This window comes from Electrophorus electricus, chromosome 8, assembly GCF_041902795.1.
Source record: "Electrophorus electricus isolate QZ-2024a chromosome 8, ASM4190279v1, whole genome shotgun sequence".
Classification (NCBI taxonomy): Eukaryota; Metazoa; Chordata; class Actinopteri; order Gymnotiformes; family Gymnotidae; genus Electrophorus; species Electrophorus electricus.
The window spans coordinates 16,688,066-16,831,389 of NC_137504.1; positions in this window are offsets into that span (position 1 = coordinate 16,688,066).

Genomic DNA, 143,324 nt, shown 5'->3' on the forward strand with positions numbered 1-143,324 from the left:
ATCTCTTGCCCTGTAACAGTGTTTAAGTTGATTATAAAGCTGTTTCATAGTGTGAAAAAGGTAAAGAACAGAGTTTCAAAGTAAACATTCTTCTTACAATGCATGCCCTTTTAGTGGAAAACACAATCTCTTGCCCTGAAGCAGTGTTTAAGTTGAATATAAAGCTGTTTCATAGTGAGAAAAAGGTAAAGAACAGAATTTCAAAGTAAAGATTCTTCTTACAATGCATTCCCTTTTAGTCTAAAACACAATCTCTTGCCCTGAAGCAGTGTTTAAGTTGAATATAAAGCTGTTTCATAGTGAGAAAAAGGTAAAGGACAGAGTTTCAAAGTAAAGATTCTTCTTATAATGCATTCCCTTTTAGTCTAAAACACAATCTCTTGCCCTGAAGCAGTGTTTAAGTTGAATATAAAGCTGTTTCATAGTGTGAAAAAGGTAAAGAACAGAGTTTCAAAGTAAACATTCTTCTTACAATGCATGCCCTTTTAGTCTAAAACACAATCTCTTGCCCTGAATCAGTGTTTAACTTGAATATAAAGCTGTTTCATAGTGAGAAAAAGGTAAAGAACAGAGTTTCAAAGTAAAGATTCTTCTTATAATGCATTCCCTTTTAGTCTAAAACACAATCTCTTGCCCTGAAACAGTGTTTAAGGTGAATACAAAGCTGTTTCATAGTGTGAAAAAGGTAAAGAACAGAGTTTCAAAGTAAAGATTCTTCTTATAATGCAGTCTATTATAGTCTAAAACACAATCTCTTGCCCTGAAACAGTGTTTAAGTTGAATTTAAAGCTGTTTCATAGTGTGAAAAAGGTAAAGAACAGAGTTTCAAAGTAAACATTCTTCTTACAATGCATGCCCTTTTAGTCTAAAACACAATCTCTTGCCCTGAAGCAGTGTTTAAGTTGAATATAAAGCTGTTTCATAGTGAGAAAAAGGTAAAGGACAGAGTTTCAAAGTAAAGATTCTTCTTATAATGCATTCCCTTTTAGTCTAAAACACAATCTCTTGCCCTGAAGCAGTGTTTAAGTTGCATACAAAGCTGTTTCATAGTGTGAAAAAGGTAAAGAACAGTTTCAAAGTAAAGATTCTTCTTACAATGCATTCCCTTTTAGTCTAAAACACAATCTCTTGCCCTGAAACAGTGTTTAAGGTGAATACAAAGCTGTTTCATAGTGTGAAAAAGGTAAAGGACAGAGTTTCAAAGTAAACATTCTTCTTATAATGCATTCCCTTTTAGTCTAAAACACAATCTCTTGCCCTGAAACAGTGTTTAAGTTGATTATAAAGCTGTTTCATAGTGTGAAAAAGGTAAAGAACAGAGTTTCAAAGTAAACATTCTTCTTACAATGCATGCCCTTTTAGTGGAAAACACAATCTCTTGCCCTGAAGCAGTGTTTAAGTTGAATATAAAGCTGTTTCATAGTGAGAAAAAGGTAAAGAACAGAATTTCAAAGTAAAGATTCTTCTTACAATGCATTCCCTTTTAGTCTAAAACACAATCTCTTGCCCTGAAGCAGTGTTTAAGTTGAATATAAAGCTGTTTCATAGTGTGAAAAAGGTAAAGAACAGAGTTTCAAAGTAAAGATTCTTCTTACAATGTATTCCCTTTTAGTCTAAAACACAATCTCTTGCCCTGAAGCAGTGTTTAAGTTGAATATAAAGCTGTTTCATAGTGAGAAAAAGGTAAAGGACAGAGTTTCAAAGTAAAGATGCTTCTTATAATGCATTCCCTTTTAGTCTAAAACACAATCTCTTGCCCTGAAGCAGTGTTTAAGTTGAATACAAAGCTGTTTCATAGTGTGAAAAAGGTAAAGAACAGTTTCAAAGTAAAGATTCTTCTTACAATGCATTCCCTTTTAGTCTAAAACACAATTTCTTGCCCTGAAACAGTGTTTAAGGTGAATACAAAGCTGTTTCATAGTGTGAAAAAGGTAAAGGACAGAGTTTCAAAGTAAAGATTCTTCTTATAATGCATTCCCTTTTAGTCTAAAACACAATCTCTTGCCCTGAAGCAGTGTTTAAGTTGAATATAAAGCTGTTTCATAGTGAGAAAAAGGTAAAGAACAGAGTTTCAAAGTAAAGATTCTTCTTATAATGCATTCCCTTTTAGTCTAAAACACAATCTTTTGCCCTGAAACAGTGTTTAAGGCGAATACAAAGCTGTTTCATAGTGTGAAAAAGGTAAAGAACAGTTTCAAAGTAAAGATTCTTCTTACAATGCATTCCCTTTTAGTCTAAAACACAATCTCTTGCCCTGAATCAGTGTTTAACTTGAATATAAAGCTGTTTCATAGTGAGAAAAAGGTAAAGAACAGAGTTTCAAAGTAAAGATTCTTCTTATAATGCATTCCCTTTTAGTCTAAAACACAATCTCTTGCCCTGAAACAGTGTTTAAGGTGAATACAAAGCTGTTTCATAGTGTGAAAAAGGTAAAGAACAGAGTTTCAAAGTAAAGATTCTTCTTATAATGCAGTCTATTATAGTCTAAAACACAATCTCTTGCCCTGAAGCAGTGTTTAAGTTGAATATAAAGCTGTTTCATAGTGAGAAAAAGGTAAAGGACAGAGTTTCAAAGTAAAGATTCTCCTTATAATGCATTCCCTTTTAGTCTAAAACACAATCTCTTGCCCTGAAGCAGTGTTTAAGTTGCATACAAAGCTGTTTCATAGTGTGAAAAAGGTAAAGAACAGTTTCAAAGTAAAGATTCTTCTTACAATGCATTCCCTTTTAGTCTAAAACACAATCTCTTGCCCTGAAACAGTGTTTAAGGTGAATACAAAGCTGTTTCATAGTGTGAAAAAGGTAAAGGACAGAGTTTCAAAGTAAACATTCTTCTTATAATGCATTCCCTTTTAGTCTAAAACACAATCTCTTGCCCTGAAACAGTGTTTAAGGTGAATACAAAGCTGTTTCATAGTGAGAAAAAGGTAAAGGACAGAGTTTCAAAGTAAAGATTCTTCTTATAATGCATTCCCTTTTAGTCTAAAACACAATCTCTTGCCCTGAAGCAGTGTTTAAGTTGAATATAAAGCTGTTTCATAGTGTGAAAAAGGTAAAGAACAGAGTTTCAAAGTAAAGATTCTTCTTACAATGTATTCCCTTTTAGTCTAAAACACAATCTCTTGCCCTGAAGCAGTGTTTAAGTTGAATATAAAGCTGTTTCATAGTGAGAAAAAGGTAAAGGACAGAGTTTCAAAGTAAAGATTCTTCTTATAATGCATTCCCTTTTAGTCTAAAACACAATCTCTTGCCCTGAAGCAGTGTTTAAGTTGAATACAAAGCTGTTTCATAGTGTGAAAAAGGTAAAGAACAGTTTCAAAGTAAAGATTCTTCTTACAATGCATTCCCTTTTAGTCTAAAACACAATTTCTTGCCCTGAAACAGTGTTTAAGGTGAATACAAAGCTGTTTCATAGTGTGAAAAAGGTAAAGGACAGAGTTTCAAAGTAAAGATTCTTCTTATAATGCATTCCCTTTTAGTCTAAAACACAATCTCTTGCCCTGAAACAGTGTTTAAGGTGAATACAAAGCTGTTTCATCGTGTGAAAAAGGTAAAGAACAGAGTTTCAAAGTAAACATTCTTCTTACAATGCATACCCTTTTAGTCTAAAATACAATCTCTTGCCCTGAAACAGTGTTTAAGGCGAATACAAAGCGGTTTCATAGTGTGAAAAAGGTAAAGAACAGAGTTTCAAAGTAAATATTCTTCTTACAATGCATTCCCTTTTAGTCTAAAACACAATCTCTTGCCCTGAAACAGTGTTTAAGGTGAATACAAAGCTGTTTCATAGTGTGAAAAAGGTAAAGAACAGAGTTTCAATGTAAAGATTCTTCTTATAATGCAGTCTATTTTTGTCTAAAACACAATCTATTGCCCTGAAACAGTGTTTAAGTTGAATATAAAGCTGTTTCATAGTGTGAAAAAGGTAAAGAACAGAGTTTCAAAGTAAAGATTCTTCTTACAATGTATTCCCTTTTAGTCTAAAACACAATCTCTTGCCCTGAAGCAGTGTTTAAGTTGAATATAAAGCTGTTTCATAGTGAGAAAAAGGTAAAGGACAGAGTTTCAAAGTAAAGATTCTTCTTATAATGCATTCCCTTTTAGTCTAAAACACAATCTCTTGCCTTGAAGCAGTGTTTAAGTTGAATATAAAGCTGTTTCATAGTGAGAAAAAGGTAAAGAACAGAGTTTCAAAGTAAAGATTCTTCTTATAATGCATTCCCTTTTAGTCTAAAACACAATATCTTGCCCTGAAGCAGTGTTTAAGTTGAATATAAAGCTGTTTCATAGTGAGAAAAAGGTAAAGAACAGAGTTTCAAAGTAAAGATTCTTCTTATAATGCATTCCCTTTTAGTCTAAAACACAATCTTTTGCCCTGAAACAGTGTTTAAGGCGAATACAAAGCTGTTTCATAGTGTGAAAAAGGTAAAGAACAGTTTCAAAGTAAAGATTCTTCTTACAATGCATTCCCTTTTAGTCTAAAACACAATCTCTTGCCCTGAAACAGTGTTTAAGGTGAATACAAATCTGTTTCATAGTGTGAAAAAGGTAAAGAACAGAGTTTCAAAGTAAAGATTCTTCTTATAATGCATTCACTTTTAGTCTAAAACACAATCTCTTGCCCTGAAACAGTGTTTAAGGTGAATACAAAGCGGTTTCATAGTGTGAAAAAGGTAAAGGACAGAGTTTCAAAGTAAAGATTCTTCTTATAATGCATTCCCTTTTAGTCTAAAACACAATCTCTTGCCCTGAAACAGTGTTTAAGGCAAATACAAAGCTGTTTCATAGTGTGAAAAAGGTAAAGAACAGAATTTCAAAGTAAAGATTCTTCTTACAATGCATTCCCTTTTAGTCTAAAACACAATCTCTTGCCCTGAAGCAGTGTTTAAGTTGAAAATAAAGCTGTTTCATAGTGAGAAAAAGGTAAAGGACAGAGTTTCAAAGTAAAGATTCTTCTTATAATGCATTCCCTTTTAGTCTAAAACACAATCTCTTGCCCTGAAGCAGTGTTTAAGTTGAATATAAAGCTGTTTCATAGTGTGAAAAAGGTAAAGAACAGAGTTTCAAAGTAAAGATTCTTCTTACAATGTATTCCCTTTTAGTCTAAAACACAATCTCTTGCCCTGAAGCAGTGTTTAAGTTGAATATAAAGCTGTTTCATAGTGAGAAAAAGGTAAAGGACAGAGTTTCAAAGTAAAGATTCTTCTTATAATGCATTCCCTTTTAGTCTAAAACACAATCTCTTGCCCTGAAGCAGTGTTTAAGTTGAATATAAAGCTGTTTCATAGTGAGAAAAAGGTAAAGAACAGAGTTTCAAAGTAAAGATTCTTCTTATAATGCATTCCCTTTTAGTCTAAAACACAATCTTTTGCCCTGAAACAGTGTTTAAGGCGAATACAAAGCTGTTTCATAGTGTGAAAAAGGTAAAGAACAGTTTCAAAGTAAAGATTCTTCTTACAATGCATTCCCTTTTAGTCTAAAACACAATCTCTTGCCCTGAAACAGTGTTTAAGGTGAATACAAATCTGTTTCATAGTGTGAAAAAGGTAAAGAACAGAGTTTCAAAGTAAAGATTCTTCTTATAATGCATTCCCTTTTAGTCTAAAACACAATCTCTTGCCCTGAAACAGTGTTTAAGGTGAATACAAAGCTGTTTCATAGTGTGAAAAAGGTAAAGAACAGTGTTTCAAAGTAAAGATTCTTCTTATAATGCAGTCTATTTTAGTCTAAAACACAATCTCTTGCCCTGAAACAGTGTTTAAGTTGAATATAAAGCTGTTTCATAGTGTGAAAAAGGTAAAGAACAGAGTTTCAAAGTAAACATTCTTCTTACAATGCATGCCCTTTTAGTCTAAAACACAATCTCTTGCCCTGAATCAGTGTTTAACTTGAATATAAAGCTGTTTCATAGTGAGAAAAAGGTAAAGAACAGAGTTTCAAAGTAAAGATTCTTCTTATAATGCATTCCCTTTTAGTCTAAAACACAATCTCTTGCCCTGAAACAGTGTTTAAGGTGAATACAAAGCTGTTTCATAGTGTGAAAAAGGTAAAGAACAGAGTTTCAAAGTAAAGATTCTTATAATGCAGTCTATTATAGTCTAAAACACAATCTCTTGCCCTGAAACAGTGTTTAAGTTGAATTTAAAGCTGTTTCATAGTGTGAAAAAGGTAAAGAACAGAGTTTCAAAGTAAACATTCTTCTTACAATGCCTTCCCTTTTAGTCTAAAACACAATCTCTTGCCCTGAAACAGTGTTTAAGGTGAATACAAAGCTGTTTCATAGTGAGAAAAAGGTAAAGGACAGAGTTTCAAAGTAAAGATTCTTCTTATAATGCATTCCCTTTTAGTCTAAAACACAATCTCTTGCCCTGAAGCAGTGTTTAAGTTGAATATAAAGCTGTTTCATAGTGTGAAAAAGGTAAAGAACAGAGTTTCAAAGTAAAGATTCTTCTTACAATGTATTCCCTTTTAGTCTAAAACACAATCTCTTGCCCTGAAGCAGTGTTTAAGTTGAATATAAAGCTGTTTCATAGTGAGAAAAAGGTAAAGGACAGAGTTTCAAAGTAAAGATTCTTCTTATAATGCATTCCCTTTTAGTCTAAAACACAATCTCTTGCCCTGAAACAGTGTTTAAGGTGAATACAAAGCTGTTTCATCGTGTGAAAAAGGTAAAGAACAGAGTTTCAAAGTAAAGATTCTTCTTATAATGCAGTCTATTTTAATCTAAAACACAATCTCTTGCCCTGAAACAGTGTTTAAGTTGATTATAAAGCTGTTTCATAGTGTGAAAAAGGTAAAGAACAGAGTTTCAAAGTAAACATTCTTCTTACAATGCATGCCCTTTTAGTGGAAAACACAATCTCTTGCCCTGAAGCAGTGTTTAAGTTGAATATAAAGCTGTTTCATAGTGAGAAAAAGGTAAAGAACAGAATTTCAAAGTAAAGATTCTTCTTACAATGCATTCCCTTTTAGTCTAAAACACAATCTCTTGCCCTGAAGCAGTGTTTAAGTTGAATATAAAGCTGTTTCATAGTGAGAAAAAGGTAAAGGACAGAGTTTCAAAGTAAAGATTCTTCTTATAATGCATTCCCTTTTAGTCTAAAACACAATCTCTTGCCCTGAAGCAGTGTTTAAGTTGAATACAAAGCTGTTTCATAGTGTGAAAAAGGTAAAGAACAGTTTCAAAGTAAAGATTCTTCTTACAATGCATTCCCTTTTAGTCTAAAACACAATTTCTTGCCCTGAAACAGTGTTTAAGGTGAATACAAAGCTGTTTCATAGTGTGAAAAAGGTAAAGGACAGAGTTTCAAAGTAAAGATTCTTCTTATAATGCATTCCCTTTTAGTCTAAAACACAATCTCTTGCCCTGAAACAGTGTTTAAGGTGAATACAAAGCTGTTTCATCGTGTGAAAAAGGTAAAGAACAGAGTTTCAAAGTAAACATTCTTCTTACAATGCATACCCTTTTAGTCTAAAATACAATCTCTTGCCCTGAAACAGTGTTTAAGGCGAATACAAAGCGGTTTCATAGTGTGAAAAAGGTAAAGAACAGAGTTTCAAAGTAAATATTCTTCTTACAATGCATTCCCTTTTAGTCTAAAACACAATCTCTTGCCCTGAAACAGTGTTTAAGGTGAATACAAAGCTGTTTCATAGTGTGAAAAAGGTAAAGAACAGAGTTTCAATGTAAAGATTCTTCTTATAATGCAGTCTATTTTTGTCTAAAACACAATCTATTGCCCTGAAACAGTGTTTAAGTTGAATATAAAGCTGTTTCATAGTGTGAAAAAGGTAAAGAACAGAGTTTCAAAGTAAAGATTCTTCTTACAATGTATTCCCTTTTAGTCTAAAACACAATCTCTTGCCCTGAAGCAGTGTTTAAGTTGAATATAAAGCTGTTTCATAGTGAGAAAAAGGTAAAGGACAGAGTTTCAAAGTAAAGATTCTTCTTATAATGCATTCCCTTTTAGTCTAAAACACAATCTCTTGCCTTGAAGCAGTGTTTAAGTTGAATATAAAGCTGTTTCATAGTGAGAAAAAGGTAAAGAACAGAGTTTCAAAGTAAAGATTCTTCTTATAATGCATTCCCTTTTAGTCTAAAACACAATATCTTGCCCTGAAGCAGTGTTTAAGTTGAATATAAAGCTGTTTCATAGTGAGAAAAAGGTAAAGAACAGAGTTTCAAAGTAAAGATTCTTCTTATAATGCATTCCCTTTTAGTCTAAAACACAATCTTTTGCCCTGAAACAGTGTTTAAGGCGAATACAAAGCTGTTTCATAGTGTGAAAAAGGTAAAGAACAGTTTCAAAGTAAAGATTCTTCTTACAATGCATTCCCTTTTAGTCTAAAACACAATCTCTTGCCCTGAAACAGTGTTTAAGGTGAATACAAATCTGTTTCATAGTGTGAAAAAGGTAAAGAACAGAGTTTCAAAGTAAAGATTCTTCTTATAATGCATTCACTTTTAGTCTAAAACACAATCTCTTGCCCTGAAACAGTGTTTAAGGTGAATACAAAGCGGTTTCATAGTGTGAAAAAGGTAAAGGACAGAGTTTCAAAGTAAAGATTCTTCTTATAATGCATTCCCTTTTAGTCTAAAACACAATCTCTTGCCCTGAAACAGTGTTTAAGGCAAATACAAAGCTGTTTCATAGTGTGAAAAAGGTAAAGAACAGAATTTCAAAGTAAAGATTCTTCTTACAATGCATTCCCTTTTAGTCTAAAACACAATCTCTTGCCCTGAAGCAGTGTTTAAGTTGAAAATAAAGCTGTTTCATAGTGAGAAAAAGGTAAAGGACAGAGTTTCAAAGTAAAGATTCTTCTTATAATGCATTCCCTTTTAGTCTAAAACACAATCTCTTGCCCTGAAGCAGTGTTTAAGTTGAATATAAAGCTGTTTCATAGTGTGAAAAAGGTAAAGAACAGAGTTTCAAAGTAAAGATTCTTCTTACAATGTATTCCCTTTTAGTCTAAAACACAATCTCTTGCCCTGAAGCAGTGTTTAAGTTGAATATAAAGCTGTTTCATAGTGAGAAAAAGGTAAAGGACAGAGTTTCAAAGTAAAGATTCTTCTTATAATGCATTCCCTTTTAGTCTAAAACACAATCTCTTGCCCTGAAGCAGTGTTTAAGTTGAATATAAAGCTGTTTCATAGTGAGAAAAAGGTAAAGAACAGAGTTTCAAAGTAAAGATTCTTCTTATAATGCATTCCCTTTTAGTCTAAAACACAATCTTTTGCCCTGAAACAGTGTTTAAGGCGAATACAAAGCTGTTTCATAGTGTGAAAAAGGTAAAGAACAGTTTCAAAGTAAAGATTCTTCTTACAATGCATTCCCTTTTAGTCTAAAACACAATCTCTTGCCCTGAAACAGTGTTTAAGGTGAATACAAATCTGTTTCATAGTGTGAAAAAGGTAAAGAACAGAGTTTCAAAGTAAAGATTCTTCTTATAATGCATTCCCTTTTAGTCTAAAACACAATCTCTTGCCCTGAAACAGTGTTTAAGGTGAATACAAAGCTGTTTCATAGTGTGAAAAAGGTAAAGAACAGTGTTTCAAAGTAAAGATTCTTCTTATAATGCAGTCTATTTTAGTCTAAAACACAATCTCTTGCCCTGAAACAGTGTTTAAGTTGAATATAAAGCTGTTTCATAGTGTGAAAAAGGTAAAGAACAGAGTTTCAAAGTAAACATTCTTCTTACAATGCATGCCCTTTTAGTCTAAAACACAATCTCTTGCCCTGAATCAGTGTTTAACTTGAATATAAAGCTGTTTCATAGTGAGAAAAAGGTAAAGAACAGAGTTTCAAAGTAAAGATTCTTCTTATAATGCATTCCCTTTTAGTCTAAAACACAATCTCTTGCCCTGAAACAGTGTTTAAGGTGAATACAAAGCTGTTTCATAGTGTGAAAAAGGTAAAGAACAGAGTTTCAAAGTAAAGATTCTTATAATGCAGTCTATTATAGTCTAAAACACAATCTCTTGCCCTGAAACAGTGTTTAAGTTGAATTTAAAGCTGTTTCATAGTGTGAAAAAGGTAAAGAACAGAGTTTCAAAGTAAACATTCTTCTTACAATGCCTTCCCTTTTAGTCTAAAACACAATCTCTTGCCCTGAAACAGTGTTTAAGGTGAATACAAAGCTGTTTCATAGTGAGAAAAAGGTAAAGGACAGAGTTTCAAAGTAAAGATTCTTCTTATAATGCATTCCCTTTTAGTCTAAAACACAATCTCTTGCCCTGAAGCAGTGTTTAAGTTGAATATAAAGCTGTTTCATAGTGTGAAAAAGGTAAAGAACAGAGTTTCAAAGTAAAGATTCTTCTTACAATGTATTCCCTTTTAGTCTAAAACACAATCTCTTGCCCTGAAGCAGTGTTTAAGTTGAATATAAAGCTGTTTCATAGTGAGAAAAAGGTAAAGGACAGAGTTTCAAAGTAAAGATTCTTCTTATAATGCATTCCCTTTTAGTCTAAAACACAATCTCTTGCCCTGAAGCAGTGTTTAAGTTGAATACAAAGCTGTTTCATAGTGTGAAAAAGGTAAAGAACAGTTTCAAAGTAAAGATTCTTCTTACAATGCATTCCCTTTTAGTCTAAAACACAATTTCTTGCCCTGAAACAGTGTTTAAGGTGAATACAAAGCTGTTTCATAGTGTGAAAAAGGTAAAGGACAGAGTTTCAAAGTAAAGATTCTTCTTATAATGCATTCCCTTTTAGTCTAAAACACAATCTCTTGCCCTGAAACAGTGTTTAAGGTGAATACAAAGCTGTTTCATCGTGTGAAAAAGGTAAAGAACAGAGTTTCAAAGTAAACATTCTTCTTACAATGCATACCCTTTTAGTCTAAAATACAATCTCTTGCCCTGAAACAGTGTTTAAGGCGAATACAAAGCGGTTTCATAGTGTGAAAAAGGTAAAGAACAGAGTTTCAAAGTAAATATTCTTCTTACAATGCATTCCCTTTTAGTCTAAAACACAATCTCTTGCCCTGAAACAGTGTTTAAGGTGAATACAAAGCTGTTTCATAGTGTGAAAAAGGTAAAGAACAGAGTTTCAATGTAAAGATTCTTCTTATAATGCAGTCTATTTTTGTCTAAAACACAATCTATTGCCCTGAAACAGTGTTTAAGTTGAATATAAAGCTGTTTCATAGTGTGAAAAAGGTAAAGAACAGAGTTTCAAAGTAAAGATTCTTCTTACAATGTATTCCCTTTTAGTCTAAAACACAATCTCTTGCCCTGAAGCAGTGTTTAAGTTGAATATAAAGCTGTTTCATAGTGAGAAAAAGGTAAAGGACAGAGTTTCAAAGTAAAGATTCTTCTTATAATGCATTCCCTTTTAGTCTAAAACACAATCTCTTGCCTTGAAGCAGTGTTTAAGTTGAATATAAAGCTGTTTCATAGTGAGAAAAAGGTAAAGAACAGAGTTTCAAAGTAAAGATTCTTCTTATAATGCATTCCCTTTTAGTCTAAAACACAATATCTTGCCCTGAAGCAGTGTTTAAGTTGAATATAAAGCTGTTTCATAGTGAGAAAAAGGTAAAGAACAGAGTTTCAAAGTAAAGATTCTTCTTATAATGCATTCCCTTTTAGTCTAAAACACAATCTTTTGCCCTGAAACAGTGTTTAAGGCGAATACAAAGCTGTTTCATAGTGTGAAAAAGGTAAAGAACAGTTTCAAAGTAAAGATTCTTCTTACAATGCATTCCCTTTTAGTCTAAAACACAATCTCTTGCCCTGAAACAGTGTTTAAGGTGAATACAAATCTGTTTCATAGTGTGAAAAAGGTAAAGAACAGAGTTTCAAAGTAAAGATTCTTCTTATAATGCATTCACTTTTAGTCTAAAACACAATCTCTTGCCCTGAAACAGTGTTTAAGGTGAATACAAAGCGGTTTCATAGTGTGAAAAAGGTAAAGGACAGAGTTTCAAAGTAAAGATTCTTCTTATAATGCATTCCCTTTTAGTCTAAAACACAATCTCTTGCCCTGAAACAGTGTTTAAGGCAAATACAAAGCTGTTTCATAGTGTGAAAAAGGTAAAGAACAGAATTTCAAAGTAAAGATTCTTCTTACAATGCATTCCCTTTTAGTCTAAAACACAATCTCTTGCCCTGAAGCAGTGTTTAAGTTGAAAATAAAGCTGTTTCATAGTGAGAAAAAGGTAAAGGACAGAGTTTCAAAGTAAAGATTCTTCTTATATTGCATTCCCTTTTAGTCTAAAACACAATCTCTTGCCCTGAAGCAGTGTTTAAGTTGAATATAAAGCTGTTTCATAGTGTGAAAAAGGTAAAGAACAGAGTTTCAAAGTAAAGATTCTTCTTACAATGTATTCCCTTTTAGTCTAAAACACAATCTCTTGCCCTGAAGCAGTGTTTAAGTTGAATATAAAGCTGTTTCATAGTGAGAAAAAGGTAAAGGACAGAGTTTCAAAGTAAAGATTCTTCTTATAATGCATTCCCTTTTAGTCTAAAACACAATCTCTTGCCCTGAAGCAGTGTTTAAGTTGAATATAAAGCTGTTTCATAGTGAGAAAAAGGTAAAGAACAGAGTTTCAAAGTAAAGATTCTTCTTATAATGCATTCCCTTTTAGTCTAAAACACAATCTTTTGCCCTGAAACAGTGTTTAAGGCGAATACAAAGCTGTTTCATAGTGTGAAAAAGGTAAAGAACAGTTTCAAAGTAAAGATTCTTCTTACAATGCATTCCCTTTTAGTCTAAAACACAATCTCTTGCCCTGAAACAGTGTTTAAGGTGAATACAAATCTGTTTCATAGTGTGAAAAAGGTAAAGAACAGAGTTTCAAAGTAAAGATTCTTCTTATAATGCATTCCCTTTTAGTCTAAAACACAATCTCTTGCCCTGAAACAGTGTTTAAGGTGAATACAAAGCTGTTTCATAGTGTGAAAAAGGTAAAGAACAGTGTTTCAAAGTAAAGATTCTTCTTATAATGCAGTCTATTTTAGTCTAAAACACAATCTCTTGCCCTGAAACAGTGTTTAAGTTGAATATAAAGCTGTTTCATAGTGTGAAAAAGGTAAAGAACAGAGTTTCAAAGTAAACATTCTTCTTACAATGCATGCCCTTTTAGTCTAAAACACAATCTCTTGCCCTGAATCAGTGTTTAACTTGAATATAAAGCTGTTTCATAGTGAGAAAAAGGTAAAGAACAGAGTTTCAAAGTAAAGATTCTTCTTATAATGCATTCCCTTTTAGTCTAAAACACAATCTCTTGCCCTGAAACAGTGTTTAAGGTGAATACAAAGCTGTTTCATAGTGTGAAAAAGGTAAAGAACAGAGTTTCAAAGTAAAGATTCTTATAATGCAGTCTATTATAGTCTAAAACACAATCTCTTGCCCTGAAACAGTGTTTAAGTTGAATTTAAAGCTGTTTCATAGTGTGAAAAAGGTAAAGAACAGAGTTTCAAAGTAAACATTCTTCTTACAATGCCTTCCCTTTTAGTCTAAAACACAATCTCTTGCCCTGAAACAGTGTTTAAGGCGAATACAAAGCGGTTTCATAGTGTGAAAAAGGTAAAGGACAGAGTTTCAAAGTAAAGATTCTTCTTATAATGCATTCCCTTTTAGTCTAAAACACAATCTCTTGCCCTGAAACAGTGTTTAAGGCAAATACAAAGCTGTTTCATAGTGTGAAAAAGGTAAAGAACAGAGTTTCAAAGTAAAGATTCTTCTTACAATGCATTCCCTTTTAGTCTAAAACACAATCTCTTGCCCTGAAGCAGTGTTTAAGTTGAATATAAAGCTGTTTCATAGTGAGAAAAAGGTAAAGGACAGAGTTTCAAAGTAAAGATTCTTCTTATAATGCATTCCCTTTTAGTCTAAAACACAATCTCTTGCCCTGAAGCAGTGTTTAAGTTGAATACAAAGCTGTTTCATAGTGTGAAAAAGGTAAAGAACAGAGTTTCAAAGTAAAGATTCTTCTTACAATGCATTCCCTTTTAGTCTAAAACACAATCTCTTGCCCTGAAACAGTGTTTAAGGTGAATACAAAGCTGTTTCATAGTGTGAAAAAGGTAAAGGACAGAGTTTCAAAGTAAAGATTCTTCTTATAATGCATTCCCTTTTAGTCTAAAACACAATCTCTTGCCCTGAAACAGTGTTTAAGGTGAATACAAAGCTGTTTCATCGTGTGAAAAAGGTAAAGAACAGAGTTTCAAAGTAAAGATTCTTCTTATAATGCAGTCTATTTTAATCTAAAACACAATCTCTTGCCCTGAAACAGTGTTTAAGTTGATTATAAAGCTGTTTCATAGTGTGAAAAAGGTAAAGAACAGAGTTTCAAAGTAAACATTCTTCTTACAATGCATGCCCTTTTAGTGGAAAACACAATCTCTTGCCCTGAAGCAGTGTTTAAGTTGAATATAAAGCTGTTTCATAGTGAGAAAAAGGTAAAGAACAGAATTTCAAAGTAAAGATTCTTCTTACAATGCATTCCCTTTTAGTCTAAAACACAATCTCTTGCCCTGAAGCAGTGTTTAAGTTGAATATAAAGCTGTTTCATAGTGAGAAAAAGGTAAAGGACAGAGTTTCAAAGTAAAGATTCTTCTTATAATGCATTCCCTTTTAGTCTAAAACACAATCTCTTGCCCTGAAGCAGTGTTTAAGTTGAATATAAAGCTGTTTCATAGTGTGAAAAAGGTAAAGAACAGAGTTTCAAAGTAAAGATTCTTCTTACAATGTATTCCCTTTTAGTCTAAAACACAATCTCTTGCCCTGAAGCAGTGTTTAAGTTGAATATAAAGCTGTTTCATAGTGAGAAAAAGGTAAAGGACAGAGTTTCAAAGTAAAGATTCTTCTTATAATGCATTCCCTTTTAGTCTAAAACACAATCTCTTGCCCTGAAGCAGTGTTTAAGTTGAATATAAAGCTGTTTCATAGTGAGAAAAAGGTAAAGAACAGAGTTTCAAAGTAAAGATTCTTCTTATAATGCATTCCCTTTTAGTCTAAAACACAATCTTTTGCCCTGAAACAGTGTTTAAGGCGAATACAAAGCTGTTTCATAGTGTGAAAAAGGTAAAGAACAGTTTCAAAGTAAAGATTCTTCTTACAATGCATTCCCTTTTAGTCTAAAACACAATCTCTTGCCCTGAAACAGTGTTTAAGTTGAATATAAAGCTGTTTCATAGTGTGAAAAAGGTAAAGAACAGAGTTTCAAAGTAAACATTCTTCTTACAATGCATGCCCTTTTAGTCTAAAACACAATCTCTTGCCCTGAATCAGTGTTTAACTTGAATATAAAGCTGTTTCATAGTGAGAAAAAGGTAAAGAACAGAGTTTCAAAGTAAAGATTCTTCTTATAATGCATTCCCTTTTAGTCTAAAACACAATCTCTTGCCCTGAAACAGTGTTTAAGGTGAATACAAAGCTGTTTCATAGTGTGAAAAAGGTAAAGAACAGAGTTTCAAAGTAAAGATTCTTCTTATAATGCAGTCTATTATAGTCTAAAACACAATCTCTTGCCCTGAAACAGTGTTTAAGTTGAATTTAAAGCTGTTTCATAGTGTGAAAAAGGTAAAGAACAGAGTTTAAAAGTAAACATTCTTCTTACAATGCATGCCCTTTTAGTCTAAAACACAATCTCTTGCCCTGAAGCAGTGTTTAAGTTGAATATAAAGCTGTTTCATAGTGAGAAAAAGGTAAAGGACAGAGTTTCAAAGTAAAGATTCTTCTTATAATGCATTCCCTTTTAGTCTAAAACACAATCTCTTGCCCTGAAGCAGTGTTTAAGTTGCATACAAAGCTGTTTCATAGTGTGAAAAAGGTAAAGAACAGTTTCAAAGTAAAGATTCTTCTTACAATGCATTCCCTTTTAGTCTAAAACACAATCTCTTGCCCTGAAACAGTGTTTAAGGTGAATACAAAGCTGTTTCATAGTGTGAAAAAGGTAAAGGACAGAGTTTCAAAGTAAACATTCTTCTTATAATGCATTCCCTTTTAGTCTAAAACACAATCTCTTGCCCTGAAACAGTGTTTAAGGTGAATACAAAGCTGTTTCATCGTGTGAAAAAGGTAAAGAACAGAGTTTCAAAGTAAAGATTCTTCTTATAATGCAGTCTATTTTAATCTAAAACACAATCTCTTGCCCTGAAACAGTGTTTAAGTTGATTATAAAGCTGTTTCATAGTGTGAAAAAGGTAAAGAACAGAGTTTCAAAGTAAACATTCTTCTTACAATGCATGCCCTTTTAGTGGAAAACACAATCTCTTGCCCTGAAGCAGTGTTTAAGTTGAATATAAAGCTGTTTCATAGTGAGAAAAAGGTAAAGAACAGAATTTCAAAGTAAAGATTCTTCTTACAATGCATTCCCTTTTAGTCTAAAACACAATCTCTTGCCCTGAAGCAGTGTTTAAGTTGAATATAAAGCTGTTTCATAGTGAGAAAAAGGTAAAGGACAGAGTTTCAAAGTAAAGATTCTTCTTATAATGCATTCCCTTTTAGTCTAAAACACAATCTCTTGCCCTGAAGCAGTGTTTAAGTTGAATATAAAGCTGTTTCATAGTGTGAAAAAGGTAAAGAACAGAGTTTCAAAGTAAAGATTCTTCTTACAATGTATTCCCTTTTAGTCTAAAACACAATCTCTTGCCCTGAAGCAGTGTTTAAGTTGAATATAAAGCTGTTTCATAGTGAGAAAAAGGTAAAGGACAGAGTTTCAAAGTAAAGATTCTTCTTATAATGCATTCCCTTTTAGTCTAAAACACAATCTCTTGCCCTGAAGCAGTGTTTAAGTTGAATATAAAGCTGTTTCATAGTGAGAAAAAGGTAAAGAACAGAGTTTCAAAGTAAAGATTCTTCTTATAATGCATTCCCTTTTAGTCTAAAACACAATCTTTTGCCCTGAAACAGTGTTTAAGGCGAATACAAAGCTGTTTCATAGTGTGAAAAAGGTAAAGAACAGTTTCAAAGTAAAGATTCTTCTTACAATGCATTCCCTTTTAGTCTAAAACACAATCTCTTGCCCTGAAACAGTGTTTAAGTTGAATATAAAGCTGTTTCATAGTGTGAAAAAGGTAAAGGACAGAGTTTCAAAGTAAACATTCTTCTTATAATGCATTCCCTTTTAGTCTAAAACACAATCTCTTGCCCTGAAACAGTGTTTAAGGCAAATACAAAGCTGTTTCATAGTGTGAAAAAGGTAAAGAACAGAGTTTCAAAGTAAAGATTCTTCTTACAATGCATTCCCTTTTAGTCTAAAACACAATCTCTTGCCCTGAAGCAGTGTTTAAGTTGAATATAAAGCTGTTTCATAGTGAGAAAAAGGTAAAGGACAGAGTTTCAAAGTAAAGATTCTTCTTATAATGCATTCCCTTTTAGTCTAAAACACAATCTCTTGCCCTGAAGCAGTGTTTAAGTTGAATATAAAGCTGTTTCATAGTGAGAAAAAGGTAAAGAACAGAATTTCAAAGTAAACATTCTTCTTACAATGCATTCCCTTTTAGTCTAAAACACAATCTCTTGCCCTAAAACAGTGTTTAAGGTGAATACAAAGCTGTTTCATAGTGTGAAAAAGGTAAAGAACAGAGTTTCAAAGTAAAGATTCTTCTTATAATGCAGTCTATTTTAGTCTAAAACACAATCTCTTGCCCTGAAACAGTGTTTAAGTTGAATATAAAGCTGTTTCATAGTGTGAAAAAGGTAAAGAACCGAGTTTCAAAGTAAACATGCTTCTTACAATGCATGCCCTTTTAGTCTAAACCACAATCTCTTGCCCTGAATCAGTGTTTAAGTTCAATATAAAGCTGTTTCATAGTGAGAAAAAGGTAAAGAACAGAGTTTCAAAGTAAAGATTCTTCTTATAATGCATTCCCTTTTAGTCTAAAACACAATCTCTTGCCCTGAAACAGTGTTTAAGGTGAATACAAAGCTGTTTCATAGTGTGAAAAAGGTAAAGAACAGAGTTTCAAAGTAAAGATTCTTCTTATAATGCAGTCTATTTTAGTCTAAAACACAATCTCTTGCCCTGAAACAGTGTTTAAGTTGAATATAAAGCTGTTTCATAGTGTGAAAAAGGTAAAGAACAGAGTTTCAAAGTAAACATTCTTCTTACAATGCATGCCCTTTTAGTGTAAAACACAATCTCTTGCCCTGAAGCAGTGTTTAAGTTGAATATAAAGCTGTTTCATAGTGAGAAAAAGGTAAAGAACAGAATTTCAAAGTAAACATTCTTCTTACAATGCATGCCCTTTTAGTCTAAAACACAATCTCTTGCCCTGAAACAGTGTTTAAGGCGAATACAAAGCGGTTTCATAGTGTGAAAAAGGTAAAGAACAGAGTTTCAAAGTAAACATTCTTCTTACAATGCATGCCCTTTTAGTCTAAAACACAATCTCTTGCCCTGAAGCAGTGTTTAAGTTGAATATAAAGCTGTTTCATAGTGAGAAAAAGGTAAAGGACAGAGTTTCAAAGTAAAGATTCTTCTTATAATGCATTCCCTTTTAGTCTAAAACACAATCTCTTGCCCTGAAGCAGTGTTTAAGTTGCATACAAAGCTGTTTCATAGTGTGAAAAAGGTAAAGAACAGTTTCAAAGTAAAGATTCTTCTTACAATGCATTCCCTTTTAGTCTAAAACACAATCTCTTGCCCTGAAACAGTGTTTAAGGTGAATACAAAGCTGTTTCATAGTGTGAAAAAGGTAAAGGACAGAGTTTCAAAGTAAACATTCTTCTTATAATGCATTCCCTTTTAGTCTAAAACACAATCTCTTGCCCTGAAACAGTGTTTAAGGTGAATACAAAGCTGTTTCATCGTGTGAAAAAGGTAAAGAACAGAGTTTCAAAGTAAAGATTCTTCTTATAATGCAGTCTATTTTAATCTAAAACACAATCTCTTGCCCTGAAACAGTGTTTAAGTTGATTATAAAGCTGTTTCATAGTGTGAAAAAGGTAAAGAACAGAGTTTCAAAGTAAACATTCTTCTTACAATGCATGCCCTTTTAGTGGAAAACACAATCTCTTGCCCTGAAGCAGTGTTTAAGTTGAATATAAAGCTGTTTCATAGTGAGAAAAAGGTAAAGAACAGAATTTCAAAGTAAAGATTCTTCTTACAATGCATTCCCTTTTAGTCTAAAACACAATCTCTTGCCCTGAAGCAGTGTTTAAGTTGAATATAAAGCTGTTTCATAGTGAGAAAAAGGTAAAGGACAGAGTTTCAAAGTAAAGATTCTTCTTATAATGCATTCCCTTTTAGTCTAAAACACAATCTCTTGCCCTGAAGCAGTGTTTAAGTTGAATATAAAGCTGTTTCATAGTGTGAAAAAGGTAAAGAACAGAGTTTCAAAGTAAAGATTCTTCTTACAATGTATTCCCTTTTAGTCTAAAACACAATCTCTTGCCCTGAAGCAGTGTTTAAGTTGAATATAAAGCTGTTTCATAGTGAGAAAAAGGTAAAGGACAGAGTTTCAAAGTAAAGATTCTTCTTATAATGCATTCCCTTTTAGTCTAAAACACAATCTCTTGCCCTGAAGCAGTGTTTAAGTTGAATATAAAGCTGTTTCATAGTGAGAAAAAGGTAAAGAACAGAGTTTCAAAGTAAAGATTCTTCTTATAATGCATTCCCTTTTAGTCTAAAACACAATCTTTTGCCCTGAAACAGTGTTTAAGGCGAATACAAAGCTGTTTCATAGTGTGAAAAAGGTAAAGAACAGTTTCAAAGTAAAGATTCTTCTTACAATGCATTCCCTTTTAGTCTAAAACACAATCTCTTGCCCTGAAACAGTGTTTAAGTTGAATATAAAGCTGTTTCATAGTGTGAAAAAGGTAAAGGACAGAGTTTCAAAGTAAACATTCTTCTTATAATGCATTCCCTTTTAGTCTAAAACACAATCTCTTGCCCTGAAACAGTGTTTAAGGCAAATACAAAGCTGTTTCATAGTGTGAAAAAGGTAAAGAACAGAGTTTCAAAGTAAAGATTCTTCTTACAATGCATTCCCTTTTAGTCTAAAACACAATCTCTTGCCCTGAAGCAGTGTTTAAGTTGAATATAAAGCTGTTTCATAGTGAGAAAAAGGTAAAGGACAGAGTTTCAAAGTAAAGATTCTTCTTATAATGCATTCCCTTTTAGTCTAAAACACAATCTCTTGCCCTGAAGCAGTGTTTAAGTTGAATATAAAGCTGTTTCATAGTGAGAAAAAGGTAAAGAACAGAATTTCAAAGTAAACATTCTTCTTACAATGCATTCCCTTTTAGTCTAAAACACAATCTCTTGCCCTAAAACAGTGTTTAAGGTGAATACAAAGCTGTTTCATAGTGTGAAAAAGGTAAAGAACAGAGTTTCAAAGTAAAGATTCTTCTTATAATGCAGTCTATTTTAGTCTAAAACACAATCTCTTGCCCTGAAACAGTGTTTAAGTTGAATATAAAGCTGTTTCATAGTGTGAAAAAGGTAAAGAACCGAGTTTCAAAGTAAACATGCTTCTTACAATGCATGCCCTTTTAGTCTAAACCACAATCTCTTGCCCTGAATCAGTGTTTAAGTTCAATATAAAGCTGTTTCATAGTGAGAAAAAGGTAAAGAACAGAGTTTCAAAGTAAAGATTCTTCTTATAATGCATTCCCTTTTAGTCTAAAACACAATCTCTTGCCCTGAAACAGTGTTTAAGGTGAATACAAAGCTGTTTCATAGTGTGAAAAAGGTAAAGAACAGAGTTTCAAAGTAAAGATTCTTCTTATAATGCAGTCTATTTTAGTCTAAAACACAATCTCTTGCCCTGAAACAGTGTTTAAGTTGAATATAAAGCTGTTTCATAGTGTGAAAAAGGTAAAGAACAGAGTTTCAAAGTAAACATTCTTCTTACAATGCATGCCCTTTTAGTGTAAAACACAATCTCTTGCCCTGAAGCAGTGTTTAAGTTGAATATAAAGCTGTTTCATAGTGAGAAAAAGGTAAAGAACAGAATTTCAAAGTAAACATTCTTCTTACAATGCATGCCCTTTTAGTCTAAAACACAATCTCTTGCCCTGAAACAGTGTTTAAGGCGAATACAAAGCGGTTTCATAGTGTGAAAAAGGTAAAGAACAGAGTTTCAAAGTAAATATTCTTCTTACAATGCATTCCCTTTTAGTCTAAAACACAATCTCTTGCCCTAAAACAGTGTTTAAGGTGAATACAAAGCTGTTTCATAGTGTGAAAAAGGTAAAGAACAGAGTTGCAAAGTAAAGATTCTTCTTATAATGCAGTCTATTATAGTCTAAAACACAATCTCTTGCCCTGAAACAGTGTTTAAGTTGAATTTAAAGCTGTTTCATAGTGTGAAAAAGGTAAAGAACAGAGTTTCAAAGTAAACATTCTTCTTACAATGCATGCCCTTTTAGTCTAAAACACAATCTCTTGCCCTGAAGCAGTGTTTAAGTTGAATATAAAGCTGTTTCATAGTGAGAAAAAGGTAAAGGACAGAGTTTCAAAGTAAAGATTCTTCTTATAATGCATTCCCTTTTAGTCTAAAACACAATCTCTTGCCCTGAAGCAGTGTTTAAGTTGCATACAAAGCTGTTTCATAGTGTGAAAAAGGTAAAGAACAGTTTCAAAGTAAAGATTCTTCTTACAATGCATTCCCTTTTAGTCTAAAACACAATCTCTTGCCCTGAAACAGTGTTTAAGGTGAATACAAAGCTGTTTCATAGTGTGAAAAAGGTAAAGGACAGAGTTTCAAAGTAAACATTCTTCTTATAATGCATTCCCTTTTAGTCTAAAACACAATCTCTTGCCCTGAAACAGTGTTTAAGGTGAATACAAAGCTGTTTCATCGTGTGAAAAAGGTAAAGAACAGAGTTTCAAAGTAAAGATTCTTCTTATAATGCAGTCTATTTTAATCTAAAACACAATCTCTTGCCCTGAAACAGTGTTTAAGTTGATTATAAAGCTGTTTCATAGTGTGAAAAAGGTAAAGAACAGAGTTTCAAAGTAAACATTCTTCTTACAATGCATGCCCTTTTAGTGGAAAACACAATCTCTTGCCCTGAAGCAGTGTTTAAGTTGAATATAAAGCTGTTTCATAGTGAGAAAAAGGTAAAGAACAGAATTTCAAAGTAAAGATTCTTCTTACAATGCATTCCCTTTTAGTCTAAAACACAATCTCTTGCCCTGAAGCAGTGTTTAAGTTGAATATAAAGCTGTTTCATAGTGAGAAAAAGGTAAAGGACAGAGTTTCAAAGTAAAGATTCTTCTTATAATGCATTCCCTTTTAGTCTAAAACACAATCTCTTGCCCTGAAGCAGTGTTTAAGTTGAATATAAAGCTGTTTCATAGTGTGAAAAAGGTAAAGAACAGAGTTTCAAAGTAAAGATTCTTCTTACAATGTATTCCCTTTTAGTCTAAAACACAATCTCTTGCCCTGAAGCAGTGTTTAAGTTGAATATAAAGCTGTTTCATAGTGAGAAAAAGGTAAAGGACAGAGTTTCAAAGTAAAGATTCTTCTTATAATGCATTCCCTTTTAGTCTAAAATACAATCTCTTGCCCTGAAGCAGTGTTTAAGTTGAATATAAAGCTGTTTCATAGTGAGAAAAAGGTAAAGAACAGAGTTTCAAAGTAAAGATTCTTCTTATAATGCATTCCCTTTTAGTCTAAAACACAATCTTTTGCCCTGAAACAGTGTTTAAGGCGAATACAAAGCTGTTTCATAGTGTGAAAAAGGTAAAGAACAGTTTCAAAGTAAAGATTCTTCTTACAATGCATTCCCTTTTAGTCTAAAACACAATCTCTTGCCCTGAAACAGTGTTTAAGTTGAATATAAAGCTGTTTCATAGTGTGAAAAAGGTAAAGAACAGAGTTTCAAAGTAAACATTCTTCTTATAATGCAGTCTATTTTAATCTAAAACACAATCTCTTGCCCTGAAACAGTGTTTAAGTTGATTATAAAGCTGTTTCATAGTGTGAAAAAGGTAAAGAACAGAGTTTCAAAGTAAACATTCTTCTTACAATGCATGCCCTTTTAGTGGAAAACACAATCTCTTGCCCTGAAGCAGTGTTTAAGTTGAATATAAAGCTGTTTCATAGTGAGAAAAAGGTAAAGAACAGAATTTCAAAGTAAAGATTCTTCTTACAATGCATTCCCTTTTAGTCTAAAACACAATCTCTTGCCCTGAAGCAGTGTTTAAGTTGAATATAAAGCTGTTTCATAGTGAGAAAAAGGTAAAGGACAGAGTTTCAAAGTAAAGATTCTTCTTATAATGCATTCCCTTTTAGTCTAAAACACAATCTCTTGCCCTGAAGCAGTGTTTAAGTTGAATATAAAGCTGTTTCATAGTGTGAAAAAGGTAAAGAACAGAGTTTCAAAGTAAAGATTCTTCTTACAATGTATTCCCTTTTAGTCTAAAACACAATCTCTTGCCCTGAAGCAGTGTTTAAGTTGAATATAAAGCTGTTTCATAGTGAGAAAAAGGTAAAGGACAGAGTTTCAAAGTAAAGATTCTTCTTATAATGCATTCCCTTTTAGTCTAAAATACAATCTCTTGCCCTGAAGCAGTGTTTAAGTTGAATATAAAGCTGTTTCATAGTGAGAAAAAGGTAAAGAACAGAGTTTCAAAGTAAAGATTCTTCTTATAATGCATTCCCTTTTAGCCTAAAACACAATCTTTTGCCCTGAAACAGTGTTTAAGGCGAATACAAAGCTGTTTCATAGTGTGAAAAAGGTAAAGAACAGTTTCAAAGTAAAGATTCTTCTTACAATGCATTCCCTTTTAGTCTAAAACACAATCTCTTGCCCTGAAACAGTGTTTAAGTTGAATATAAAGCTGTTTCATAGTGTGAAAAAGGTAAAGAACAGAGTTTCAAAGTAAACATTCTTCTTACAATGCATGCCCTTTTAGTCTAAAACACAATCTCTTGCCCTGAAACAGTGTTTAAGGCGAATACAAAGCGGTTTCATAGTGTGAAAAAGGTAAAGGACAGAGTTTCAAAGTAAAGATTCTTCTTATAATGCATTCCCTTTTAGTCTAAAACACAATCTCTTGCCCTGAAACAGTGTTTAAGGCAAATACAAAGCTGTTTCATAGTGTGAAAAAGGTAAAGAACAGAGTTTCAAAGTAAAGATTCTTCTTATAATGCATTCCCTTTTAGTCTAAAACACAATCTCTTGCCCTGAAGCAGTGTTTAAGTTGCATACAAAGCTGTTTCATAGTGTGAAAAAGGTAAAGAACAGTTTCAAAGTAAAGATTCTTCTTACAATGCATTCCCTTTTAGTCTAAAACACAATCTCTTGCCCTGAAACAGTGTTTAAGGTGAATACAAAGCTGTTTCATAGTGTGAAAAAGGTAAAGGACAGAGTTTCAAAGTAAACATTCTTCTTATAATGCATTCCCTTTTAGTCTAAAACACAATCTCTTGCCCTGAAACAGTGTTTAAGGTGAATACAAAGCTGTTTCATCGTGTGAAAAAGGTAAAGAACAGAGTTTCAAAGTAAAGATTCTTCTTATAATGCAGTCTATTTTAATCTAAAACACAATCTCTTGCCCTGAAACAGTGTTTAAGTTGATTATAAAGCTGTTTCATAGTGTGAAAAAGGTAAAGAACAGAGTTTCAAAGTAAACATTCTTCTTACAATGCATGCCCTTTTAGTGGAAAACACAATCTCTTGCCCTGAAGCAGTGTTTAAGTTGAATATAAAGCTGTTTCATAGTGAGAAAAAGGTAAAGAACAGAATTTCAAAGTAAAGATTCTTCTTACAATGCATTCCCTTTTAGTCTAAAACACAATCTCTTGCCCTGAAGCAGTGTTTAAGTTGAATATAAAGCTGTTTCATAGTGAGAAAAAGGTAAAGGACAGAGTTTCAAAGTAAAGATTCTTCTTATAATGCATTCCCTTTTAGTCTAAAACACAATCTCTTGCCCTGAAGCAGTGTTTAAGTTGAATATAAAGCTGTTTCATAGTGTGAAAAAGGTAAAGAACAGAGTTTCAAAGTAAAGATTCTTCTTACAATGTATTCCCTTTTAGTCTAAAACACAATCTCTTGCCCTGAAGCAGTGTTTAAGTTGAATATAAAGCTGTTTCATAGTGAGAAAAAGGTAAAGGACAGAGTTTCAAAGTAAAGATTCTTCTTATAATGCATTCCCTTTTAGTCTAAAATACAATCTCTTGCCCTGAAGCAGTGTTTAAGTTGAATATAAAGCTGTTTCATAGTGAGAAAAAGGTAAAGAACAGAGTTTCAAAGTAAAGATTCTTCTTATAATGCATTCCCTTTTAGTCTAAAACACAATCTTTTGCCCTGAAACAGTGTTTAAGGCGAATACAAAGCTGTTTCATAGTGTGAAAAAGGTAAAGAACAGTTTCAAAGTAAAGATTCTTCTTACAATGCATTCCCTTTTAGTCTAAAACACAATCTCTTGCCCTGAAACAGTGTTTAAGTTGAATATAAAGCTGTTTCATAGTGTGAAAAAGGTAAAGAACAGAGTTTCAAAGTAAACATTCTTCTTATAATGCAGTCTATTTTAATCTAAAACACAATCTCTTGCCCTGAAACAGTGTTTAAGTTGATTATAAAGCTGTTTCATAGTGTGAAAAAGGTAAAGAACAGAGTTTCAAAGTAAACATTCTTCTTACAATGCATGCCCTTTTAGTGGAAAACACAATCTCTTGCCCTGAAGCAGTGTTTAAGTTGAATATAAAGCTGTTTCATAGTGAGAAAAAGGTAAAGAACAGAATTTCAAAGTAAAGATTCTTCTTACAATGCATTCCCTTTTAGTCTAAAACACAATCTCTTGCCCTGAAGCAGTGTTTAAGTTGAATATAAAGCTGTTTCATAGTGAGAAAAAGGTAAAGGACAGAGTTTCAAAGTAAAGATTCTTCTTATAATGCATTCCCTTTTAGTCTAAAACACAATCTCTTGCCCTGAAGCAGTGTTTAAGTTGAATATAAAGCTGTTTCATAGTGTGAAAAAGGTAAAGAACAGAGTTTCAAAGTAAAGATTCTTCTTACAATGTATTCCCTTTTAGTCTAAAACACAATCTCTTGCCCTGAAGCAGTGTTTAAGTTGAATATAAAGCTGTTTCATAGTGAGAAAAAGGTAAAGGACAGAGTTTCAAAGTAAAGATTCTTCTTATAATGCATTCCCTTTTAGTCTAAAATACAATCTCTTGCCCTGAAGCAGTGTTTAAGTTGAATATAAAGCTGTTTCATAGTGAGAAAAAGGTAAAGAACAGAGTTTCAAAGTAAAGATTCTTCTTATAATGCATTCCCTTTTAGCCTAAAACACAATCTTTTGCCCTGAAACAGTGTTTAAGGCGAATACAAAGCTGTTTCATAGTGTGAAAAAGGTAAAGAACAGTTTCAAAGTAAAGATTCTTCTTACAATGCATTCCCTTTTAGTCTAAAACACAATCTCTTGCCCTGAAACAGTGTTTAAGTTGAATATAAAGCTGTTTCATAGTGTGAAAAAGGTAAAGAACAGAGTTTCAAAGTAAACATTCTTCTTACAATGCATGCCCTTTTAGTCTAAAACACAATCTCTTGCCCTGAAACAGTGTTTAAGGCGAATACAAAGCGGTTTCATAGTGTGAAAAAGGTAAAGGACAGAGTTTCAAAGTAAAGATTCTTCTTATAATGCATTCCCTTTTAGTCTAAAACACAATCTCTTGCCCTGAAACAGTGTTTAAGGCAAATACAAAGCTGTTTCATAGTGTGAAAAAGGTAAAGAACAGAGTTTCAAAGTAAAGATTCTTCTTACAATGCATTCCCTTTTAGTCTAAAACACAATCTCTTGCCCTGAAGCAGTGTTTAAGTTGAATATAAAGCTGTTTCATAGTGAGAAAAAGGTAAAGGACAGAGTTTCAAAGTAAAGATTCTTCTTACAATGTATTCCCTTTTAGTCTAAAACACAATCTCTTGCCCTGAAGCAGTGTTTAAGTTGAATATAAAGCTGTTTCATAGTGAGAAAAAGGTAAAGGACAGAGTTTCAAAGTAAAGATTCTTCTTATAATGCATTCCCTTTTAGTCTAAAACACAATCTCTTGCCCTGAAGCAGTGTTTAAGTTGAATATAAAGCTGTTTCATAGTGAGAAAAAGGTAAAGAACAGAGTTTCAAAGTAAAGATTCTTCTTATAATGCATTCCCTTTTAGTCTAAAACACAATCTTTTGCCCTGAAACAGTGTTTAAGGCGAATACAAAGCTGTTTCATAGTGTGAAAAAGGTAAAGAACAGTTTCAAAGTAAAGATTCTTCTTACAATGCATTCCCTTTTAGTCTAAAACACAATCTCTTGCCCTGAAACAGTGTTTAAGTTGAATATAAAGCTGTTTCATAGTGTGAAAAAGGTAAAGGACAGAGTTTCAAAGTAAACATTCTTCTTATAATGCATTCCCTTTTAGTCTAAAACACAATCTCTTGCCCTGAAACAGTGTTTAAGGCAAATACAAAGCTGTTTCATAGTGTGAAAAAGGTAAAGAACAGAGTTTCAAAGTAAAGATTCTTCTTACAATGCATTCCCTTTTAGTCTAAAACACAATCTCTTGCCCTGAAGCAGTGTTTAAGTTGAATATAAAGCTGTTTCATAGTGAGAAAAAGGTAAAGGACAGAGTTTCAAAGTAAAGATTCTTCTTATAATGCATTCCCTTTTAGTCTAAAACACAATCTCTTGCCCTGAAGCAGTGTTTAAGTTGAATATAAAGCTGTTTCATAGTGAGAAAAAGGTAAAGAACAGAATTTCAAAGTAAACATTCTTCTTACAATGCATTCCCTTTTAGTCTAAAACACAATCTCTTGCCCTAAAACAGTGTTTAAGGTGAATACAAAGCTGTTTCATAGTGTGAAAAAGGTAAAGAACAGAGTTTCAAAGTAAAGATTCTTCTTATAATGCAGTCTATTTTAGTCTAAAACACAATCTCTTGCCCTGAAACAGTGTTTAAGTTGAATATAAAGCTGTTTCATAGTGTGAAAAAGGTAAAGAACCGAGTTTCAAAGTAAACATGCTTCTTACAATGCATGCCCTTTTAGTCTAAACCACAATCTCTTGCCCTGAATCAGTGTTTAAGTTCAATATAAAGCTGTTTCATAGTGAGAAAAAGGTAAAGAACAGAGTTTCAAAGTAAAGATTCTTCTTATAATGCATTCCCTTTTAGTCTAAAACACAATCTCTTGCCCTGAAACAGTGTTTAAGGTGAATACAAAGCTGTTTCATAGTGTGAAAAAGGTAAAGAACAGAGTTTCAAAGTAAAGATTCTTCTTATAATGCAGTCTATTTTAGTCTAAAACACAATCTCTTGCCCTGAAACAGTGTTTAAGTTGAATATAAAGCTGTTTCATAGTGTGAAAAAGGTAAAGAACAGAGTTTCAAAGTAAACATTCTTCTTACAATGCATGCCCTTTTAGTGTAAAACACAATCTCTTGCCCTGAAGCAGTGTTTAAGTTGAATATAAAGCTGTTTCATAGTGAGAAAAAGGTAAAGAACAGAATTTCAAAGTAAACATTCTTCTTACAATGCATGCCCTTTTAGTCTAAAACACAATCTCTTGCCCTGAAACAGTGTTTAAGGCGAATACAAAGCGGTTTCATAGTGTGAAAAAGGTAAAGAACAGAGTTTCAAAGTAAATATTCTTCTTACAATGCATTCCCTTTTAGTCTAAAACACAATCTCTTGCCCTAAAACAGTGTTTAAGGTGAATACAAAGCTGTTTCATAGTGTGAAAAAGGTAAAGAACAGAGTTGCAAAGTAAAGATTCTTCTTATAATGCAGTCTATTATAGTCTAAAACACAATCTCTTGCCCTGAAACAGTGTTTAAGTTGAATTTAAAGCTGTTTCATAGTGTGAAAAAGGTAAAGAACAGAGTTTCAAAGTAAACATTCTTCTTACAATGCATGCCCTTTTAGTCTAAAACACAATCTCTTGCCCTGAAGCAGTGTTTAAGTTGAATATAAAGCTGTTTCATAGTGAGAAAAAGGTAAAGGACAGAGTTTCAAAGTAAAGATTCTTCTTATAATGCATTCCCTTTTAGTCTAAAACACAATCTCTTGCCCTGAAGCAGTGTTTAAGTTGCATACAAAGCTGTTTCATAGTGTGAAAAAGGTAAAGAACAGTTTCAAAGTAAAGATTCTTCTTACAATGCATTCCCTTTTAGTCTAAAACACAATCTCTTGCCCTGAAACAGTGTTTAAGGTGAATACAAAGCTGTTTCATAGTGTGAAAAAGGTAAAGGACAGAGTTTCAAAGTAAACATTCTTCTTATAATGCATTCCCTTTTAGTCTAAAACACAATCTCTTGCCCTGAAACAGTGTTTAAGGTGAATACAAAGCTGTTTCATCGTGTGAAAAAGGTAAAGAACAGAGTTTCAAAGTAAAGATTCTTCTTATAATGCAGTCTATTTTAATCTAAAACACAATCTCTTGCCCTGAAACAGTGTTTAAGTTGATTATAAAGCTGTTTCATAGTGTGAAAAAGGTAAAGAACAGAGTTTCAAAGTAAACATTCTTCTTACAATGCATGCCCTTTTAGTGGAAAACACCATCTCTTGCCCTGAAGCAGTGTTTAAGTTGAATATAAAGCTGTTTCATAGTGAGAAAAAGGTAAAGAACAGAATTTCAAAGTAAAGATTCTTCTTACAATGCATTCCCTTTTAGTCTAAAACACAATCTCTTGCCCTGAAGCAGTGTTTAAGTTGAATATAAAGCTGTTTCATAGTGAGAAAAAGGTAAAGGACAGAGTTTCAAAGTAAAGATTCTTCTTATAATGCATTCCCTTTTAGTCTAAAACACAATCTCTTGCCCTGAAGCAGTGTTTAAGTTGAATATAAAGCTGTTTCATAGTGTGAAAAAGGTAAAGAACAGAGTTTCAAAGTAAAGATTCTTCTTACAATGTATTCCCTTTTAGTCTAAAACACAATCTCTTGCCCTGAAGCAGTGTTTAAGTTGAATATAAAGCTGTTTCATAGTGAGAAAAAGGTAAAGGACAGAGTTTCAAAGTAAAGATTCTTCTTATAATGCATTCCCTTTTAGTCTAAAATACAATCTCTTGCCCTGAAGCAGTGTTTAAGTTGAATATAAAGCTGTTTCATAGTGAGAAAAAGGTAAAGAACAGAGTTTCAAAGTAAAGATTCTTCTTATAATGCATTCCCTTTTAGTCTAAAACACAATCTTTTGCCCTGAAACAGTGTTTAAGGCGAATACAAAGCTGTTTCATAGTGTGAAAAAGGTAAAGAACAGTTTCAAAGTAAAGATTCTTCTTACAATGCATTCCCTTTTAGTCTAAAACACAATCTCTTGCCCTGAAACAGTGTTTAAGTTGAATATAAAGCTGTTTCATAGTGTGAAAAAGGTAAAGAACAGAGTTTCAAAGTAAACATTCTTCTTATAATGCAGTCTATTTTAATCTAAAACACAATCTCTTGCCCTGAAACAGTGTTTAAGTTGATTATAAAGCTGTTTCATAGTGTGAAAAAGGTAAAGAACAGAGTTTCAAAGTAAACATTCTTCTTACAATGCATGCCCTTTTAGTGGAAAACACAATCTCTTGCCCTGAAGCAGTGTTTAAGTTGAATATAAAGCTGTTTCATAGTGAGAAAAAGGTAAAGAACAGAATTTCAAAGTAAAGATTCTTCTTACAATGCATTCCCTTTTAGTCTAAAACACAATCTCTTGCCCTGAAGCAGTGTTTAAGTTGAATATAAAGCTGTTTCATAGTGAGAAAAAGGTAAAGGACAGAGTTTCAAAGTAAAGATTCTTCTTATAATGCATTCCCTTTTAGTCTAAAACACAATCTCTTGCCCTGAAGCAGTGTTTAAGTTGAATATAAAGCTGTTTCATAGTGTGAAAAAGGTAAAGAACAGAGTTTCAAAGTAAAGATTCTTCTTACAATGTATTCCCTTTTAGTCTAAAACACAATCTCTTGCCCTGAAGCAGTGTTTAAGTTGAATATAAAGCTGTTTCATAGTGAGAAAAAGGTAAAGGACAGAGTTTCAAAGTAAAGATTCTTCTTATAATGCATTCCCTTTTAGTCTAAAATACAATCTCTTGCCCTGAAGCAGTGTTTAAGTTGAATATAAAGCTGTTTCATAGTGAGAAAAAGGTAAAGAACAGAGTTTCAAAGTAAAGATTCTTCTTATAATGCATTCCCTTTTAGTCTAAAACACAATCTTTTGCCCTGAAACAGTGTTTAAGGCGAATACAAAGCTGTTTCATAGTGTGAAAAAGGTAAAGAACAGTTTCAAAGTAAAGATTCTTCTTACAATGCATTCCCTTTTAGTCTAAAACACAATCTCTTGCCCTGAAACAGTGTTTAAGTTGAATATAAAGCTGTTTCATAGTGTGAAAAAGGTAAAGAACAGAGTTTCAAAGTAAACATTCTTCTTACAATGCATGCCCTTTTAGTCTAAAACACAATCTCTTGCCCTGAAACAGTGTTTAAGGCGAATACAAAGCGGTTTCATAGTGTGAAAAAGGTAAAGGACAGAGTTTCAAAGTAAAGATTCTTCTTATAATGCATTCCCTTTTAGTCTAAAACACAATCTCTTGCCCTGAAACAGTGTTTAAGGCAAATACAAAGCTGTTTCATAGTGTGAAAAAGGTAAAGAACAGAGTTTCAAAGTAAAGATTCTTCTTACAATGCATTCCCTTTTAGTCTAAAACACAATCTCTTGCCCTGAAGCAGTGTTTAAGTTGAATATAAAGCTGTTTCATAGTGAGAAAAAGGTAAAGGACAGAGTTTCAAAGTAAAGATTCTTCTTATAATGCATTCCCTTTTAGTCTAAAACACAATCTCTTGCCCTGAAGCAGTGTTTAAGTTGAATATAAAGCTGTTTCATAGTGAGAAAAAGGTAAAGAACAGAATTTCAAAGTAAACATTCTTCTTACAATGCATGCCCTTTTAGTCTAAAACACAATCTCTTGCCCTGAAACAGTGTTTAAGGCGAATACAAAGCGGTTTCATAGTGTGAAAAAGGTAAAGAACAGAGTTTCAAAGTAAATATTCTTCTTACAATGCATTCCCTTTTAGTCTAAAACACAATCTCTTGCCCTAAAACAGTGTTTAAGGTGAATACAAAGCTGTTTCATAGTGTGAAAAAGGTAAAGAACAGAGTTTCAAAGTAAAGATTCTTCTTATAATGCAGTCTATTTTAGTCTAAAACACAATCTCTTGCCCTGAAACAGTGTTTAAGTTGAATATAAAGCTGTTTCATAGTGTGAAAAAGGTAAAGAACCGAGTTTCAAAGTAAACATGCTTCTTACAATGCATGCCCTTTTAGTCTAAACCACAATCTCTTGCCCTGAATCAGTGTTTAAGTTCAATATAAAGCTGTTTCATAGTGAGAAAAAGGTAAAGAACAGAGTTTCAAAGTAAAGATTCTTCTTATAATGCATTCCCTTTTAGTCTAAAACACAATCTCTTGCCCTGAAACAGTGTTTAAGGTGAATACAAAGCTGTTTCATAGTGTGAAAAAGGTAAAGAACAGAGTTTCAAAGTAAAGATTCTTCTTATAATGCAGTCTATTTTAGTCTAAAACACAATCTCTTGCCCTGAAACAGTGTTTAAGTTGAATATAAAGCTGTTTCATAGTGTGAAAAAGGTAAAGAACAGAGTTTCAAAGTAAACATTCTTCTTACAATGCATGCCCTTTTAGTGTAAAACACAATCTCTTGCCCTGAAGCAGTGTTTAAGTTGAATATAAAGCTGTTTCATAGTGAGAAAAAGGTAAAGAACAGAATTTCAAAGTAAACATTCTTCTTACAATGCATGCCCTTTTAGTCTAAAACACAATCTCTTGCCCTGAAACAGTGTTTAAGGCGAATACAAAGCGGTTTCATAGTGTGAAAAAGGTAAAGAACAGAGTTTCAAAGTAAATATTCTTCTTACAATGCATTCCCTTTTAGTCTAAAACACAATCTCTTGCCCTAAAACAGTGTTTAAGGTGAATACAAAGCTGTTTCATAGTGTGAAAAAGGTAAAGAACAGAGTTGCAAAGTAAAGATTCTTCTTATAATGCAGTCTATTTTAGTCTAAAACACAATCTCTTGCCCTGAAACAGTGTTTAAGTTGAATATAAAGCTGTTTCATAGTGTGAAAAAGGTAAAGAACCGAGTTTCAAAGTAAACATGCTTCTTACAATGCATGCCCTTTTAGTCTAAACCACAATCTCTTGCCCTGAATCAGTGTTTAAGTTCAATATAAAGCTGTTTCATAGTGAGAAAAAGGTAAAGAACAGAGTTTCAAAGTAAAGATTCTTCTTATAATGCATTCCCTTTTAGTCTAAAACACAATCTCTTGCCCTGAAACAGTGTTTAAGGCGAATACAAAGCGGTTTCATAGTGTGAAAAAGGTAAAGAACAGAGTTTCAAAGTAAATATTCTTCTTACAATGCATTCCCTTTTAGTCTAAAACACAATCTCTTGCCCTGAAACAGTGTTTAAGGTGAATACAAAGCTGTTTCATAGTGTGAAAAAGGTAAAGAACAGAGTTTCAATGTAAAGATTCTTCTTATAATGCAGTCTATTTTTGTCTAAAACACAATCTATTGCCCTGAAACAGTGTTTAAGTTGAATATAAAGCTGTTTCATAGTGAGAAAAAGGTAAAGAACAGAGTTTCAAAGTAAACATTCTTCTTACAATGCATGCCCTTTTAGTCTAAAACACAATCTCTTGCCCTGAATCAGTGTTTAACTTGAATATAAAGCTGTTTCATAGTGAGAAAAAGGTAAAGAACAGAGTTTCAAAGTAAAGATTCTTCTTATAATGCATTCCCTTTTAGTCTAAAACACAATCTCTTGCCCTGAAACAGTGTTTAAGGTGAATACAAAGCTGTTTCATAGTGTGAAAAAGGTAAAGAACAGAGTTTCAAAGTAAAGATTCTTCTTATAATGCAGTCTATTATAGTCTAAAACACAATCTCTTGCCCTGAAACAGTGTTTAAGTTGAATTTAAAGCTGTTTCATAGTGTGAAAAAGGTAAAGAACAGAGTTTCAAAGTAAACATTCTTCTTACAATGCATGCCCTTTTAGTCTAAAACACAATCTCTTGCCCTGAAACAGTGTTTAAGGCGAATACAAAGCGGTTTCATAGTGTGAAAAAGGTAAAGAACAGAGTTTCAAAGTAAATATTCTTCTTACAATGCATTCCCTTTTAGTCTAAAACACAATCTCTTGCCCTAAAACAGTGTTTAAGGTGAATACAAAGCTGTTTCATAGTGTGAAAAAGGTAAAGAACAGAGTTTCAAAGTAAAGATTCTTCTTATAATGCAGTCTATTTTAGTCTAAAACACAATCTCTTGCCCTGAAACAGTGTTTAAGTTGAATATAAAGCTGTTTCATAGTGTGAAAAAGGTAAAGAACAGAGTTTCAAAGTAAACATTCTTCTTACAATGCATGCCCTTTTAGTGTAAAACACAATCTCTTGCCCTGAAGCAGTGTTTAAGTTGAATATAAAGCTGTTTCATAGTGAGAAAAAGGTAAAGAACAGAATTTCAAAGTAAACATTCTTCTTACAATGCATGCCCTTTTAGTCTAAAACACAATCTCTTGCCCTGAAACAGTGTTTAAGGCGAATACAAAGCGGTTTCATAGTGTGAAAAAGGTAAAGAACAGAGTTTCAAAGTAAATATTCTTCTTACAATGCATTCCCTTTTAGTCTAAAACACAATCTCTTGCCCTAAAACAGTGTTTAAGGTGAATACAAAGCTGTTTCATAGTGTGAAAAAGGTAAAGAACAGAGTTGCAAAGTAAAGATTCTTCTTATAATGCAGTCTATTTTAGTCTAAAACACAATCTCTTGCCCTGAAACAGTGTTTAAGTTGAATATAAAGCTGTTTCATAGTGTGAAAAAGGTAAAGAACCGAGTTTCAAAGTAAACATGCTTCTTACAATGCATGCCCTTTTAGTCTAAACCACAATCTCTTGCCCTGAATCAGTGTTTAAGTTCAATATAAAGCTGTTTCATAGTGAGAAAAAGGTAAAGAACAGAGTTTCAAAGTAAAGATTCTTCTTATAATGCATTCCCTTTTAGTCTAAAACACAATCTCTTGCCCTGAAACAGTGTTTAAGTTGAATATAATCTGTTTCATAGTGTGAAAAAGGTAAAGAACATAGTTTCAAAGTAAACATTCTTCTTACAATGCATACCCTTTTAGTCTAAAACACAATCTCTTGCCCTGAAACAGTGTTTAAGGCGAATACAAAGCGGTTTCATAGTGTGAAAAAGGTAAAGAACAGAGTTTCAAAGTAAATATTCTTCTTACAATGCATTCCCTTTTAGTCTAAAACACAATCTCTTGCCCTGAAACAGTGTTTAAGGTGAATACAAAGCTGTTTCATAGTGTGAAAAAGGTAAAGAACAGAGTTTCAATGTAAAGATTCTTCTTATAATGCAGTCTATTTTTGTCTAAAACACAATCTATTGCCCTGAAACAGTGTTTAAGTTGAATATAAAGCTGTTTCATAGTGAGAAAAAGGTAAAGAACAGAGTTTCAAAGTAAACATTCTTCTTACAATGCATGCCCTTTTAGTCTAAAACACAATCTCTTGCCCTGAATCAGTGTTTAACTTGAATATAAAGCTGTTTCATAGTGAGAAAAAGGTAAAGAACAGTTTCAAAGTAAAGATTCTTCTTATAATGCATTCCCTTTTAGTCTAAAACACAATCTCTTGCCCTGAAACAGTGTTTAAGGTGAATACAAAGCTGTTTCATAGTGTGAAAAAGGTAAAGAACAGAGTTTCAAAGTAAAGATTCTTCTTATAATGCAGTCTATTATAGTCTAAAACACAATCTCTTGCCCTGAAACAGTGTTTAAGTTGAATTTAAAGCTGTTTCATAGTGTGAAAAAGGTAAAGAACAGAGTTTCAAAGTAAACATTCTTCTTACAATGCATGCCCTTTTAGTCTAAAACACAATCTCTTGCCCTGAAACAGTGTTTAAGGCGAATACAAAGCGGTTTCATAGTGTGAAAAAGGTAAAGGACAGAGTTTCAAAGTAAAGATTCTTCTTACAATGCATTCCCTTTTAGTCTAAAACACAATCTCTTGCCCTAAAACAGTGTTTAAGGTGAATACAAAGCTGTTTCATAGTGTGAAAAAGGTAAAGAACAGAGTTTCAAAATAAAGATTCTTCTTATAATGCAGTCTATTTTAGTCTAAAACACAATCTCTTGCCCTGAAACAGTGTTTAAGTTGAATATAAAGCTGTTTCATAGTGTGAAAAAGGTAAAGAACAGAGTTTCAAAGTAAACATTCTTCTTACAATGCATGCCCTTTTAGTGTAAAACACAATCTCTTGCCCTGAAGCAGTGTTTAAGTTGAATATAAAGCTGTTTCATAGTGAGAAAAAGGTAAAGAACAGAATTTCAAAGTAAACATTCTTCTTACAATGCATGCCCTTTTAGTCTAAAACACAATCTCTTGCCCTGAAACAGTGTTTAAGGTGAATACAAAGCGGTTTCATAGTGTGAAAAAGGTAAAGAACAGAGTTTCAAAGTAAATATTCTTCTTACAATGCATTCCCTTTTAGTCTAAAACACAATCTCTTGCCCTAAAACAGTGTTTAAGGTGAATACAAAGCTGTTTCATAGTGTGAAAAAGGTAAAGAACAGAGTTGCAAAGTAAAGATTCTTCTTATAATGCAGTCTATTTTAGTCTAAAACACAATCTCTTGCCCTGAAACAGTGTTTAAGTTGAATATAAAGCTGTTTCATAGTGTGAAAAAGGTAAAGAACCGAGTTTCAAAGTAAACATGCTTCTTACAATGCATGCCCTTTTAGTCTAAACCACAATCTCTTGCCCTGAATCAGTGTTTAAGTTCAATATAAAGCTGTTTCATAGTGAGAAAAAGGTAAAGAACAGTTTCAAAGTAAAGATTCTTCTTATAATGCATTCCCTTTTAGTCTAAAACACAATCTCTTGCCCTGAAACAGTGTTTAAGTTGAATATAAAGCTGTTTCATAGTGTGAAAAAGGTAAAGAACATAGTTTCAAAGTAAACATTCTTCTTACAATGCATACCCTTTTAGTCTAAAACACAATCTCTTGCCCTGAAACAGTGTTTAAGGCGAATACAAAGCGGTTTCATAGTGTGAAAAAGGTAAAGAACAGAGTTTCAAAGTAAATATTCTTCTTACAATGCATTCCCTTTTAGTCTAAAACACAATCTCTTGCCCTGAAACAGTGTTTAAGGTGAATACAAAGCTGTTTCATAGTGTGAAAAAGGTAAAGAACAGAGTTTCAATGTAAAGATTCTTCTTATAATGCAGTCTATTTTTGTCTAAAACACAATCTATTGCCCTGAAACAGTGTTTAAGTTGAATATAAAGCTGTTTCATAGTGAGAAAAAGGTAAAGAACAGAGTTTCAAAGTAAACATTCTTCTTACAATGCATGCCCTTTTAGTCTAAAACACAATCTCTTGCCCTGAATCAGTGTTTAACTTGAATATAAAGCTGTTTCATAGTGAGAAAAAGGTAAAGAACAGAGTTTCAAAGTAAAGATTCTTCTTATAATGCATTCCCTTTTAGTCTAAAACACAATCTCTTGCCCTGAAACAGTGTTTAAGGTGAATACAAAGCTGTTTCATAGTGTGAAAAAGGTAAAGAACAGAGTTTCAAAGTAAAGATTCTTCTTATAATGCAGTCTATTATAGTCTAAAACACAATCTCTTGCCCTGAAACAGTGTTTAAGTTGAATTTAAAGCTGTTTCATAGTGTGAAAAAGGTAAAGAACAGAGTTTCAAAGTAAACATTCTTCTTACAATGCATGCCCTTTTAGTCTAAAACACAATCTCTTGCCCTGAAACAGTGTTTAAGGCGAATACAAAGCGGTTTCATAGTGTGAAAAAGGTAAAGGACAGAGTTTCAAAGTAAAGATTCTTCTTATAATGCATTCCCTTTTAGTCTAAAACACAATCTCTTGCCCTGAAACAGTGTTTAAGGCAAATACAAAGCTGTTTCATAGTGTGAAAAAGGTAAAGAACAGAGTTTCAAAGTAAAGATTCTTCTTACAATGCATTCCCTTTTAGTCTAAAACACAATCTCTTGCCCTGAAGCAGTGTTTAAGTTGAATACAAAGCTGTTTCATCGTGTGAAAAAGGTAAAGAACAGAGTTTCAAAGTAAACATTCTTCTTACAATGCATACCCTTTTAGTCTAAAACACAATCTCTTGCCCTGAAACAGTGTTTAAGTTGATTATAAAGCTGTTTCATAGTGTGAAAAAGGTAAAGAACAGAGTTTCAAAGTAAACATTCTTCTTACAATGCATGCCCTTTTAGTGGAAAACACAATCTCTTGCCCTGAAGCAGTGTTTAAGTTGAATATAAAGCTGTTTCATAGTGAGAAAAAGGTAAAGAACAGAATTTCAAAGTAAACATTCTTCTTACAATGCATGCCCTTTTAGTCTAAAACACAATCTCTTGCCCTGAAACAGTGTTTAAGGCGAATACAAAGCGGTTTCATAGTGTGAAAAAGGTAAAGAACAGAGTTTCAAAGTAAATATTCTTCTTACAATGCATTCCCTTTTAGTCTAAAACACAATCTCTTGCCCTAAAACAGTGTTTAAGGTGAATACAAAGCTGTTTCATAGTGTGAAAAAGGTAAAGAACAGAGTTTCAAAGTAAAGATTCTTCTTATAATGCAGTCTATTTTAGTCTAAAACACAATCTCTTGCCCTGAAACAGTGTTTAAGTTGAATATAAAGCTGTTTCATAGTGTGAAAAAGGTAAAGAACCGAGTTTCAAAGTAAACATGCTTCTTACAATGCATGCCCTTTTAGTCTAAACCACAATCTCTTGCCCTGAATCAGTGTTTAAATTCAATATAAAGCTGTTTCATAGTGAGAAAAAGGTAAAGAACAGAGTTTCAAAGTAAAGATTCTTCTTATAATGCATTCCCTTTTAGTCTAAAACACAATCTCTTGCCCTGAAACAGTGTTTAAGGTGAATACAAAGCTGTTTCATAGTGTGAAAAAGGTAAAGAACAGAGTTTCAAAGTAAAGATTCTTCTTATAATGCAGTCTATTTTAGTCTAAAACACAATCTCTTGCCCTGAAACAGTGTTTAAGTTGAATATAAAGCTGTTTCATAGTGTGAAAAAGGTAAAGAACAGAGTTTCAAAGTAAACATTCTTCTTACAATGCATGCCCTTTTAGTGTAAAACACAATCTCTTGCCCTGAAGCAGTGTTTAAGTTGAATATAAAGCTGTTTCATAGTGAGAAAAAGGTAAAGAACAGAATTTCAAGGAAACATTCTTCTTACAATGCATGCCCTTTTAGTCTAAAACACAATCTCTTGCCCTGAAACAGTGTTTAAGGCGAATACAAAGCGGTTTCATAGTGTGAAAAAGGTAAAGAACAGAGTTTCAAAGTAAATATTCTTCTTACAATGCATTCCCTTTTAGTCTAAAACACAATCTCTTGCCCTAAAACAGTGTTTAAGGTGAATACAAAGCTGTTTCATAGTGTGAAAAAGGTAAAGAACAGAGTTTCAATGTAAAGATTCTTCTTATAATGCAGTCTATTTTTGTCTAAAACACAATCTATTGCCCTGAAACAGTGTTTAAGTTGAATATAAAGCTGTTTCATAGTGAGAAAAAGGTAAAGAACAGAGTTTCAAAGTAAACATTCTTCTTACAATGCATGCCCTTTTAGTCTAAAACACAATCTCTTGCCCTGAATCAGTGTTTAACTTGAATATAAAGCTGTTTCATAGTGAGAAAAAGGTAAAGAACAGAGTTTCAAAGTAAAGATTCTTCTTATAATGCATTCCCTTTTAGTCTAAAACACAATCTCTTGCCCTGAAACAGTGTTTAAGGTGAATACAAAGCTGTTTCATAGTGTGAAAAAGGTAAAGAACAGAGTTGCAAAGTAAAGATTCTTCTTATAATGCAGTCTATTTTAGTCTAAAACACAATCTCTTGCCCTGAAACAGTGTTTAAATTGAATATAAAGCTGTTTCATAGTGTGAAAAAGGTAAAGAACCGAGTTTCAAAGTAAACATGCTTCTTACAATGCATGCCCTTTTAGTCTAAACCACAATCTCTTGCCCTGAATCAGTGTTTAAGTTCAATATAAAGCTGTTTCATAGTGAGAAAAAGGTAAAGAACAGAGTTTCAAAGTAAAGATTCTTCTTATAATGCATTCCCTTTTAGTCTAAAACACAATCTCTTGCCCTGAAACAGTGTTTAAGTTGAATATAAAGCTGTTTCATAGTGTGAAAAAGGTAAAGAACAGAGTTTCAAAGTAAACATTCTTCTTACAATGCATACCCTTTTAGTCTAAAACACAATCTCTTGCCCTGAAACAGTGTTTAAGGCGAATACAAAGCGGTTTCATAGTGTGAAAAAGGTAAAGAACAGAGTTTCAAAGTAAATATTCTTCTTACAATGCATTCCCTTTTAGTCTAAAACACAATCTCTTGCCCTGAAACAGTGTTTAAGGTGAATACAAAGCTGTTTCATAGTGTGAAAAAGGTAAAGAACAGAGTTTCAATGTAAAGATTCTTCTTATAATGCAGTCTATTTTTGTCTAAAACACAATCTATTGCCCTGAAACAGTGTTTAAGTTGAATATAAAGCTGTTTCATAGTGAGAAAAAGGTAAAGAACAGAGTTTCAAAGTAAACATTCTTCTTACAATGCATGCCCTTTTAGTCTAAAACACAATCTCTTGCCCTGAATCAGTGTTTAACTTGAATATAAAGCTGTTTCATAGTGAGAAAAAGGTAAAGAACAGAGTTTCAAAGTAAAGATTCTTCTTATAATGCATTCCCTTTTAGTCTAAAACACAATCTCTTGCCCTGAAACAGTGTTTAAGGTGAATACAAAGCTGTTTCATAGTGTGAAAAAGGTAAAGAACAGAGTTTCAAAGTAAAGATTCTTCTTATAATGCAGTCTATTATAGTCTAAAACACAATCTCTTGCCCTGAAACAGTGTTTAAGTTGAATTTAAAGCTGTTTCATAGTGTGAAAAAGGTAAAGAACAGAGTTTCAAAGTAAACATTCTTCTTACAATGCATGCCCTTTTAGTCTAAAACACAATCTCTTGCCCTGAAACAGTGTTTAAGGCGAATACAAAGCGGTTTCATAGTGTGAAAAAGGTAAAGGACAGAGTTTCAAAGTAAAGATTCTTCTTATAATGCATTCCCTTTTAGTCTAAAACACAATCTCTTGCCCTGAAACAGTGTTTAAGGCAAATACAAAGCTGTTTCATAGTGTGAAAAAGGTAAAGAACAGAGTTTCAAAGTAAAGATTCTTCTTACAATGCATTCCCTTTTAGTCTAAAACACAATCTCTTGCCCTGAAGCAGTGTTTAAGTTGAATATAAAGCTGTTTCATAGTGAGAAAAAGGTAAAGGACAGAGTTTCAAAGTAAAGATTCTTCTTATAATGCATTCCCTTTTAGTCTAAAACACAATCTCTTGCCCTGAAGCAGTGTTTAAGTTGAATACAAAGCTGTTTCATAGTGTGAAAAAGGTAAAGAACAGTTTCAAAGTAAAGATTCTTCTTACAATGCATTCCCTTTTAGTCTAAAACACAATCTCTTGCCCTGAAACAGTGTTTAAGGTGAATACAAAGCTGTTTCATAGTGTGAAAAAGGTAAAGGACAGAGTTTCAAAGTAAAGATTCTTCTTATAATGCATTCCCTTTTAGTCTAAAACACAATCTCTTGCCCTGAAACAGTGTTTAAGGTGAATACAAAGCTGTTTCATCGTGTGAAAAAGGTAAAGAACAGAGTTTCAAAGTAAACATTCTTCTTACAATGCATACCCTTTTAGTCTAAAACACAATCTCTTGCCCTGAAACAGTGTTTAAGTTGATTATAAAGCTGTTTCATAGTGTGAAAAAGGTAAAGAACAGAGTTTCAAAGTAAACATTCTTCTTACAATGCATGCCCTTTTAGTGGAAAACACAATCTCTTGCCCTGAAGCAGTGTTTAAGTTGAATATAAAGCTGTTTCATAGTGAGAAAAAGGTAAAGAACAGAATTTCAAAGTAAACATTCTTCTTACAATGCATGCCCTTTTAGTCTAAAACACAATCTCTTGCCCTGAAACAGTGTTTAAGGCGAATACAAAGCGGTTTCATAGTGTGAAAAAGGTAAAGAACAGAGTTTCAAAGTAAATATTCTTCTTACAATGCATTCCCTTTTAGTCTAAAACACAATCTCTTGCCCTAAAACAGTGTTTAAGGTGAATACAAAGCTGTTTCATAGTGTGAAAAAGGTAAAGAACAGAGTTGCAAAGTAAAGATTCTTCTTATAATGCAGTCTATTTTAGTCTAAAACACAATCTCTTGCCCTGAAACAGTGTTTAAGTTGAATATAAAGCTGTTTCATAGTGTGAAAAAGGTAAAGAACCGAGTTTCAAAGTAAACATGCTTCTTACAATGCATGCCCTTTTAGTCTAAACCACAATCTCTTGCCCTGAATCAGTGTTTAAATTCAATATAAAGCTGTTTCATAGTGAGAAAAAGGTAAAGAACAGAGTTTCAAAGTAAAGATTCTTCTTATAATGCATTCCCTTTTAGTCTAAAACACAATCTCTTGCCCTGAAACAGTGTTTAAGGTGAATACAAAGCTGTTTCATAGTGTGAAAAAGGTAAAGAACAGAGTTTCAAAGTAAAGATTCTTCTTATAATGCAGTCTATTTTAGTCTAAAACACAATCTCTTGCCCTGAAACAGTGTTTAAGTTGAATATAAAGCTGTTTCATAGTGTGAAAAAGGTAAAGAACAGAGTTTCAAAGTAAACATTCTTCTTACAATGCATGCCCTTTTAGTGTAAAACACAATCTCTTGCCCTGAAGCAGTGTTTAAGTTGAATATAAAGCTGTTTCATAGTGAGAAAAAGGTAAAGAACAGAATTTCAAAGTAAACATTCTTCTTACAATGCATGCCCTTTTAGTCTAAAACACAATCTCTTGCCCTGAAACAGTGTTTAAGGCGAATACAAAGCGGTTTCATAGTGTGAAAAAGGTAAAGAACAGAGTTTCAAAGTAAATATTCTTCTTACAATGCATTCCCTTTTAGTCTAAAACACAATCTCTTGCCCTAAAACAGTGTTTAAGGTGAATACAAAGCTGTTTCATAGTGTGAAAAAGGTAAAGAACAGAGTTTCAAAGTAAAGATTCTTCTTATAATGCAGTCTATTTTAGTCTAAAACACAATCTCTTGCCCTGAAACAGTGTTTAAGTTGAATATAAAGCTGTTTCATAGTGTGAAAAAGGTAAAGAACCGAGTTTCAAAGTAAACATGCTTCTTACAATGCATGCCCTTTTAGTCTAAACCACAATCTCTTGCCCTGAATCAGTGTTTAAGTTCAATATAAAGCTGTTTCATAGTGAGAAAAAGGTAAAGAACAGAGTTTCAAAGTAAAGATTCTTCTTATAATGCATTCCCTTTTAGTCTAAAACACAATCTCTTGCCCTGAAACAGTGTTTAAGGTGAATACAAAGCTGTTTCATAGTGTGAAAAAGGTAAAGAACAGAGTTTCAAAGTAAAGATTCTTCTTATAATGCAGTCTATTTTAGTCTAAAACACAATCTCTTGCCCTGAAACAGTGTTTAAGTTGAATATAAAGCTGTTTCATAGTGTGAAAAAGGTAAAGAACAGTTTCAAAGTAAACATTCTTCTTACAATGCATGCCCTTTTAGTGTAAAACACAATCTCTTGCCCTGAAGCAGTGTTTAAGTTGAATATAAAGCTGTTTCATAGTGTGAAAAAGGTAAAGAACCGAGTTTCAAAGTAAACATGCTTCTTACAATGCATGCCCTTTTAGTCTAAACCACAATCTCTTGCCCTGAATCAGTGTTTAAGTTCAATATAAAGCTGTTTCATAGTGAGAAAAAGGTAAAGAACAGAGTTTCAAAGTAAAGATTCTTCTTATAATGCATTCCCTTTTAGTCTAAAACACAATCTCTTGCCCTGAAACAGTGTTTAAGTTGAATATAAAGCTGTTTCATAGTGTGAAAAAGGTAAAGAACAGAGTTTCAAAGTAAACATTCTTCTTACAATGCATACCCTTTTAGTCTAAAACACAATCTCTTGCCCTGAAACAGTGTTTAAGGCGAATACAAAGCGGTTTCATAGTGTGAAAAAGGTAAAGAACAGAGTTTCAAAGTAAATATTCTTCTTACAATGCATTCCCTTTTAGTCTAAAACACAATCTCTTGCCCTGAAACAGTGTTTAAGGTGAATACAAAGCTGTTTCATAGTGTGAAAAAGGTAAAGAACAGAGTTTCAATGTAAAGATTCTTCTTATAATGCAGTCTATTTTTGTCTAAAACACAATCTATTGCCCTGAAACAGTGTTTAAGTTGAATATAAAGCTGTTTCATAGTGAGAAAAAGGTAAAGAACAGAGTTTCAAAGTAAAGATTCTTCTTATAATGCATTCCCTTTTAGTCTAAAACACAATATCTTGCCCTGAAGCAGTGTTTAAGTTGAATATAAAGCTGTTTCATAGTGAGAAAAAGGTAAAGAACAGAGTTTCAAAGTAAAGATTCTTCTTATAATGCATTCCCTTTTAGTCTAAAACACAATCTTTTGCCCTGAAACAGTGTTTAAGGCGAATACAAAGCTGTTTCATAGTGTGAAAAAGGTAAAGAACAGTTTCAAAGTAAAGATTCTTCTTACAATGCATTCCCTTTTAGTCTAAAACACAATCTCTTGCCCTGAAACAGTGTTTAAGGTGAATACAAATCTGTTTCATAGTGTGAAAAAGGTAAAGAACAGAGTTTCAAAGTAAAGATTCTTCTTATAATGCATTCCCTTTTAGTCTAAAACACAATCTCTTGCCCTGAAACAGTGTTTAAGGTGAATACAAAGCGGTTTCATAGTGTGAAAAAGGTAAAGGACAGAGTTTCAAAGTAAAGATTCTTCTTATAATGCATTCCCTTTTAGTCTAAAACACAATCTCTTGCCCTGAAACAGTGTTTAAGGCAAATACAAAGCTGTTTCATAGTGTGAAAAAGGTAAAGAACAGAGTTTCAAAGTAAAGATTCTTCTTACAATGCATTCCCTTTTAGTCTAAAACACAATCTCTTGCCCTGAAGCAGTGTGTAAGTTGAATATAAAGCTGTTTCATAGTGAGAAAAAGGTAAAGGACAGAGTTTCAAAGTAAAGATTCTTCTTATAATGCATTCCCTTTTAGTCTAAAACACAATCTCTTGCCCTGAAGCAGTGTTTAAGTTGAATATAAAGCTGTTTCATAGTGAGAAAAAGGTAAAGAACAGAGTTTCAAAGTAAAGATTCTTCTTATAATGCATTCCCTTTTAGTCTAAAACACAATATCTTGCCCTGAAGCAGTGTTTAAGTTGAATATAAAGCTGTTTCATAGTGAGAAAAAGGTAAAGAACAGAGTTTCAAAGTAAAGATTCTTCTTATAATGCATTCCCTTTTAGTCTAAAACACAATCTTTTGCCCTGAAACAGTGTTTAAGGCGAATGCAAAGCTGTTTCATAGTGTGAAAAAGGTAAAGAACAGAGTTTCAAAGTAAAGATTCTTCTTATAATGCATTCCCTTTTAGTCTAAAACACAATCTCTTGCCCTGAAACAGTGTTTAAGGTGAATACAAAGCTGTTTCATAGTGTGAAAAAGGTAAAGAACAGTCTTTCAAAGTAAAGATTATTCTTATAATGCAGTCTATTTTAGTCTAAAACACAATCTCTTGCCCTGAAACAGTGTTTAAGTTGTATATAAAGTTGTTTCATAGTGTGAAAAAGGTAAAGAACAGAGTTTCAAAGTAAACATTCTTCTTACAATGCATGCCCTTTTAGTCTAAAACACAATCTCTTGCCCTGAATCAGTGTTTAACTTGAATATAAAGCTGTTTCATAGTGAGAAAAAGGTAAAGAACAGAGTTTCAAAGTAAAGATTCTTCTTATAATGCATTCCCTTTTAGTCTAAAACACAATCTCTTGCCCTGAAACAGTGTTTAAGGTGAATACAAAGCTGTTTCATAGTGTGAAAAAGGTAAAGAACAGAGTTTCAAAGTAAAGATTCTTCTTACAATGCATTCCCTTTTAGTCTAAAACACAATCTCTTGCCCTGAAGCAGTGTTTAAGTTGAATATAAAGCTGTTTCATAGTGAGAAAAAGGTAAAGGACAGAGTTTCAAAGTAAAGATTCTTCTTATAATGCATTCCCTTTTAGTCTAAAACACAATCTCTTGCCCTGAAGCAGTGTTTAAGTTGAATACAAAGCTGTTTCATAGTGTGAAAAAGGTAAAGAACAGTTTCAAAGTAAAGATTCTTCTTACAATGCATTCCCTTTTAGTCTAAAACACAATCTCTTGCCCTGAAACAGTGTTTAAGGTGAATACAAAGCTGTTTCATAGTGTGAAAAAGGTAAAGGACAGAGTTTCAAAGTAAAGATTCTTCTTATAATGCATTCCCTTTTAGTCTAAAACACAATCTCTTGCCCTGAAACAGTGTTTAAGGTGAATACAAAGCTGTTTCATCGTGTGAAAAAGGTAAAGAACAGAGTTTCAAAGTAAACATTCTTCTTACAATGCATACCCTTTTAGTCTAAAACACAATCTCTTGCCCTGAAACAGTGTTTAAGTTGATTATAAAGCTGTTTCATAGTGTGAAAAAGGTAAAGAACAGAGTTTCAAAGTAAACATTCTTCTTACAATGCATGCCCTTTTAGTGGAAAACACAATCTCTTGCCCTGAAGCAGTGTTTAAGTTGAATATAAAGCTGTTTCATAGTGAGAAAAAGATAAAGAACAGAATTTCAAAGTAATCATTCTTCTTACAATGCATGCCCTTTTAGTCTAAAACACAATCTCTTGCCCTGAAACAGTGTTTAAGGCGAATACAAAGCGGTTTCATAGTGTGAAAAAGGTAAAGAACAGACTTTCAAAGTAAATATTCTTCTTACAATGCATTCCCTTTTAGTCTAAAACACAATCTCTTGCCCTAAAACAGTGTTTAAGGTGAATACAAAGCTGTTTCATAGTGTGAAAAAGGTAAAGAACAGAGTTTCAAAGTAAAGATTCTTCTTATAATGCAGTCTATTTTAATCTAAAACACAATCTCTTGCCCTGAAACAGTGTTTAAGTTGAATATAAAGCTGTTTCATAGTGTGAAAAAGGTAAAGAACCGAGTTTCAAAGTAAACATGCTTCTTACAATGCATGCCCTTTTAGTCTAAACCACAATCTCTTGCCCTGAATCAGTGTTTAAATTCAATATAAAGCTGTTTCATAGTGAGAAAAAGGTAAAGAACAGAGTTTCAAAGTAAAGATTCTTCTTATAATGCATTCCCTTTTAGTCTAAAACACAATCTCTTGCCCTGAAACAGTGTGTAAGGTGAATACAAAGCTGTTTCATAGTGTGAAAAAGGTAAAGAACAGAGTTTCAAAGTAAAGATTCTTCTTATAATGCAGTCTATTTTAGTCTAAAACACAATCTCTTGCCCTGAAACAGTGTTTAAGTTGAATATAAAGCTGTTTCATAGTGTGAAAAAGGTAAAGAACAGAGTTTCAAAGTAAACATTCTTCTTACAATGCATGCCCTTTTAGTGTAAAACACAATCTCTTGCCCTGAAGCAGTGTTTAAGTTGAATATAAAGCTGTTTCATAGTGAGAAAAAGGTAAAGAACAGAATTTCAAAGTAAACATTCTTCTTACAATGCATGCCCTTTTAGTCTAAAACACAATCTCTTGCCCTGAAACAGTGTTTAAGGCGAATACAAAGCGGTTTCATAGTGTGAAAAAGGTAAAGAACAGAGTTTCAAAGTAAATATTCTTCTTACAATGCATTCCCTTTTAGTCTAAAACACAATCTCTTGCCCTAAAACAGTGTTTAAGGTGAATACAAAGCTGTTTCATAGTGTGAAAAAGGTAAAGAACAGAGTTTCAAAGTAAAGATTCTTCTTATAATGCAGTCTATTTTAGTCTAAAACACAATCTCTTGCCCTGAAACAGTGTTTAAGTTGAATATAAAGCTGTTTCATAGTGTGAAAAAGGTAAAGAACCGAGTTTCAAAGTAAACATGCTTCTTACAATGCATGCCCTTTTAGTCTAAACCACAATCTCTTGCCCTGAATCAGTGTTTAAGTTCAATATAAAGCTGTTTCATAGTGAGAAAAAGGTAAAGAACAGAGTTTCAAAGTAAAGATTCTTCTTATAATGCATTCCCTTTTAGTCTAAAACACAATCTCTTGCCCTGAAACAGTGTTTAAGGTGAATACAAAGCTGTTTCATAGTGTGAAAAAGGTAAAGAACAGAGTTTCAAAGTAAAGATTCTTCTTATAATGCAGTCTATTTTAGTCTAAAACACAATCTCTTGCCCTGAAACAGTGTTTAAGTTGAATATAAAGCTGTTTCATAGTGTCAAAAAGGTAAAGAACAGAGTTTCAAAGTAAAGATTCTTCTTACAATGCATTCCCTTTTAGTCTAAAACACAATCTCTTGCCCTGAAACAGTGTTTAAGGTGAATACAAAGCTGTTTCATAGTGTGAAAAAGGTAAAGGACAGAGTTTCAAAGTAAAGATTCTTCTTATAATGCATTCCCTTTTAGTCTAAAACACAATCTCTTGCCCTGAAACAGTGTTTAAGGTGAATACAAAGCTGTTTCATCGTGTGAAAAAGGTAAAGAACAGAGTTTCAAAGTAAACATTCTTCTTACAATGCATACCCTTTTAGTCTAAAACACAATCTCTTGCCCTGAAACAGTGTTTAAGTTGATTATAAAGCTGTTTCATAGTGTGAAAAAGGTAAAGAACAGAGTTTCAAAGTAAAGATTCTTCTTATAATGCAGTCTATTTTAGTCTAAAACACAATCTCTTGCCCTGAAACAGTGTTTAAGTTGAATATAAAGCTGTTTCATAGTGTGAAAAAGGTAAAGAACAGAGTTTCAAAGTAAACATTCTTCTTACAATGCATGCCCTTTTAGTGTAAAACACAATCTCTTGCCCTGAAGCAGTGTTTAAGTTGAATATAAAGCTGTTTCATAGTGAGAAAAAGGTAAAGAACAGAATTTCAAAGTAAACATTCTTCTTACAATGCATGCCCTTTTAGTCTAAAACACAATCTCTTGCCCTGAAACAGTGTTTAAGGCGAATACAAAGCGGTTTCATAGTGTGAAAAAGGTAAAGAACAGAGTTTCAAAGTAAATATTCTTCTTACAATGCATTCCCTTTTAGTCTAAAACACAATCTCTTGCCCTAAAACAGTGTTTAAGGTGAATACAAAGCTGTTTCATAGTGTGAAAAAGGTAAAGAACAGAGTTTCAAAGTAAAGATTCTTCTTATAATGCAGTCTATTTTAGTCTAAAACACAATCTCTTGCCCTGAAACAGTGTTTAAGTTGAATATAAAGCTGTTTCATAGTGTGAAAAAGGTAAAGAACCGAGTTTCAAAGTAAACATGCTTCTTACAATGCATGCCCTTTTAGTCTAAACCACAATCTCTTGCCCTGAATCAGTGTTTAAGTTCAATATAAAGCTGTTTCATAGTGAGAAAAAGGTAAAGAACAGAGTTTCAAAGTAAAGATTCTTCTTATAATGCATTCCCTTTTAGTCTAAAACACAATCTCTTGCCCTGAAACAGTGTTTAAGGTGAATACAAAGCTGTTTCATAGTGTGAAAAAGGTAAAGAACAGAGTTTCAAAGTAAAGATTCTTCTTATAATGCAGTCTATTTTAGTCTAAAACACAATCTCTTGCCCTGAAACAGTGTTTAAGTTGAATATAAAGCTGTTTCATAGTGTGAAAAAGGTAAAGAACAGAGTTTCAAAGTAAAGATTCTTCTTACAATGCATTCCCTTTTAGTCTAAAACACAATCTCTTGCCCTGAAACAGTGTTTAAGGTGAATACAAAGCTGTTTCATAGTGTGAAAAAGGTAAAGGACAGAGTTTCAAAGTAAAGATTCTTCTTATAATGCATTCCCTTTTAGTCTAAAACACAATCTCTTGCCCTGAAACAGTGTTTAAGGTGAATACAAAGCTGTTTCATCGTGTGAAAAAGGTAAAGAACAGAGTTTCAAAGTAAACATTCTTCTTACAATGCATACCCTTTTAGTCTAAAACACAATCTCTTGCCCTGAAACAGTGTTTAAGTTGATTATAAAGCTGTTTCATAGTGTGAAAAAGGTAAAGAACAGAGTTTCAAAGTAAACATTCTTCTTACAATGCGTGCCCTTTTAGTGGAAAACACAATCTCTTGCCCTGAAGCAGTGTTTAAGTTGAATATAAAGCTGTTTCATAGTGAGAAAAAGATAAAGAACAGAATTTCAAAGTAATCATTCTTCTTACAATGCATGCCCTTTTAGTCTAAAACACAATCTCTTGCCCTGAAACAGTGTTTAAGGCGAATACAAAGCGGTTTCATAGTGTGAAAAAGGTAAAGAACAGAGTTTCAAAGTAAATATTCTTCTTACAATGCATTCCCTTTTAGTCTAAAACACAATCTCTTGCCCTAAAACAGTGTTTAAGGTGAATACAAAGCTGTTTCATAGTGTGAAAAAGGTAAAGAACAGAGTTTCAAAGTAAAGATTCTTCTTATAATGCAGTCTATTTTAGTCTAAAACACAATCTCTTGCCCTGAAACAGTGTTTAAGTTGAATATAAAGCTGTTTCATAGTGTGAAAAAGGTAAAGAACCGAGTTTCAAAGTAAACATGCTTCTTACAATGCATGCCCTTTTAGTCTAAACCACAATCTCTTGCCCTGAATCAGTGTTTAAATTCAATATAAAGCTGTTTCATAGTGAGAAAAAGGTAAAGAACAGAGTTTCAAAGTAAAGATTCTTCTTATAATGCATTCCCTTTTAGTCTAAAACACAATCTCTTGCCCTGAAACAGTGTGTAAGGTGAATACAAAGCTGTTTCATAGTGTGAAAAAGGTAAAGAACAGAGTTTCAAAGTAAAGATTCTTCTTATAATGCAGTCTATTTTAGTCTAAAACACAATCTCTTGCCCTGAAACAGTGTTTAAGTTGAATATAAAGCTGTTTCATAGTGTGAAAAAGGTAAAGAACAGAGTTTCAAAGTAAACATTCTTCTTACAATGCATGCCCTTTTAGTGTAAAACACAATCTCTTGCCCTGAAGCAGTGTTTAAGTTGAATATAAAGCTGTTTCATAGTGAGAAAAAGGTAAAGAACAGAATTTCAAAGTAAACATTCTTCTTACAATGCATGCCCTTTTAGTCTAAAACACAATCTCTTGCCCTGAAACAGTGTTTAAGGCGAATACAAAGCGGTTTCATAGTGTGAAAAAGGTAAAGAACAGAGTTTCAAAGTAAATATTCTTCTTACAATGCATTCCCTTTTAGTCTAAAACACAATCTCTTGCCCTAAAACAGTGTTTAAGGTGAATACAAAGCTGTTTCATAGTGTGAAAAAGGTAAAGAACAGAGTTTCAAAGTAAAGATTCTTCTTATAATGCAGTCTATTTTAGTCTAAAACACAATCTCTTGCCCTGAAACAGTGTTTAAGTTGAATATAAAGTTGTTTCATAGTGTGAAAAAGGTAAAGAACCGAGTTTCAAAGTAAACATGCTTCTTACAATGCATGCCCTTTTAGTCTAAACCACAATCTCTTGCCCTGAATCAGTGTTTAAGTTCAATATAAAGCTGTTTCATAGTGAGAAAAAGGTAAAGAACAGAGTTTCAAAGTAAAGATTCTTCTTATAATGCATTCCCTTTTAGTCTAAAACACAATCTCTTGCCCTGAAACAGTGTTTAAGGTGAATACAAAGCTGTTTCATAGTGTGAAAAAGGTAAAGAACAGAGTTTCAAAGTAAAGATTCTTCTTATAATGCAGTCTATTTTAGTCTAAAACACAATCTCTTGCCCTGAAACAGTGTTTAAGTTGAATATAAAGCTGTTTCATAGTGTGAAAAAGGTAAAGAACAGAGTTTCAAAGTAAACATTCTTCTTACAATGCATGCCCTTTTAGTGTAAAACACAATCTCTTGCCCTGAAGCAGTGTTTAAGTTGAATATAAAGCTGTTTCATAGTGAGAAAAAGGTAAAGAACAGAGTTTCAAAGTAAAGATTCTTCTTATAATGCATTCCCTTTTAGTCTAAAACACAATCTCTTGCCCTGAAACAGTGTTTAAGTTGAATATAAAGCTGTTTCATAGTGTGAAAAAGGTAAAGAACAGAGTTTCAAAGTAAACATTCTTCTTACAATGCATACCCTTTTAGTCTAAAACACAATCTCTTGCCCTGAAACAGTGTTTAAGGCGAATACAAAGCGGTTTCATAGTGTGAAAAAGGTAAAGAACAGAGTTTCAAAGTAAATATTCTTCTTACAATGCATTCCCTTTTAGTCTAAAACACAATCTCTTGCCCTGAAACAGTGTTTAAGGTGAATACAAAGCTGTTTCATAGTGTGAAAAAGGTAAAGAACAGAGTTTCAATGTAAAGATTCTTCTTATAATGCAGTCTATTTTTGTCTAAAACACAATCTATTGCCCTGAAACAGTGTTTAAGTTGAATATAAAGCTGTTTCATAGTGAGAAAAAGGTAAAGAACAGAGTTTCAAAGTAAAGATTCTTCTTATAATGCATTCCCTTTTAGTCTAAAACACAATATCTTGCCCTGAAGCAGTGTTTAAGTTGAATATAAAGCTGTTTCATAGTGAGAAAAAGGTAAAGAACAGAGTTTCAAAGTAAAGATTCTTCTTATAATGCATTCCCTTTTAGTCTAAAACACAATCTTTTGCCCTGAAACAGTGTTTAAGGCGAATACAAAGCTGTTTCATAGTGTGAAAAAGGTAAAGAACAGTTTCAAAGTAAAGATTCTTCTTACAATGCATTCCCTTTTAGTCTAAAACACAATCTCTTGCCCTGAAACAGTGTTTAAGGTGAATACAAATCTGTTTCATAGTGTGAAAAAGGTAAAGAACAGAGTTTCAAAGTAAAGATTCTTCTTATAATGCATTCCCTTTTAGTCTAAAACACAATCTCTTGCCCTGAAACAGTGTTTAAGGTGAATACAAAGCGGTTTCATAGTGTGAAAAAGGTAAAGGACAGAGTTTCAAAGTAAAGATTCTTCTTATAATGCATTCCCTTTTAGTCTAAAACACAATCTCTTGCCCTGAAACAGTGTTTAAGGCAAATACAAAGCTGTTTCATAGTGTGAAAAAGGTAAAGAACAGAGTTTCAAAGTAAAGATTCTTCTTACAATGCATTCCCTTTTAGTCTAAAACACAATCTCTTGCCCTGAAGCAGTGTGTAAGTTGAATATAAAGCTGTTTCATAGTGAGAAAAAGGTAAAGGACAGAGTTTCAAAGTAAAGATTCTTCTTATAATGCATTCCCTTTTAGTCTAAAACACAATCTCTTGCCCTGAAGCAGTGTTTAAGTTGAATATAAAGCTGTTTCATAGTGAGAAAAAGGTAAAGAACAGAGTTTCAAAGTAAAGATTCTTCTTATAATGCATTCCCTTTTAGTCTAAAACACAATATCTTGCCCTGAAGCAGTGTTTAAGTTGAATATAAAGCTGTTTCATAGTGAGAAAAAGGTAAAGAACAGAGTTTCAAAGTAAAGATTCTTCTTATATTGCATTCCCTTTTAGTCTAAAACACAATATTTTGCCCTGAAACAGTGTTTAAGGCGAATGCAAAGCTGTTTCATAGTGTGAAAAAGGTAAAGAACAGTTTCAAAGTAAAGATTCTTCTTACAATGCATTCCCTTTTAGTCTAAAACACAATCTCTTGCCCTGAAACAGTGTTTAAGGTGAATACAAATCTGTTTCATAGTGTGAAAAAGGTAAAGAACAGAGTTTCAAAGTAAAGATTCTTCTTATAATGCATTCCCTTTTAGTCTAAAACACAATCTCTTGCCCTGAAACAGTGTTTAAGGTGAATACAAAGCTGTTTCATAGTGTGAAAAAGGTAAAGAACAGTCTTTCAAAGTAAAGATTCTTCTTATAATGCAGTCTATTTTAGTCTAAAACACAATCTCTTGCCCTGAAACAGTGTTTAAGTTGTATATAAAGTTGTTTCATAGTGTGAAAAAGGTAAAGAACAGAGTTTCAAAGTAAACATTCTTCTTACAATGCATGCCCTTTTAGTCTAAAACACAATCTCTTGCCCTGAATCAGTGTTTAACTTGAATATAAAGCTGTTTCATAGTGAGAAAAAGGTAAAGAACAGAGTTTCAAAGTAAAGATTCTTCTTATAATGCATTCCCTTTTAGTCTAAAACACAATCTCTTGCCCTGAAACAGTGTTTAAGGTGAATACAAAGCTGTTTCATAGTGTGAAAAAGGTAAAGAACAGAGTTTCAAAGTAAAGATTCTTCTTATAATGCAGTCTTTTATAGTCTAAAACACAATCTCTTGCCCTGAAACAGTGTTTAAGTTGAATTTAAAGCTGTTTCATAGTGTGAAAAAGGTAAAGAACAGAGTTTCAAAGTAAACATTCTTCTTACAATGCATGCCCTTTTAGTCTAAAACACAATCTCTTGCCCTGAATCAGTGTTTAACTTGAATATAAAGCTGTTTCATAGTGAGAAAAAGGTAAAGAACAGAGTTTCAAAGTAAAGATTCTTCTTATAATGCATTCCCTTTTAGTCTAAAACACAATCTCTTGCCCTGAAACAGTGTTTAAGGTGAATACAAAGCTGTTTCATAGTGTGAAAAAGGTAAAGAACAGAGTTTCAAAGTAAAGATTCTTCTTATAATGCAGTCTTTTATAGTCTAAAACACAATCTCTTGCCCTGAAACAGTGTTTAAGTTGAATTTAAAGCTGTTTCATAGTGTGAAAAAGGTAAAGAACAGAGTTTCAAAGTAAACATTCTTCTTACAATGCATGCCCTTTTAGTCTAAAACACAATCTCTTGCCCTGAAACAGTGTTTAAGGCGAATACAAAGCGGTTTCATAGTGTGAAAAAGGTAAAGGACAGAGTTTCAAAGTAAAGATTCTTCTTATAATGCATTCCCTTTTAGTCTAAAACACAATCTCTTGCCCTGAAACAGTGTTTAAGGCAAATACAAAGCTGTTTCATAGTGTGAAAAAGGTAAAGAACAGAGTTTCAAAGTAAAGATTCTTCTTACAATGCATTCCCTTTTAGTCTAAAACACAATCTCTTGCCCTGAAGCAGTGTTTAAGTTGAATATAAAGCTGTTTCATAGTGAGAAAAAGGTAAAGGACAGAGTTTCAAAGTAAAGATTCTTCTTATAATGCATTCCCTTTTAGTCTAAAACACAATCTCTTGCCCTGAAGCAGTGTTTAAGTTGAATACAAAGCTGTTTCATAGTGTGAAAAAGGTAAAGAACAGTTTCAAAGTAAAGATTCTTCTTACAATGCATTCCCTTTTAGTCTAAAACACAATCTCTTGCCCTGAAACAGTGTTTAAGGTGAATACAAAGCTGTTTCATAGTGTGAAAAAGGTAAAGGACAGAGTTTCAAAGTAAAGATTCTTCTTATAATGCATTCCCTTTCAGTCTAAAACACAATCTCTTGCCCTGAAACAGTGTTTAAGGTGAATACAAAGCTGTTTCATCGTGTGAAAAAGGTAAAGAACAGAGTTTCAAAGTAAACATTCTTCTTACAATGCATACCCTTTTAGTCTAAAACACAATCTCTTGCCCTGAAACAGTGTTTAAGGCGAATACAAAGCGGTTTCATAGTGTGAAAAAGGTAAAGAACAGAGTTTCAAAGTAAATATTCTTCTTACAATGCATTCCCTTTTAGTCTAAAACACAATCTCTTGCCCTGAAACAGTGTTTAAGGTGAATACAAAGCTGTTTCATAGTGTGAAAAAGGTAAAGAACAGAGTTTCAATGTAAAGATTCTTCTTATAATGCAGTCTATTTTTGTCTAAAACACAATCTATTGCCCTGAAACAGTGTTTAAGTTGAATATAAAGCTGTTTCATAGTGAGAAAAAGGTAAAGAACAGAGTTTCAAAGTAAAGATTCTTCTTATATTGCATTCCCTTTTAGTCTAAAACACAATATTTTGCCCTGAAACAGTGTTTAAGGCGAATGCAAAGCTGTTTCATAGTGTGAAAAAGGTAAAGAACAGTTTCAAAGTAAAGATTCTTCTTACAATGCATTCCCTTTTAGTCTAAAACACAATCTCTTGCCCTGAAACAGTGTTTAAGGTGAATACAAATCTGTTTCATAGTGTGAAAAAGGTAAAGAACAGAGTTTCAAAGTAAAGATTCTTCTTACAATGCATTACCTTTTAGTCTAAAACACAATCTCTTGCCCTGAAGCAGTGTTTAAGTTGAATATAAAGCTGTTTCATAGTGAGAAAAAGGTAAAGGACAGAGTTTCAAAGTAAAGATTCTTCTTATAATGCATTCCCTTTTAGTCTAAAACACAATCTCTTGCCCTGAAGCAGTGTTTAAGTTGAATACAAAGCTGTTTCATAGTGTGAAAAAGGTAAAGAACAGTTTCAAAGTAAAGATTCTTCTTACAATGCATTCCCTTTTAGTCTAAAACACAATCTCTTGCCCTGAAGCAGTGTGTAAGTTGAATATAAAGCTGTTTCATAGTGAGAAAAAGGTAAAGGACAGAGTTTCAAAGTAAAGATTCTTCTTATAATGCATTCCCTTTTAGTCTAAAACACAATCTCTTGCCCTGAAGCAGTGTTTAAGTTGAATATAAAGCTGTTTCATAGTGAGAAAAAGGTAAAGAACAGAGTTTCAAAGTAAAGATTCTTCTTATAATGCATTCCCTTTTAGTCTAAAACACAATATCTTGCCCTGAAGCAGTGTTTAAGTTGAATATAAAGCTGTTTCATAGTGAGAAAAAGGTAAAGAACAGAGTTTCAAAGTAAAGATTCTTCTTATATTGCATTCCCTTTTAGTCTAAAACACAATATTTTGCCCTGAAACAGTGTTTAAGGCGAATGCAAAGCTGTTTCATAGTGTGAAAAAGGTAAAGAACAGTTTCAAAGTAAAGATTCTTCTTACAATGCATTCCCTTTTAGTCTAAAACACAATCTCTTGCCCTGAAACAGTGTTTAAGGTGAATACAAATCTGTTTCATAGTGTGAAAAAGGTAAAGAACAGAGTTTCAAAGTAAAGATTCTTCTTATAATGCATTCCCTTTTAGTCTAAAACACAATCTCTTGCCCTGAAACAGTGTTTAAGGTGAATACAAAGCTGTTTCATAGTGTGAAAAAGGTAAAGAACAGTCTTTCAAAGTAAAGATTCTTCTTATAATGCAGTCTATTTTAGTCTAAAACACAATCTCTTGCCCTGAAACAGTGTTTAAGTTGTATATAAAGTTGTTTCATAGTGTGAAAAAGGTAAAGAACAGAGTTTCAAAGTAAACATTCTTCTTACAATGCATGCCCTTTTAGTCTAAAACACAATCTCTTGCCCTGAATCAGTGTTTAACTTGAATATAAAGCTGTTTCATAGTGAGAAAAAGGTAAAGAACAGAGTTTCAAAGTAAAGATTCTTCTTATAATGCATTCCCTTTTAGTCTAAAACACAATCTCTTGCCCTGAAACAGTGTTTAAGGTGAATACAAAGCTGTTTCATAGTGTGAAAAAGGTAAAGAACAGAGTTTCAAAGTAAAGATTCTTCTTATAATGCAGTCTTTTATAGTCTAAAACACAATCTCTTGCCCTGAAACAGTGTTTAAGTTGAATTTAAAGCTGTTTCATAGTGTGAAAAAGGTAAAGAACAGAGTTTCAAAGTAAACATTCTTCTTACAATGCATGCCCTTTTAGTCTAAAACACAATCTCTTGCCCTGAAACAGTGTTTAAGGCGAATACAAAGCGGTTTCATAGTGTGAAAAAGGTAAAGGACAGAGTTTCAAAGTAAAGATTCTTCTTATAATGCATTCCCTTTTAGTCTAAAACACAATCTCTTGCCCTGAAACAGTGTTTAAGGCAAATACAAAGCTGTTTCATAGTGTGAAAAAGGTAAAGAACAGAGTTTCAAAGTAAAGATTCTTCTTACAATGCATTCCCTTTTAGTCTAAAACACAATCTCTTGCCCTGAAGCAGTGTTTAAGTTGAATATAAAGCTGTTTCATAGTGAGAAAAAGGTAAAGGACAGAGTTTCAAAGTAAAGATTCTTCTTATAATGCATTCCCTTTTAGTCTAAAACACAATCTCTTGCCCTGAAGCAGTGTTTAAGTTGAATACAAAGCTGTTTCATAGTGTGAAAAAGGTAAAGAACAGTTTCAAAGTAAAGATTCTTCTTACAATGCATTCCCTTTTAGTCTAAAACACAATCTCTTGCCCTGAAACAGTGTTTAAGGTGAATACAAAGCTGTTTCATAGTGTGAAAAAGGTAAAGGACAGAGTTTCAAAGTAAAGATTCTTCTTATAATGCATTCCCTTTCAGTCCAAAACACAATCTCTTGCCCTGAAACAGTGTTTAAGGTGAATACAAAGCTGTTTCATCGTGTGAAAAAGGTAAAGAACAGAGTTTCAAAGTAAACATTCTTCTTACAATGCATACCCTTTTAGTCTAAAACACAATCTCTTGCCCTGAAACAGTGTTTAAGGCGAATACAAAGCGGTTTCATAGTGTGAAAAAGGTAAAGAACAGAGTTTGAAAGTAAATATTCTTCTTACAATGCATTCCCTTTTAGTCTAAAACACAATCTCTTGCCCTGAAACAGTGTTTAAGGTGAATACAAAGCTGTTTCATAGTGTGAAAAAGGTAAAGAACAGAGTTTCAATGTAAAGATTCTTCTTATAATGCAGTCTATTTTTGTCTAAAACACAATCTATTGCCCTGAAACAGTGTTTAAGTTGAATATAAAGCTGTTTCATAGTGAGAAAAAGGTAAAGAACAGAGTTTCAAAGTAAAGATTCTTCTTATATTGCATTCCCTTTTAGTCTAAAACACAATATTTTGCCCTGAAACAGTGTTTAAGGCGAATGCAAAGCTGTTTCATAGTGTGAAAAAGGTAAAGAACAGTTTCAAAGTAAAGATTCTTCTTACAATGCATTCCCTTTTAGTCTAAAACACAATCTCTTGCCCTGAAACAGTGTTTAAGGTGAATACAAATCTGTTTCATAGTGTGAAAAAGGTAAAGAACAGAGTTTCAAAGTAAAGATTCTTCTTACAATGCATTCCCTTTTAGTCTAAAACACAATCTCTTGCCCTGAAGCAGTGTTTAAGTTGAATATAAAGCTGTTTCATAGTGAGAAAAAGGTAAAGGACAGAGTTTCAAAGTAAAGATTCTTCTTATAATGCATTCCCTTTTAGTCTAAAACACAATCTCTTGCCCTGAAGCAGTGTTTAAGTTGAATACAAAGCTGTTTCATAGTGTGAAAAAGGTAAAGAACAGTTTCAAAGTAAAGATTCTTCTTACAATGCATTCCCTTTTAGTCTAAAACACAATCTCTTGCCCTGAAACAGTGTTTAAGGTGAATACAAAGCTGTTTCATAGTGTGAAAAAGGTAAAGGACAGAGTTTCAAAGTAAAGATTCTTCTTATAATGCATTCCCTTTCAGTCTAAAACACAATCTCTTGCCCTGAAACAGTGTTTAAGGTGAATACAAAGCTGTTTCATCGTGTGAAAAAGGTAAAGAACAGAGTTTCAAAGTAAACATTCTTCTTACAATGCATACCCTTTTAGTCTAAAACACAATCTCTTGCCCTGAAACAGTGTTTAAGGCGAATACAAAGCGGTTTCATAGTGTGAAAAAGGTAAAGAACAGAGTTTCAAAGTAAATATTCTTCTTACAATGCATTCCCTTTTAGTCTAAAACACAATCTCTTGCCCTGAAACAGTGTTTAAGGTGAATACAAAGCTGTTTCATAGTGTGAAAAAGGTAAAGAACAGAGTTTCAATGTAAAGATTCTTCTTATAATGCAGTCTATTTTTGTCTAAAACACAATCTATTGCCCTGAAACAGTGTTTAAGTTGAATATAAAGCTGTTTCATAGTGAGAAAAAGGTAAAGAACAGAGTTTCAAAGTAAAGATTCTTCTTATATTGCATTCCCTTTTAGTCTAAAACACAATATTTTGCCCTGAAACAGTGTTTAAGGCGAATGCAAAGCTGTTTCATAGTGTGAAAAAGGTAAAGAACAGTTTCAAAGTAAAGATTCTTCTTACAATGCATTCCCTTTTAGTCTAAAACACAATCTCTTGCCCTGAAACAGTGTTTAAGGTGAATACAAATCTGTTTCATAGTGTGAAAAAGGTAAAGAACAGAGTTTCAAAGTAAAGATTCTTCTTATAATGCATTCCCTTTTAGTCTAAAACACAATCTCTTGCCCTGAAACAGTGTTTAAGGTGAATACAAAGCTGTTTCATAGTGTGAAAAAGGTAAAGAACAGTCTTTCAAAGTAAAGATTCTTCTTATAATGCAGTCTATTTTAGTCTAAAACACAATCTCTTGCCCTGAAACAGTGTTTAAGTTGTATATAAAGTTGTTTCATAGTGTGAAAAAGGTAAAGAACAGAGTTTCAAAGTAAACATTCTTCTTACAATGCATGCCCTTTTAGTCTAAAACACAATCTCTTGCCCTGAATCAGTGTTTAACTTGAATATAAAGCTGTTTCATAGTGAGAAAAAGGTAAAGAACAGAGTTTCAAAGTAAAGATTCTTCTTATAATGCATTCCCTTTTAGTCTAAAACACAATCTCTTGCCCTGAAACAGTGTTTAAGGTGAATACAAAGCTGTTTCATAGTGTGAAAAAGGTAAAGAACAGAGTTTCAAAGTAAAGATTCTTCTTATAATGCAGTCTTTTATAGTCTAAAACACAATCTCTTGCCCTGAAACAGTGTTTAAGTTGAATTTAAAGCTGTTTCATAGTGTGAAAAAGGTAAAGAACAGAGTTTCAAAGTAAACATTCTTCTTACAATGCATGCCCTTTTAGTCTAAAACACAATCTCTTGCCCTGAAACAGTGTTTAAGGCGAATACAAAGCGGTTTCATAGTGTGAAAAAGGTAAAGGACAGAGTTTCAAAGTAAAGATTCTTCTTATAATGCATTCCCTTTTAGTCTAAAACACAATCTCTTGCCCTGAAACAGTGTTTAAGGCAAATACAAAGCTGTTTCATAGTGTGAAAAAGGTAAAGAACAGAGTTTCAAAGTAAAGATTCTTCTTACAATGCATTCCCTTTTAGTCTAAAACACAATCTCTTGCCCTGAAGCAGTGTTTAAGTTGAATATAAAGCTGTTTCATAGTGAGAAAAAGGTAAAGGACAGAGTTTCAAAGTAAAGATTCTTCTTATAATGCATTCCCTTTTAGTCTAAAACACAATCTCTTGCCCTGAAGCAGTGTTTAAGTTGAATATAAAGCTGTTTCATAGTGAGAAAAAGGTAAAGGACAGAGTTTCAAAGTAAAGATTCTTCTTATAATGCATTCCCTTTTAGTCTAAAACACAATCTCTTGCCCTGAAGCAGTGTTTAAGTTGAATACAAAGCTGTTTCATAGTGTGAAAAAGGTAAAGAACAGTTTCAAAGTAAAGATTCTTCTTACAATGCATTCCCTTTTAGTCTAAAACACAATCTCTTGCCCTGAAACAGTGTTTAAGGTGAATACAAAGCTGTTTCATAGTGTGAAAAAGGTAAAGGACAGAGTTTCAAAGTAAAGATTCTTCTTATAATGCATTCCCTTTCAGTCTAAAACACAATCTCTTGCCCTGAAACAGTGTTTAAGTTGAATATAAAGCTGTTTCATAGTGAGAAAAAGGTAAAGGACAGAGTTTCAAAGTAAAGATTCTTCTTATAATGCATTCCCTTTTAGTCTAAAACACAATCTCTTGCCCTGAAACAGTGTTTAAGGTGAATACAAAGCTGTTTCATAGTGTGAAAAAGGTAAAGGACAGAGTTTCAAAGTAAAGATTCTTCTTATAATGCATTCCCTTTTAGTCTAAAACACAATCTCTTGCCCTGAAACAGTGTTTAAGGTGAATACAAAGCTGTTTCATCGTGTGAAAAAGGTAAAGAACAGAGTTTCAAAGTAAACATTCTTCTTACAATGCATACCCTTTTAGTCTAAAACACAATCTCTTGCCCTGAAACAGTGTTTAAGTTGATTATAAAGCTGTTTCATAGTGTGAAAAAGGTAAAGAACAGAGTTTCAAAGTAAAGATTCTTCTTATAATGCAGTCTATTTTAGTCTAAAACACAATCTCTTGCCCTGAAACAGTGTTTAAGTTGAATATAAAGCTGTTTCATAGTGTGAAAAAGGTAAAGAACAGAGTTTCAAAGTAAACATTCTTCTTACAATGCATGCCCTTTTAGTGTAAAACACAATCTCTTGCCCTGAAGCAGTGTTTAAGTTGAATATAAAGCTGTTTCATAGTGAGAAAAAGGTAAAGAACAGAATTTCAAAGTAAACATTCTTCTTACAATGCATGCCCTTTTAGTCTAAAACACAATCTCTTGCCCTGAAACAGTGTTTAAGGCGAATACAAAGCGGTTTCATAGTGTGAAAAAGGTAAAGAACAGAGTTTCAAAGTAAATATTCTTCTTACAATGCATTCCCTTTTAGTCTAAAACACAATCTCTTGCCCTAAAACAGTGTTTAAGGTGAATACAAAGCTGTTTCATAGTGTGAAAAAGGTAAAGAACAGAGTTTCAAAGTAAAGATTCTTCTTATAATGCAGTCTATTTTAGTCTAAAACACAATCTCTTGCCCTGAAACAGTGTTTAAGTTGAATATAAAGCTGTTTCATAGTGTGAAAAAGGTAAAGAACCGAGTTTCAAAGTAAACATGCTTCTTACAATGCATGCCCTTTTAGTCTAAACCACAATCTCTTGCCCTGAATCAGTGTTTAAGTTCAATATAAAGCTGTTTCATAGTGAGAAAAAGGTAAAGAACAGAGTTTCAAAGTAAAGATTCTTCTTATAATGCATTCCCTTTTAGTCTAAAACACAATCTCTTGCCCTGAAACAGTGTTTAAGGTGAATACAAAGCTGTTTCATAGTGTGAAAAAGGTAAAGAACAGAGTTTCAAAGTAAAGATTCTTCTTATAATGCAGTCTATTTTAGTCTAAAACACAATCTCTTGCCCTGAAACAGTGTTTAAGTTGAATATAAAGCTGTTTCATAGTGTGAAAAAGGTAAAGAACAGAGTTTCAAAGTAAAGATTCTTCTTACAATGCATTCCCTTTTAGTCTAAAACACAATCTCTTGCCCTGAAACAGTGTTTAAGGTGAATACAAAGCTGTTTCATAGTGTGAAAAAGGTAAAGGACAGAGTTTCAAAGTAAAGATTCTTCTTATAATGCATTCCCTTTTAGTCTAAAACACAATCTCTTGCCCTGAAACAGTGTTTAAGGTGAATACAAAGCTGTTTCATCGTGTGAAAAAGGTAAAGAACAGAGTTTCAAAGTAAACATTCTTCTTACAATGCATACCCTTTTAGTCTAAAACACAATCTCTTGCCCTGAAACAGTGTTTAAGTTGATTATAAAGCTGTTTCATAGTGTGAAAAAGGTAAAGAACAGAGTTTCAAAGTAAACATTCTTCTTACAATGCGTGCCCTTTTAGTGGAAAACACAATCTCTTGCCCTGAAGCAGTGTTTAAGTTGAATATAAAGCTGTTTCATAGTGAGAAAAAGATAAAGAACAGAATTTCAAAGTAATCATTCTTCTTACAATGCATGCCCTTTTAGTCTAAAACACAATCTCTTGCCCTGAAACAGTGTTTAAGGCGAATACAAAGCGGTTTCATAGTGTGAAAAAGGTAAAGAACAGAGTTTCAAAGTAAATATTCTTCTTACAATGCATTCCCTTTTAGTCTAAAACACAATCTCTTGCCCTAAAACAGTGTTTAAGGTGAATACAAAGCTGTTTCATAGTGTGAAAAAGGTAAAGAACAGAGTTTCAAAGTAAAGATTCTTCTTATAATGCAGTCTATTTTAGTCTAAAACACAATCTCTTGCCCTGAAACAGTGTTTAAGTTGAATATAAAGCTGTTTCATAGTGTGAAAAAGGTAAAGAACCGAGTTTCAAAGTAAACATGCTTCTTACAATGCATGCCCTTTTAGTCTAAACCACAATCTCTTGCCCTGAATCAGTGTTTAAATTCAATATAAAGCTGTTTCATAGTGAGAAAAAGGTAAAGAACAGAGTTTCAAAGTAAAGATTCTTCTTATAATGCATTCCCTTTTAGTCTAAAACACAATCTCTTGCCCTGAAACAGTGTGTAAGGTGAATACAAAGCTGTTTCATAGTGTGAAAAAGGTAAAGAACAGAGTTTCAAAGTAAAGATTCTTCTTATAATGCAGTCTATTTTAGTCTAAAACACAATCTCTTGCCCTGAAACAGTGTTTAAGTTGAATATAAAGCTGTTTCATAGTGTGAAAAAGGTAAAGAACAGAGTTTCAAAGTAAACATTCTTCTTACAATGCATGCCCTTTTAGTGTAAAACACAATCTCTTGCCCTGAAGCAGTGTTTAAGTTGAATATAAAGCTGTTTCATAGTGAGAAAAAGGTAAAGAACAGAATTTCAAAGTAAACATTCTTCTTACAATGCATGCCCTTTTAGTCTAAAACACAATCTCTTGCCCTGAAACAGTGTTTAAGGCGAATACAAAGCGGTTTCATAGTGTGAAAAAGGTAAAGAACAGAGTTTCAAAGTAAATATTCTTCTTACAATGCATTCCCTTTTAGTCTAAAACACAATCTCTTGCCCTAAAACAGTGTTTAAGGTGAATACAAAGCTGTTTCATAGTGTGAAAAAGGTAAAGAACAGAGTTTCAAAGTAAAGATTCTTCTTATAATGCAGTCTATTTTAGTCTAAAACACAATCTCTTGCCCTGAAACAGTGTTTAAGTTGAAAATAAAGTTGTTTCATAGTGTGAAAAAGGTAAAGAACCGAGTTTCAAAGTAAACATGCTTCTTACAATGCATGCCCTTTTAGTCTAAACCACAATCTCTTGCCCTGAATCAGTGTTTAAGTTCAATATAAAGCTGTTTCATAGTGAGAAAAAGGTAAAGAACAGAGTTTCAAAGTAAAGATTCTTCTTATAATGCATTCCCTTTTAGTCTAAAACACAATCTCTTGCCCTGAAACAGTGTTTAAGGTGAATACAAAGCTGTTTCATAGTGTGAAAAAGGTAAAGAACAGAGTTTCAAAGTAAAGATTCTTCTTATAATGCAGTCTATTTTAGTCTAAAACACAATCTCTTGCCCTGAAACAGTGTTTAAGTTGAATATAAAGCTGTTTCATAGTGTGAAAAAGGTAAAGAACAGAGTTTCAAAGTAAACATTCTTCTTACAATGCATGCCCTTTTAGTGTAAAACACAATCTCTTGCCCTGAAGCAGTGTTTAAGTTGAATATAAAGCTGTTTCATAGTGAGAAAAAGGTAAAGAACAGAGTTTCAAAGTAAAGATTCTTCTTATAATGCATTCCCTTTTAGTCTAAAACACAATCTCTTGCCCTGAAACAGTGTTTAAGTTGAATATAAAGCTGTTTCATAGTGTGAAAAAGGTAAAGAACAGAGTTTCAAAGTAAACATTCTTCTTACAATGCATACCCTTTTAGTCTAAAACACAATCTCTTGCCCTGAAACAGTGTTTAAGGCGAATACAAAGCGGTTTCATAGTGTGAAAAAGGTAAAGAACAGAGTTTCAAAGTAAATATTCTTCTTACAATGCATTCCCTTTTAGTCTAAAACACAATCTCTTGCCCTGAAACAGTGTTTAAGGTGAATACAAAGCTGTTTCATAGTGTGAAAAAGGTAAAGAACAGAGTTTCAATGTAAAGATTCTTCTTATAATGCAGTCTATTTTTGTCTAAAACACAATCTATTGCCCTGAAACAGTGTTTAAGTTGAATATAAAGCTGTTTCATAGTGAGAAAAAGGTAAAGAACAGAGTTTCAAAGTAAAGATTCTTCTTATAATGCATTCCCTTTTAGTCTAAAACACAATATCTTGCCCTGAAGCAGTGTTTAAGTTGAATATAAAGCTGTTTCATAGTGAGAAAAAGGTAAAGAACAGAGTTTCAAAGTAAAGATTCTTCTTATAATGCATTCCCTTTTAGTCTAAAACACAATCTTTTGCCCTGAAACAGTGTTTAAGGCGAATACAAAGCTGTTTCATAGTGTGAAAAAGGTAAAGAACAGTTTCAAAGTAAAGATTCTTCTTACAATGCATTCCCTTTTAGTCTAAAACACAATCTCTTGCCCTGAAACAGTGTTTAAGGTGAATACAAATCTGTTTCATAGTGTGAAAAAGGTAAAGAACAGAGTTTCAAAGTAAAGATTCTTCTTATAATGCATTCCCTTTTAGTCTAAAACACAATCTCTTGCCCTGAAACAGTGTTTAAGGTGAATACAAAGCGGTTTCATAGTGTGAAAAAGGTAAAGGACAGAGTTTCAAAGTAAAGATTCTTCTTATAATGCATTCCCTTTTAGTCTAAAACACAATCTCTTGCCCTGAAACAGTGTTTAAGGCAAATACAAAGCTGTTTCATAGTGTGAAAAAGGTAAAGAACAGAGTTTCAAAGTAAAGATTCTTCTTACAATGCATTCCCTTTTAGTCTAAAACACAATCTCTTGCCCTGAAGCAGTGTGTAAGTTGAATATAAAGCTGTTTCATAGTGAGAAAAAGGTAAAGGACAGAGTTTCAAAGTAAAGATTCTTCTTATAATGCATTCCCTTTTAGTCTAAAACACAATCTCTTGCCCTGAAGCAGTGTTTAAGTTGAATATAAAGCTGTTTCATAGTGAGAAAAAGGTAAAGAACAGAGTTTCAAAGTAAAGATTCTTCTTATAATGCATTCCCTTTTAGTCTAAAACACAATATCTTGCCCTGAAGCAGTGTTTAAGTTGAATATAAAGCTGTTTCATAGTGAGAAAAAGGTAAAGAACAGAGTTTCAAAGTAAAGATTCTTCTTATATTGCATTCCCTTTTAGTCTAAAACACAATATTTTGCCCTGAAACAGTGTTTAAGGCGAATGCAAAGCTGTTTCATAGTGTGAAAAAGGTAAAGAACAGTTTCAAAGTAAAGATTCTTCTTACAATGCATTCCCTTTTAGTCTAAAACACAATCTCTTGCCCTGAAACAGTGTTTAAGGTGAATACAAATCTGTTTCATAGTGTGAAAAAGGTAAAGAACAGAGTTTCAAAGTAAAGATTCTTCTTATAATGCATTCCCTTTTAGTCTAAAACACAATCTCTTGCCCTGAAACAGTGTTTAAGGTGAATACAAAGCTGTTTCATAGTGTGAAAAAGGTAAAGAACAGTCTTTCAAAGTAAAGATTCTTCTTATAATGCAGTCTATTTTAGTCTAAAACACAATCTCTTGCCCTGAAACAGTGTTTAAGTTGTATATAAAGTTGTTTCATAGTGTGAAAAAGGTAAAGAACAGAGTTTCAAAGTAAACATTCTTCTTACAATGCATGCCCTTTTAGTCTAAAACACAATCTCTTGCCCTGAATCAGTGTTTAACTTGAATATAAAGCTGTTTCATAGTGAGAAAAAGGTAAAGAACAGAGTTTCAAAGTAAAGATTCTTCTTATAATGCATTCCCTTTTAGTCTAAAACACAATCTCTTGCCCTGAAACAGTGTTTAAGGTGAATACAAAGCTGTTTCATAGTGTGAAAAAGGTAAAGAACAGAGTTTCAAAGTAAAGATTCTTCTTATAATGCAGTCTTTTATAGTCTAAAACACAATCTCTTGCCCTGAAACAGTGTTTAAGTTGAATTTAAAGCTGTTTCATAGTGTGAAAAAGGTAAAGAACAGAGTTTCAAAGTAAACATTCTTCTTACAATGCATGCCCTTTTAGTCTAAAACACAATCTCTTGCCCTGAATCAGTGTTTAACTTGAATATAAAGCTGTTTCATAGTGAGAAAAAGGTAAAGAACAGAGTTTCAAAGTAAAGATTCTTCTTATAATGCATTCCCTTTTAGTCTAAAACACAATCTCTTGCCCTGAAACAGTGTTTAAGGTGAATACAAAGCTGTTTCATAGTGTGAAAAAGGTAAAGAACAGAGTTTCAAAGTAAAGATTCTTCTTATAATGCAGTCTTTTATAGTCTAAAACACAATCTCTTGCCCTGAAACAGTGTTTAAGTTGAATTTAAAGCTGTTTCATAGTGTGAAAAAGGTAAAGAACAGAGTTTCAAAGTAAACATTCTTCTTACAATGCATGCCCTTTTAGTCTAAAACACAATCTCTTGCCCTGAAACAGTGTTTAAGGCGAATACAAAGCGGTTTCATAGTGTGAAAAAGGTAAAGGACAGAGTTTCAAAGTAAAGATTCTTCTTATAATGCATTCCCTTTTAGTCTAAAACACAATCTCTTGCCCTGAAACAGTGTTTAAGGCAAATACAAAGCTGTTTCATAGTGTGAAAAAGGTAAAGAACAGAGTTTCAAAGTAAAGATTCTTCTTACAATGCATTCCCTTTTAGTCTAAAACACAATCTCTTGCCCTGAAACAGTGTTTAAGTTGAATATAAAGCTGTTTCATAGTGAGAAAAAGGTAAAGGACAGAGTTTCAAAGTAAAGATTCTTCTTATAATGCATTCCCTTTTAGTCTAAAACACAATCTCTTGCCCTGAAACAGTGTTTAAGGTGAATACAAAGCTGTTTCATAGTGTGAAAAAGGTAAAGGACAGAGTTTCAAAGTAAAGATTCTTCTTATAATGCATTCCCTTTCAGTCTAAAACACAATCTCTTGCCCTGAAACAGTGTTTAAGGTGAATACAAAGCTGTTTCATCGTGTGAAAAAGGTAAAGAACAGAGTTTCAAAGTAAACATTCTTCTTACAATGCATACCCTTTTAGTCTAAAACACAATCTCTTGCCCTGAAACAGTGTTTAAGGCGAATACAAAGCGGTTTCATAGTGTGAAAAAGGTAAAGAACAGAGTTTCAAAGTAAATATTCTTCTTACAATGCATTCCCTTTTAGTCTAAAACACAATCTCTTGCCCTGAAACAGTGTTTAAGGTGAATACAAAGCTGTTTCATAGTGTGAAAAAGGTAAAGAACAGAGTTTCAATGTAAAGATTCTTCTTATAATGCAGTCTATTTTTGTCTAAAACACAATCTATTGCCCTGAAACAGTGTTTAAGTTGAATATAAAGCTGTTTCATAGTGAGAAAAAGGTAAAGAACAGAGTTTCAAAGTAAAGATTCTTCTTATATTGCATTCCCTTTTAGTCTAAAACACAATATTTTGCCCTGAAACAGTGTTTAAGGCGAATGCAAAGCTGTTTCATAGTGTGAAAAAGGTAAAGAACAGTTTCAAAGTAAAGATTCTTCTTACAATGCATTCCCTTTTAGTCTAAAACACAATCTCTTGCCCTGAAACAGTGTTTAAGGTGAATACAAATCTGTTTCATAGTGTGAAAAAGGTAAAGAACAGAGTTTCAAAGTAAAGATTCTTCTTACAATGCATTACCTTTTAGTCTAAAACACAATCTCTTGCCCTGAAGCAGTGTTTAAGTTGAATATAAAGCTGTTTCATAGTGAGAAAAAGGTAAAGGACAGAGTTTCAAAGTAAAGATTCTTCTTATAATGCATTCCCTTTTAGTCTAAAACACAATCTCTTGCCCTGAAGCAGTGTTTAAGTTGAATACAAAGCTGTTTCATAGTGTGAAAAAGGTAAAGAACAGTTTCAAAGTAAAGATTCTTCTTACAATGCATTCCCTTTTAGTCTAAAACACAATCTCTTGCCCTGAAGCAGTGTGTAAGTTGAATATAAAGCTGTTTCATAGTGAGAAAAAGGTAAAGGACAGAGTTTCAAAGTAAAGATTCTTCTTATAATGCATTCCCTTTTAGTCTAAAACACAATCTCTTGCCCTGAAGCAGTGTTTAAGTTGAATATAAAGCTGTTTCATAGTGAGAAAAAGGTAAAGAACAGAGTTTCAAAGTAAAGATTCTTCTTATAATGCATTCCCTTTTAGTCTAAAACACAATATCTTGCCCTGAAGCAGTGTTTAAGTTGAATATAAAGCTGTTTCATAGTGAGAAAAAGGTAAAGAACAGAGTTTCAAAGTAAAGATTCTTCTTATATTGCATTCCCTTTTAGTCTAAAACACAATATTTTGCCCTGAAACAGTGTTTAAGGCGAATGCAAAGCTGTTTCATAGTGTGAAAAAGGTAAAGAACAGTTTCAAAGTAAAGATTCTTCTTACAATGCATTCCCTTTTAGTCTAAAACACAATCTCTTGCCCTGAAACAGTGTTTAAGGTGAATACAAATCTGTTTCATAGTGTGAAAAAGGTAAAGAACAGAGTTTCAAAGTAAAGATTCTTCTTATAATGCATTCCCTTTTAGTCTAAAACACAATCTCTTGCCCTGAAACAGTGTTTAAGGTGAATACAAAGCTGTTTCATAGTGTGAAAAAGGTAAAGAACAGTCTTTCAAAGTAAAGATTCTTCTTATAATGCAGTCTATTTTAGTCTAAAACACAATCTCTTGCCCTGAAACAGTGTTTAAGTTGTATATAAAGTTGTTTCATAGTGTGAAAAAGGTAAAGAACAGAGTTTCAAAGTAAACATTCTTCTTACAATGCATGCCCTTTTAGTCTAAAACACAATCTCTTGCCCTGAATCAGTGTTTAACTTGAATATAAAGCTGTTTCATAGTGAGAAAAAGGTAAAGAACAGAGTTTCAAAGTAAAGATTCTTCTTATAATGCATTCCCTTTTAGTCTAAAACACAATCTCTTGCCCTGAAACAGTGTTTAAGGTGAATACAAAGCTGTTTCATAGTGTGAAAAAGGTAAAGAACAGAGTTTCAAAGTAAAGATTCTTCTTATAATGCAGTCTTTTATAGTCTAAAACACAATCTCTTGCCCTGAAACAGTGTTTAAGTTGAATTTAAAGCTGTTTCATAGTGTGAAAAAGGTAAAGAACAGAGTTTCAAAGTAAACATTCTTCTTACAATGCATGCCCTTTTAGTCTAAAACACAATCTCTTGCCCTGAAACAGTGTTTAAGGCGAATACAAAGCGGTTTCATAGTGTGAAAAAGGTAAAGGACAGAGTTTCAAAGTAAAGATTCTTCTTACAATGCATTCCCTTTTAGTCTAAAACACAATCTCTTGCCCTGAAGCAGTGTTTAAGTTGAATATAAAGCTGTTTCATAGTGAGAAAAAGGTAAAGGACAGAGTTTCAAAGTAAAGATTCTTCTTATAATGCATTCCCTTTTAGTCTAAAACACAATCTCTTGCCCTGAAGCAGTGTTTAAGGTGAATACAAAGCTGTTTCATAGTGTGAAAAAGGTAAAGGACAGAGTTTCAAAGTAAAGATTCTTCTTATAATGCATTCCCTTTCAGTCTAAAACACAATCTCTTGCCCTGAAACAGTGTTTAAGGTGAATACAAAGCTGTTTCATCGTGTGAAAAAGGTAAAGAACAGAGTTTCAAAGTAAACATTCTTCTTACAATGCATACCCTTTTAGTCTAAAACACAATCTCTTGCCCTGAAACAGTGTTTAAGGCGAATACAAAGCGGTTTCATAGTGTGAAAAAGGTAAAGAACAGAGTTTCAAAGTAAATATTCTTCTTACAATGCATTCCCTTTTAGTCTAAAACACAATCTCTTGCCCTGAAACAGTGTTTAAGGTGAATACAAAGCTGTTTCATAGTGTGAAAAAGGTAAAGAACAGAGTTTCAATGTAAAGATTCTTCTTATAATGCAGTCTATTTTTGTCTAAAACACAATCTATTGCCCTGAAACAGTGTTTAAGTTGAATATAAAGCTGTTTCATAGTGAGAAAAAGGTAAAGAACAGAGTTTCAAAGTAAAGATTCTTCTTATATTGCATTCCCTTTTAGTCTAAAACACAATATTTTGCCCTGAAACAGTGTTTAAGGCGAATGCAAAGCTGTTTCATAGTGTGAAAAAGGTAAAGAACAGTTTCAAAGTAAAGATTCTTCTTACAATGCATTCCCTTTTAGTCTAAAACACAATCTCTTGCCCTGAAACAGTGTTTAAGGTGAATACAAATCTGTTTCATAGTGTGAAAAAGGTAAAGAACAGAGTTTCAAAGTAAAGATTCTTCTTATAATGCATTCCCTTTTAGTCTAAAACACAATCTCTTGCCCTGAAACAGTGTTTAAGGTGAATACAAAGCTGTTTCATAGTGTGAAAAAGGTAAAGAACAGTCTTTCAAAGTAAAGATTCTTCTTATAATGCAGTCTATTTTAGTCTAAAACACAATCTCTTGCCCTGAAACAGTGTTTAAGTTGTATATAAAGTTGTTTCATAGTGTGAAAAAGGTAAAGAACAGAGTTTCAAAGTAAACATTCTTCTTACAATGCATGCCCTTTTAGTCTAAAACACAATCTCTTGCCCTGAATCAGTGTTTAACTTGAATATAAAGCTGTTTCATAGTGAGAAAAAGGTAAAGAACAGAGTTTCAAAGTAAAGATTCTTCTTATAATGCATTCCCTTTTAGTCTAAAACACAATCTCTTGCCCTGAAACAGTGTTTAAGGTGAATACAAAGCTGTTTCATAGTGTGAAAAAGGTAAAGAACAGAGTTTCAAAGTAAAGATTCTTCTTATAATGCAGTCTTTTATAGTCTAAAACACAATCTCTTGCCCTGAAACAGTGTTTAAGTTGAATTTAAAGCTGTTTCATAGTGTGAAAAAGGTAAAGAACAGAGTTTCAAAGTAAACATTCTTCTTACAATGCATGCCCTTTTAGTCTAAAACACAATCTCTTGCCCTGAAACAGTGTTTAAGGCGAATACAAAGCGGTTTCATAGTGTGAAAAAGGTAAAGGACAGAGTTTCAAAGTAAAGATTCTTCTTATAATGCATTCCCTTTTAGTCTAAAACACAATCTCTTGCCCTGAAACAGTGTTTAAGGCAAATACAAAGCTGTTTCATAGTGTGAAAAAGGTAAAGAACAGAGTTTCAAAGTAAAGATTCTTCTTACAATGCATTCCCTTTTAGTCTAAAACACAATCTCTTGCCCTGAAGCAGTGTTTAAGTTGAATATAAAGCTGTTTCATAGTGAGAAAAAGGTAAAGGACAGAGTTTCAAAGTAAAGATTCTTCTTATAATGCATTCCCTTTTAGTCTAAAACACAATCTCTTGCCCTGAAGCAGTGTTTAAGTTGAATATAAAGCTGTTTCATAGTGAGAAAAAGGTAAAGGACAGAGTTTCAAAGTAAAGATTCTTCTTATAATGCATTCCCTTTTAGTCTAAAACACAATCTCTTGCCCTGAAGCAGTGTTTAAGTTGAATACAAAGCTGTTTCATAGTGTGAAAAAGGTAAAGAACAGTTTCAAAGTAAAGATTCTTCTTACAATGCATTCCCTTTTAGTCTAAAACACAATCTCTTGCCCTGAAACAGTGTTTAAGGTGAATGCAAAGCTGTTTCATAGTGTGAAAAAGGTAAAGGACAGAGTTTCAAAGTAAAGATTCTTCTTATAATGCATTCCCTTTCAGTCTAAAACACAATCTCTTGCCCTGAAACAGTGTTTAAGGTGAATACAAAGCTGTTTCATCGTGTGAAAAAGGTAAAGAACAGAGTTTCAAAGTAAACATTCTTCTTACAATGCATACCCTTTTAGTCTAAAACACAATCTCTTGCCCTGAAACAGTGTTTAAGGCGAATACAAAGCGGTTTCATAGTGTGAAAAAGGTAAAGAACAGAGTTTCAAAGTAAATATTCTTCTTACTATGCATTCCCTTTTAGTCTAAAACACAATCTCTTGCCCTGAAACAGTGTTTAAGGTGAATACAAAGCTGTTTCATAGTGTGAAAAAGGTAAAGAACAGAGTTTCAATGTAAAGATTCTTCTTATAATGCAGTCTATTTTTGTCTAAAACACAATCTATTGCCCTGAAACAGTGTTTAAGTTGAATATAAAGCTGTTTCATAGTGAGAAAAAGGTAAAGAACAGAGTTTCAAAGTAAAGATTCTTCTTATATTGCATTCCCTTTTAGTCTAAAACACAATATTTTGCCCTGAAACAGTGTTTAAGGCGAATGCAAAGCTGTTTCATAGTGTGAAAAAGGTAAAGAACAGTTTCAAAGTAAAGATTCTTCTTACAATGCATTCCCTTTTAGTCTAAAACACAATCTCTTGCCCTGAAACAGTGTTTAAGGTGAATACAAATCTGTTTCATAGTGTGAAAAAGGTAAAGAACAGAGTTTCAAAGTAAAGATTCTTCTTACAATGCATTCCCTTTTAGTCTAAAACACAATCTCTTGCCCTGAAGCAGTGTTTAAGTTGAATATAAAGCTGTTTCATAGTGAGAAAAAGGTAAAGGACAGAGTTTCAAAGTAAAGATTCTTCTTATAATGCATTCCCTTTTAGTCTAAAACACAATCTCTTGCCCTGAAGCAGTGTTTAAGTTGAATACAAAGCTGTTTCATAGTGTGAAAAAGGTAAAGAACAGTTTCAAAGTAAAGATTCTTCTTACAATGCATTCCCTTTTAGTCTAAAACACAATCTCTTGCCCTGAAACAGTGTTTAAGGTGAATACAAAGCTGTTTCATAGTGTGAAAAAGGTAAAGGACAGAGTTTCAAAGTAAAGATTCTTCTTATAATGCATTCCCTTTCAGTCTAAAACACAATCTCTTGCCCTGAAACAGTGTTTAAGGTGAATACAAAGCTGTTTCATCGTGTGAAAAAGGTAAAGAACAGAGTTTCAAAGTAAACATTCTTCTTACAATGCATACCCTTTTAGTCTAAAACACAATCTCTTGCCCTGAAACAGTGTTTAAGGCGAATACAAAGCGGTTTCATAGTGTGAAAAAGGTAAAGAACAGAGTTTCAAAGTAAATATTCTTCTTACAATGCATTCCCTTTTAGTCTAAAACACAATCTCTTGCCCTGAAACAGTGTTTAAGGTGAATACAAAGCTGTTTCATAGTGTGAAAAAGGTAAAGAACAGAGTTTCAATGTAAAGATTCTTCTTATAATGCAGTATATTTTTGTCTAAAACACAATCTATTGCCCTGAAACAGTGTTTAAGTTGAATATAAAGCTGTTTCATAGTGAGAAAAAGGTAAAGAACAGAGTTTCAAAGTAAAGATTCTTCTTATATTGCATTCCCTTTTAGTCTAAAACACAATATTTTGCCCTGAAACAGTGTTTAAGGCGAATGCAAAGCTGTTTCATAGTGTGAAAAAGGTAAAGAACAGTTTCAAAGTAAAGATTCTTCTTACAATGCATTCCCTTTTAGTCTAAAACACAATCTCTTGCCCTGAAACAGTGTTTAAGGTGAATACAAATCTGTTTCATAGTGTGAAAAAGGTAAAGAACAGAGTTTCAAAGTAAAGATTCTTCTTATAATGCATTCCCTTTTAGTCTAAAACACAATCTCTTGCCCTGAAACAGTGTTTAAGGTGAATACAAAGCTGTTTCATAGTGTGAAAAAGGTAAAGAACAGTCTTTCAAAGTAAAGATTCTTCTTATAATGCAGTCTATTTTAGTCTAAAACACAATCTCTTGCCCTGAAACAGTGTTTAAGTTGTATATAAAGTTGTTTCATAGTGTGAAAAAGGTAAAGAACAGAGTTTCAAAGTAAACATTCTTCTTACAATGCATGCCCTTTTAGTCTAAAACACAATCTCTTGCCCTGAATCAGTGTTTAACTTGAATATAAAGCTGTTTCATAGTGAGAAAAAGGTAAAGAACAGAGTTTCAAAGTAAAGATTCTTCTTATAATGCATTCCCTTTTAGTCTAAAACACAATCTCTTGCCCTGAAACAGTGTTTAAGGTGAATACAAAGCTGTTTCATAGTGTGAAAAAGGTAAAGAACAGAGTTTCAAAGTAAAGATTCTTCTTATAATGCAGTCTTTTATAGTCTAAAACACAATCTCTTGCCCTGAAACAGTGTTTAAGTTGAATTTAAAGCTGTTTCATAGTGTGAAAAAGGTAAAGAACAGAGTTTCAAAGTAAACATTCTTCTTACAATGCATGCCCTTTTAGTCTAAAACACAATCTCTTGCCCTGAAACAGTGTTTAAGGCGAATACAAAGCGGTTTCATAGTGTGAAAAAGGTAAAGGACAGAGTTTCAAAGTAAAGATTCTTCTTATAATGCATTCCCTTTTAGTCTAAAACACAATCTCTTGCCCTGAAACAGTGTTTAAGGCAAATACAAAGCTGTTTCATAGTGTGAAAAAGGTAAAGAACAGAGTTTCAAAGTAAAGATTCTTCTTACAATGCATTCCCTTTTAGTCTAAAACACAATCTCTTGCCCTGAAGCAGTGTTTAAGTTGAATATAAAGCTGTTTCATAGTGAGAAAAAGGTAAAGGACGGAGTTTCAAAGTAAAGATTCTTCTTATAATGCATTCCGTTTTAGTCTAAAACACAATCTCTTGCCCTGAAGCAGTGTTTAAGTTGAATACAAAGCTGTTTCATAGTGTGAAAAAGGTAAAGAACAGTTTCAAAGTAAAGATTCTTCTTACAATGCATTCCCTTTTAGTCTAAAACACAATCTCTTGCCCTGAAACAGTGTTTAAGGTGAATACAAAGCTGTTTCATAGTGTGAAAAAGGTAAAGGACAGAGTTTCAAAGTAAAGATTCTTCTTATAATGCATTCCCTTTCAGTCTAAAACACAATCTCTTGCCCTGAAACAGTGTTTAAGGTGAATACAAAGCTGTTTCATCGTGTGAAAAAGGTAAAGAACAGAGTTTCAAAGTAAACATTCTTCTTACAATGCATACCCTTTTAGTCTAAAACACAATCTCTTGCCCTGAAACAGTGTTTAAGGCGAATACAAAGCGGTTTCATAGTGTGAAAAAGGTAAAGAACAGAGTTTCAAAGTAAATATTCTTCTTACAATGCATTCCCTTTTAGTCTAAAACACAATCTCTTGCCCTGAAACAGTGTTTAAGGTGAATACAAAGCTGTTTCATAGTGTGAAAAAGGTAAAAAACAGAGTTTCAATGTAAAGATTCTTCTTATAATGCAGTCTATTTTTGTCTAAAACACAATCTATTGCCCTGAAACAGTGTTTAAGTTGAATATAAAGCTGTTTCATAGTGTGAAAAAGGTAAAGAACAGAGTTTCAAAGTAAAGATTCTTCTTACAATGTATTCCCTTTTAGTCTAAAACACAATCTCTTGCCCTGAAGCCGTGTTTAAGTTGAATATAAAGCTGTTTCATAGTGAGAAAAAGGTAAAGAACAGAGTTTCAAAGTAAAGATTCTTCTTATAATGCATTCCCTTTTAGTCTAAAACACAATATCTTGCCCTGAAGCAGTGTTTAAGTTGAATATAAAGCTGTTTCATAGTGAGAAAAAGGTAAAGAACAGAGTTTCAAAGTAAAGATTCTTCTTATAATGCATTCCCTTTTAGTCTAAAACACAATCTTTTGCCCTGAAACAGTGTTTAAGGCGAATACAAAGCTGTTTCATAGTGTGAAAAAGGTAAAGAACAGTTTCAAAGTAAAGATTCTTCTTATAATGCAGTCCCTTTTAGTCTAAAACACAATCTCTTGCCCTGAAACAGTGTTTAAGGTGAATACAAATCTGTTTCATAGTGTGAAAAAGGTAAAGAACAGAGTTTCAAAGTAAAGATTCTTCTTACAATGCATTCCCTTTTACTCTAAAACACAATCTCTTGCCCTGAAGCAGTGTTTAAGTTGAATATAAAGCTGTTTCATAGTGAGAAAAAGGTAAAGGACAGAGTTTCAAAGTAAAGATTCTTCTTATAATGCATTCCCTTTTAGTCTAAAACACAATCTCTTGCCTTGAAGCAGTGTTTAAGTTGAATATAAAGCTGTTTCATAGTGAGAAAAAGGTAAAGAACAGAGTTTCAAAGTAAAGATTCTTCTTATAATGCATTCCCTTTTAGTCTAAAACACAATATCTTGCCCTGAAGCAGTGTTTAAGTTGAATATAAAGCTGTTTCATAGTGAGAAAAAGGTAAAGAACAGAGTTTCAAAGTAAAGATTCTTCTTATAATGCATTCCCTTTTAGTCTAAAACACAATCTTTTGCCCTGAAACAGTGTTTAAGGCGAATACAAAGCTGTTTCATAGTGTGAAAAAGGTAAAGAACAGTTTCAAAGTAAAGATTCTTCTTACAATGCATTCCCTTTTAGTCTAAAACACAATCTCTTGCCCTGAAACAGTGTTTAAGGTGAATACAAATCTGTTTCATAGTGTGAAAAAGGTAAAGAACAGAGTTTCAAAGTAAAGATTCTTCTTATAATGCATTCCCTTTTAGTCTAAAACACAATCTCTTGCCCTGAAGCAGTGTTTAAGTTGAATATAAAGCTGTTTCATAGTGTGAAAAAGGTAAAGAACAGAGTTTCAAAGTAAAGATTCTTCTTACAATGTATTCCCTTTTAGTCTAAAACACAATCTCTTGCCCTGAAGCAGTGTTTAAGTTGAATATAAAGCTGTTTCATAGTGAGAAAAAGGTAAAGGACAGAGTTTCAAAGTAAAGATTCTTCTTATAATGCATTCCCTTTTAGTCTAAAACACAATCTCTTGCCCTGAAGCAGTGTTTAAGTTGAATATAAAGCTGTTTCATAGTGAGAAAAAGGTAAAGGACAGAGTTTCAAAGTAAAGATTCTTCTTATAATGCATTCCCTTTTAGTCTAAAACACAATCTCTTGCCTTGAAGCAGTGTTTAAGTTGAATATAAAGCTGTTTCATAGTGAGAAAAAGGTAAAGAACAGAGTTTCAAAGTAAAGATTCTTCTTATAATGCATTCCCTTTTAGTCTAAAACACAATATCTTGCCCTGAAGCAGTGTTTAAGTTGAATATAAAGCTGTTTCATAGTGAGAAAAAGGTAAAGAACAGAGTTTCAAAGTAAAGATTCTTCTTATAATGCATTCCCTTTTAGTCTAAAACACAATCTTTTGCCCTGAAACAGTGTTTAAGGCGAATACCAAGCTGTTTCATAGTGTGAAAAAGGTAAAGAACAGTTTCAAAGTAAAGATTCTTCTTACAATGCATTCCCTTTTAGTCTAAAACACAATCTCTTGCCCTGAAACAGTGTTTAAGGTGAATACAAATCTGTTTCATAGTGTGAAAAAGGTAAAGAACAGAGTTTCAAAGTAAAGATTCTTCTTATAATGCATTCCCTTTTAGTCTAAAACACAATCTCTTGCCCTGAAGCAGTGTTTAAGTTGAATATAAAGCTGTTTCATAGTGTGAAAAAGGTAAAGAACAGAGTTTCAAAGTAAAGATTCTTCTTATAATGCATTCCCTTTTAGTCTAAAACACAATATCTTGCCCTGAAGCAGTGTTTAAGTTGAATATAAAGCTGTTTCATAGTGAGAAAAAGGTAAAGAACAGAGTTTCAAAGTAAAGATTCTTCTTATAATGCATTCCCTTTTAGTCTAAAACACAATCTTTTGCCCTGAAACAGTGTTTAAGGCGAATACAAAGCTGTTTCATAGTGTGAAAAAGGTAAAGAACAGTTTCAAAGTAAAGATTCTTCTTACAATGCATTCCCTTTTAGTCTAAAACACAATCTCTTGCCCTGAAACAGTGTTTAAGGTGAATACAAATCTGTTTCATAGTGTGAAAAAGGTAAAGAACAGAGTTTCAAAGTAAAGATTCTTCTTATAATGCATTCCCTTTTAGTCTAAAACACAATCTCTTGCCCTGAAACAGTGTTTAAGGTGAATACAAAGCGGTTTCATAGTGTCAAAAAGGTAAAGAACAGAGTTTCAAAGTAAAGATTCTTCTTACCATGTATTCCCTTTTAGTCTAAAACACAATCTCTTGCCCTGAAGCAGTGTTTAAGTTGAATATAAAGCTGTTTCATAGTGAGAAAAAGGTAAAGGACAGAGTTTCAAAGTAAAGATTCTTCTTATAATGCATTCCCTTTTAGTCTAAAACACAATCTCTTGCCCTGAAGCAGTGTTTAAGTTGAATATAAAGCTGTTTCATAGTGAGAAAAAGGTAAAGGACAGAGTTTCAAAGTAAAGATTCTTCTTATAATGCATTCCCTTTTAGTCTAAAACACAATCTCTTGCCTTGAAGCAGTGTTTAAGTTGAATATAAAGCTGTTTCATAGTGAGAAAAAGGTAAAGAACAGAGTTTCAAAGTAAAGATTCTTCTTATAATGCATTCCCTTTTAGTCTAAAACACAATCTCTTGCCCTGAATCAGTGTTTAACTTGAATATAAAGCTGTTTCATAGTGAGAAAAAGGTAAAGAACAGAGTTTCAAAGTAAAGATTCTTCTTATAATGCATTCCCTTTTATTCTAAAACACAATCTCTTGCCCTGAAACAGTGTTTAAGGTGAATACAAAGCTGTTTCATAGTGTGAAAAAGGTAAAGAACAGAGTTTCAAAGTAAAGATTCTTCTTATAATGCAGTCTATTATAGTCTAAAACACAATCTCTTGCCCTGAAACAGTGTTTAAGTTGAATTTAAAGCTGTTTCATAGTGTGAAAAAGGTAAAGAACAGAGTTTCAAAGTAAACATTCTTCTTACAATGCATGCCCTTTTAGTCTAAAACACAATCTCTTGCCCTGAAACAGTGTTTAAGGCGAATACAAAGCGGTTTCATAGTGTGAAAAAGGTAAAGGACAGAGTTTCAAAGTAAAGATTCTTCTTATAATGCATTCCCTTTTAGTCTAAAACACAATCTCTTGCCCTGAAACAGTGTTTAAGGCAAATACAAAGCTGTTTCATAGTGTGAAAAAGGTAAAGAACAGAGTTTCAAAGTAAATATTCTTCTTACAATGCATTCCCTTTTAGTCTAAAACACAATCTCTTGCCCTGAAGCAGTGTTTAAGTTGAATATAAAGCTGTTTCATAGTGAGAAAAAGGTAAAGGACAGAGTTTCAAAGTAAAGATTCTTCTTATAATGCATTCCCTTTTAGTCTAAAACACAATCTCTTGCCCTGAAGCAGTGTTTAAGTTGAATACAAACTGTTTCATAGTGTGAAAAAGGTAAAGAACAGTTTCAAAGTAAAGATTCTTCTTACAATGCATTCCCTTTTAGTCTAAAACACAATCTCTTGCCCTGAAACAGTGTTTAAGGTGAATACAAAGCTGTTTCATAGTGTGAAAAAGGTAAAGGACAGAGTTTCAAAGTAAAGATTCTTCTTATAATGCATGCCCTTTTAGTCTAAAACACAATCTCTTGCCCTGAAACAGTGTTTAAGGTGAATACAAAGCTGTTTCATCGTGTGAAAAAGGTAAAGAACAGAGTTTCAAAGTAAAGATTCTTCTTATAATGCAGTCTATTTTAATCTAAAACACAATCTCTTGCCCTGAAACAGTGTTTAAGTTGAATATAAAGCTGTTTCATAGTGTGAAAAAGGTAAAGAACAGAGTTTCAAAGTAAACATTCTTCTTACAATGCATGCCCTTTTAGTGTAAAACACAATCTCTTGCCCTGAAGCAGTGTTTAAGTTGAATATAAAGCTGTTTCATAGTGTGAAAAAGGTAAAGAACAGAGTTTCAAAGTAAAGATTCTTCTTACAATGTATTCCCTTTTAGTCTAAAACACAATCTCTTGCCCTGAAGCAGTGTTTAAGTTGAATATAAAGCTGTTTCATAGTGAGAAAAAGGTAAAGGACAGAGTTTCAAAGTAAAGATTCTTCTTATAATGCATTCCCTTTTAGTCTAAAACACAATCTCTTGCCCTGAAGCAGTGTTTAAGTTGAATATAAAGCTGTTTCATAGTGTGAAAAAGGTAAAGAACAGAGTTTCAAAGTAAAGATTCTTCTTATAATGCATTCCCTTTTAGTCTAAAACACAATATCTTGCCCTGAAGCAGTGTTTAAGTTGAATATAAAGCTGTTTCATAATGAGAAAAAGGTAAAGAACAGAGTTTCAAAGTAAAGATTCTTCTTATAATGCATTCCCTTTTAGTCTAAAACACAATCTTTTGCCCTGAAACAGTGTTTAAGGCGAATACAAAGCTGTTTCATAGTGTGAAAAAGGTAAAGAACAGTTTCAAAGTAAAGATTCTTCTTACAATGCATTCCCTTTTAGTCTAAAACACAATCTCTTGCCCTGAAACAGTGTTTAAGGTGAATACAAATCTGTTTCATAGTGTGAAAAAGGTAAAGAACAGAGTTTCAAAGTAAAGATTCTTCTTATAATGCATTCCCTTTTAGTCTAAAACACAATCTCTTGCCCTGAAACAGTGTTTAAGGTGAATACAAAGCGGTTTCATAGTGTCAAAAAGGTAAAGGACAGAGTTTCAAAGTAAAGATTCTTCTTATAATGCATTCCCTTTTAGTCTAAAACACAATCTCTTGCCTTGAAGCAGTGTTTAAGTTGAATATAAAACTGTTTCATAGTGAGAAAAAGGTAAAGAACAGAGTTTCAAAGTAAAGATTCTTCTTATAATGCATTCCCTTTTAGTCTAAAACACAATATCTTGCCCTGAAGCAGTGTTTAAGTTGAATATAAAGCTGTTTCATAGTGAGAAAAAGGTAAAGAACAGAGTTTCAAAGTAAAGATTCTTCTTATAATGCATTCCCTTTTAGTCTAAAACACAATCTTTTGCCCTGAAACAGTGTTTAAGGCGAATACAAAGCTGTTTCATAGTGTGAAAAAGGTAAAGAACAGTTTCAAAGTAAAGATTCTTCTTACAATGCATTCCCTTTTAGTCTAAAACACAATCTCTTGCCCTGAAACAGTGTTTAAGGTGAATACAAATCTGTTTCATAGTGTGAAAAAGGTAAAGAACAGAGTTTCAAAGTAAAGATTCTTCTTATAATGCATTCCCTTTTAGTCTAAAACACAATCTCTTGCCCTGAAACAGTGTTTAAGGTGAATACAAAGCGGTTTCATAGTGTCAAAAAGGTAAAGGACAGAGTTTCAAAGTAAAGATTCTTCTTATAATGCATTCCCTTTTAGTCTAAAACACAATCTCTTGCCCTGAAGCAGTGTTTAAGTTGAATATAAAGCTGTTTCATAGTGTGAAAAAGGTAAAGAACAGAGTTTCAAAGTAAACATTCTTCTTACAATGCATGCCCTTTTAGTCTAAAACACAATCTCTTGCCCTGAATCAGTGTTTAACTTGAATATAAAGCTGTTTCATAGTGAGAAAAAGGTAAAGAACAGAGTTTCAAAGTAAAGATTCTTCTTATAATGCATTCCCTTTTATTCTAAAACACAATCTCTTGCCCTGAAACAGTGTTTAAGGTGAATACAAAGCTGTTTCATAGTGTGAAAAAGGTAAAGAACAGAGTTTCAAAGTAAAGATTCTTCTTATAATGCAGTCTATTATAGTCTAAAACACAATCTCTTGCCCTGAAACAGTGTTTAAGTTGAATTTAAAGCTGTTTCATAGTGTGAAAAAGGTAAAGAACAGAGTTTCAAAGTAAACATTCTTCTTACAATGCATGCCCTTTTAGTCTAAAACACAATCTCTTGCCCTGAAACAGTGTTTAAGGCGAATACAAAGCGGTTTCATAGTGTGAAAAAGGTAAAGGACAGAGTTTCAAAGTAAAGATTCTTCTTATAATGCATTCCCTTTTAGTCTAAAACACAATCTCTTGCCCTGAAACAGTGTTTAAGGCAAATACAAAGCTGTTGCATAGTGAGAAAAAGGTAAAGGACAGAGTTTCAAAGTAAAGATTCTTCTTATAATGCATTCCCTTTTAGTCTAAAACACAATCTCTTGCCCTGAAGCAGTGTTTAAGTTGAATACAAACTGTTTCATAGTGTGAAAAAGGTAAAGAACAGTTTCAAAGTAAAGATTCTTCTTACAATGCATTCCCTTTTAGTCTAAAACACAATCTCTTGCCCTGAAACAGTGTTTAAGGTGAATACAAAGCTGTTTCATAGTGTGAAAAAGGTAAAGGACAGAGTTTCAAAGTAAAGATTCTTCTTATAATGCATGCCCTTTTAGTCTAAAACACAATCTCTTGCCCTGAAACAGTGTTTAAGGTGAATACAAAGCTGTTTCATCGTGTGAAAAAGGTAAAGAACAGAGTTTCAAAGTAAAGATTCTTCTTATAATGCAGTCTATTTTAATCTAAAACACAATCTCTTGCCCTGAAACAGTGTTTAAGTTGAATATAAAGCTGTTTCATAGTGTGAAAAAGGTAAAGAACAGAGTTTCAAAGTAAACATTCTTCTTACAATGCATGCCCTTTTAGTGTAAAACACAATCTCTTGCCCTGAAGCAGTGTTTAAGTTGAATATAAAGCTGTTTCATAGTGTGAAAAAGGTAAAGAACAGAGTTTCAAAGTAAAGATTCTTCTTACAATGTATTCCCTTTTAGTCTAAAACACAATCTCTTGCCCTGAAGCAGTGTTTAAGTTGAATATAAAACTGTTTCATAGTGAGAAAAAGGTAAAGGACAGAGTTTCAAAGTAAAGATTCTTCTTATAATGCATTCCCTTTTAGTCTAAAACACAATCTCTTGCCTTGAAGCAGTGTTTAAGTTGAATATAAAGCTGTTTCATAGTGAGAAAAAGGTAAAGAACAGAGTTTCAAAGTAAAGATTCTTCTTATAATGCATTCCCTTTTAGTCTAAAACACAATATCTTGCCCTGAAGCAGTGTTTAAGTTGAATATAAAGCTGTTTCATAGTGAGAAAAAGGTAAAGAACAGAGTTTCAAAGTAAAGATTCTTCTTATAATGCATTCCCTTTTAGTCTAAAACACAATCTTTTGCCCTGAAACAGTGTTTAAGGCGAATACAAAGCTGTTTCATAGTGTGAAAAAGGTAAAGAACAGTTTCAAAGTAAAGATTCTTCTTACAATGCATTCCCTTTTAGTCTAAAACACAATCTCTTGCCCTGATACAGTGTTTAAGGTGAATACAAATCTGTTTCATAGTGTGAAAAAGGTAAAGAACAGAGTTTCAAAGTAAAGATTCTTCTTTTAATGCATTCCCTTTTAGTCTAAAACACAATCTCTTGCCCTGAAACAGTGTTTAAGGTGAATACAAAGCGGTTTCATAGTGTGAAAAAGGTAAAGGACAGAGTTTCAAAGTAAAGATTCTTCTTATAATGCATGCCCTTTTAGTCTAAAACACAATCTCTTGCCCTGAAACAGTGTTTAAGGCAAATACAAAGCTGTTTCATAGTGTGAAAAAGGTAAAGAACAGAGTTTCAAAGTAAAGATTCTTCTTACAATGCATTCCCTTTTAGTCTAAAACACAATCTCTTGCCCTGAAGCAGTGTTTAAGTTGAATATAAAGCTGTTTCATAGTGAGAAAAAGGTAAAGGACAGAGTTTCAAAGTAAAGATTCTTCTTATAATGCATTCCCTTTTAGTCTAAAACACAATCTCTTGCCCTGAAGCAGTGTTTAAGTTGAATATAAAGCTGTTTCATAGTGAGAAAAAGGGAAAGAACAGTTTCAAAGTAAATATTCTTCTTATAATGCATTCCCTTTTAGTCTAAAACACAATCTCTTGCCCTGAAACAGTGTTTAAGGTGAATACAAATCTGTTTCATAGTGTGAAAAAGGTAAAGAACAGAGTTTCAAAGTAAAGATTCTTCTTATAATGCATTCCCTTTTAGTCTAAAACACAATCTCTTGCCCTGAAACAGTGTTTAAGGTGAATACAAAGCTGTTTCATAGTGTGAAAAATGTAAAGAACAGAGTTTCAAAGTAAAGATTCTTCCTATAATGCAGTCTATTTTAGTCTAAAACACAATCTCTTGCCCTGAAACAGTGTTTAAGTTGAATATAAAGCTGTTTCATAGTGTGAAAAAGGTAAAGAACAGAGTTTCAAAGTAAACATTCTTCTTACAATGCATGCCCTTTTAGTCTAAAACACAGTCTCTTGCCCTGAAACAGTGTTTAAGGCGAATACAAAGCGGTTTCATAGTGTGAAAAATGTAAAGAACAGAGTTTCAAAGTAAAGATTCTTCCTATAATGCAGTCTATTTTAGTCTAAAACACAATCTCTTGCCCTGAAACAGTGTTTAAGTTGAATATAAAGCTGTTTCATAGTGTGAAAAAGGTAAAGAACAGAGTTTCAAAGTAAACATTCTTCTTACAATGCATGCCCTTTTAGTCTAAAACACAGTCTCTTGCCCTGAAACAGTGTTTAAGGCGAATACAAAGCGGTTTCATAGTGTGAAAAAGGTAAAGAACAGAGTTTCAAAGTAAACATTCTTCTTACAATGCATGCCCTTTTAGTCTAAAACACAATCTCTTGCCCTGAAACAGTGTTTAAGGTGAATACAAAGCTGTTTCATAGTGAGAAAAAGGTAAAGGACAGAGTTTCAAAGTAAAGATTCTTCTTATAATGCATTCCCTTTTAGTCTAAAACACAATCTCTTGCCCTGAAGCAGTGTTTAAGTTGAATATAAAGCTGTTTCATAGTGAGAAAAAGGTAAAGAACAGTGTTTCAAAGTAAAGATTCTTCTTATAATGCCTTCCCTTTTAGTCTAAAACACAATATCTTGCCCTGAAGCAGTGTTTAAGTTGAATATAAAGCTGTTTCATAGTGAGAAAAAGGTAAAGAACAGAGTTACAAAGTAAAGATTCTTCTTATAATGCATTCCCTTTTAGTATAAAACACAATCTTTTGCCCTGAAACAGTGTTTAAGGCGAATACAAAGCTGTTTCATAGTGTGAAAAAGGTAAAGAACAGTTTCAAAGTAAAGATTCTTCTTACAATGCATTCCCTTTTAGTCTAAAACACAATCTCTTGCCCTGAAACAGTGTTTAAGGTGAATACAAAGCTGTTTCATAGTGTGAAAAAGGTAAAGAACAGAGTTTCAAAGTAAAGATTCTTCTTATAATGCATTCCCTTTTAGTCTAAAACACAATCTCTTGCCCTGAAGCAGTGTTTAAGTTGAATATAAAGCTGTTTCATAGTGAGAAAAAGGTAAAGGACAGAGTTTCAAAGTAAAGATTCTTCTTATAATGCATTCCCTTTTAGTCTAAAACACAATCTCTTGCCTTGAAGCAGTGTTTAAGTTGAATATAAAGCTGTTTCATAGTGAGAAAAAGGTAAAGAACAGAGTTTCAAAGTAAAGATTCTTCTTATAATGCATTCCCTTTTAGTCTAAAACACAATATCTTGCCCTGAAGCAGTGTTTAAGTTGAATATAAAGCTGTTTCATAGTGAGAAAAAGGTAAAGAACAGAGTTTCAAAGTAAAGATTCTTCTTATAATGCATTCCCTTTTAGTCTAAAACACAATCTTTTGCCCTGAAACAGTGTTTAAGGCGAATACAAAGCTGTTTCATAGTGTGAAAAAGGTAAAGAACAGTTTCAAAGTAAAGATTCTTCTTACAATGCATTCCCTTTTAGTCTAAAACACAATCTCTTGCCCTGATACAGTGTTTAAGGTGAATACAAATCTGTTTCATAGTGTGAAAAAGGTAAAGAACAGAGTTTCAAAGTAAAGATTCTTCTTATAATGCATTCCCTTTTAGTCTAAAACACAATCTCTTGCCCTGAAACAGTGTTTAAGGTGAATACAAAGCGGTTTCATAGTGTGAAAAAGGTAAAGGACAGAGTTTCAAAGTAAAGATTCTTCTTATAATGCATGCCCTTTTAGTCTAAAACACAATCTCTTGCCCTGAAACAGTGTTTAAGGCAAATACAAAGCTGTTTCATAGTGTGAAAAAGGTAAAGAACAGAGTTTCAAAGTGAAGATTCTTCTTACAATGCATTCCCTTTTAGTCTAAAACACAATCTCTTGCCCTGAAGCAGTTTTTAAGTTGAATATAAAGCTGTTTCATAGTGAGAAAAAGGTAAAGGACAGAGTTTCAAAGTAAAGATTCTTCTTATAATGCATTCCCTTTTAGTCTAAAACACAATCTCTTGCCCTGAAGCAGTGTTTAAGTTGAATATAAAGCTGTTTCATAGTGAGAAAAAGGTAAAGGACAGAGTTTCAAAGTAAAGATTCTTCTTATAATGCATTACCTTTTAGTCTAAAACACAATATCTTGCCCTGAAGCAGTGTTTAAGTTGAATATAAAGCTGTTTCATAGTGAGAAAAAGGTAAAGAACAGAGTTTCAAAGTAAAGATTCTTCTTATAATGCATTCCCTTTTAGTCTAAAACACAATCTTTTGCCCTGAAACAGTGTTTAAGGCGAATACAAAGCTGTTTCATAGTGTGAAAAAGGTAAAGAACAGTTTCAAAGTAAAGATTCTTCTTACAATGCATTCCCTTTTAGTCTAAAACACAATCTCTTGCCCTGATACAGTGTTTAAGGTGAATACAAATCTGTTTCATAGTGTGAAAAAGGTAAAGAACAGAGTTTCAAAGTAAAGATTCTTCTTATAATGCATTCCCTTTTAGTCTAAAACACAATCTCTTGCCCTGAAACAGTGTTTAAGGTGAATACAAAGCGGTTTCATAGTGTGAAAAAGGTAAAGGACAGAGTTTCAAAGTAAAGATTCTTCTTATAATGCATGCCCTTTTAGTCTAAAACACAATCTCTTGCCCTGAAACAGTGTTTAAGGCAAATACAAAGCTGTTTCATAGTGTGAAAAAGGTAAAGAACAGAGTTTCAAAGTAAAGATTCTTCTTACAATGCATTCCCTTTTAGTCTAAAACACAATCTCTTGCCCTGAAGCAGTTTTTAAGTTGAATATAAAGCTGTTTCATAGTGAGAAAAAGGTAAAGGACAGAGTTTCAAAGTAAAGATTCTTCTTATAATGCATTCCCTTTTAGTCTAAAACACAATCTCTTGCCCTGAAGCAGTGTTTAAGTTGAATATAAAGCTGTTTCATAGTGTGAAAAAGGTAAAGAACAGAGTTTCAAAGTAAAGATTCTTCTTACAATGTATTCCCTTTTAGTCTAAAACACAATCTCTTGCCCTGAAACAGTGTTTAAGGTGAATACAAATCTGTTTCATAGTGTGAAAAAGGTAAAGAACAGAGTTTCAAAGTAAAGATTCTTCTTATAATGCATTGCCTTTTAGTCTAAAACACAATCTCTTGCCCTGAAACAGTGTTTAAGGTGAATACAAAGCTGTTTCATAGTGTGAAAAATGTAAAGAACAGAGTTTCAAAGTAAAGATTCTTCCTATAATGCAGTCTATTTTAGTCTAAAACACTATCTCTTGCCCTGAAACAGTGTTTAAGTTGAATATAAAGCTGTTTCATAGTGTGAAAAAGGTAAAGAACAGAGTTTCAAAGTAAACATTCTTCTTACAATGCATGCCCTTTTAGTCTAAAACACAGTCTCTTGCCCTGAAACAGTGTTTAAGGCGAATACAAAGCGGTTTCATAGTGTGAAAAAGGTAAAGAACAGAGTTTCAAAGTAAACATTCTTCTTACAATGCATGCCCTTTTAGTCTAAAACACAATCTCTTGCCCTGAAGCAGTGTTTAAGTTGAATATAAAGCTGTTTCATAGTGAGAAAAAGGTAAAGGACAGAGTTTCAAAGTAAAGATTCTTCTTATAATGCATTCCCTTTTAGTCTAAAACACAATCTCTTGCCTTGAAGCAGTGTTTAAGTTGAATATAAAGCTGTTTCATAGTGAGAAAAAGGTAAAGAACAGAGTTTCAAAGTAAAGATTCTTCTTATAATGCATTCCCTTTTAGTCTAAAACACAATATCTTGCCCTGAAGCAGTGTTTAAGTTGAATATAAAGCTGTTTCATAGTGAGAAAAAGGTAAAGAACAGAGTTTCAAAGTAAAGATTCTTCTTATAATGCATTCCCTTTTAGTCTAAAACACAATCTTTTGCCCTGAAACAGTGTTTAAGGCGAATACAAAGCTGTTTCATAGTGTGAAAAAGGTAAAGAACAGTTTCAAAGTAAAGATTCTTCTTACAATGCATTCCCTTTTAGTCTAAAACACAATCTCTTGCCCTGATACAGTGTTTAAGGTGAATACAAATCTGTTTCATAGTGTGAAAAAGGTAAAGAACAGAGTTTCAAAGTAAAGATTCTTCTTATAATGCATTCCCTTTTAGTCTAAAACACAATCTCTTGCCCTGAAACAGTGTTTAAGGTGAATACAAAGCGGTTTCATAGTGTGAAAAAGGTAAAGGACAGAGTTTCAAAGTAAAGATTCTTCTTATAATGCATGCCCTTTTAGTCTAAAACACAATCTCTTGCCCTGAAACAGTGTTTAAGGCAAATACAAAGCTGTTTCATAGTGTGAAAAAGGTAAAGAACAGAGTTTCAAAGTAAAGATTCTTCTTACAATGCATTCCCTTTTAGTCTAAAACACAATCTCTTGCCCTGAAGCAGTGTTTAAGTTGAATATAAAGCTGTTTCATAGTGAGAAAAAGGTAAAGGACAGAGTTTCAAAGTAAAGATTCTTCTTATAATGCATTCCCTTTTAGTCTAAAACACAATCTCTTGCCCTGAAGCAGTGTTTAAGTTGAATATAAAGCTGTTTCATAGTGTGAAAAAGGTAAAGAACAGAGTTTCAAAGTAAAGATTCTTCTTACAATGTATTCCCTTTTAGTCTAAAACACAATCTCTTGCCCTGAAGCAGTGTTTAAGTTGAATATAAAGCTGTTTCATAGTGAGAAAAAGGTAAAGGACAGAGTTTCAAAGTAAAGATTCTTCTTATAATGCATTCCCTTTTAGTCTAAAACACAATCTCTTGCCCTGAAGCAGTGTTTAAGTTGAATATAAAGCTGTTTCATAGTGAGAAAAAGGTAAAGAACAGTTTCAAAGTAAATATTCTTCTTATAATGCATTCCCTTTTAGTCTAAAACACAATATCTTGCCCTGAAGCAGTGTTTAAGTTGAATATAAAGCTGTTTCATAGTGAGAAAAAGGTAAAGAACAGAGTTTCAAAGTAAAGATTCTTCTTATAATGCATTCCCTTTTAGTCTAAAACACAATCTTTTGCCCTGAAACAGTGTTTAAGGCGAATACAAAGCTGTTTCATAGTGTGAAAAAGGTAAAGAACAGTTTCAAAGTAAAGATTCTTCTTACAATGCATTCCCTTTTAGTCTAAAACACAATCTCTTGCCCTGAAACAGTGTTTAAGGTGAATACAAATCTGTTTCATAGTGTGAAAAAGGTAAAGAACAGAGTTTCAAAGTAAAGATTCTTCTTATAATGCATTGCCTTTTAGTCTAAAACACAATCTCTTGCCCTGAAACAGTGTTTAAGGTGAATACAAAGCTGTTTCATAGTGTGAAAAATGTAAAGAACAGAGTTTCAAAGTAAAGATTCTTCCTATAATGCAGTCTATTTTAGTCTAAAACACAATCTCTTGCCCTGAAACAGTGTTTAAGTTGAATATAAAGCTGTTTCATAGTGTGAAAAAGGTAAAGAACAGAGTTTCAAAGTAAACATTCTTCTTACAATGCATGCCCTTTTAGTCTAAAACACAGTCTCTTGCCCTGAAACAGTGTTTAAGGCGAATACAAAGCGGTTTCATAGTGTGAAAAAGGTAAAGAACAGAGTTTCAAAGTAAACATTCTTCTTACAATGCATGCCCTTTTAGTCTAAAACACAATCTCTTGCCCTGAAACAGTGTTTAAGGTGAATACAAAGCTGTTTCATAGTGAGAAAAAGGTAAAGGACAGAGTTTCAAAGTAAAGATTCTTCTTATAATGCATTCCCTTTTAGTCTAAAACACAATCTCTTGCCCTGAAGCAGTGTTTAAGTTGAATATAAAGCTGTTTCATAGTGAGAAAAAGGTAAAGAACAGTGTTTCAAAGTAAAGATTCTTCTTATAATGCCTTCCCTTTTAGTCTAAAACACAATATCTTGCCCTGAAGCAGTGTTTAAGTTGAATATAAAGCTGTTTCATAGTGAGAAAAAGGTAAAGAACAGAGTTACAAAGTAAAGATTCTTCTTATAATGCATTCCCTTTTAGTATAAAACACAATCTTTTGCCCTGAAACAGTGTTTAAGGCGAATACAAAGCTGTTTCATAGTGTGAAAAAGGTAAAGAACAGTTTCAAAGTAAAGATTCTTCTTACAATGCATTCCCTTTTAGTCTAAAACACAATCTCTTGCCCTGAAACAGTGTTTAAGGTGAATACAAAGCTGTTTCATAGTGTGAAAAAGGTAAAGAACAGAGTTTCAAAGTAAAGATTCTTCTTATAATGCATTCCCTTTTAGTCTAAAACACAATCTCTTGCCCTGAAGCAGTTTTTAAGTTGAATATAAAGCTGTTTCATAGTGAGAAAAAGGTAAAGGACAGAGTTTCAAAGTAAAGATTCTTCTTATAATGCATTCCCTTTTAGTCTAAAACACAATCTCTTGCCCTGAAGCAGTGTTTAAGTTGAATATAAAGCTGTTTCATAGTGTGAAAAAGGTAAAGAACAGAGTTTCAAAGTAAAGATTCTTCTTACAATGTATTCCCTTTTAGTCTAAAACACAATCTCTTGCCCTGAAACAGTGTTTAAGGTGAATACAAATCTGTTTCATAGTGTGAAAAAGGTAAAGAACAGAGTTTCAAAGTAAAGATTCTTCTTATAATGCATTGCCTTTTAGTCTAAAACACAATCTCTTGCCCTGAAACAGTGTTTAAGGTGAATACAAAGCTGTTTCATAGTGTGAAAAATGTAAAGAACAGAGTTTCAAAGTAAAGATTCTTCCTATAATGCAGTCTATTTTAGTCTAAAACACTATCTCTTGCCCTGAAACAGTGTTTAAGTTGAATATAAAGCTGTTTCATAGTGTGAAAAAGGTAAAGAACAGAGTTTCAAAGTAAACATTCTTCTTACAATGCATGCCCTTTTAGTCTAAAACACAGTCTCTTGCCCTGAAACAGTGTTTAAGGCGAATACAAAGCGGTTTCATAGTGTGAAAAAGGTAAAGAACAGAGTTTCAAAGTAAACATTCTTCTTACAATGCATGCCCTTTTAGTCTAAAACACAATCTCTTGCCCTGAAGCAGTGTTTAAGTTGAATATAAAGCTGTTTCATAGTGAGAAAAAGGTAAAGGACAGAGTTTCAAAGTAAAGATTCTTCTTATAATGCATTCCCTTTTAGTCTAAAACACAATCTCTTGCCTTGAAGCAGTGTTTAAGTTGAATATAAAGCTGTTTCATAGTGAGAAAAAGGTAAAGAACAGAGTTTCAAAGTAAAGATTCTTCTTATAATGCATTCCCTTTTAGTCTAAAACACAATATCTTGCCCTGAAGCAGTGTTTAAGTTGAATATAAAGCTGTTTCATAGTGAGAAAAAGGTAAAGAACAGAGTTTCAAAGTAAAGATTCTTCTTATAATGCATTCCCTTTTAGTCTAAAACACAATCTTTTGCCCTGAAACAGTGTTTAAGGCGAATACAAAGCTGTTTCATAGTGTGAAAAAGGTAAAGAACAGTTTCAAAGTAAAGATTCTTCTTACAATGCATTCCCTTTTAGTCTAAAACACAATCTCTTGCCCTGATACAGTGTTTAAGGTGAATACAAATCTGTTTCATAGTGTGAAAAAGGTAAAGAACAGAGTTTCAAAGTAAAGATTCTTCTTATAATGCATTCCCTTTTAGTCTAAAACACAATCTCTTGCCCTGAAACAGTGTTTAAGGTGAATACAAAGCGGTTTCATAGTGTGAAAAAGGTAAAGGACAGAGTTTCAAAGTAAAGATTCTTCTTATAATGCATGCCCTTTTAGTCTAAAACACAATCTCTTGCCCTGAAACAGTGTTTAAGGCAAATACAAAGCTGTTTCATAGTGTGAAAAAGGTAAAGAACAGAGTTTCAAAGTAAAGATTCTTCTTACAATGCATTCCCTTTTAGTCTAAAACACAATCTCTTGCCCTGAAGCAGTGTTTAAGTTGAATATAAAGCTGTTTCATAGTGAGAAAAAGGTAAAGGACAGAGTTTCAAAGTAAAGATTCTTCTTATAATGCATTCCCTTTTAGTCTAAAACACAATCTCTTGCCCTGAAGCAGTGTTTAAGTTGAATATAAAGCTGTTTCATAGTGTGAAAAAGGTAAAGAACAGAGTTTCAAAGTAAAGATTCTTCTTACAATGTATTCCCTTTTAGTCTAAAACACAATCTCTTGCCCTGAAGCAGTGTTTAAGTTGAATATAAAGCTGTTTCATAGTGAGAAAAAGGTAAAGGACAGAGTTTCAAAGTAAAGATTCTTCTTATAATGCATTCCCTTTTAGTCTAAAACACAATCTCTTGCCCTGAAGCAGTGTTTAAGTTGAATATAAAGCTGTTTCATAGTGAGAAAAAGGTAAAGAACAGTTTCAAAGTAAATATTCTTCTTATAATGCATTCCCTTTTAGTCTAAAACACAATATCTTGCCCTGAAGCAGTGTTTAAGTTGAATATAAAGCTGTTTCATAGTGAGAAAAAGGTAAAGAACAGAGTTTCAAAGTAAAGATTCTTCTTATAATGCATTCCCTTTTAGTCTAAAACACAATCTTTTGCCCTGAAACAGTGTTTAAGGCGAATACAAAGCTGTTTCATAGTGTGAAAAAGGTAAAGAACAGTTTCAAAGTAAAGATTCTTCTTACAATGCATTCCCTTTTAGTCTAAAACACAATCTCTTGCCCTGAAACAGTGTTTAAGGTGAATACAAATCTGTTTCATAGTGTGAAAAAGGTAAAGAACAGAGTTTCAAAGTAAAGATTCTTCTTATAATGCATTGCCTTTTAGTCTAAAACACAATCTCTTGCCCTGAAACAGTGTTTAAGGTGAATACAAAGCTGTTTCATAGTGTGAAAAATGTAAAGAACAGAGTTTCAAAGTAAAGATTCTTCCTATAATGCAGTCTATTTTAGTCTAAAACACAATCTCTTGCCCTGAAACAGTGTTTAAGTTGAATATAAAGCTGTTTCATAGTGTGAAAAAGGTAAAGAACAGAGTTTCAAAGTAAACATTCTTCTTACAATGCATGCCCTTTTAGTCTAAAACACAGTCTCTTGCCCTGAAACAGTGTTTAAGGCGAATACAAAGCGGTTTCATAGTGTGAAAAAGGTAAAGAACAGAGTTTCAAAGTAAACATTCTTCTTACAATGCATGCCCTTTTAGTCTAAAACACAATCTCTTGCCCTGAAACAGTGTTTAAGGTGAATACAAAGCTGTTTCATAGTGAGAAAAAGGTAAAGGACAGAGTTTCAAAGTAAAGATTCTTCTTATAATGCATTCCCTTTTAGTCTAAAACACAATCTCTTGCCCTGAAGCAGTGTTTAAGTTGAATATAAAGCTGTTTCATAGTGAGAAAAAGGTAAAGAACAGTGTTTCAAAGTAAAGATTCTTCTTATAATGCCTTCCCTTTTAGTCTAAAACACAATATCTTGCCCTGAAGCAGTGTTTAAGTTGAATATAAAGCTGTTTCATAGTGAGAAAAAGGTAAAGAACAGAGTTACAAAGTAAAGATTCTTCTTATAATGCATTCCCTTTTAGTATAAAACACAATCTTTTGCCCTGAAACAGTGTTTAAGGCGAATACAAAGCTGTTTCATAGTGTGAAAAAGGTAAAGAACAGAGTTTCAAAGTAAACATTCTTCTTACAATGCATGCCCTTTTAGTCTAAAACACAATCTCTTGCCCTGAAACAGTGTTTAAGGTGAATACAAAGCTGTTTCATAGTGAGAAAAAGGTAAAGGACAGAGTTTCAAAGTAAAGATTCTTCTTATAATGCATTCCCTTTTAGTCTAAAACACAATCTCTTGCCCTGAAGCAGTGTTTAAGTTGAATATAAAGCTGTTTCATAGTGAGAAAAAGGTAAAGAACAGTGTTTCAAAGTAAAGATTCTTCTTATAATGCCTTCCCTTTTAGTCTAAAACACAATATCTTGCCCTGAAGCAGTGTTTAAGTTGAATATAAAGCTGTTTCATAGTGAGAAAAAGGTAAAGAACAGAGTTACAAAGTAAAGATTCTTCTTATAATGCATTCCCTTTTAGTATAAAACACAATCTTTTGCCCTGAAACAGTGTTTAAGGCGAATACAAAGCTGTTTCATAGTGTGAAAAAGGTAAAGAACAGTTTCAAAGTAAAGATTCTTCTTATAATGCATTCCCTTTTAGTCTAAAACACAATCTCTTGCCCTGAAACAGTGTTTAAGGTGAATACAAAGCTGTTTCATAGTGTGAAAAAGGTAAAGAACAGAGTTTCAAAGTAAAGATTCTTCTTATAATGCATTCCCTTTTAGTCTAAAACACAATCTCTTGCCCTGAAACAGTGTTTCAGGTGAATACAAAGCTGTTTCATAGTGTGAAAAAGGTAAAGAACAGAGTTTCAAAGTAAAGATTCTTCTTACAATGCATTCCCTTTTAGTCTAAAACACAATCTCTTGCCCTGAAGCAGTGTTTAAGTTGAATATAAAGCTGTTTCATAGTGAGAAAAAGGTAAAGGACAGAGTTTCAAAGTAAAGATTCTTCTTATAATGCATTCCCTTTTAGTCTAAAACACAATCTCTTGCCCTGAAGCAGTGTTTAAGTTGAATATAAAGCTGTTTCATAGTGTGAAAAAGGTAAAGAACAGAGTTTCAAAGTAAAGATTCTTCTTACAATGTATTCCCTTTTAGTCTAAAACACAATCTCTTGCCCTGAAACAGTGTTTAAGTTGAATATAAAGCTGTTTCATAGTGTGAAAAAGGTAAAGAACAGAGTTTCAAAGTAAACATTCTTCTTACAATGCATGCCCTTTTAGTCTAAAACACAGTCTCTTGCCCTGAAACAGTGTTTAAGGCGAATACAAAGCGGTTTCATAGTGTGAAAAAGGTAAAGAACAGAGTTTCAAAGTAAACATTCTTCTTACAATGCATGCCCTTTTAGTCTAAAACACAATCTCTTGCCCTGAAACAGTGTTTAAGGTGAATACAAAGCTGTTTCATAGTGAGAAAAAGGTAAAGGACAGAGTTTCAAAGTAAAGATTCTTCTTATAATGCATTCCCTTTTAGTCTAAAACACAATCTCTTGCCCTGAAGCAGTGTTTAAATTGAATATAAAGCTGTTTCATAGTGAGAAAAAGGTAAAGAACAGTGTTTCAAAGTAAAGATTCTTCTTATAATGCCTTCCCTTTTAGTCTAAAACACAATATCTTGCCCTGAAGCAGTGTTTAAGTTGAATATAAAGCTGTTTCATAGTGAGAAAAAGGTAAAGAACAGAGTTACAAAGTAAAGATTCTTCTTATAATGCATTCCCTTTTAGTATAAAACACAATCTTTTGCCCTGAAACAGTGTTTAAGGCGAATACAAAGCTGTTTCATAGTGTGAAAAAGGTAAAGAACAGTTTCAAAGTAAAGATTCTTCTTACAATGCATTCCCTTTTAGTCTAAAACACAATCTCTTGCCCTGAAACAGTGTTTAAGGTGAATACAAAGCTGTTTCATAGTGTGAAAAAGGTAAAGAACAGAGTTTCAAAGTAAAGATTCTTCTTATAATGCATTCCCTTTTAGTCTAAAACACAATCTCTTGCCCTGAAACAGTGTTTAAGGTGAATACAAAGCTGTTTCATAGTGTGAAAAAGGTAAAGAACAGAGTTTCAAAGTAAAGATTCTTCTTACAATGCATTCCCTTTTAGTCTAAAACACAATCTCTTGCCCTGAAGCAGTGTTTAAGTTGAATATAAAGCTGTTTCATAGTGAGAAAAAGGTAAAGGACAGAGTTTCAAAGTAAAGATTCTTCTTATAATGTATTCCCTTTTAGTCTAAAACACAATCTCTTGCCCTGAAGCAGTGTTTAAGTTGAATATAAAGCTGTTTCATAGTGAGAAAAAGGTAAACAACAGAGTTTCAAAGTAAAGATTCTTCTTATAATGCAGTCTATTTTAATCTAAAACACAATCTCTTGCCCTGAAACAGTGTTTAAGTTGAATATAAAGCTGTTTCATAGTGTGAAAAAGGTAAAGAACAGAGTTTCAAAGTAAACATTCTTCTTACAATGCATGCCCTTTTAGTGTAAAACACAATCTCTTGCCCTGAAGCAGTGTTTAAGTTGAATATAAAGCTGTTTCATAGTGAGAAAAAGGTAAAGAACAGAATTTCAAAGTAAACATTCTTCTTACAATGCATGCCCTTTTAGTCTAAAACACAATCTCTTGCCCTGAAACAGTGTTTAAGGCGAATACAAAGCGGTTTCATAGTGTGAAAAAGGTAAAGAACAGAGTTTCAAAGTAAATATTCTTCTTACAATGCATTCCCTTTTAGTCTAAAACACAATCTCTTGCCCTAAAACAGTGTTTAAGGTGAATACAAAGCTGTTTCATAGTGTGAAAAAGGTAAAGAACAGAGTTTCAAAGTAAAGATTCTTCTTATAATGCAGTCTATTTTAGTCTAAAACACAATCTTTTGCCCTGAAACAGTGTTTAAGTTGAATATAAAGCTGTTTCATAGTGTGAAAAAGGTAAAGAACAGAGTTTCAAAGTAAACATTCTTCTTACAATGCATGCCCTTTTAGTCTAAAACACAATCTCTTGCCCTGAAACAGTGTTTAAGGCGAATACAAAGCGGTTTCATAGTGTGAAAAAGGTAAAGGACAGAGTTTCAAAGTAAAGATTCTTCTTATAATGCATTCCCTTTTAGTCTAAAACACAACCTTTTGCCCTGAAACAGTGTTTAAGGCGAATACAAAGCTGTTTCATAGTGTGAAAAAGGTAAAGAACAGTTTCAAAGTAAACATTCTTCTTACAATGCATGCCCTTTTAGTCTAAAACACAATCTCTTGCCCTGAAACAGTGTTTAAGGCGAATACAAAGCGGTTTCATAGTGTGAAAAAGGTAAAGGACAGAGTTTCAAAGTAAAGATTCTTCTTATAATGCATGCCCTTTTAGTCTAAAACACAGTCTCTTGCCCTGAAACAGTGTTTAAGGCGAATACAAAGCGGTTTCATAGTGTGAAAAAGGTAAAGAACAGAGTTTCAAAGTAAACATTCTTCTTACAATGCATGCCCTTTTAGTCTAAAACACAATCTCTTGCCCTGAAACAGTGTTTAAGGTGAATACAAAGCTGTTTCATAGTGAGAAAAAGGTAAAGGACAGAGTTTCAAAGTAAAGATTCTTCTTATAATGCATTCCCTTTTAGTCTAAAACACAATCTCTTGCCCTGAAGCAGTGTTTAAGTTGAATATAAAGCTGTTTCATAGTGAGAAAAAGGTAAAGAACAGAGTTACAAAGTAAAGATTCTTCTTATAATGCATTCCCTTTTAGTATAAAACACAATCTTTTGCCCTGAAACAGTGTTTAAGGCGAATACAAAGCTGTTTCATAGTGTGAAAAAGGTAAAGAACAGTTTCAAAGTAAAGATTCTTCTTACAATGCATTCCCTTTTAGTCTAAAACACAATCTCTTGCCCTGAAACAGTGTTTAAGGTGAATACAAAGCTGTTTCATAGTGTGAAAAAGGTAAAGAACAGAGTTTCAAAGTAAAGATTCTTCTTATAATGCATTCCCTTTTAGTCTAAAACACAATCTCTTGCCCTGAAGCAGTTTTTAAGTTGAATATAAAGCTGTTTCATAGTGAGAAAAAGGTAAAGGACAGAGTTTCAAAGTAAAGATTCTTCTTATAATGCATTCCCTTTTAGTCTAAAACACAATCTCTTGCCCTGAAGCAGTGTTTAAGTTGAATATAAAGCTGTTTCATAGTGTGAAAAAGGTAAAGAACAGAGTTTCAAAGTAAAGATTCTTCTTACAATGTATTCCCTTTTAGTCTAAAACACAATCTCTTGCCCTGAAACAGTGTTTAAGGTGAATACAAATCTGTTTCATAGTGTGAAAAAGGTAAAGAACAGAGTTTCAAAGTAAAGATTCTTCTTATAATGCATTGCCTTTTAGTCTAAAACACAATCTCTTGCCCTGAAACAGTGTTTAAGGTGAATACAAAGCTGTTTCATAGTGTGAAAAATGTAAAGAACAGAGTTTCAAAGTAAAGATTCTTCCTATAATGCAGTCTATTTTAGTCTAAAACACTATCTCTTGCCCTGAAACAGTGTTTAAGTTGAATATAAAGCTGTTTCATAGTGTGAAAAAGGTAAAGAACAGAGTTTCAAAGTAAACATTCTTCTTACAATGCATGCCCTTTTAGTCTAAAACACAGTCTCTTGCCCTGAAACAGTGTTTAAGGCGAATACAAAGCGGTTTCATAGTGTGAAAAAGGTAAAGAACAGAGTTTCAAAGTAAACATTCTTCTTACAATGCATGCCCTTTTAGTCTAAAACACAATCTCTTGCCCTGAAGCAGTGTTTAAGTTGAATATAAAGCTGTTTCATAGTGAGAAAAAGGTAAAGGACAGAGTTTCAAAGTAAAGATTCTTCTTATAATGCATTCCCTTTTAGTCTAAAACACAATCTCTTGCCTTGAAGCAGTGTTTAAGTTGAATATAAAGCTGTTTCATAGTGAGAAAAAGGTAAAGAACAGAGTTTCAAAGTAAAGATTCTTCTTATAATGCATTCCCTTTTAGTCTAAAACACAATATCTTGCCCTGAAGCAGTGTTTAAGTTGAATATAAAGCTGTTTCATAGTGAGAAAAAGGTAAAGAACAGAGTTTCAAAGTAAAGATTCTTCTTATAATGCATTCCCTTTTAGTCTAAAACACAATCTTTTGCCCTGAAACAGTGTTTAAGGCGAATACAAAGCTGTTTCATAGTGTGAAAAAGGTAAAGAACAGTTTCAAAGTAAAGATTCTTCTTACAATGCATTCCCTTTTAGTCTAAAACACAATCTCTTGCCCTGATACAGTGTTTAAGGTGAATACAAATCTGTTTCATAGTGTGAAAAAGGTAAAGAACAGAGTTTCAAAGTAAAGATTCTTCTTATAATGCATTCCCTTTTAGTCTAAAACACAATCTCTTGCCCTGAAACAGTGTTTAAGGTGAATACAAAGCGGTTTCATAGTGTGAAAAAGGTAAAGGACAGAGTTTCAAAGTAAAGATTCTTCTTATAATGCATGCCCTTTTAGTCTAAAACACAATCTCTTGCCCTGAAACAGTGTTTAAGGCAAATACAAAGCTGTTTCATAGTGTGAAAAAGGTAAAGAACAGAGTTTCAAAGTAAAGATTCTTCTTACAATGCATTCCCTTTTAGTCTAAAACACAATCTCTTGCCCTGAAGCAGTGTTTAAGTTGAATATAAAGCTGTTTCATAGTGAGAAAAAGGTAAAGGACAGAGTTTCAAAGTAAAGATTCTTCTTATAATGCATTCCCTTTTAGTCTAAAACACAATCTCTTGCCCTGAAGCAGTGTTTAAGTTGAATATAAAGCTGTTTCATAGTGTGAAAAAGGTAAAGAACAGAGTTTCAAAGTAAAGATTCTTCTTACAATGTATTCCCTTTTAGTCTAAAACACAATCTCTTGCCCTGAAGCAGTGTTTAAGTTGAATATAAAGCTGTTTCATAGTGAGAAAAAGGTAAAGGACAGAGTTTCAAAGTAAAGATTCTTCTTATAATGCATTCCCTTTTAGTCTAAAACACAATCTCTTGCCCTGAAGCAGTGTTTAAGTTGAATATAAAGCTGTTTCATAGTGAGAAAAAGGTAAAGAACAGTTTCAAAGTAAATATTCTTCTTATAATGCATTCCCTTTTAGTCTAAAACACAATATCTTGCCCTGAAGCAGTGTTTAAGTTGAATATAAAGCTGTTTCATAGTGAGAAAAAGGTAAAGAACAGAGTTTCAAAGTAAAGATTCTTCTTATAATGCATTCCCTTTTAGTCTAAAACACAATCTTTTGCCCTGAAACAGTGTTTAAGGCGAATACAAAGCTGTTTCATAGTGTGAAAAAGGTAAAGAACAGTTTCAAAGTAAAGATTCTTCTTACAATGCATTCCCTTTTAGTCTAAAACACAATCTCTTGCCCTGAAACAGTGTTTAAGGTGAATACAAATCTGTTTCATAGTGTGAAAAAGGTAAAGAACAGAGTTTCAAAGTAAAGATTCTTCTTATAATGCATTGCCTTTTAGTCTAAAACACAATCTCTTGCCCTGAAACAGTGTTTAAGGTGAATACAAAGCTGTTTCATAGTGTGAAAAATGTAAAGAACAGAGTTTCAAAGTAAAGATTCTTCCTATAATGCAGTCTATTTTAGTCTAAAACACAATCTCTTGCCCTGAAACAGTGTTTAAGTTGAATATAAAGCTGTTTCATAGTGTGAAAAAGGTAAAGAACAGAGTTTCAAAGTAAACATTCTTCTTACAATGCATGCCCTTTTAGTCTAAAACACAGTCTCTTGCCCTGAAACAGTGTTTAAGGCGAATACAAAGCGGTTTCATAGTGTGAAAAAGGTAAAGAACAGAGTTTCAAAGTAAACATTCTTCTTACAATGCATGCCCTTTTAGTCTAAAACACAATCTCTTGCCCTGAAACAGTGTTTAAGGTGAATACAAAGCTGTTTCATAGTGAGAAAAAGGTAAAGGACAGAGTTTCAAAGTAAAGATTCTTCTTATAATGCATTCCCTTTTAGTCTAAAACACAATCTCTTGCCCTGAAGCAGTGTTTAAGTTGAATATAAAGCTGTTTCATAGTGAGAAAAAGGTAAAGAACAGTGTTTCAAAGTAAAGATTCTTCTTATAATGCCTTCCCTTTTAGTCTAAAACACAATATCTTGCCCTGAAGCAGTGTTTAAGTTGAATATAAAGCTGTTTCATAGTGAGAAAAAGGTAAAGAACAGAGTTACAAAGTAAAGATTCTTCTTATAATGCATTCCCTTTTAGTATAAAACACAATCTTTTGCCCTGAAACAGTGTTTAAGGCGAATACAAAGCTGTTTCATAGTGTGAAAAAGGTAAAGAACAGAGTTTCAAAGTAAACATTCTTCTTACAATGCATGCCCTTTTAGTCTAAAACACAATCTCTTGCCCTGAAACAGTGTTTAAGGTGAATACAAAGCTGTTTCATAGTGAGAAAAAGGTAAAGGACAGAGTTTCAAAGTAAAGATTCTTCTTATAATGCATTCCCTTTTAGTCTAAAACACAATCTCTTGCCCTGAAGCAGTGTTTAAGTTGAATATAAAGCTGTTTCATAGTGAGAAAAAGGTAAAGAACAGTGTTTCAAAGTAAAGATTCTTCTTATAATGCCTTCCCTTTTAGTCTAAAACACAATATCTTGCCCTGAAGCAGTGTTTAAGTTGAATATAAAGCTGTTTCATAGTGAGAAAAAGGTAAAGAACAGAGTTACAAAGTAAAGATTCTTCTTATAATGCATTCCCTTTTAGTATAAAACACAATCTTTTGCCCTGAAACAGTGTTTAAGGCGAATACAAAGCTGTTTCATAGTGTGAAAAAGGTAAAGAACAGTTTCAAAGTAAAGATTCTTCTTATAATGCATTCCCTTTTAGTCTAAAACACAATCTCTTGCCCTGAAACAGTGTTTAAGGTGAATACAAAGCTGTTTCATAGTGTGAAAAAGGTAAAGAACAGAGTTTCAAAGTAAAGATTCTTCTTATAATGCATTCCCTTTTAGTCTAAAACACAATCTCTTGCCCTGAAACAGTGTTTCAGGTGAATACAAAGCTGTTTCATAGTGTGAAAAAGGTAAAGAACAGAGTTTCAAAGTAAAGATTCTTCTTACAATGCATTCCCTTTTAGTCTAAAACACAATCTCTTGCCCTGAAGCAGTGTTTAAGTTGAATATAAAGCTGTTTCATAGTGAGAAAAAGGTAAAGGACAGAGTTTCAAAGTAAAGATTCTTCTTATAATGCATTCCCTTTTAGTCTAAAACACAATCTCTTGCCCTGAAGCAGTGTTTAAGTTGAATATAAAGCTGTTTCATAGTGTGAAAAAGGTAAAGAACAGAGTTTCAAAGTAAAGATTCTTCTTACAATGTATTCCCTTTTAGTCTAAAACACAATCTCTTGCCCTGAAGCAGTGTTTAAGTTGAATATAAAGCTGTTTCATAGTGAGAAAAAGGTAAAGGACAGAGTTTCAAAGTAAAGATTCTTCTTATAATGCATTCCCTTTTAGTCTAAAACACAATCTCTTGCCCTGAAGCAGTGTTTAAGTTGAATATAAAGCTGTTTCATAGTGAGAAAAAGGTAAAGAACAGTTTCAAAGTAAAGATTCTTCTTACAATGCATTCCCTTTTAGTCTAAAACACAATCTCTTGCCCTGAAACAGTGTTTAAGGTGAATACAAATCTGTTTCATAGTGTGAAAAAGGTAAAGAACAGAGTTTCAAAGTAAAGATTCTTCTTATAATGCATTCCCTTTTAGTCTAAAACACAATCTTTTGCCCTGAAACAGTGTTTAAGGCGAATACAAAGCTGTTTCATAGTGTGAAAAAGGTAAAGAACAGTTTCAAAGTAAAGATTCTTCTTACAATGCATTCCCTTTTAGTCTAAAACACAATCTCTTGCCCTGAAACAGTGTTTAAGGTGAATACAAATCTGTTTCATAGTGTGAAAAAGGTAAAGAACAGAGTTTCAAAGTAAACATTCTTCTTATAATGCATTGCCTTTTAGTCTAAAACACAATCTCTTGCCCTGAAACAGTGTTTAAGGTGAATACAAAGCTGTTTCATAGTGTGAAAAATGTAAAGAACAGAGTTTCAAAGTAAAGATTCTTCCTATAATGCAGTCTATTTTAGTCTAAAACACAATCTCTTGCCCTGAAACAGTGTTTAAGTTGAATATAAAGCTGTTTCATAGTGTGAAAAAGGTAAAGAACAGAGTTTCAAAGTAAACATTCTTCTTACAATGCATGCCCTTTTAGTCTAAAACACAGTCTCTTGCCCTGAAACAGTGTTTAAGGCGAATACAAAGCGGTTTCATAGTGTGAAAAAGGTAAAGAACAGAGTTTCAAAGTAAACATTCTTCTTACAATGCATGCCCTTTTAGTCTAAAACACAATCTCTTGCCCTGAAACAGTGTTTAAGGTGAATACAAAGCTGTTTCATAGTGAGAAAAAGGTAAAGGACAGAGTTTCAAAGTAAAGATTCTTCTTATAATGCATTCCCTTTTAGTCTAAAACACAATCTCTTGCCCTGAAGCAGTGTTTAAATTGAATATAAAGCTGTTTCATAGTGAGAAAAAGGTAAAGAACAGTGTTTCAAAGTAAAGATTCTTCTTATAATGCCTTCCCTTTTAGTCTAAAACACAATATCTTGCCCTGAAGCAGTGTTTAAGTTGAATATAAAGCTGTTTCATAGTGAGAAAAAGGTAAAGAACAGAGTTACAAAGTAAAGATTCTTCTTATAATGCATTCCCTTTTAGTATAAAACACAATCTTTTGCCCTGAAACAGTGTTTAAGGCGAATACAAAGCTGTTTCATAGTGTGAAAAAGGTAAAGAACAGTTTCAAAGTAAAGATTCTTCTTACAATGCATTCCCTTTTAGTCTAAAACACAATCTCTTGCCCTGAAACAGTGTTTAAGGTGAATACAAAGCTGTTTCATAGTGTGAAAAAGGTAAAGAACAGAGTTTCAAAGTAAAGATTCTTCTTATAATGCATTCCCTTTTAGTCTAAAACACAATCTCTTGCCCTGAAACAGTGTTTAAGGTGAATACAAAGCTGTTTCATAGTGTGAAAAAGGTAAAGAACAGAGTTTCAAAGTAAAGATTCTTCTTACAATGCATTCCCTTTTAGTCTAAAACACAATCTCTTGCCCTGAAGCAGTGTTTAAGTTGAATATAAAGCTGTTTCATAGTGAGAAAAAGGTAAAGGACAGAGTTTCAAAGTAAAGATTCTTCTTATAATGTATTCCCTTTTAGTCTAAAACACAATCTCTTGCCCTGAAGCAGTGTTTAAGTTGAATATAAAGCTGTTTCATAGTGAGAAAAAGGTAAACAACAGAGTTTCAAAGTAAAGATTCTTCTTATAATGCAGTCTATTTTAATCTAAAACACAATCTCTTGCCCTGAAACAGTGTTTAAGTTGAATATAAAGCTGTTTCATAGTGTGAAAAAGGTAAAGAACAGAGTTTCAAAGTAAACATTCTTCTTACAATGCATGCCCTTTTAGTGTAAAACACAATCTCTTGCCCTGAAGCAGTGTTTAAGTTGAATATAAAGCTGTTTCATAGTGAGAAAAAGGTAAAGAACAGAATTTCAAAGTAAACATTCTTCTTACAATGCATGCCCTTTTAGTCTAAAACACAATCTCTTGCCCTGAAACAGTGTTTAAGGCGAATACAAAGCGGTTTCATAGTGTGAAAAAGGTAAAGAACAGAGTTTCAAAGTAAATATTCTTCTTACAATGCATTCCCTTTTAGTCTAAAACACAATCTCTTGCCCTAAAACAGTGTTTAAGGTGAATACAAAGCTGTTTCATAGTGTGAAAAAGGTAAAGAACAGAGTTTCAAAGTAAAGATTCTTCTTATAATGCAGTCTATTTTAGTCTAAAACACAATCTTTTGCCCTGAAACAGTGTTTAAGTTGAATATAAAGCTGTTTCATAGTGTGAAAAAGGTAAAGAACAGAGTTTCAAAGTAAACATTCTTCTTACAATGCATGCCCTTTTAGTCTAAAACACAATCTCTTGCCCTGAAACAGTGTTTAAGGCGAATACAAAGCGGTTTCATAGTGTGAAAAAGGTAAAGGACAGAGTTTCAAAGTAAAGATTCTTCTTATAATGCATTCCCTTTTAGTCTAAAACACAACCTTTTGCCCTGAAACAGTGTTTAAGGCGAATACAAAGCTGTTTCATAGTGTGAAAAAGGTCAAGAACAGTTTCAAAGTAAACATTCTTCTTACAATGCATGCCCTTTTAGTCTAAAACACAATCTCTTGCCCTGAAACAGTGTTTAAGGCGAATACAAAGCGGTTTCATAGTGTGAAAAAGGTAAAGGACAGAGTTTCAAAGTAAAGATTCTTCTTATAATGCATTCCCTTTTAGTCTAAAACACAATCTCTTGCCCTGAAACAGTGTTTAAGGCAAATACAAAGCTGTTTCATAGTGTGAAAAAGGTAAAGAACAGTTTCAAAGTAAACATTCTTCTTACAATGCATGCCCTTTTAGTCTAAAACACAATCTCTTGCCCTGAAACAGTGTTTAAGGCGAATACAAAGCGGTTTCATAGTGTGAAAAAGGTAAAGGACAGAGTTTCAAAGTAAAGATTCTTCTTATAATGCATTCCCTTTTAGTGTAAAACACAATCTCTTGCCCTGAAACAGTGTTTAAGGCAAATACAAAGCTGTTTCATAGTGTGAAAAAGGTAAAGAACAGAGTTTCAAAGTAAAGATTCTTCTTACAATGCATTCCCTTTTAGTCTAAAACACAATCTCTTGCCCTGAAGCAGTGTTTAAGTTGAATATAAAGCTGTTTCATAGTGAGAAAAAGGTAAAGGACAGAGTTTCAAAGTAAAGATTCTTCTTATAATGTATTCCCTTTTAGTCTAAAACACAATCTCTTGCCCTGAAGCAGTGTTTAAGTTGAATATAAAGCTGTTTCATAGTGAGAAAAAGGTAAACAACAGAGTTTCAAAGTAAAGATTCTTCTTACAATGTATTCCTTTTTAGTCTAAAACACAATCTCTTGCCCTGAAGCAGTGTTTAAGTTGAATATAAAGCTGTTTCATAGTGAGAAAAAGGTAAAGGACAGAGTTTCAAAGTAAAGATTCTTCTTATAATGCATTCCCTTTTAGTCTAAAACACAATCTTTTGCCCTGAAGCAGTGTTTAACTTGAATATAAAGCTGTTTCATAGTGAGAAAAAGGTAAAGAACAGAGTTTCAAAGTAAAGATTCTTCTTATAATGCATTCCCTTTTAGTCTAAAACACAACCTTTTGCCCTGAAACAGTGTTTAAGGCGAATACAAAGCTGTTTCATAGTGTGAAAAAGGTAAAGAACAGTTTCAAAGTAAAGATTCTTCTTACAATGCATTCCCTTTTAGTCTAAAACACAATCTCTTGCCCTGAAACAGTGTTTAAGGTGAATACAAAGCTGTTTCATAGTGTCAAAAAGGTAAAGGACAGAGTTTCAAAGTAAAGATTCTTCTTATAATGCATTCCCTTTTAGTCTAAAACACAATCTCTTGCCCTGAAACAGTGTTTAAGGTGAATACAAAGCTGTTTCATCCTGTGAAAAAGGTAAAGAACAGAGTTTCAAAGTAAAGATTCTTCTTATAATGCAGTCTATTTTAATCTAAAACACAATCTCTTGCCCTGAAACAGTGTTTAAGTTGAATATAAAGCTGTTTCATAGTGTGAAAAAGGTAAAGAACAGAGTTTCAAAGTAAACATTCTTCTTACAATGCATGCCCTTTTAGTGTAAAACACAATCTCTTGCCCTGAAGCAGTGTTTAAGTTGAATATAAAGCTGTTTCATAGTGAGAAAAAGGTAAAGAACAGAATTTCAAAGTAAACATTCTTCTTACAATGCATGCCCTTTTAGTCTAAAACACAATCTCTTGCCCTGAAACAGTGTTTAAGGCGAATACAAAGCGGTTTCATAGTGTGAAAAAGGTAAAGAACAGAGTTTCAAAGTAAATATTCTTCTTACAATGCATTCCCTTTTAGTCTAAAACACAATCTCTTGCCCTAAAACAGTGTTTAAGGTGAATACAAAGCTGTTTCATAGTGTGAAAAAGGTAAAGAACAGAGTTTCAAAGTAAAGATTCTTCTTATAATGCAGTCTATTTTAGTCTAAAACACAATCTCTTGCCCTGAAACAGTGTTTAAGTTGAATATAAAGCTGTTTCATAGTGTGAAAAAGGTAAAGAACAGAGTTTCAAAGTAAACATTCTTCTTACAATGCATGCCCTTTTAGTCTAAAACACAATCTCTTGCCCTGAAACAGTGTTTAAGGCGAATACAAAGCGGTTTCATAGTGTGAAAAAGGTAAAGGACAGAGTTTCAAAGTAAAGATTCTTCTTATAATGCATTCCCTTTTAGTCTAAAACACAACCTTTTGCCCTGAAACAGTGTTTAAGGCGAATACAAAGCTGTTTCATAGTGTGAAAAAGGTCAAGAACAGTTTCAAAGTAAACATTCTTCTTACAATGCATGCCCTTTTAGTCTAAAACACAATCTCTTGCCCTGAAACAGTGTTTAAGGCGAATACAAAGCGGTTTCATAGTGTGAAAAAGGTAAAGGACAGAGTTTCAAAGTAAAGATTCTTCTTATAATGCATTCCCTTTTAGTCTAAAACACAATCTCTTGCCCTGAAACAGTGTTTAAGGCAAATACAAAGCTGTTTCATAGTGTGAAAAAGGTAAAGAACAGTTTCAAAGTAAACATTCTTCTTACAATGCATGCCCTTTTAGTCTAAAACACAATCTCTTGCCCTGAAACAGTGTTTAAGGCGAATACAAAGCGGTTTCATAGTGTGAAAAAGGTAAAGGACAGAGTTTCAAAGTAAAGATTCTTCTTATAATGCATTCCCTTTTAGTCTAAAACACAATCTCTTGCCCTGAAACAGTGTTTAAGGCAAATACAAAGCTGTTTCATAGTGTGAAAAAGGTAAAGAACAGAGTTTCAAAGTAAACATTCTTCTTACAATGCATTCCCTTTTAGTCTAAAACACAATCTCTTGCCCTGAAACAGTGTTTAAGGTGAATACAAAGCTGTTTCATAGTGAGAAAAAGGTAAAGGACAGAGTTTCAAAGTAAAGATTCTTCTTATAATGCATTCCCTTTTAGACTAAAACACAATCTCTTGCCCTGAAGCAGTGTTTAAGTTGAATATAAAGCTGTTTCATAGTGAGAAAAAGGTAAAGAACAGAGTTTCAAAGTAAAGATTCTTCTTATAATGCATTCCCTTTTAGTCTAAAATACAATATCTTGCCCTGAAGCAGTGTTTAAGTTGAATATAAAGCTGTTTCATAGTGAGAAAAAGGTAAAGAACAGAGTTACAAAGTAAAGATTCTTCTTATAATGCATTCCCTTTTAGTATAAAACACAATCTTTTGCCCTGAAACAGTGTTTAAGGCGAATACAAAGCTGTTTCATAGTGTGAAAAAGGTAAAGAACAGTTTGAAAGTAAAGATTCTTCTTACAATGCATTCCCTTTTAGTCTAAAACACAATCTCTTGCCCTGAAACAGTGTTTAAGGTGAATACAAAGCTGTTTCATAGTGTGAAAAAGGTAAAGAACAGAGTTTCAAAGTAAAGATTCTTCTTATAATGCATTCCCTTTTAGTCTAAAACACAATCTCTTGCCCTGAAACAGTGTTTAAGGTGAATACAAAGCTGTTTCATAGTGTGAAAAAGGTAAAGAACAGAGTTTCAAAGTAAAGATTCTTATTACAATGCATTCCCTTTTAGTCTAAAACACAATCTCTTGCCCTGAAGAAGTGTTTAAGTTGAATATAAAGCTGTTTCATAGTGAGAAAAAGGTAAAGGACAGAGTTTCAAAGTAAAGATTCTTCTTATAATGCATTCCCTTTTAGTCTAAAACACAATCTCTTGCCCTGAAGCAGTGTTTAAGTTGAATATAAAGCTGTTTCATAGTGAGAAAAAGGTAAACAACAGAGTTTCAAAGTAAAGATTCTTCTTACAATGTATTCCTTTTTAGTCTAAAACACAATCTCTTGCCCTGAAGCAGTGTTTAAGTTGAATATAAAGCTGTTTCATAGTGAGAAAAAGGTAAAGGACATAGTTTCAAAGTAAAGATTCTTCTTATAATGCATTCCCTTTTAGTCTAAAACACAATCTTTTGCCCTGAAGCAGTGTTTATCTTGAATATAAAGCTGTTTCATAGTGAGAAAAAGGTAAAGAACAGAGTTTCAAAGTAAAGATTCTTCTTATAATGCATTCCCTTTTAGTCTAAAAGACAATATCTTGCCCTGAAGCAGTGTTTAAGGTGAATACAAAGCTGTTTCATAGTGAGAAAAAGGTAAAGAACAGAATTTCAAAGTAAACATTCTTCTTACAATGCATGCCCTTTTAGTCTAAAACACAATCTCTTGCCCTGAAACAGTGTTTAAGGCGAATACAAAGCGGTTTCATAGTGTGAAAAAGGTAAAGAACAGAGTTTCAAAGTAAATATTCTTCTTACAATGCATTCCCTTTTAGTCTAAAACACAATCTCTTGCCCTAAAACAGTGTTTAAGGTGAATACAAAGCTGTTTCATAGTGTGAAAAAGGTAAAGAACAGAGTTTCAAAGTAAAGATTCTTCTTATAATGCCGTCTATTTTAGTCTAAAACACAATCTCTTGCCCTGAAACAGTGTTTAAGTTGAATATAAAGCTGTTTCATAGTGTGAAAAAGGTAAAGAACAGAGTTTCAAAGTAAACATTCTTCTTACAATGCATGCCCTTTTAGTCTAAAACACAATCTCTTGCCCTGAAACAGTGTTTAAGGCGAATACAAAGCTGTTTCATAGTGTGAAAAAGGTAAAGAACAGTTTCAAAGTAAAGATTCTTCTTACAATGCATTCCCTTTTAGTCTAAAACACAATCTCTTGCCCTGAAACAGTGTTTAAGGTGAATACAAAGCTGTTTCATAGTGTGAAAAAGGTAAAGAACAGAGTTTCAAAGTAAAGATTCTTCTTATAATGCATTCCCTTTTAGTCTAAAACACAATCTCTTGCCCTGAAACAGTGTTTAAGGTGAATACAAAGCTGTTTCATAGTGTGAAAAAGGTAAAGAACAGAGTTTCAAATTAAAGATTCTTCTTACAATGCATTCCCTTTTAGCCTAAAACACAATCTCTTGCCCTGAAGCAGTGTTTAAGTTGAATATAAAGCTGTTTCATAGTGAGAAAAAGGTAAAGGACAGAGTTTCAAAGTAAAGATTCTTCTTATAATGCATTCCCTTTTAGTCTAAAACACAATCTCTTGTCCTGAAGCAGTGTTTAAGTTGAATATAAAGCTGTTTCATAGTGAGAAAAAGGTAAACAACAGAGTTTCAAAGTAAAGATTCTTCTTACAATGTATTCCTTTTTAGTCTAAAACACAATCTCTTGCCCTGAAGCAGTGTTTAAGTTGAATATAAAGCTGTTTCATAGTGAGAAAAAGGTAAAGGACAGAGTTTCAAAGTAAAGATTCTTCTTATAATGCATTCCCTTTTAGTCTAAAACACAATCTTTTGCCCTGAAGCAGTGTTTAACTTGAATATAAAGCTGTTTCATAGTGAGAAAAAGGTAAAGAACAGAGTTTCAAAGTAAAGATTCTTCTTATAATGCATTCCCTTTTAGTCTAAAAGACAATATCTTGCCCTGAAGCAGTGTTTAAGTTGAATATAAAGCTGTTTCATAGTGAGAAAAAGGTAAAGAACAGAGTTTCAAAGTAAACATTCTTCTTACAATGCATGCCCTTTTAGTGTAAAACACAATCTCTTGCCCTGAAGCAGTGTTTAAGGCGAATACAAAGCGGTTTCATAGTGTGAAAAAGGTAAAGAACAGAGTTTCAAAGTAAATATTCCTCTTACAATGCATTCCCTTTTAGTCTAAAACACAATCTCTTGCCCTAAAACAGTGTTTAAGGTGAATACAAAGCTGTTTCATAGTGTGAAAAAGGTAAAGAACAGAGTTTCAAAGTAAAGATTCTTCTTATAATGCCGTCTATTTTAGTCTAAAACACAATCTCTTGCCCTGAAACAGTGTTTAAGTTGAATATAAAGCTGTTTCATAGTGTGAAAAAGGTAAAGAACAGAGTTTCAAAGTAAACATTCTTCTTATAATGCATGCCCTTTTAGTCTAAAACACAATCTCTTGCCCTGAAACAGTGTTTAAGGCGAATACAAAGCGGTTTCATAGTGTGAAAAAGGTAAAGAACAGAGTTTCAAAGTAAATATTCTTCTTACAATGCATTCCCTTTTAGTCTAAAACACAATATCTTGCCCTGAAGCAGTGTTTAAGTTGAATATAAAGCTGTTTCATAGTGAGAAAAAGGTAAAGAACAGAGTTTCAAAGTAAAGATTCTTCTTATAATGCATTCCCTTTTAGTCTAAAACACAATCTTTTGCCCTGAAACAGTGTTTAAGGCGAATACAAAGCTGTTTCATAGTGTGAAAAAGGTAAAGAACAGTTTCAAAGTAAAGATTCTTCTTACAATGCATTCCCTTTTAGTCTAAAACACAATCTCTTGCCCTGAAACAGTGTTTAAGGTGAATACAAATCTGTTTCGTAGTGTGAAAAAGGTAAAGAACAGAGTTTCAAAGTAAAGATTCTTCTTATAATGCATTGCCTTTTAGTCTAAAACACAATCTCTTGCCCTGAAACAGTGTTTAAGGTGAATACAAAGCTGTTTCATAGTGTGAAAAATGTAAAGAACAGAGTTTCAAAGTAAAGATTCTTCCTATAATGCAGTCTATTTTAGTCTAAAACACAATCTCTTGCCCTGAAACAGTGTTTAAGTTGAATATAAAGCTGTTTCATAGTGTGAAAAAGGTAAAGAACAGAGTTTCAAAGTAAACATTCTTCTTACAATGCATGCCCTTTTAGTCTAAAACACAGTCTCTTGCCCTGAAACAGTGTTTAAGGCGAATACAAAGCGGTTTCATAGTGTGAAAAAGGTAAAGAACAGAGTTTCAAAGTAAACATTCTTCTTACAATGCATGCCCTTTTAGTCTAAAACACAATCTCTTGCCCTGAAACAGTGTTTAAGGTGAATACAAAGCTGTTTCATAGTGAGAAAAAGGTAAAGGACAGAGTTTCAAAGTAAAGATTCTTCTTATAATGCATTCCCTTTTAGTCTAAAACACAATCTCTTGCCCTGAAGCAGTGTTTAAGTTGAATATAAAGCTGTTTCATAGTGAGAAAAAGGTAAAGAACAGTGTTTCAAAGTAAAGATTCTTCTTATAATGCCTTCCCTTTTAGTCTAAAACACAATATCTTGCCCTGAAGCAGTGTTTAAGTTGAATATAAAGCTGTTTCATAGTGAGAAAAAGGTAAAGAACAGAGTTACAAAGTAAAGATTCTTCTTATAATGCATTCCCTTTTAGTATAAAACACAATCTTTTGCCCTGAAACAGTGTTTAAGGCGAATACAAAGCTGTTTCATAGTGTGAAAAAGGTAAAGAACAGTTTCAAAGTAAAGATTCTTCTTACAATGCATTCCCTTTTAGTCTAAAACACAATCTCTTGCCCTGAAACAGTGTTTAAGGTGAATACAAAGCTGTTTCATAGTGTGAAAAAGGTAAAGAACAGAGTTTCAAAGTAAAGATTCTTCTTATAATGCATTCCCTTTTAGTCTAAAACACAATCTCTTGCCCTGAAACAGTGTTTCAGGTGAATACAAAGCTGTTTCATAGTGTGAAAAAGGTAAAGAACAGAGTTTCAAAGTAAAGATTCTTCTTACAATGCATTCCCTTTTAGTCTAAAACACAATCTCTTGCCCTGAAGCAGTGTTTAAGTTGAATATAAAGCTGTTTCATAGTGAGAAAAAGGTAAAGGACAGAGTTTCAAAGTAAAGATTCTTCTTATAATGCATTCCCTTTTAGTCTAAAACACAATCTCTTGCCCTGAAGCAGTGTTTAAGTTGAATATAAAGCTGTTTCATAGTGTGAAAAAGGTAAAGAACAGAGTTTCAAAGTAAAGATTCTTCTTACAATGTATTCCCTTTTAGTCTAAAACACAATCTCTTGCCCTGAAGCAGTGTTTAAGTTGAATATAAAGCTGTTTCAAAGTGAGAAAAAGGTAAAGGACAGAGTTTCAAAGTAAAGATTCTTCTTATAATGCATTCCCTTTTAGTCTAAAACACAATCTCTTGCCCTGAAGCAGTGTTTAAGTTGAATATAAAGCTGTTTCATAGTGAGAAAAAGGTAAAGAACAGTTTCAAAGTAAATATTCTTCTTATAATGCATTCCCTTTTAGTCTAAAACACAATATCTTGCCCTGAAGCAGTGTTTAAGTTGAATATAAAGCTGTTTCATAGTGAGAAAAAGGTAAAGAACAGAGTTTCAAAGTAAAGATTCTTCTTATAATGCATTCCCTTTTAGTCTAAAACACAATCTTTTGCCCTGAAACAGTGTTTAAGGCGAATACAAAGCTGTTTCATAGTGTGAAAAAGGTAAAGAACAGTTTCAAAGTAAAGATTCTTCTTACAATGCATTCCCTTTTAGTCTAAAACACAATCTCTTGCCCTGAAACAGTGTTTAAGGTGAATACAAATCTGTTTCATAGTGTGAAAAAGGTAAAGAACAGAGTTTCAAAGTAAAGATTCTTCTTATAATGCATTGCCTTTTAGTCTAAAACACAATCTCTTGCCCTGAAACAGTGTTTAAGGTGAATACAAAGCTGTTTCATAGTGTGAAAAATGTAAAGAACAGAGTTTCAAAGTAAAGATTCTTCCTATAATGCAGTCTATTTTAGTCTAAAACACAATCTCTTGCCCTGAAACAGTGTTTAAGTTGAATATAAAGCTGTTTCATAGTGTGAAAAAGGTAAAGAACAGAGTTTCAAAGTAAACATTCTTCTTACAATGCATGCCCTTTTAGTCTAAAACACAGTCTCTTGCCCTGAAACAGTGTTTAAGGCGAATACAAAGCGGTTTCATAGTGTGAAAAAGGTAAAGAACAGAGTTTCAAAGTAAACATTCTTCTTACAATGCATGCCCTTTTAGTCTAAAACACAATCTCTTGCCCTGAAACAGTGTTTAAGGTGAATACAAAGCTGTTTCATAGTGAGAAAAAGGTAAAGGACAGAGTTTCAAAGTAAAGATTCTTCTTATAATGCATTCCCTTTTAGTCTAAAACACAATCTCTTGCCCTGAAGCAGTGTTTAAGTTGAATATAAAGCTGTTTCATAGTGAGAAAAAGGTAAAGAACAGTGTTTCAAAGTAAAGATTCTTCTTATAATGCCTTCCCTTTTAGTCTAAAACACAATATCTTGCCCTGAAGCAGTGTTTAAGGCGAATACAAAGCGGTTTCATAGTGTGAAAAAGGTAAAGAACAGAGTTTCAAAGTAAACATTCTTCTTACAATGCATGCCCTTTTAGTCTAAAACACAATCTCTTGCCCTGAAACAGTGTTTAAGGTGAATACAAAGCTGTTTCATAGTGAGAAAAAGGTAAAGGACAGAGTTTCAAAGTAAAGATTCTTCTTATAATGCATTCCCTTTTAGTCTAAAACACAATCTCTTGCCCTGAAGCAGTGTTTAAGTTGAATATAAAGCTGTTTCATAGTGAGAAAAAGGTAAAGAACAGTGTTTCAAAGTAAAGATTCTTCTTATAATGCCTTCCCTTTTAGTCTAAAACACAATATCTTGCCCTGAAGCAGTGTTTAAGTTGAATATAAAGCTGTTTCATAGTGAGAAAAAGGTAAAGAACAGAGTTACAAAGTAAAGATTCTTCTTATAATGCATTCCCTTTTAGTATAAAACACAATCTTTTGCCCTGAAACAGTGTTTAAGGCGAATACAAAGCTGTTTCATAGTGTGAAAAAGGTAAAGAACAGTTTCAAAGTAAAGATTCTTCTTACAATGCATTCCCTTTTAGTCTAAAACACAATCTCTTGCCCTGAAACAGTGTTTAAGGTGAATACAAAGCTGTTTCATAGTGTGAAAAAGGTAAAGAACAGAGTTTCAAAGTAAAGATTCTTCTTATAATGCATTCCCTTTTAGTCTAAAACACAATCTCTTGCCCTGAAACAGTGTTTCAGGTGAATACAAAGCTGTTTCATAGTGTGAAAAAGGTAAAGAACAGAGTTTCAAAGTAAAGATTCTTCTTACAATGCATTCCCTTTTAGTCTAAAACACAATCTCTTGCCCTGAAGCAGTGTTTAAGTTGAATATAAAGCTGTTTCATAGTGAGAAAAAGGTAAAGGACAGAGTTTCAAAGTAAAGATTCTTCTTATAATGCATTCCCTTTTAGTCTAAAACACAATCTCTTGCCCTGAAGCAGTGTTTAAGTTGAATATAAAGCTGTTTCATAGTGTGAAAAAGGTAAAGAACAGAGTTTCAAAGTAAAGATTCTTCTTACAATGTATTCCCTTTTAGTCTAAAACACAATCTCTTGCCCTGAAGCAGTGTTTAAGTTGAATATAAAGCTGTTTCATAGTGAGAAAAAGGTAAAGGACAGAGTTTCAAAGTAAAGATTCTTCTTATAATGCATTCCCTTTTAGTCTAAAACACAATCTCTTGCCCTGAAGCAGTGTTTAAGTTGAATATAAAGCTGTTTCATAGTGAGAAAAAGGTAAAGAACAGTTTCAAAGTAAATATTCTTCTTATAATGCATTCCCTTTTAGTCTAAAACACAATATCTTGCCCTGAAGCAGTGTTTAAGTTGAATATAAAGCTGTTTCATAGTGAGAAAAAGGTAAAGAACAGAGTTTCAAAGTAAAGATTCTTCTTATAATGCATTCCCTTTTAGTCTAAAACACAATCTTTTGCCCTGAAACAGTGTTTAAGGCGAATACAAAGCTGTTTCATAGTGTGAAAAAGGTAAAGAACAGTTTCAAAGTAAAGATTCTTCTTACAATGCATTCCCTTTTAGTCTAAAACACAATCTCTTGCCCTGAAACAGTGTTTAAGGTGAATACAAATCTGTTTCATAGTGTGAAAAAGGTAAAGAACAGAGTTTCAAAGTAAAGATTCTTCTTATAATGCATTGCCTTTTAGTCTAAAACACAATCTCTTGCCCTGAAACAGTGTTTAAGGTGAATACAAAGCTGTTTCATAGTGTGAAAAATGTAAAGAACAGAGTTTCAAAGTAAAGATTCTTCCTATAATGCAGTCTATTTTAGTCTAAAACACAATCTCTTGCCCTGAAACAGTGTTTAAGTTGAATATAAAGCTGTTTCATAGTGTGAAAAAGGTAAAGAACAGAGTTTCAAAGTAAACATTCTTCTTACAATGCATGCCCTTTTAGTCTAAAACACAGTCTCTTGCCCTGAAACAGTGTTTAAGGCGAATACAAAGCGGTTTCATAGTGTGAAAAAGGTAAAGAACAGAGTTTCAAAGTAAACATTCTTCTTACAATGCATGCCCTTTTAGTCTAAAACACAATCTCTTGCCCTGAAACAGTGTTTAAGGTGAATACAAAGCTGTTTCATAGTGAGAAAAAGGTAAAGGACAGAGTTTCAAAGTAAAGATTCTTCTTATAATGCATTCCCTTTTAGTCTAAAACACAATCTCTTGCCCTGAAGCAGTGTTTAAGTTGAATATAAAGCTGTTTCATAGTGAGAAAAAGGTAAAGAACAGTGTTTCAAAGTAAAGATTCTTCTTATAATGCCTTCCCTTTTAGTCTAAAACACAATATCTTGCCCTGAAGCAGTGTTTAAGTTGAATATAAAGCTGTTTCATAGTGAGAAAAAGGTAAAGAACAGAGTTACAAAGTAAAGATTCTTCTTATAATGCATTCCCTTTTAGTATAAAACACAATCTTTTGCCCTGAAACAGTGTTTAAGGCGAATACAAAGCTGTTTCATAGTGTGAAAAAGGTAAAGAACAGTTTCAAAGTAAAGATTCTTCTTACAATGCATTCCCTTTTAGTCTAAAACACAATCTCTTGCCCTGAAACAGTGTTTAAGGTGAATACAAAGCTGTTTCATAGTGTGAAAAAGGTAAAGAACAGAGTTTCAAAGTAAAGATTCTTCTTATAATGCATTCCCTTTTAGTCTAAAACACAATCTCTTGCCCTGAAACAGTGTTTAAGGTGAATACAAAGCTGTTTCATAGTGTGAAAAAGGTAAAGAACAGAGTTTCAAAGTAAAGATTCTTCTTACAATGCATTCCCTTTTAGTCTAAAACACAATCTCTTGCCCTGAAGCAGTGTTTAAGTTGAATATAAAGCTGTTTCATAGTGAGAAAAAGGTAAAGGACAGAGTTTCAAAGTAAAGATTCTTCTTATAATGTATTCCCTTTTAGTCTAAAACACAATCTCTTGCCCTGAAGCAGTGTTTAAGTTGAATATAAAGCTGTTTCATAGTGAGAAAAAGGTAAACAACAGAGTTTCAAAGTAAAGATTCTTCTTATAATGCAGTCTATTTTAATCTAAAACACAATCTCTTGCCCTGAAACAGTGTTTAAGTTGAATATAAAGCTGTTTCATAGTGTGAAAAAGGTAAAGAACAGAGTTTCAAAGTAAACATTCTTCTTACAATGCATGCCCTTTTAGTGTAAAACACAATCTCTTGCCCTGAAGCAGTGTTTAAGTTGAATATAAAGCTGTTTCATAGTGAGAAAAAGGTAAAGAACAGAATTTCAAAGTAAACATTCTTCTTACAATGCATGCCCTTTTAGTCTAAAACACAATCTCTTGCCCTGAAACAGTGTTTAAGGCGAATACAAAGCGGTTTCATAGTGTGAAAAAGGTAAAGAACAGAGTTTCAAAGTAAATATTCTTCTTACAATGCATTCCCTTTTAGTCTAAAACACAATCTCTTGCCCTAAAACAGTGTTTAAGGTGAATACAAAGCTGTTTCATAGTGTGAAAAAGGTAAAGAACAGAGTTTCAAAGTAAAGATTCTTCTTATAATGCAGTCTATTTTAGTCTAAAACACAATCTCTTGCCCTGAAACAGTGTTTAAGGCGAATACAAAGCGGTTTCATAGTGTGAAAAAGGTAAAGGACAGAGTTTCAAAGTAAAGATTCTTCTTATAATGCATTCCCTTTTAGTCTAAAACACAATCTCTTGCCCTGAAACAGTGTTTAAGGCAAATACAAAGCTGTTTCATAGTGTGAAAAAGGTAAAGAACAGTTTCAAAGTAAACATTCTTCTTACAATGCATGCCCTTTTAGTCTAAAACACAATCTCTTGCCCTGAAACAGTGTTTAAGGCGAATACAAAGCGGTTTCATAGTGTGAAAAATGTAAAGAACAGAGTTTCAAAGTAAAGATTCTTCCTATAATGCAGTCTATTTTAGTCTAAAACACAATCTCTTGCCCTGAAACAGTGTTTAAGTTGAATATAAAGCTGTTTCATAGTGTGAAAAAGGTAAAGAACAGTTTCAAAGTAAACATTCTTCTTACAATGCATGCCCTTTTAGTCTAAAACACAGTCTCTTGCCCTGAAACAGTGTTTAAGGCGAATACAAAGCGGTTTCATAGTGTGAAAAAGGTAAAGAACAGAGTTTCAAAGTAAACATTCTTCTTACAATGCATGCCCTTTTAGTCTAAAACACAATCTCTTGCCCTGAAACAGTGTTTAAGGTGAATACAAAGCTGTTTCATAGTGAGAAAAAGGTAAAGGACAGAGTTTCAAAGTAAAGATTCTTCTTATAATGCATTCCCTTTTAGTCTAAAACACAATCTCTTGCCCTGAAGCAGTGTTTAAGTTGAATATAAAGCTGTTTCATAGTGAGAAAAAGGTAAAGAACAGTGTTTCAAAGTAAAGATTCTTCTTATAATGCCTTCCCTTTTAGTCTAAAACACAATATCTTGCCCTGAAGCAGTGTTTAAGTTGAATATAAAGCTGTTTCATAGTGAGAAAAAGGTAAAGAATAGAGTTACAAAGTAAAGATTCTTCTTATAATGCATTCCCTTTTAGTATAAAACACAATCTTTTGCCCTGAAACAGTGTTTAAGGCGAATACAAAGCTGTTTCATAGTGTGAAAAAGGTAAAGAACAGTTTCAAAGTAAAGATTCTTCTTACAATGCATTCCCTTTTAGTCTAAAACACAATCTCTTGCCCTGAAACAGTGTTTAAGGTGAATACAAAGCTGTTTCATAGTGTGAAAAAGGTAAAGAACAGAGTTTCAAAGTAAAGATTCTTCTTATAATGCATTCCCTTTTAGTCTAAAACACAATCTCTTGCCCTGAAACAGTGTTTAAGGTGAATACAAAGCTGTTTCATAGTGTGAAAAAGGTAAAGAACAGAGTTTCAAAGTAAAGATTCTTCTTACAATGCATTCCCTTTTAGTCTAAAACACAATCTCTTGCCCTGAAGCAGTGTTTAAGTTGAATATAAAGCTGTTTCATAGTGAGAAAAAGGTAAAGGACAGAGTTTCAAAGTAAAGATTCTTCTTATAATGTATTCCCTTTTAGTCTAAAACACAATCTCTTGCCCTGAAGCAGTGTTTAAGTTGAATATAAAGCTGTTTCATAGTGAGAAAAAGGTAAACAACAGAGTTTCAAAGTAAAGATTCTTCTTATAATGCAGTCTATTTTAATCTAAAACACAATCTCTTGCCCTGAAACAGTGTTTAAGTTGAATATAAAGCTGTTTCATAGTGTGAAAAAGGTAAAGAACAGAGTTTCAAAGTAAACATTCTTCTTACAATGCATGCCCTTTTAGTGTAAAACACAATCTCTTGCCCTGAAGCAGTGTTTAAGTTGAATATAAAGCTGTTTCATAGTGAGAAAAAGGTAAAGAACAGAATTTCAAAGTAAACATTCTTCTTACAATGCATGCCCTTTTAGTCTAAAACACAATCTCTTGCCCTGAAACAGTGTTTAAGGCGAATACAAAGCGGTTTCATAGTGTGAAAAAGGTAAAGAACAGAGTTTCAAAGTAAATATTCTTCTTACAATGCATTCCCTTTTAGTCTAAAACACAATCTCTTGCCCTAAAACAGTGTTTAAGGTGAATACAAAGCTGTTTCATAGTGTGAAAAAGGTAAAGAACAGAGTTTCAAAGTAAAGATTCTTCTTATAATGCAGTCTATTTTAGTCTAAAACACAATCTCTTGCCCTGAAACAGTGTTTAAGTTGAATATAAAGCTGTTTCATAGTGTGAAAAAGGTAAAGAACAGAGTTTCAAAGTAAACATTCTTCTTACAATGCATGCCCTTTTAGTCTAAAACACAATCTCTTGCCCTGAAACAGTGTTTAAGGCGAATACAAAGCGGTTTCATAGTGTGAAAAAGGTAAAGGACAGAGTTTCAAAGTAAAGATTCTTCTTATAATGCATTCCCTTTTAGTCTAAAACACAACCTTTTGCCCTGAAACAGTGTTTAAGGCGAATACAAAGCTGTTTCATAGTGTGAAAAAGGTCAAGAACAGTTTCAAAGTAAACATTCTTCTTACAATGCATGCCCTTTTAGTCTAAAACACAATCTCTTGCCCTGAAACAGTGTTTAAGGCGAATACAAAGCGGTTTCATAGTGTGAAAAAGGTAAAGGACAGAGTTTCAAAGTAAAGATTCTTCTTATAATGCATTCCCTTTTAGTCTAAAACACAATCTCTTGCCCTGAAACAGTGTTTAAGGCAAATACAAAGCTGTTTCATAGTGTGAAAAAGGTAAAGAACAGTTTCAAAGTAAACATTCTTCTTACAATGCATGCCCTTTTAGTCTAAAACACAATCTCTTGCCCTGAAACAGTGTTTAAGGCGAATACAAAGCGGTTTCATAGTGTGAAAAAGGTAAAGGACAGAGTTTCAAAGTAAAGATTCTTCTTATAATGCATTCACTTTTAGTCTAAAACACAATCTCTTGCCCTGAAGCAGTGTTTAAGTTGAATATAAAGCTGTTTCATAGTGAGAAAAAGGTAAACAACAGAGTTTCAAAGTAAAGATTCTTCTTACAATGTATTCCTTTTTAGTCTAAAACACAATCTCTTGCCCTGAAGCAGTGTTTAAGTTGAATATAAAGCTGTTTCATAGTGAGAAAAAGGTAAAGGACAGAGTTTCAAAGTAAAGATTCTTCTTATAATGCATTCCCTTTTAGTCTAAAACACAATCTTTTGCCCTGAAGCAGTGTTTAACTTGAATATAAAGCTGTTTCATAGTGAGAAAAAGGTAAAGAACAGAGTTTCAAAGTAAAGATTCTTCTTATAATGCATTCCCTTTTAGTCTAAAACACAACCTTTTGCCCTGAAACAGTGTTTAAGGCGAATACAAAGCTGTTTCATAGTGTGAAAAAGGTAAAGAACAGTTTCAAAGTAAAGATTCTTCTTACAATGCATTCCCTTTTAGTCTAAAACACAATCTCTTGCCCTGAAACAGTGTTTAAGGTGAATACAAAGCTGTTTCATAGTGTCAAAAAGGTAAAGGACAGAGTTTCAAAGTAAAGATTCTTCTTATAATGCATTCCCTTTTAGTCTAAAACACAATCTCTTGCCCTGAAACAGTGTTTAAGGTGAATACAAAGCTGTTTCATCCTGTGAAAAAGGTAAAGAACAGAGTTTCAAAGTAAAGATTCTTCTTATAATGCAGTCTATTTTAATCTAAAACACAATCTCTTGCCCTGAAACAGTGTTTAAGTTGAATATAAAGCTGTTTCATAGTGTGAAAAAGGTAAAGAACAGAGTTTCAAAGTAAACATTCTTCTTACAATGCATGCCCTTTTAGTGTAAAACACAATCTCTTGCCCTGAAGCAGTGTTTAAGTTGAATATAAAGCTGTTTCATAGTGAGAAAAAGGTAAAGAACAGAATTTCAAAGTAAACATTCTTCTTACAATGCATGCCCTTTTAGTCTAAAACACAATCTCTTGCCCTGAAACAGTGTTTAAGGCGAATACAAAGCGGTTTCATAGTGTGAAAAAGGTAAAGAACAGAGTTTCAAAGTAAATATTCTTCTTACAATGCATTCCCTTTTAGTCTAAAACACAATCTCTTGCCCTAAAACAGTGTTTAAGGTGAATACAAAGCTGTTTCATAGTGTGAAAAAGGTAAAGAACAGAGTTTCAAAGTAAAGATTCTTCTTATAATGCAGTCTATTTTAGTCTAAAACACAATCTCTTGCCCTGAAACAGTGTTTAAGTTGAATATAAAGCTGTTTCATAGTGTGAAAAAGGTAAAGAACAGAGTTTCAAAGTAAATATTCTTCTTACAATGCATTCCCTTTTAGTCTAAAACACAATCTCTTGCCCTAAAACAGTGTTTAAGGTGAATACAAAGCTGTTTCATAGTGTGAAAAAGGTAAAGAACAGAGTTTCAAAGTAAAGATTCTTCTTATAATGCAGTCTATTTTAGTCTAAAACACAATCTCTTGCCCTGAAACAGTGTTTAAGTTGAATATAAAGCTGTTTCATAGTGTGAAAAAGGTAAAGAACAGAGTTTCAAAGTAAACATTCTTCTTACAATGCATGCCCTTTTAGTCTAAAACACAATCTCTTGCCCTGAAACAGTGTTTAAGGCGAATACAAAGCGGTTTCATAGTGTGAAAAAGGTAAAGGACAGAGTTTCAAAGTAAAGATTCTTCTTATAATGCATTCCCTTTTAGTCTAAAACACAACCTTTTGCCCTGAAACAGTGTTTAAGGCGAATACAAAGCTGTTTCATAGTGTGAAAAAGGTCAAGAACAGTTTCAAAGTAAACATTCTTCTTACAATGCATGCCCTTTTAGTCTAAAACACAATCTCTTGCCCTGAAACAGTGTTTAAGGCGAATACAAAGCGGTTTCATAGTGTGAAAAAGGTAAAGGACAGAGTTTCAAAGTAAAGATTCTTCTTATAATGCATTCCCTTTTAGTCTAAAACACAATCTCTTGCCCTGAAACAGTGTTTAAGGCAAATACAAAGCTGTTTCATAGTGTGAAAAAGGTAAAGAACAGTTTCAAAGTAAACATTCTTCTTACAATGCATGCCCTTTTAGTCTAAAACACAATCTCTTGCCCTGAAACAGTGTTTAAGGCGAATACAAAGCGGTTTCATAGTGTGAAAAAGGTAAAGGACAGAGTTTCAAAGTAAAGATTCTTCTTATAATGCATTCACTTTTAGTCTAAAACACAATCTCTTGCCCTGAAACAGTGTTTAAGGCAAATACAAAGCTGTTTCATAGTGTGAAAAAGGTAAAGAACAGAGTTTCAAAGTAAAGATTCTTCTTACAATGCATTCCCTTTTAGTCTAAAACACAATCTCTTGCCCTGAAGCAGTGTTTAAGTTGAATATAAAGCTGTTTCATAGTGAGAAAAAGGTAAAGGACAGAGTTTCAAAGTAAAGATTCTTCTTATAATGTATTCCCTTTTAGTCTAAAACACAATCTCTTGCCCTGAAGCAGTGTTTAAGTTGAATATAAAGCTGTTTCATAGTGAGAAAAAGGTAAACAACAGAGTTTCAAAGTAAAGATTCTTCTTACAATGTATTCCTTTTTAGTCTAAAACACAATCTCTTGCCCTGAAGCAGTGTTTAAGTTGAATATAAAGCTGTTTCATAGTGAGAAAAAGGTAAAGGACAGAGTTTCAAAGTAAAGATTCTTCTTATAATGCATTCCCTTTTAGTCTAAAACACAATCTTTTGCCCTGAAGCAGTGTTTAACTTGAATATAAAGCTGTTTCATAGTGAGAAAAAGGTAAAGAACAGAGTTTCAAAGTAAAGATTCTTCTTATAATGCATTCCCTTTTAGTCTAAAACACAACCTTTTGCCCTGAAACAGTGTTTAAGGCGAATACAAAGCTGTTTCATAGTGTGAAAAAGGTAAAGAACAGTTTCAAAGTAAAGATTCTTCTTACAATGCATTCCCTTTTAGTCTAAAACACAATCTCTTGCCCTGAAACAGTGTTTAAGGTGAATACAAAGCTGTTTCATAGTGTCAAAAAGGTAAAGGACAGAGTTTCAAAGTAAAGATTCTTCTTATAATGCATTCCCTTTTAGTCTAAAACACAATCTCTTGCCCTGAAACAGTGTTTAAGGTGAATACAAAGCTGTTTCATCCTGTGAAAAAGGTAAAGAACAGAGTTTCAAAGTAAAGATTCTTCTTATAATGCAGTCTATTTTAATCTAAAACACAATCTCTTGCCCTGAAACAGTGTTTAAGTTGAATATAAAGCTGTTTCATAGTGTGAAAAAGGTAAAGAACAGAGTTTCAAAGTAAACATTCTTCTTACAATGCATGCCCTTTTAGTGTAAAACACAATCTCTTGCCCTGAAGCAGTGTTTAAGTTGAATATAAAGCTGTTTCATAGTGAGAAAAAGGTAAAGAACAGAATTTCAAAGTAAACATTCTTCTTACAATGCATGCCCTTTTAGTCTAAAACACAATCTCTTGCACTGAAACAGTGTTTAAGGCGAATACAAAGCGGTTTCATAGTGTGAAAAAGGTAAAGAACAGAGTTTCAAAGTAAATATTCTTCTTACAATGCATTCCCTTTTAGTCTAAAACACAATCTCTTGCCCTAAAACAGTGTTTAAGGTGAATACAAAGCTGTTTCATAGTGTGAAAAAGGTAAAGAACAGAGTTTCAAAGTAAAGATTCTTCTTATAATGCAGTCTATTTTAGTCTAAAACACAATCTCTTGCCCTGAAACAGTGTTTAAGTTGAATATAAAGCTGTTTCATAGTGTGAAAAAGGTAAAGAACAGAGTTTCAAAGTAAACATTCTTCTTACAATGCATGCCCTTTTAGTCTAAAACACAATCTCTTGCCCTGAAACAGTGTTTAAGGCGAATACAAAGCGGTTTCATAGTGTGAAAAAGGTAAAGGACAGAGTTTCAAAGTAAAGATTCTTCTTATAATGCATTCCCTTTTAGTCTAAAACACAACCTTTTGCCCTGAAACAGTGTTTAAGGCGAATACAAAGCTGTTTCATAGTGTGAAAAAGGTCAAGAACAGTTTCAAAGTAAACATTCTTCTTACAATGCATGCCCTTTTAGTCTAAAACACAATCTCTTGCCCTGAAACAGTGTTTAAGGCGAATACAAAGCGGTTTCATAGTGTGAAAAAGGTAAAGGACAGAGTTTCAAAGTAAAGATTCTTCTTATAATGCATTCCCTTTTAGTCTAAAACACAATCTCTTGCCCTGAAACAGTGTTTAAGGCAAATACAAAGCTGTTTCATAGTGTGAAAAAGGTAAAGAACAGTTTCAAAGTAAACATTCTTCTTACAATGCATGCCCTTTTAGTCTAAAACACAATCTCTTGCCCTGAAACAGTGTTTAAGGCGAATACAAAGCGGTTTCATAGTGTGAAAAAGGTAAAGGACAGAGTTTCAAAGTAAAGATTCTTCTTATAATGCATTCCCTTTTAGTCTAAAACACAATCTCTTGCCCTGAAACAGTGTTTAAGGCAAATACAAAGCTGTTTCATAGTGTGAAAAAGGTAAAGAACAGAGTTTCAAAGTAAACATTCTTCTTACAATGCATTCCCTTTTAGTCTAAAACACAATCTCTTGCCCTGAAACAGTGTTTAAGGTGAATACAAAGCTGTTTCATAGTGAGAAAAAGGTAAAGGACAGAGTTTCAAAGTAAAGATTCTTCTTATAATGCATTCCCTTTTAGTCTAAAACACAATCTCTTGCCCTGAAGCAGTGTTTAAGTTGAATATAAAGCTGTTTCATAGTGAGAAAAAGGTAAAGAACAGAGTTTCAAAGTAAAGATTCTTCTTATAATGCATTCCCTTTTAGTCTAAAATACAATATCTTGCCCTGAAGCAGTGTTTAAGTTGAATATAAAGCTGTTTCATAGTGAGAAAAAGGTAAAGAACAGAGTTACAAAGTAAAGATTCTTCTTATAATGCATTCCCTTTTAGTATAAAACACAATCTTTTGCCCTGAAACAGTGTTTAAGGCGAATACAAAGCTGTTTCATAGTGTGAAAAAGGTAAAGAACAGTTTGAAAGTAAAGATTCTTCTTACAATGCATTCCCTTTTAGTCTAAAACACAATCTCTTGCCCTGAAACAGTGTTTAAGGTGAATACAAAGCTGTTTCATAGTGTCAAAAAGGTAAAGGACAGAGTTTCAAAGTAAAGATTCTTCTTATAATGCATTCCCTTTTAGTCTAAAACACAATCTCTTGCCCTGAAACAGTGTTTAAGGTGAATACAAAGCTGTTTCATCCTGTGAAAAAGGTAAAGAACAGAGTTTCAAAGTAAAGATTCTTCTTATAATGCAGTCTATTTTAATCTAAAACACAATCTCTTGCCCTGAAACAGTGTTTAAGTTGAATATAAAGCTGTTTCATAGTGTGAAAAAGGTAAAGAACAGAGTTTCAAAGTAAACATTCTTCTTACAATGCATGCCCTTTTAGTGTAAAACACAATCTCTTGCCCTGAAGCAGTGTTTAAGTTGAATATAAAGCTGTTTCATAGTGAGAAAAAGGTAAAGAACAGAATTTCAAAGTAAACATTCTTCTTACAATGCATGCCCTTTTAGTCTAAAACACAATCTCTTGCCCTGAAACAGTGTTTAAGGCGAATACAAAGCGGTTTCATAGTGTGAAAAAGGTAAAGAACAGAGTTTCAAAGTAAATATTCTTCTTACAATGCATTCCCTTTTAGTCTAAAACACAATCTCTTGCCCTAAAACAGTGTTTAAGGTGAATACAAAGCTGTTTCATAGTGTGAAAAAGGTAAAGAACAGAGTTTCAAAGTAAAGATTCTTCTTATAATGCAGTCTATTTTAGTCTAAAACACAATCTCTTGCCCTGAAACAGTGTTTAAGTTGAATATAAAGCTGTTTCATAGTGTGAAAAAGGTAAAGAACAGAGTTTCAAAGTAAATATTCTTCTTACAATGCATTCCCTTTTAGTCTAAAACACAATCTCTTGCCCTAAAACAGTGTTTAAGGTGAATACAAAGCTGTTTCATAGTGTGAAAAAGGTAAAGAACAGAGTTTCAAAGTAAAGATTCTTCTTATAATGCAGTCTATTTTAGTCTAAAACACAATCTCTTGCCCTGAAACAGTGTTTAAGTTGAATATAAAGCTGTTTCATAGTGTGAAAAAGGTAAAGAACAGAGTTTCAAAGTAAACATTCTTCTTACAATGCATGCCCTTTTAGTCTAAAACACAATCTCTTGCCCTGAAACAGTGTTTAAGGCGAATACAAAGCGGTTTCATAGTGTGAAAAAGGTAAAGGACAGAGTTTCAAAGTAAAGATTCTTCTTATAATGCATTCCCTTTTAGTCTAAAACACAACCTTTTGCCCTGAAACAGTGTTTAAGGCGAATACAAAGCTGTTTCATAGTGTGAAAAAGGTCAAGAACAGTTTCAAAGTAAACATTCTTCTTACAATGCATGCCCTTTTAGTCTAAAACACAATCTCTTGCCCTGAAACAGTGTTTAAGGCGAATACAAAGCGGTTTCATAGTGTGAAAAAGGTAAAGGACAGAGTTTCAAAGTAAAGATTCTTCTTATAATGCATTCCCTTTTAGTCTAAAACACAATCTCTTGCCCTGAAACAGTGTTTAAGGCAAATACAAAGCTGTTTCATAGTGTGAAAAAGGTAAAGAACAGTTTCAAAGTAAACATTCTTCTTACAATGCATGCCCTTTTAGTCTAAAACACAATCTCTTGCCCTGAAACAGTGTTTAAGGCGAATACAAAGCGGTTTCATAGTGTGAAAAAGGTAAAGGACAGAGTTTCAAAGTAAAGATTCTTCTTATAATGCATTCACTTTTAGTCTAAAACACAATCTCTTGCCCTGAAACAGTGTTTAAGGCAAATACAAAGCTGTTTCATAGTGTGAAAAAGGTAAAGAACAGAGTTTCAAAGTAAAGATTCTTCTTACAATGCATTCCCTTTTAGTCTAAAACACAATCTCTTGCCCTGAAGCAGTGTTTAAGTTGAATATAAAGCTGTTTCATAGTGAGAAAAAGGTAAAGGACAGAGTTTCAAAGTAAAGATTCTTCTTATAATGTATTCCCTTTTAGTCTAAAACACAATCTCTTGCCCTGAAGCAGTGTTTAAGTTGAATATAAAGCTGTTTCATAGTGAGAAAAAGGTAAACAACAGAGTTTCAAAGTAAAGATTCTTCTTACAATGTATTCCTTTTTAGTCTAAAACACAATCTCTTGCCCTGAAGCAGTGTTTAAGTTGAATATAAAGCTGTTTCATAGTGAGAAAAAGGTAAAGGACAGAGTTTCAAAGTAAAGATTCTTCTTATAATGCATTCCCTTTTAGTCTAAAACACAATCTTTTGCCCTGAAGCAGTGTTTAACTTGAATATAAAGCTGTTTCATAGTGAGAAAAAGGTAAAGAACAGAGTTTCAAAGTAAAGATTCTTCTTATAATGCATTCCCTTTTAGTCTAAAACACAACCTTTTGCCCTGAAACAGTGTTTAAGGCGAATACAAAGCTGTTTCATAGTGTGAAAAAGGTAAAGAACAGTTTCAAAGTAAAGATTCTTCTTACAATGCATTCCCTTTTAGTCTAAAACACAATCTCTTGCCCTGAAACAGTGTTTAAGGTGAATACAAAGCTGTTTCATAGTGTCAAAAAGGTAAAGGACAGAGTTTCAAAGTAAAGATTCTTCTTATAATGCATTCCCTTTTAGTCTAAAACACAATCTCTTGCCCTGAAACAGTGTTTAAGGTGAATACAAAGCTGTTTCATCCTGTGAAAAAGGTAAAGAACAGAGTTTCAAAGTAAAGATTCTTCTTATAATGCAGTCTATTTTAATCTAAAACACAATCTCTTGCCCTGAAACAGTGTTTAAGTTGAATATAAAGCTGTTTCATAGTGTGAAAAAGGTAAAGAACAGAGTTTCAAAGTAAACATTCTTCTTACAATGCATGCCCTTTTAGTGTAAAACACAATCTCTTGCCCTGAAGCAGTGTTTAAGTTGAATATAAAGCTGTTTCATAGTGAGAAAAAGGTAAAGAACAGAATTTCAAAGTAAACATTCTTCTTACAATGCATGCCCTTTTAGTCTAAAACACAATCTCTTGCACTGAAACAGTGTTTAAGGCGAATACAAAGCGGTTTCATAGTGTGAAAAAGGTAAAGAACAGAGTTTCAAAGTAAATATTCTTCTTACAATGCATTCCCTTTTAGTCTAAAACACAATCTCTTGCCCTAAAACAGTGTTTAAGGTGAATACAAAGCTGTTTCATAGTGTGAAAAAGGTAAAGAACAGAGTTTCAAAGTAAAGATTCTTCTTATAATGCAGTCTATTTTAGTCTAAAACACAATCTCTTGCCCTGAAACAGTGTTTAAGTTGAATATAAAGCTGTTTCATAGTGTGAAAAAGGTAAAGAACAGAGTTTCAAAGTAAACATTCTTCTTACAATGCATGCCCTTTTAGTCTAAAACACAATCTCTTGCCCTGAAACAGTGTTTAAGGCGAATACAAAGCGGTTTCATAGTGTGAAAAAGGTAAAGGACAGAGTTTCAAAGTAAAGATTCTTCTTATAATGCATTCCCTTTTAGTCTAAAACACAACCTTTTGCCCTGAAACAGTGTTTAAGGCGAATACAAAGCTGTTTCATAGTGTGAAAAAGGTCAAGAACAGTTTCAAAGTAAACATTCTTCTTACAATGCATGCCCTTTTAGTCTAAAACACAATCTCTTGCCCTGAAACAGTGTTTAAGGCGAATACAAAGCGGTTTCATAGTGTGAAAAAGGTAAAGGACAGAGTTTCAAAGTAAAGATTCTTCTTATAATGCATTCCCTTTTAGTCTAAAACACAATCTCTTGCCCTGAAACAGTGTTTAAGGCAAATACAAAGCTGTTTCATAGTGTGAAAAAGGTAAAGAACAGTTTCAAAGTAAACATTCTTCTTACAATGCATGCCCTTTTAGTCTAAAACACAATCTCTTGCCCTGAAACAGTGTTTAAGGCGAATACAAAGCGGTTTCATAGTGTGAAAAAGGTAAAGGACAGAGTTTCAAAGTAAAGATTCTTCTTATAATGCATTCCCTTTTAGTCTAAAACACAATCTCTTGCCCTGAAACAGTGTTTAAGGCAAATACAAAGCTGTTTCATAGTGTGAAAAAGGTAAAGAACAGAGTTTCAAAGTAAACATTCTTCTTACAATGCATTCCCTTTTAGTCTAAAACACAATCTCTTGCCCTGAAACAGTGTTTAAGGTGAATACAAAGCTGTTTCATAGTGAGAAAAAGGTAAAGGACAGAGTTTCAAAGTAAAGATTCTTCTTATAATGCATTCCCTTTTAGTCTAAAACACAATCTCTTGCCCTGAAGCAGTGTTTAAGTTGAATATAAAGCTGTTTCATAGTGAGAAAAAGGTAAAGAACAGAGTTTCAAAGTAAAGATTCTTCTTATAATGCATTCCCTTTTAGTCTAAAATACAATATCTTGCCCTGAAGCAGTGTTTAAGTTGAATATAAAGCTGTTTCATAGTGAGAAAAAGGTAAAGAACAGAGTTACAAAGTAAAGATTCTTCTTATAATGCATTCCCTTTTAGTATAAAACACAATCTTTTGCCCTGAAACAGTGTTTAAGGCGAATACAAAGCTGTTTCATAGTGTGAAAAAGGTAAAGAACAGTTTGAAAGTAAAGATTCTTCTTACAATGCATTCCCTTTTAGTCTAAAACACAATCTCTTGCCCTGAAACAGTGTTTAAGGTGAATACAAAGCTGTTTCATAGTGTGAAAAAGGTAAAGAACAGAGTTTCAAAGTAAAGATTCTTCTTATAATGCATTCCCTTTTAGTCTAAAACACAATCTCTTGCCCTGAAACAGTGTTTAAGGTGAATACAAAGCTGTTTCATAGTGTGAAAAAGGTAAAGAACAGAGTTTCAAAGTAAAGATTCTTATTACAATGCATTCCCTTTTAGTCTAAAACACAATCTCTTGCCCTGAAGAAGTGTTTAAGTTGAATATAAAGCTGTTTCATAGTGAGAAAAAGGTAAAGGACAGAGTTTCAAAGTAAAGATTCTTCTTATAATGCATTCCCTTTTAGTCTAAAACACAATCTCTTGCCCTGAAGCAGTGTTTAAGTTGAATATAAAGCTGTTTCATAGTGAGAAAAAGGTAAAGAACAGAGTTTCAAAGTAAAGATTCTTCTTACAATGTATTCCTTTTTAGTCTAAAACACAATCTCTTGCCCTGAAGCAGTGTTTAAGTTGAATATAAAGCTGTTTCATAGTGAGAAAAAGGTAAAGGACAGAGTTTCAAAGTAAAGATTCTTCTTATAATGCATTCCCTTTTAGTCTAAAACACAATCTTTTGCCCTGAAGCAGTGTTTATCTTGAATATAAAGCTGTTTCATAGTGAGAAAAAGGTAAAGAACAGAGTTTCAAAGTAAAGATTCTTCTTATAATGCATTCCCTTTTAGTCTAAAAGACAATATCTTGCCCTGAAGCAGTGTTTAAGGTGAATACAAAGCTGTTTCATAGTGAGAAAAAGGTAAAGAACAGAATTTCAAAGTAAACATTCTTCTTACAATGCATGCCCTTTTAGTCTAAAACACAATCTCTTGCCCTGAAACAGTGTTTAAGGCGAATACAAAGCGGTTTCATAGTGTGAAAAAGGTAAAGAACAGAGTTTCAAAGTAAATATTCTTCTTACAATGCATTCCCTTTTAGTCTAAAACACAATCTCTTGCCCTAAAACAGTGTTTAAGGTGAATACAAAGCTGTTTCATAGTGTGAAAAAGGTAAAGAACAGAGTTTCAAAGTAAAGATTCTTCTTATAATGCCGTCTATTTTAGTCTAAAACACAATCTCTTGCCCTGAAACAGTGTTTAAGTTGAATATAAAGCTGTTTCATAGTGTGAAAAAGGTAAAGAACAGAGTTTCAAAGTAAACATTCTTCTTACAATGCATGCCCTTTTAGTCTAAAACACAATCTCTTGCCCTGAAACAGTGTTTAAGGCGAATACAAAGCGGTTTCATAGTGTGAAAAAGGTAAAGGACAGAGTTTCAAAGTAAAGATTCTTCTTATAATGCATTCCCTTTTAGTCTAAAACACAATATCTTGCCCTGAAGCAGTGTTTAAGTTGAATATAAAGCTGTTTCATAGTGAGAAAAAGGTAAAGAACAGAGTTACAAAGTAAAGATTCTTCTTATAATGCATTCCCTTTTAGTATAAAACACAATCTTTTGCCCTGAAACAGTGTTTAAGGCGAATACAAAGCTGTTTCATAGTGTGAAAAAGGTAAAGAACAGTTTCAAAGTAAAGATTCTTCTTACAATGCATTCCCTTTTAGTCTAAAACACAATCTCTTGCCCTGAAACAGTGTTTAAGGTGAATACAAAGCTGTTTCATAGTGTGAAAAAGGTAAAGAACAGAGTTTCAAAGTAAAGATTCTTCTTATAATGCATTCCCTTTTAGTCTAAAACACAATCTCTTGCCCTGAAACAGTGTTTAAGGTGAATACAAAGCTGTTTCATAGTGTGAAAAAGGTAAAGAACAGAGTTTCAAATTAAAGATTCTTCTTACAATGCATTCCCTTTTAGCCTAAAACACAATCTCTTGCCCTGAAGCAGTGTTTAAGTTGAATATAAAGCTGTTTCATAGTGAGAAAAAGGTAAAGGACAGAGTTTCAAAGTAAAGATTCTTCTTATAATGCATTCCCTTTTAGTCTAAAACACAATCTCTTGTCCTGAAGCAGTGTTTAAGTTGAATATAAAGCTGTTTCATAGTGAGAAAAAGGTAAACAACAGAGTTTCAAAGTAAAGATTCTTCTTACAATGTATTCCTTTTTAGTCTAAAACACAATCTCTTGCCCTGAAGCAGTGTTTAAGTTGAATATAAAGCTGTTTCATAGTGAGAAAAAGGTAAAGGACAGAGTTTCAAAGTAAAGATTCTTCTTATAATGCATTCCCTTTTAGTCTAAAACACAATCTTTTGCCCTGAAGCAGTGTTTAACTTGAATATAAAGCTGTTTCATAGTGAGAAAAAGGTAAAGAACAGAGTTTCAAAGTAAAGATTCTTCTTATAATGCATTCCCTTTTAGTCTAAAAGACAATATCTTGCCCTGAAGCAGTGTTTAAGTTGAATATAAAGCTGTTTCATAGTGAGAAAAAGGTAAAGAACAGAGTTTCAAAGTAAACATTCTTCTTACAATGCATGCCCTTTTAGTGTAAAACACAATCTCTTGCCCTGAAGCAGTGTTTAAGGCGAATACAAAGCGGTTTCATAGTGTGAAAAAGGTAAAGAACAGAGTTTCAAAGTAAATATTCCTCTTACAATGCATTCCCTTTTAGTCTAAAACACAATCTCTTGCCCTAAAACAGTGTTTAAGGTGAATACAAAGCTGTTTCATAGTGTGAAAAAGGTAAAGAACAGAGTTTCAAAGTAAAGATTCTTCTTATAATGCCGTCTATTTTAATCTAAAACACAATCTCTTGCCCTGAAACAGTGTTTAAGTTGAATATAAAGCTGTTTCATAGTGTGAAAAAGGTAAAGAACAGAGTTTCAAAGTAAACATTCTTCTTACAATGCATGCCCTTTTAGTCTAAAACACAATCTCTTGCCCTGAAACAGTGTTTAAGGCGAATACAAAGCGGTTTCATAGTGTGAAAAAGGTAAAGAACAGAGTTTCAAAGTAAATATTCTTCTTACAATGCATTCCCTTTTAGTCTAAAACACAATCTCTTGCCCTGAAACAGTGTTTAAGGTGAATACAAAGCTGTTTCATAGTGTAAAAAAGGTAAAGAACAGAGTTTCAAAGTAAAGATTCTTCTTATAATGCAGTCTATTTTAGTCTAAAACACAATCTCTTGCCCTGAAACAGTGTTTAAGTTGAATATAAAGCTGTTTCATAGTGTGAAAAAGGTAAAGAACAGAGTTTCAAAGTAAACATTCTTCTTACAATGCATGCCCTTTTAGTCTAAAACACAATCTCTTGCCCTGAAACAGTGTTTAAGGCGAATACAAAGCGGTTTCATAGTGTGAAAAAGGTAAAGGACAGAGTTTCAAAGTAAAGATTCTTCTTATAATGCATTCCCTTTTAGTCTAAAACACAATCTCTTGCCCTGAAACAGTGTTTAAGGTGAATACAAAGCTGTTTCATAGTGTGAAAAAGGTAAAGAACAGAGTTTCAAAGTAAAGATTCTTCTTATAATGCAGTCTATTTTAATCTAAAACACAATCTCTTGCCCTGAAACAGTGTTTAAGTTGAATATAAAGCTGTTTCATAGTGTGAAAAAGGTAAAGAACAGAGTTTCAAAGTAAACATTCTTCTTACAATGCATGCCCTTTTAGTCTAAAACACAATCTCTTGCCCTGAAGCAGTGTTTAAGTTGAATATAAAGCTGTTTCATAGTGAGAAAAAGGTAAAGAACAGAGTTTCAAAGTAAAGATTCTTCTTATAATGCATTCCCTTTTAGTCTAAAAGACAATATCTTGCCCTGAAGCAGTGTTTAAGTTGAATATAAAGCTGTTTCATAGTGAGAAAAAGGTAAAGAACAGAGTTTCAAAGTAAACATTCTTCTTACAATGCATGCCCTTTTAGTGTAAAACACAATCTCTTGCCCTGAAGCAGTGTTTAAGTTGAATATAAAGCTGTTTCATAGTGAGAAAAAGGTAAAGAACAGAATTTCAAAGTAAATATTCTTCTTACAATGCATGCCCTTTTAGTCTAAAACACAATCTCTTGCCCTGAAACAGTGTTTAAGGCGAATACAAAGCGGTTTCATAGTGTGAAAAAGGTAAAGGACAGAGTTTCAAAGTAAAGATTCTTCTTATAATGCATTCCCTTTTAGTCTAAAACACAATCTCTTGCCCTGAAACAGTGTTTAAGGTGAATACAAAGCTGTTTCATCCTGTGAAAAAGGTAAAGAACAGAGTTTCAAAGTAAAGATTCTTCTTATAATGCAGTCTATTTTAATCTAAAACACAATCTCTTGCCCTGAAACAGTGTTTAAGTTGAATATAAAGCTGTTTCATAGTGTGAAAAAGGTAAAGAACAGAGTTTCAAAGTAAACATTCTTCTTACAATGCATGCCCTTTTAGTGTAAAACACAATCTCTTGCCCTGAAGCAGTGTTTAAGTTGAATATAAAGCTGTTTCATAGTGAGAAAAAGGTAAAGAACAGAATTTCAAAGTAAACATTCTTCTTACAATGCATGCCCTTTTAGTCTAAAACACAATCTCTTGCCCTGAAACAGTGTTTAAGGCGAATACAAAGCGGTTTCATAGTGTGAAAAAGGTAAAGAACAGAGTTTCAAAGTAAATATTCTTCTTACAATGCATTCCCTTTTAGTCTAAAACACAATCTCTTGCCCTAAAACAGTGTTTAAGGTGAATACAAAGCTGTTTCATAGTGTGAAAAAGGTAAAGAACAGAGTTTCAAAGTAAAGATTCTTCTTATAATGCAGTCTATTTTAGTCTAAAACACAATCTCTTGCCCTGAAACAGTGTTTAAGTTGAATATAAAGCTGTTTCATAGTGTGAAAAAGGTAAAGAACAGAGTTTCAAAGTAAACATTCTTCTTACAATGCATGCCCTTTTAGTCTAAAACACAATCTCTTGCCCTGAAACAGTGTTTAAGGCGAATACAAAGCGGTTTCATAGTGTGAAAAAGGTAAAGGACAGAGTTTCAAAGTAAAGATTCTTCTTATAATGCATTCCCTTTTAGTCTAAAACACAATCTCTTGCCCTGAAACAGTGTTTAAGGCAAATACAAAGCTGTTTCATAGTGTGAAAAAGGTAAAGAACAGTTTCAAAGTAAACATTCTTCTTACAATGCATGCCCTTTTAGTCTAAAACACAATCTCTTGCCCTGAAACAGTGTTTAAGGCGAATACAAAGCGGTTTCATAGTGTGAAAAAGGTAAAGGACAGAGTTTCAAAGTAAAGATTCTTCTTATAATGCATTCCCTTTTAGTCTAAAACACAATCTCTTGCCCTGAAACAGTGTTTAAGGCAAATACAAAGCTGTTTCATAGTGTGAAAAAGGTAAAGAACAGAGTTTCAAAGTAAACATTCTTCTTACAATGCATTCCCTTTTAGTCTAAAACACAATCTCTTGCCCTGAAACAGTGTTTAAGGTGAATACAAAGCTGTTTCATAGTGAGAAAAAGGTAAAGGACAGAGTTTCAAAGTAAAGATTCTTCTTATAATGCATTCCCTTTTAGTCTAAAACACAATCTCTTGCCCTGAAGCAGTGTTTAAGTTGAATATAAAGCTGTTTCATAGTGAGAAAAAGGTAAAGAACAGAGTTTCAAAGTAAAGATTCTTCTTATAATGCATTCCCTTTTAGTCTAAAATACAATATCTTGCCCTGAAGCAGTGTTTAAGTTGAATATAAAGCTGTTTCATAGTGAGAAAAAGGTAAAGAACAGAGTTACAAAGTAAAGATTCTTCTTATAATGCATTCCCTTTTAGTATAAAACACAATCTTTTGCCCTGAAACAGTGTTTAAGGCGAATACAAAGCTGTTTCATAGTGTGAAAAAGGTAAAGAACAGTTTGAAAGTAAAGATTCTTCTTACAATGCATTCCCTTTTAGTCTAAAACACAATCTCTTGCCCTGAAACAGTGTTTAAGGTGAATACAAAGCTGTTTCATAGTGTGAAAAAGGTAAAGAACAGAGTTTCAAAGTAAAGATTCTTCTTATAATGCATTCCCTTTTAGTCTAAAACACAATCTCTTGCCCTGAAACAGTGTTTAAGGTGAATACAAAGCTGTTTCATAGTGTGAAAAAGGTAAAGAACAGAGTTTCAAAGTAAAGATTCTTATTACAATGCATTCCCTTTTAGTCTAAAACACAATCTCTTGCCCTGAAGAAGTGTTTAAGTTGAATATAAAGCTGTTTCATAGTGAGAAAAAGGTAAAGGACAGAGTTTCAAAGTAAAGATTCTTCTTATAATGCATTCCCTTTTAGTCTAAAACACAATCTCTTGCCCTGAAGCAGTGTTTAAGTTGAATATAAAGCTGTTTCATAGTGAGAAAAAGGTAAAGAACAGAGTTTCAAAGTAAAGATTCTTCTTACAATGTATTCCTTTTTAGTCTAAAACACAATCTCTTGCCCTGAAGCAGTGTTTAAGTTGAATATAAAGCTGTTTCATAGTGAGAAAAAGGTAAAGGACAGAGTTTCAAAGTAAAGATTCTTCTTATAATGCATTCCCTTTTAGTCTAAAACACAATCTTTTGCCCTGAAGCAGTGTTTATCTTGAATATAAAGCTGTTTCATAGTGAGAAAAAGGTAAAGAACAGAGTTTCAAAGTAAAGATTCTTCTTATAATGCATTCCCTTTTAGTCTAAAAGACAATATCTTGCCCTGAAGCAGTGTTTAAGGTGAATACAAAGCTGTTTCATAGTGAGAAAAAGGTAAAGAACAGAATTTCAAAGTAAACATTCTTCTTACAATGCATGCCCTTTTAGTCTAAAACACAATCTCTTGCCCTGAAACAGTGTTTAAGGCGAATACAAAGCGGTTTCATAGTGTGAAAAAGGTAAAGAACAGAGTTTCAAAGTAAATATTCTTCTCACAATGCATTCCCTTTTAGTCTAAAACACAATCTCTTGCCCTAAAACAGTGTTTAAGGTGAATACAAAGCTGTTTCATAGTGTGAAAAAGGTAAAGAACAGAGTTTCAAAGTAAAGATTCTTCTTATAATGCCGTCTATTTTAGTCTAAAACACAATCTCTTGCCCTGAAACAGTGTTTAAGTTGAATATAAAGCTGTTTCATAGTGTGAAAAAGGTAAAGAACAGAGTTTCAAAGTAAACATTCTTCTTACAATGCATGCCCTTTTAGTCTAAAACACAATCTCTTGCCCTGAAACAGTGTTTAAGGCGAATACAAAGCGGTTTCATAGTGTGAAAAAGGTAAAGAACAGAGTTTCAAAGTAAATATTCTTCTTACAATGCATTCCCTTTTAGTCTAAAACACAATCTCTTGCCCTGAAACAGTGTTTAAGGTGAATACAAAGCTGTTTCATAGTGTGAAAAAGGTAAAGAACAGAGTTTCAAAGTAAAGATTCTTCTTATAATGCAGTCTATTTTAGTCTAAAACACAATCTCTTGCCCTGAAACAGTGTTTAAGTTGAATATAAAGCTGTTTCATAGTGTGAAAAAGGTAAAGAACAGAGTTTCAAAGTAAACATTCTTCTTACAATGCATGCCCTTTTAGTCTAAAACACAATCTCTTGCCCTGAAACAGTGTTTAAGGCGAATACAAAGCGGTTTCATAGTGTGAAAAAGGTAAAGGACAGAGTTTCAAAGTAAAGATTCTTCTTATAATGCATTCCCTTTTAGTCTAAAACACAATATCTTGCCCTGAAGCAGTGTTTAAGTTGAATATAAAGCTGTTTCATAGTGAGAAAAAGGTAAAGAACAGAGTTACAAAGTAAAGATTCTTCTTATAATGCATTCCCTTTTAGTATAAAACACAATCTTTTGCCCTGAAACAGTGTTTAAGGCGAATACAAAGCTGTTTCATAGTGTGAAAAAGGTAAAGAACAGTTTCAAAGTAAAGATTCTTCTTACAATGCATTCCCTTTTAGTCTAAAACACAATCTCTTGCCCTGAAACAGTGTTTAAGGTGAATACAAAGCTGTTTCATAGTGTGAAAAAGGTAAAGAACAGAGTTTCAAAGTAAAGATTCTTCTTATAATGCATTCCCTTTTAGTCTAAAACACAATCTCTTGCCCTGAAACAGTGTTTAAGGTGAATACAAAGCTGTTTCATAGTGTGAAAAAGGTAAAGAACAGAGTTTCAAATTAAAGATTCTTCTTACAATGCATTCCCTTTTAGCCTAAAACACAATCTCTTGCCCTGAAGCAGTGTTTAAGTTGAATATAAAGCTGTTTCATAGTGAGAAAAAGGTAAAGGACAGAGTTTCAAAGTAAAGATTCTTCTTATAATGCATTCCCTTTTAGTCTAAAACACAATCTCTTGTCCTGAAGCAGTGTTTAAGTTGAATATAAAGCTGTTTCATAGTGAGAAAAAGGTAAACAACAGAGTTTCAAAGTAAAGATTCTTCTTACAATGTATTCCTTTTTAGTCTAAAACACAATCTCTTGCCCTGAAGCAGTGTTTAAGTTGAATATAAAGCTGTTTCATAGTGAGAAAAAGGTAAAGGACAGAGTTTCAAAGTAAAGATTCTTCTTATAATGCATTCCCTTTTAGTCTAAAACACAATCTTTTGCCCTGAAGCAGTGTTTAACTTGAATATAAAGCTGTTTCATAGTGAGAAAAAGGTAAAGAACAGAGTTTCAAAGTAAAGATTCTTCTTATAATGCATTCCCTTTTAGTCTAAAAGACAATATCTTGCCCTGAAGCAGTGTTTAAGTTGAATATAAAGCTGTTTCATAGTGAGAAAAAGGTAAAGAACAGAGTTTCAAAGTAAACATTCTTCTTACAATGCATGCCCTTTTAGTGTAAAACACAATCTCTTGCCCTGAAGCAGTGTTTAAGGCGAATACAAAGCGGTTTCATAGTGTGAAAAAGGTAAAGAACAGAGTTTCAAAGTAAATATTCCTCTTACAATGCATTCCCTTTTAGTCTAAAACACAATCTCTTGCCCTAAAACAGTGTTTAAGGTGAATACAAAGCTGTTTCATAGTGTGAAAAAGGTAAAGAACAGAGTTTCAAAGTAAAGATTCTTCTTATAATGCCGTCTATTTTAATCTAAAACACAATCTCTTGCCCTGAAACAGTGTTTAAGTTGAATATAAAGCTGTTTCATAGTGTGAAAAAGGTAAAGAACAGAGTTTCAAAGTAAACATTCTTCTTACAATGCATGCCCTTTTAGTCTAAAACACAATCTCTTGCCCTGAAACAGTGTTTAAGGTGAATACAAAGCTGTTTCATAGTGTAAAAAAGGTAAAGAACAGAGTTTCAAAGTAAAGATTCTTCTTATAATGCAGTCTATTTTAGTCTAAAACACAATCTCTTGCCCTGAAACAGTGTTTAAGTTGAATATAAAGCTGTTTCATAGTGTGAAAAAGGTAAAGAACAGAGTTTCAAAGTAAACATTCTTCTTACAATGCATGCCCTTTTAGTCTAAAACACAATCTCTTGCCCTGAAACAGTGTTTAAGGCGAATACAAAGCGGTTTCATAGTGTGAAAAAGGTAAAGGACAGAGTTTCAAAGTAAAGATTCTTCTTATAATGCATTCCCTTTTAGTCTAAAACACAATCTCTTGCCCTGAAACAGTGTTTAAGGTGAATACAAAGCTGTTTCATAGTGTGAAAAAGGTAAAGAACAGAGTTTCAAAGTAAAGATTCTTCTTATAATGCAGTCTATTTTAATCTAAAACACAATCTCTTGCCCTGAAACAGTGTTTAAGTTGAATATAAAGCTGTTTCATAGTGTGAAAAAGGTAAAGAACAGAGTTTCAAAGTAAACATTCTTCTTACAATGCATGCCCTTTTAGTCTAAAACACAATCTCTTGCCCTGAAGCAGTGTTTAAGTTGAATATAAAGCTGTTTCATAGTGAGAAAAAGGTAAAGAACAGAGTTTCAAAGTAAAGATTCTTCTTATAATGCATTCCCTTTTAGTCTAAAAGACAATATCTTGCCCTGAAGCAATGTTTAAGTTGAATATAAAGCTGTTTCATAGTGAGAAAAAGGTAAAGAACAGAGTTTCAAAGTAAACATTCTTCTTACAATGCATGCCCTTTTAGTGTAAAACACAATCTCTTGCCCTGAAGCAGTGTTTAAGTTGAATATAAAGCTGTTTCATAGTGAGAAAAAGGTAAAGAACAGAATTTCAAAGTAAATATTCTTCTTACAATGCATGACCTTTTAGTCTAAAACACAATCTCTTGCCCTGAAACAGTGTTTAAGGCGAATACAAAGCGGTTTCATAGTGTGAAAAAGGTAAAGAACAGAGTTTCAAAGTAAATATTCCTCTTACAATGCATTCCCTTTTAGACTAAAACACAATCTCTTGCCCTAAAACAGTGTTTAAGGTGAATACAAAGCTGTTCCATAGTGTGAAAAAGGTAAAGAACAGAGTTTCAAAGTAAAGATTCTTCTTATAATGCCGTCTATTTTAGTCTAAAACACAATCTCTTGCCCTGAAACAGTGTTTAAGTTGAATATAAAGCTGTTTCATAGTGTGAAAAAGGTAAAGAACAGAGTTTCAAAGTAAACATTCTTCTTACAATGCATGCCCTTTTAGTCTAAAACACAATCTCTTGCCCTGAAACAGTGTTTAAGGCGAATACAAAGCGGTTTCATAGTGTGAAAAAGGTAAAGGACAGAGTTTCAAAGTAAAGATTCTTCTTATAATGCATTCCCTTTTAGTCTAAAACACAATCTCTTGCCCTGAAACAGTGTTTAAGGTGAATACAAAGCTGTTTCATAGTGTGAAAAAGGTAAAGAACAGAGTTTCAAAGTAAAGATTCTTCTTATAATGCAGTCTATTTTAATCTAAAACACAATCTCTTGCCCTGAAACAGTGTTTAAGTTGAATATAAAGCTGTTTCATAGTGTGAAAAAGGTAAAGAACAGAGTTTCAAAGTAAACATTCTTCTTACAATGCATGCCCTTTTAGTCTAAAACACAATCTCTTGCCCTGAAGCAGTGTTTAAGTTGAATATAAAGCTGTTTCATAGTGAGAAAAAGGTAAAGAACAGAGTTTCAAAGTAAACATTCTTCTTACAATGCATGCCCTTTTAGTCTAAAACACAATCTCTTGCCCTGAAACAGTGTTTAAGTTGAATATAAAGCTGTTTCATAGTGAGAAAAAGGTAAAGAACAGAATTTCAAAGTAAATATTCTTCTTACAATGCATGCCCTTTTAGTCTAAAACACAATCTCTTCCCCTGAAACAGTGTTTAAGGCGAATACAAAGCGGTTTCATAGTGTGAAAAAGGTAAAGAACAGAGTTTCAAAGTAAATATTCCTCTTACAATGCATTCCCTTTTAGTCTAAAACACAATCTCTTGCCCTAAAACAGTGTTTAAGGTGAATACAAAGCTGTTTCATAGTGTGAAAAAGGTAAAGAACAGAGTTTCAAAGTAAAGATTCTTCTTATAATGCCGTCTATTTTAGTCTAAAACACAATCTCTTGCCCTGAAACAGTGTTTAAGTTGAATATAAAGCTGTTTCATAGTGTGAAAAAGGTAAAGAACAGAGTTTCAAAGTAAACATTCTTCTTACAATGCATGCCCTTTTAGTCTAAAACACAATCTCTTGCCCTGAAACAGTGTTTAAGGCGAATACAAAGCGGTTTCATAGTGTGAAAAAGGTAAAGAACAGAGTTTCAAAGTAAATATTCTTCTTACAATGCATTCCCTTTTAGTCTAAAACACAATCTCTTGCCCTGAAACAGTGTTTAAGGTGAATACAAAGCTGTTTCATAGTGTGAAAAAGGTAAAGAACAGAGTTTCAAAGTAAAGATTCTTCTTATAATGCAGTCTATTTTAGTCTAAAACACAATCTCTTGCCCTGAAACAGTGTTTAAGTTGAATATAAAGCTGTTTCATAGTGTGAAAGAGGTAAAGAACAGAGTTTCAAAGTAAACATTCTTCTTACAATGCATGCCCTTTTAGTCTAAAACACAATCTCTTGCCCTGAAACAGTGTTTATGGCGAATACAAAGCGGTTTCATAGTGTGAAAAAGGTAAAGGACAGAGTTTCAAAGTAAAGATTCTTCTTATAATGCATTCCCTTTTAGTCTAAAACACAATCTCTTGCCCTGAAACAGTGTTTAAGGTGAATACAAAGCTGTTTCATAGTGTGAAAAAGGTAAAGAACAGAGTTTCAAAGTAAA